Genomic DNA, 144,179 nt, shown 5'->3' on the forward strand with positions numbered 1-144,179 from the left:
CTGTATTATGACCTTGTGGGGTGATTGTTATGGGCTAAATTGTGTCTGTCCTTCATGTCCCGCCCCCCCACATTCATAGTTTAAGTCCTAACTCCAAGTACCTCAGAATATGACTGTACTTGGAAATAGAGCCTTTTAAAGTGGTAATTAAGGTCATATGGGTGGGCACTTATCTAATCTGACTGGTGTCCTTCTGAGAAGAGGAAATTTGAACACCTGGAGAAATACCAGAGATATGCTCATGAAGACACATCGAGATGACAGCCATTCATAAGATAGGGAGGCCTCAGAAGAAGCCAAACCTGCCGACACCTTGATCTTGGACTTCCAGCCTCCAGAATGTGAGAAAGTTAATTACTGCTGTTTAAGCCACTCAGATTGTGGGATTTTGTTATGGCAGCTCTAGCAAACTAATACAGTGGTGTAGTAGAAAAATTCAGCTTTGAACTGCTGAAATCTACGTAGACCTTGCAGCACTAGTATAACCTTAGGGAAATTGTTTAAAGTCTCTGAACACCAGCTTCCTCATTTGTCAATTGAGGATAACAATAACTGCCTATCAAGTTTATCTTGAGGATCAAATAGATGCATGTAAAGTGTTTGACATGAAGTAGGCACTCAAGAATTGTTTTAGGGAGGTTGATACTACCTGAAGGAAAGGAATGGGATTTTTCAGTAAATTAGACTTGGGTTTGAAGCCACGATCTGCCACTTAGCTAGGCGATCTTAGGCATATTACTGCAAATCTCTAATCCACAGATTCTGCATATAAGACACTTGGAATATATTACAGTACACATGTTAGTTAGTTAGTTAGTTAGTATATATTGTCAATACATGTTAATTCTCCTTAGAGATTCTCTTGGAGATTCCTGCAGTTCCAATTCTTTCTGATGATAAAGTCATGATGGACAGTGTGTTTGGCTGGGAAAGATGAAAGGTGGGGAGTCTAATTGGAAAGATGAAACTGTGATCACATTATTGATATTTTGGCCCTTTACCCTTACCACATGATGATTAAATGCCTTTCTGATGAAGGAGGAGTCAAGGAGAAAGCTTTACCACCAGGTTGATACAATGCTCATTAATATCTTATCATAAAAGTGGCCATGTGAAATCTTGTTACTAAATTCATAATCTCTACACAGGAAAATTAGTGAAAGTAGGACTGAAATAAGTAAAAACTCCTACTTCCATAGGTTACATGTACTCCCCCATAATGAATAAAAATTACCATTAATTTTACCACTGAGAGATAACCATCATTAATTTGGCACAACTTTCCAAATTTATGCCAGTTAATGGTATATGGCATATATGTATGCATTTCTATTTAAAATTATATAAATACTTTTCATACAGTCACTTTGTTTTATGAACATAAGAAATGGTAACTATTTTCCCCCACCTATTACTAGGTCATAACCTATTTCCATGTTATTAAATAGTGCACTCAACATTTTAAATGACTGAATGGTATTTCATTGTTGAACGTACTCGAATTTTAAAACAAATTTGGGCAATTTAGGTCACATAAACCTTGTTTTTAGAAATCAAGATGTCACTTCCCTGGATGACCATCTGAGTGAGCACTCAGAGGTGCATAGAGTGAGTTAAATAGCCTGAATGTGCAAATGTGAGCTTATGGGAGTTGGGGAAGACATATATCTACTATGGTTCTGGGTACTGGGGGAAAACAAGAAAAGGGAAACATTATGAGAAATTCATTTCACCCTTAAATTTGTTTGGACAAGTCATTCTTTCAGGGCCTAATGAAGCATCACTTCCCTACCCAAAGATCTACCATCTTGGACTGTGGTTCAATGAAAATGGAGTTTTAAGAGAATCCTTTTCAGCCTTAGCAATTGGAAAGAGAAAGATGGCATGTATATTTATGATCTGTCATTGTGACTGTATGAAAAATGACTACACTTCTCAATGAGCATTTGTCATTAAAATCACAGATATCCTTTTACATATAATTTATATTTTTAGATATTGTAATTATCTGTTCATTAGTGATAAGATATCCTTTCCTCTCTCTCTCTTTCTTTCTTCTCTCTCTCTCTCTCTCTTTCTCATTTCTTATGTTCATAAAACAAAGTGTCTTTCATGGAATCAAATACCCAGCTAGGAAAATGTGTCATGCTTACCGGTTTAGCTCAGAAACATGTAAAAGGTGAAGTCTGTTTAGCTGCTCAGAACTTTTTCCTTTTCCTCACTCCCAGATTTGTGAGTCACCATTTTGTGTAAAAAGTATTTAGAGTGAGAATTATTCCTTGACAAGTTATGTTGTTAGAAAAACTTACTATCACTCAAAGAGATGATCCTTATCTCTTTCTTTGCTGGCAGAATGTCTCATAATGGAATTTAATCTATTTCAGAATAATTCCTTATGCTGCTCAGGGACTGACTATCCTGCTTTCAAGTGATTGTGTTAATTCCACTATTCATTATAAAGAAAAGAGCTGCTGTTTATTTTCTTGGTTAGTCAAAGTTGGGAAATCCCGTCAGTTTGGTTTTATAAAGGTCCTTACAAACAATTTTATTAAGAGAAATGATTTAATATAATGATTCATGAAGAAAAATGCCTCGGTTAAAATATTTTTTTAAAAAGTGAAGTGATTAGCCCAGCTGGCATGGCTCAGTGGTTGAACGTCAACTATGGACCTATGAACCAGGAGGTCACAGTTTGATTCCTGGTCAGGGCATGTGCTCCAGTTGCAGGCTCAATCCCCAGTGTGAGGCATGCAGGAGGCAGCCAATCAATGATTCTCTCTCATCACTGATATTTCTATATCTCTCCCCTTCTCCCTTCCTCTCTGAAATCAATAAAAATATATTTTAAAAAAATAAAAAGAGAAGTGATTAAATAATATGCCATTTCACTAGGAAGTGTAAGGTAGAGATTATCATAACATCTTTGAATTCACTGAGAACACTACAACCATCAGTCTGGAACTCAATAGATTTCCTGACTATAATAAAGATTCTTTTAAAAAGTATATTTATTATAAATACACCCTGGGCCTATTTACCTTTTCCCTCCCACACTCCCCTCCAGTAAGCTATCATGTTTTAACCAATGTCAGCCCTCAGGAGAGGTTTGCATTGACAATCTGACCCCAAGTTAAGAACAGAGATTTTCAGTATCCGCTAAACAGAAGTCCCTCTCAGTCTTGCTCTAAGATTTCATGTCTTTTATTGTCATCATTAACTAGCATAAAGTTGAGGGTATCTTATTCTCATTTTAAGCACCATTTTTATTTCATGTTGATTATTTCAGTGTTATTTTCCTCTGCCCTGAGTTGCTCAGGTGATGTGTTTCACAGCCACTCTGCATCGGGTAGCATGACAACAGTGAATCTCTGAAGCAGCAATTTCATCTTCATGATGCTTCCAGATGATAGGCTGATAATAAAAGTATCATAGGTGCCTGCAGCATCTGTTAACAATACATTTCATTGACATGTTTGGGCAAACTAGACCTGGATTTCTGTAATTAGCTCTGGTGACTGGTTGACAAATAGCAAGCAGACAAGGGGGAGTGAATAGTTTTATGTCCACATGCTTGCATGATGAAGTGGCTGAAGGGTGGAGTGTGTATTTTGGTCAAGAGAATGTTTTAATGATATTTTTTTCCATGTTGATTTAGCTATCACAGAAATCTAAATACATTCAAGTTTGCTGGTATCATTGGCTTTGCAAAGACTGATTTTTTTGTGCAAATCTATAATAATAAAAGCATAATATGCTAATTAGACTGGACATCCTTCGGGACGTCTTTCCAGAGCTGTGAGGGCCGGGGTGTCATCTGGGGTGGCAGCCGGGGCCCCTTGCATGAATTTTGTGCATTGGGACTCTAGTATCTAATAAGTAGTGCACAGGTCTTCATTCAGAGGAATTACAAAAAGCAAGCTCTATGTCCAAAAGAACCTACTGGGGATGATTCATATGTACTCAATATCAGGAATAAAGGATTCCTTTCTTTTAGCCAGAAAATAATTTTCTTTTTGGGGGGATCATTTTTGTTTGTTTTTTGTTAATCTTCACCCAAGGATATTTTCCCATTGATTTTTAGAGAGAGTGGAAAGGAGGGGGAGAGACACAGAGAGAGAAACATTGATGTGAGAGAGACACATAGATTGGTTGCCTTCCACACTCACCCTGTCCAGGCCTGGGGATGAGCCCTGCAACCAAGGTACATGCCCTTGTCCAGAATCAAACTCAGGACCCTTCAGTCTGCAGGCAGTGCTCTATCCACTGTCCAGGGACATTTTTTTAAGTGTTTAATTTTCCAAACACATTGCAAAAAAAAAAAATCCAGGAATAGATTACTGAGATATCACTAATTGTCAGTGTGTTTTCCTAAGTGAAAACAATATGTAGAAATATATGGTGGTGCTTGAGAGTTTAAATACAATTGCTACAGTTCAAAGTGCTTTGATCTGAGGTGCAGCACTCAGAACACCTCTGCCTGGGCATTGAAAACTCCCAAGTGAAGTCCCATAGAACGTCCCTGTGGGAGCTGACCCATACCCCTGGGCCAATGGTCATTTCCTCCAGGTTCACACTGATTTTCAGACAGCAATGAGATGTGCAGATGCCTCCATATCCCATGGAATATTTGAAAATTCCTCAGGTGTACAGCTAAAGGCAAAATATGCTCATTTTAGATGACACACAGGAAAGCATTGCCAATCCTGACGTCATGTGCTTTTGTTGAGAAGGGAATGGAGACACTAACAGACTGTTTTGTTAAAAATATTAAGATAATAACCAACTTCCGCCTACACCACCAGCATGAACTTGTCCCATTATCTCCATCACTCACTGTTCTTCACCCCTGCAGCCTTTCAGTCTCCAAAAATTCAAGCTCATTTTGGATTCAGACCTTTAAGCATGCCTTGCCTAATACACTCTTTGGTTATCACCAAGATTCAGCTTAAATTCTGTTTTTCTGGTTCCCCAAACCAGAGTATATTACCCTGTTATACACCCTTATAGTACTTTATTCTTCCTCCCACCTTTATGATATTTATTGTAATTTAATGTATATGTATATAATTCTTTGTTCAATGTTAGCCTCTGACACTAGACTATAGGCCCCATGAGGGCAGAGAAAATATTTATCTTATTTTCCACTGTAGTCCCAACACACAGTTCAGTGATGGCACATTGAAGAAAATAAATAAATGTTTGCTGAATAAATGACTGAGAAAAATTTTATACTGGAATCATATAAGAGAGGGGCCAAGGGAGTACATTCCTTAGTTAAGGGCATAAAAGGGTCCTTAGTTTCTATGCTTCCTCCATCTCCTAGGAAAACCAATGCCACTTTGAGCCTGTACATCTGCCCTAAGAGTTAGGACTCAGATATTGAAAATGTACCCAATTTAGAGATAGAATTGTATCGCCCATTTTCATCTAAGGCCCAGTGGAGATTTGGGGGTATTTAACCAAGAGCATCTATTAGGGACATATAGATTTTAACATCATCATTTTTAAAAAGTCCTCTAGGTCTAATATATGATTACATTAAAATGAACATGTTTATTTAATGTGTACCACCCATAACATGGTGACTTAACTTTGTATATAGAAAAAAAATTGCTTTAGTTTTTACTTTTTAGTGTGTGGACCCAGTCTAGAAGCTTATAATAGAACCATTGCAGTTCTTGCCCAAATATGGTGACATAGCACGTTAGGTTGAGAACATTGGCTTCAATTTATAGTTTGAAATCCAGACTGAATGTAATAAGACCTCTGTGAGTCAACATGTGTGATTGTTCCAAAAGTTTGGATAAAGGTCAATCGTTCATAGCTTGCCATTTCCAATCAGATTTCAAAAGATGAGTAATTTTAGACTCATCATAAAATAACAACAATAAAAAAAATCTAAAACAAAGTAATAAACTCCAGTTAAAGATGTAAAATATAGCCTGGCTGGTGGCTCAGTTGGTTGGAGCATTATCCTGTACACCAAAATGGTTGTGGGTTCTATTCCTGGTCAGGGTACATGCCCAGGTTACGGGCTCGATCTCCAGTGGTGGGATGGAGGTGGGGGGAGGGGAGTGCAGGAGGCAGCCCATCAGTGACTCTCTCTCATCATTGATGTTTCTATCTCATTCTTTCCTTTCCTCTCTGAAAGCAATAAACATGTTTTTAAAGCATGTAAAATATACATTCAGATTGCTTAAAAGAGTCGTTGTGATATCATTTATGTTCACTGAGATTATTTGAATAGCAAAGTCCCCATATTATAAAATCTGGCAAGTCAGGAATTTAAGACAAAGTATTGACTGTTCAAAACAGGATATAGAGTCATAGAAACTTGTCAACACACTTAAAATTAGAATTTAACTGTATAAATTACCTCTTATTTTTAGACCTTTTTCTCGAATGCTGGGCCAATATTTATAGAACCTGGGCTGAGCTGAGTGGCAGCCAGTATGGTGTGGCATGTAGCTGTCTTAGATGGTGCTTCCAGGATGGTCCCCACTCCAGCCCTTCCCTCACAGCCAAAAGTCTCTTTCATACCTGCACAGGCTCTGGAATTTTACCATTAGACATCGATATTTTTAAATGTCACAGGGTTAGAGTAGCCCTACCTTCTATGAAAATCCAGACATTGCTGCTGGGAAAGGCAGTCAACACATCAGCTGGTTATCAATCACTGCCAACTTACCTGGAAATAGAAGACCAGAGATTCAATTATTAATAATTCATTCTTACCTACTCAGATTAAATTTTCTATTCCTTTAAAATAAATAGAATTTGTTTAGCCTTCTTAATATTGATCACTGTAGTTTGTCAATCACTTTCACATTCAGTCTCCTGACACACAGCACAGGAATATTCTGAATGAAAGGAAGGAAGGAAGAAAGGAAGGAAGGAAGGGAGGGAGGGAGGGAGGGAGGGAGGGAGGGAGGGCAGGAGGAAGGAAGGAAGGAGGCATGCCTGGAATAGCAGGCAGAGTTGAAGACCAGCTTGAGGACCCTGTGTGATATTGGGGTAGAGTGAAAAATGAAGAAGAGAATGGGACAGGGGCACACAGAGGCCTTGAAGTGGCCTTTGTCTATATTACAATTTTCCCCAAGAATGGTTCTGATGTTGAGTTTGCATAAGCTGATTAGTTTGACAAAAACAGAATTAAAGTGATTTTGAAGGGCCAGGGAAAGAATCTACATTTCTGTCTGTCTTTCTCTATGATGCCACTATTACCAATGGAAAGCTGAAAAGTTTAGTAAAAAATTAAAAGGCCTATTCAATATTTCTAAAATAAAACCATTTCAGTATATTCTCATCTCTGAATTGATCAAATTTGTGGCTTGTAATTGCATCCAATATATCCAGCTTTAATCAGAAAACCCTAGTACCCAACTAGTTTTCAAGAGGTTGTATCATTTAACAGAATACTGTAGACAAAAGTTTCTCTAAGGTACATATTAGAGATTGGCCTGCTTAATCAACTTTCAGTTGGCTCATGCTTCCTTTAGCAATAACTGGTGGTGTTTTCACTTTGAATTATTCTCATAGAAAATAAAAAAGTAATATATCTTTATTTTAATCAAGCAATAATTTTCCAAATTGAAGCTGACAACTTGACCTTCTCAACTTTCTGCTTGTAAACTTTTATGCAATATATCTAAAGAAGGCTTATGCAATGAGGTCATGGTATACGTCTGGTTGAATAATGTATTACTGGATGTGCTCTGTGTTTTGATATATAAACCACACCATGTCTGGACATCTTATTATAGAAGTAGATTTGAAGCAATTCACACTATGAAGCAGGCTGATAACAGGCTTCTGTAGTAAATGCTAGAAAATTATATTTGTGGCAAAATAATTATTAATGAGATGAACTAAAACTTGTGCTACAGAACTAAAAGTTATCAAAATCTAAATAGTTAAACTTTCCATTACTTGTAATCTCAATCTGGTCAAAATTTTTAAATATCATATTGTCAATGTAGTCATTTACTTTATCTATTTTAATGTCATGTATGATTTGCAGCCTTCTTATTACACTAGTAGAGTCCCAGTGCACGGAATTAATGCACGGATAGGGTCCCTAGTGGCTGCCAGCTGCCGGCCGGGCCCTCCCTTTCCTGGCTGCCAACTGCCAGCCTGGGCCTTCCTTCGTTCCACGCCACGCCCTGGTGGTCAGAGCACATCATAGCGAGCAATTGAACTCCCGGTCAGTCGAAATCCCAAGGGGACACTTTGCATATTAGGCTTTTATATATATAGATTTTATTTTAAAAAAGAGTTTCAGTGCAGTTGAGTTTATCATGATGGTTTATTGCCATCAAGGATCTGGCAAGTTTCTTCTTTTATTTTATTGATATTACTAGAGGCCCGGTGCATGAAATTTGTGCACTTGGGGGAGGGGGAGGGGTCCCTCAGCCTGGCCTGCACCCTCTTGCAGTCCGGGAGCCCTCAGGGGATGTCCAACTGATGACTTAGGCCCACTCCTCTTGGACATCCTTAGCACTGATGCAGAGGCTGGAGAGGCTTGTCACTGTGCTCACCAGCCATGAGCCTGGCTTCTGGCTGAGCAGTGCTCCCCCTGTGGGAGCACACTGACCACCAGGAGGCAGCTCCTGCATTGAGCATCTGCCGCCTGGTGGTCAGTGCGTGTCGTAGTGACTGGTCGTTCTGTCTTTTGGTCGATTTGCATATTAGCCTTTCATTATATAGGATTTTTTTTACTAGAGGACTGGTGCACGAATTCATGCATGGGTGGGGTCCCTCAGCCTGGCCAGCGATTGGGGCCATCAGGGCCATCTCTCCCAGACCCAATCAGGGTCAATGGGGGCTGGCTGGCCGGGGAGGGACCGTGGGAGGGCTCCAGGGTGTGTCTGGCTCCTCTCGCCCAATCCTGATCAGCCAGACCCCAGCAGCAAGCTAACCTATAGATTGGAACATCTGCCCCCTGGTGGTCAGTGCGCATCATAGCAACTGGTTGAGCGGTCAACAGTCGACCAATTGGTCAAACACTTAGCATATTAAGCTTTTATATATATAGAAGATTTTTTTCTCAATCTCTACTCCAGAAAGTTCTCATTTTAGTATGTTTGTTTTATGAACAAGGATTCTAATATATCTTTGAAAACATATATTGTTTTCTATTATTGAATGAGTTTTCAATTATATAAATGGTCTTACATCACAGAATGTGTTTGGTTTCTTACCTGTGGCATTAAATACTGTGTTTTTGAGAGCTATCCTTGTTGATGTATATAGCTGTAGTTCATGGCTTTTTATGTTGCCTGACACAAAAAATTAGTCCATTGTACCCATCTGCCACATTTTACCTAGTCATGGACATGAGGATTGTCTCTCGCTCCCAGGTCTTCATCTTGAATAACTGGGTAGCAGGGATTGCCATTCTTTACACAGAACATCTAAAATGAGGAGTAGGTTTAATGGGGAAGACAGTGGTTTTAGTGTTGAATTTGAGTTGTCAGTGGAACATTTCAGTGGACACATAAAGTAGGCATTTGGATCTATGAGCAAGCCCTCAGGCCATAAGAGCCTGGACTTCAAGAGTCTGGTTTGAGATAGAGATCATGATTTTAGAGTTATGAGAAAAAAAGGCAAAACAGATAAGATTATCTTGGAAGTATGCATCTGTTGACAGAACTCAAGGTCACACCAACAAGTAAGGCTGGGTAGAGGCAGCAACTTTCAAGGCAAATGAGTTGTAGTGGTCCTGCATAGTAGTCCTACACTAGACCAGCATTAGCAGACCACTCCTCCTGAGCCAATATGGCCAGCTGCCCATTTTTATAAAACATGTTTTACTGGAACATAGCCACATGCACCTGTTTTCAGATCATCTGTGACTACTTCTGCGGTACAATGGCAGAGTGTGTAACATCAACACAGACTGCATGATCTGCAAAGCAGAAAATATTATCTGCCTCTTTACAGGAAATCTTTGCTGACCCCTGAACTAGACAGTGAAATAAATGGAAAAGGTGAGTGACTGGGATTCTTAATAGTTCTCCTTTGTACCACAAATAGGTTATATAATCATGATAGTATTTGCATGCTCAATAAGCATACATTTTGTAATTCTGTAAAAATGCTTTGTGTTCCTTCATTTCTTTTGAATGTATCAGTGTCATTATGTCAATGCACTGGACCCAGATTTGCTCTTTAGGACACCATGACTTTGCCTTTGTTTGCTTGTTCTTCCTGCATTGTCTGATTAAGGTTGAAGTGTCCACGTGTTTTTCTGTTTTGTTTTGTTTCTTAATATATTTTTTATTATTGATAGTATTACAGATTTTTCACTTTCCCCCCCTCCCCCTCCTCCCAGCCCTCAGGTCTTCACTAACCTATTGCCCATGTTCATGGGTTATACATAGCCTATCTAATAAAGAGGTAATATGCAAATTGACCATCACTCCAACACACAAGATGGCCGCTCTTATGTGGACAAAAGATGGCCACTACAAGATGGCCAGCAGGGGAGGGTAGTTGTGGGCAACCAGGCCTTCAGAGGAGGGCAGTAGGGGGCAACCAGGCTGGCAGAAGAGGGCAGTTAGGGGCAATCGGGCCAGCAGGGGAGGGCAGTTAGGGGCAATCGGGCTGGCAGGAGAGCAGTTAGGCATCGATCAGGCTGGCAGGGGAGTGGTTAGGGGGTGATCAGGCTGGCAGGAAGAAGCGGTTAGGGGCAATCAGGCAGGCAGGCAGGCAGGTGAGTGGTTGGGAGCTAGCAGTCCTGGATTGTGAGAGGGATGTCCGACTGGGTGGGATTGGGCCTACACGGGCAGTCAGACATCCCTCAAGGGGTAACCAGATTGGAGAGGGTGCAGGCTGGGCTGAGGGACACATACCTCCCCTCCCCCATGCACGAATTTCATGCACCGGGCCTCTAGTAAGTATATAAGTTCTTTGGTTTATCTCTTCTTATCTCTCCAACCCCACATTGAGGTATGTCAGTCTGTTCCATGCCTCCCTGCTTTGGGTCTTATTTTGTTGGTCAATTCATTTTGTACATTAGATTCCACAAATAAGTGAGATCATATAAAGTGTCCATGTTTTATATATTGGAATTCCTCTGGGAATAATTAACCATGAATCTATGCCTTGGTAATAATGAAAGCTTATTCCTATTATCTTTATACTAGAGGCCAAGTGCACAAAATTCATGCATGGGGTGGGGGAGTCCCTCAGCCTGGCCTGCACCCTCTCGCAATCTGGGACCCCTCAGACATCCCTCTCGCAATCCGGGACTGCTGGCTCCTAACCACTTGCCTGCCTGCCTGCCTGATCATCCCTAACCACTCTGCCTGGCTGCCTGATTGACTCTAACTGCTTGCCTGCCTGCCTGATCACCCCTACTTGCCTCTGCCTCGGCCCCCACCACCGCGGCTTTATCCAGAAGGACGTCCGGAATGATGTCCGGAAGGTCATTCAGCTATCCGGCCTAATTAGCATATTACGCTTTTATTATTATAGATTTTTAAATGCATCTTAAAAGTGACTGAAGCCTCAGTAGGGGTGTTAAAAAGTAGCTCTCTATCAACTCTCAGGTAAGCACCTGCTGTGTTCTACTTCAAGTTTGGGATTCTGTTCTCATGTAGTTTATTTCTCCCTATTTTTTCTTTGGGTGGAATGAATTCACATTGTAACACTCAGCTTTCTGAGACCTTCCTTTGAGGATAATCTTCATCAGAAACAAGTTGCAAATATAATAAGAGTATCCAAAAATTTTGTTTCTATTAGTGAGTTTTTATTTATCCTCTTTCAATATGGACCTTTGATTTAAAACAAAACAATAAACAAACAAACAAACATCATATTTTTGGTAGGTGACCATTATTGAGATAAGGCATCATCAACTTTTGTCAATATCAAATTCCAAGAAAAAAATATTTTGTTAGTCATTTTGTTTCCTGAACAAGAATTTTTAATGTGTTTAATGGGTTAAAAAGAGTATTTGATACACAGTTGTTTATGTAACCAGATCCTGAATTGAATTTCCAAGATTACTAAAAATGTTAAAATAGGATACATAAATATGCTATAATATGCTGCTTCTGAACCCTGGCTGTATGTGGAATTACTTGAGTTCTAAATTTAAAATAATAATAATAATAATAATAATAATAATAATACCTGAATTCCACCCCCCAAAGTATTTTGATTTAATTATCCTGGAGTATTAGAATACTTTTCATTTTTAAAATACTGGGTCAATTTTTAAATCCTGCCCCAGGTGATATTAATATGATGCCAAAATTGAGAACTTTTGCCCAGCTGGCATGGCTCAGTGGTTGAATGTCAACCTATGAACCAGGAGGTCACAATCAGGGCATAAGCCCAGGTTGCAGACTCAATCCCCAGTGTGGGGCTTGCAGGAGGCAGCTATCAATGATTCTCTCTCACCATCGATGTTTTTATCTCTCTCTCCCTCTCCCTTCCTCTCTGAAATCAATAAAAATACATATTTTTTAAGAATTGTGCACTGTTGCTCTGTATACAAGTATTCAATAAAATGAATGGGTGGGGTAATAGGAGAAAAGTTTAGAGGCCATAATAGAAATATTGGTGTAAGAATTTGTTACTTGGAAACCACTGGAAAGAAGTAGATGAGATTTTATTGAATTGGAGGAGGGGAAATTACCAGGACTGGTTATAAAATAGAGACTGTATGGAGTCTATGAATTCACTAAAGCAGTTACATGACATCAAAATCTTGTGGAGAAATTAAGAAAATAAAGAGGGAAAAAGAGCAGAATGCTTACATTTTGCAACCCTTCAGGTCTCAGAGTGGTTGGATTGTAAGCTCTTCTCTTGATCACGTAGATAGTGAACCCCCTCCCCCTATGCTATTTATGGAATGAGAAATCCTAAATGCAAATGAAGCAAATTGTAATTAAGGTGAGAGCAACACATGGCCTGGCACCATAGTTCTTAAATTTTAGTGAACATCAGAATCACCTGGAGGTGATCTTTAAACACATACTGCTGAGCCTTACCTCAGTTTCTGCTTTAGTAGGTGGTGTGGGACTTAAAATTCTAAATTCCTAACAAGTTCTCAGGAACTATGATGCTGAGAACCCCTGGTCTAACAAGTTGCCACCAGGATGAAGGTCTGGGCAAGAAACTCAGAAAGTGCTCTTTGGAAGTAAAGGGATTAGTAAAGTCTTTGCATTGGTTCACTTTGGGTTTAAGTACAGCTGTAAAGTGCTAATTTGGGTCTGTTATCATCTCAACATTTCAAGTTGTGTCCTTATCTTTGAATATAAAGTCATGAGAATAAAGCATTAAATCATTTATATGTTTACTAGAGGCTCTATGCATGAAATTCGTGCAAGACCAGGCCTTCCTTCCCCCAGCTGCCGGCACTGGCTTCCCTCGCAGCCCCGGCTTCGTCCAGAAGGACATCTGGTCTAATTAGCATATTATGCTTTTATTATTATAGATATGGGCTTTTAAATTTTCATATTAGTACTACAAAGTCTCAGTAATTTTTCTCTTATTCCATCATTCTTTCTGAGAGGGATTAACTATCTACCTACAGATGTCTCATTGGTTTTAGACTGACTGCCATGTGGTACTTGGTAATTTAGCTGGGACAGCTGGTTTCCTTTAGCCTAGTCATACTGGACAATGCCTTCATTCTAGTAAAGTTCCTTTTGCCAGGTTTGACACCTGATTGGGAGGCAGAGATGTATTAATATAACTAAGACTCTGTCCACAGTTTCAGAAAAGTGTTGTCTATGGCTAGCAACCATACTCTGCACAATACTTCCAGAAAAAGGAGATTCCTCATTCCAAGTATTTGTGGGGATGGAAAACGAGGCAGTTCCATGAAGGCTCTGTCTCCTACAAGAAATGACCTTGTTAGAGTCTAAAGAATAGTTAACTCAAGGGAGACTTTTAGAAAATTCAAATAGCCTGACAGGTAATGGTGAGGCATAGTTCAGAGCTATACATTTTACAAAAGGTTACACTTTTTTTTAATGCCGAAATAAATGCCAACATTTAAGTCTACCATAAGTACAACAGACATATAGATGGATTTAACTTTGAGATGTATTTTTTGCCACCACTTTTGAAACATAAAATACAACATGGTACTCTAAGATAAAGAATTCATTGAAGTGTAGAGTTCTCCCATGCAATAGCAATTGATTGCTTCATTTAACATCTGAGAAGAAAGGACAAAAATTGTTTTAGTCTTTAAATAAGGGTGAAAATGATGGATCAAAACAATCTTTTCAAAAAAGCAGACATGCTCTTAAAATGTAGCAAAACAGGTAAATGAGAATGGAAGGCTGCGTGAGATTTACCTTGCAAGGCTGTCTCTGCTGGAAATTCACTGCTGGCAAGTGGGAATAGGCCGTTATTTGACTTGGTCTGGCTATTAACCAGCATTCTTGGGAGCACAAATTATGAGCAGTATGGTTATTTTTTGTAAACACCCGCACCTTTCATAATTCAAATTCAATGAAGGAAATACTTTGCCCCTCTCCAGATGTCTAACAAAATGAGTCAACACTTCACTCACTACAGTTACCTGATTGTGAAGTGTCTAGTCCACAGTCTGATGAAAGTAAACAGATGCACCAAATTAGGAAAAGAAGCTCAGAGACAACCATTTATATGAATCCTATGTGCCTGGAAAACAGGTGAGACTGGGCCTTCAGTCATCTGCAGCAATTCTGGGAAAAGTGTTCCTGCTAGAAACAAGAATATTAATTAGAGGTGTGTTTTTCACATCAAACATACACACTTGGCTCAGAACAATTTGTCTCAGGTGTTTCTTGAATGATGGGAAGGATTGCATGTCTGTCCCCAAAGACTGAGAATTCCAGAATCTCAAGCACAGCTTTTTGTTAAAACTGATGCTGTCTTAAAGTAAAATAGATGAATAGCACTAACACATGGTGAAAGCAAGTCTGCAGTGCAATCAGTGTTGAGTGAAGTCTTGTCTTTCTCAGGTGGCATTCTAAATTGCAGATTTAAAACAAAAATCTTGCCTTTGAAAAACTCCTTGGTCTCAAATGAAAGAACTAGGTGGCGATGGGTTTTCAAATTTTAGTGTGCCTAGGAGTATGCATTAAAGGGCAGATTGTCAGGCCATAATCCCTAGAGTTTCTGATTCAGAACCCAGGACCTTGCTATCTGTCAAGCATCCTCTGACTCTGATGCTATTGGTTCAGAGCTATGCTTGGAACAAAGTTAAGAACTACTACTTTCATGCTTTTTCCAGGAAAAAGATCCTGTCCACTTACAAATGTAGAGTCAGTCATTTTATCCATTCAACAATATTCACTGAGTCTGGCCGGTGTTGCTCAACCTAGGAGGTCATAGTTCAATTCCTGGTTTAGGGCACATGCCTGGGTTGCAGGTTGGATCCTGAGTGGGGGGCATGTAGGAGGTAGCCAACCAGTGATTCTCTCTCATCAGTGATATTTCTCTCTCTCTCTCTCCCTCTCCTTCTTCTCTGAAATCAATCAAAATATATTTAAAAAAAATTCACCAAGTCCATAAGCCCTGTGCTGGGTTATGGGGATACAGTAGGGAACAAAATAACCAACCAATAATAGCAGCTCAGAGTCAGACAGCTGATAGTCTTGTTGGGGAGAGGGATACTTTTATCATAGCTTCAGACAAATAATTGTGAAATGACACTTTGGTAATCTCTATTAGAAGTGGGACATGGTGTTATGAAAGCAGAAGAATCAATATGATAGGATGTGTCGCATTAATTCCTCAAGGGTAAATAAAACCAGCTCTTAAGTTTAAGTTCGTGTCTTGTTTCTAGGAAGGCTGATTGTCAACAAGCTACTCGTGCTGTGCTGTGTTACACAATACTGGAAATGGCATTTATGTTCTGCGTGTATATGCCGGACATAACATCAAGGGCTCTAAGCCACAGACTGAAACCAGATTTTTTTTGTTTGAAATGAATCATGCAATCAAAGAAAGAGCTCAGTGTTAAAATCGATGAAGCATCCAGCAAAAACTCACACATTTTGTTCTGGAAGTATAATCTTCATGGAAAAAATGGTGCACCTTGAAAGACCTGAATTGTGAAAACTTCCAGATCTTGTGTTAAATCTGTTATGCTCAGAATGCCAAAGTTATTGGAAATACTGATGGGGAACGGTGATTATAAAATTCAGACATGAATATTTGTCAGGTCTACCATAAGATGCAAATTGTGGAAACAGAAAGGTAGACTGAAGATCAAAATCTTTTCAACCTCAGTATAGTTGCAACATTATTACAAATCTGAAAAGTCACCAAGCTAAATTATTCCATTAGAAAGTTATCACCTTGAAAATAGACTACCAAAAAAAAAAAAGATTAAAAATTGAAAGATCTTGTGGGCTAGACACGGGTGATCCAAGAACTCATTCTTCACACATTTTAAAAAAATATATATGTTTATTGATTTCAGAGAGAAAGGGAGAGGAAGAGAGAGATAGAAACATCAATGATGAGAGAGAATCATTGATTGGCTACCTCCTGCATGCCCCCTTCTGGGGTTTGAGTCCACAACTGGGGCATATACCCTTGCCTGGAATTGAACCTGGGACCCTTCGGTCCTCAGGCCAACACTCTACCCACTGAGCCAAACTGGCTAGGGCTTCACACATTTTCTTGACTCTTCTTCTGTGTCAGGTCCTGGCTAAGTGCTGAGGATACAGTGGAAGCAGAACAGCAGGACCTCCCTGCACTGAGGGAGCTATCAGTAGTGCCACCATAAATTACTTGCACCTGTAATCAGTGACAAATGCTTTACTGAACATTTACCATGTGCCAGGTGCTGTTATGCTTTGGGGAGCAGGAGCTGTATGAATAAGTGCTCTGTCTAGTGGGCAGGGTCCCCAATGGGTAGGAAATAATCAGCAGAAAGAACATGGACCTTGCAGCTGGAGAGAATTTGATTCAAACCCCAACTCTGCTGAGCATTATGTGGTCTTCCTGAGCCCCAGGTTGTTCCATGATACTAGGTCAATAGTGAGCTGCAGAGGTGTAGCATAGTCCATATGTAGGAGTCCTTCTGTGCACCACCTGTCTGTGCCCAAGTACCAACTCAAAACTTCTTCCCATTCACAGTGAAGACTCCACTCCTAACCATATCACTTAAGCAGGGTGATTTTACTCAGAATTTGTCTGGGATATAACAGGAGGGGCTTATACTGAACTCTCTACTGTACTTTATTCTCATATTTTCCAAAATCATCTTTCTCCTCTCTTGTTCCCTGCAAGGTATGGTTTGTAAATCTTCTTAGCTCTTTAGCATAGCTTTCAATCTTCCCCTTTTTAATGCCGATTTATTTAACTTGGTCTGAGCTTACCCAAGTTTGCCTACCCACATCCTCCTGGTACCATATTCCAGCATTCTTAGAAGAAAAAAGAGGGATGCAAATATGTAAGTATTTATTTATATGTAAGTAACAGATTTTCCTGTCCCAGAATAATTAGAAAGAACAGTACACACGAAATATCAGAATATGTTGGATAAATGGTCCAGAAACAATATTAGGACCCCGATTGTCCCTCCTTGTTCTGTTATTCTGTGATAACGATACGTATTTAGTAAATTGTTTCATTTAAGCAATTCAAAGCAATTTGTAAACTTTATTATTTATTATATAAAATAGTCACAGAAATAATTGTTCTAGGAATAAAAAAATGTAGCAGAGAGGAGGAAGAATAAAGCACTGGTTGGTCATCTGAAGAGGTTCATGCATTGGGGATGGTATACTTCTAAACAAAAAATAAAATTTGTATTAATTTTTTCAGGTGTTTATTCTGCATGATGTTAAACAGGCAGATATTTGGCTTTCTGAATTTGCAGATCAGATCTTTGATTTAAATAGTTATTAAAATATTTTAATATTTTGAAGAAGCCAATTACCTGAAAAATTACTACCTGAAAAATTAGTTTTTAAATTGATTATACACCATCTACTTAATATTCTGTTTGTAAAAAATTCAACAATTAGTCTTTTTAAAAAAATATGTTTTTATTGATTTCAGAGAGAAGAAGGGAGAGGGAAAGAGAGAAACATCAGTGTTGAGAGAGAATCATGCCCCTCACTGGGTAGCCCTCAACCCTGGCATTGCCCTGGAGAATTGAACCAGCAACCTTTCGGTGCACAGGAGGATGCCCAACCAAATGAGCCACACTGACCAGGGCAGCAATATAATCTTTATACCAAATCCATTTTGAAAAAGTAATTATGACTGTGCTTTCTGTAAAAACTATGTGATGAAGGAGAACAAATTCCTTCAATATTTTTGATGTAACCTGATGGAGTGGTTCAAAATGCATGTGCTCGGTAAGGCGGATAAAAAAAAAAGAAAGAAAGAAAAGAAAGAAGTTTTTCAAGTCCTGTGGCTGTTTTATAAAGGCCCCTGATTAGCAACAAATTCTAGAATCTTACTTAATAAAAATAAGTCCTCTCTGATTCTATTCCCCTCTGGGATAGACTTTAAAATAATAAATATGCAGAGTGTGGTTTTTCTAATTTTATGAACCAGGGTCTTTCCCAAATGTTTTTTTCCAAAAGGTTGGTATTTTATTCAATGGCCTCAGCCCCCAACAGTCATTCCATGGCAGTTCTTTTGCAGTGGCTGGTTTCATAAAATCCAGTTTTGGGAAACTAAATGTACCCAGAACCTGAGGAGGTGTAGTTTGAGGTTACTGTGTAAATAGACCCCCAGAGACTGTTGGGAGCTACTCACAAACACTGTCCTTAATTGTCTTTATTCCCCTTAGGCCTTTCTTTCTCTACTCAACTCTCCAAGTGTTAAAACTACATAGTTTGCATCTTGTTTTAAATGTTTTATGTCATTGGGAAGGCCAGATGTAGAATATTAATTCAATCCATTAAATTAATTTTAGTTTTGTGAGGATAATTTATAGTTTGTAAGTAATTTCACATTAATGCAATAAGAAAATAAGATAGTAAGATTCTCCTTCAAAGCTCAAATGTCATACTGCCCCTTAAATTACTTATATACATTAATTTTATGTATTTTTAGTGCTTAAGATGTGCCAGAAACAGTTGTAAGCCCTGTCTATATATTAACTCAGTTAACCTCACACCAACAAAAAAAAGAGGGCATTAGGATGACCTGCATTTTATAGATGTAAGAATTGAGACACACAGAGTTAAATAATTAGCAAATAAGTAGCAGGACTTGCCCCAGGTGGTCTGCCTAGAGACCCATACTCTTAGCACCACAAGATGCCACCTGATGGTTATTTGGTAATTAACTGGGGTTGTTTAGTGTTTAAAAACATTTTAAAGAAATGAAAATTAATAGATGAATCAGGCTCATTTTGCTTTATGTTTCATTATAATGAGCATTTTTCATGTATTAAATGCAGACTTTGCATTATAGACAAAGCCCTTTGACTTAACCTCCAGCCAGTAGAGTATCACCCACAAGCTTTTACAGATGGACAAAGTACAGCAAAGCAAAGACAGAGTACGTCCCAGGCAGTGAGCTGACTCCGAGCATGAGCCTGGATCTTGCCGTGTCTCATACTGGTGGAAATGTATAAAACCATTACAAGAGAGTTTGAGGTGAGATGTGTTATTAATAATCACTTGAATTTCTTATTCTTGGAATGTCTTTTTTATGCCAAAAACTCAGTTTTTGAGAAATGACCAAAACAAATGTCTGTGTGGTTTTTATTAGAAATTTAGATCTACTACCAACTACTTTGGGCCTAATTAAAGTAAACCTGCCCCAAACCTATGTGCTTAGACTTTCTGGAGCAGCGGTTCTCAACCTGTGGGTCACGACCCCTTTAGCAGTCGAATGACCCTTTCACAGGGGTCGCCTAAGACCATCCTGCATATCAGATATTTACATTACAATTCATAACAGTAGCAACATTACAGTTATGAAGTAGCAACAAAAATAATTTTATGGTTGGGTCACAACATGAGGAACTGTATTTAAAGGGCCAGAAGGTTGAAAAGCACTGTTAAATCTGGAGGTTGGTTTCATGATTCTAATATTTCAGTATTACATAGCTTGCACTAAAACCAAATTTGGCTTTCAGCATGCTTAAAAGGAAATAATGTTTATGTAAAACACAAGCTTGACCAGCTGAATTTTCAAACATATAAACCATGAATTTATGAAGGCATTTATAGTTGGCAATGATTGTGTGTTACAGTGATCTGATGGCTTTATGTTCTCATTTCTCAGCTGCCTCTCCTGTATTTGGTTAATGGATAAAACTAAAGGATAGAGGACCTAGAGGGTAATTGTTGGGTTGGGTCCCATTGGGTTGGGAGGAACTAGGATAGCATTTTAAATGAAAAGGGAAGAAATAAAATTAGCAAGTATAAAACACTTAAACTAAGGTATATTGTTACTTTTTTTTTTTTCGATTTGAAGATTGTTACTCAGGATTAAAGGAGAAGTGTCTCCATCCAGAACTTCTTGGCTCTCTCCAGAATGCCGAAGTGAGCCTATATAATAAAAGGTTAATATGCAAATCAACCGAATGGTGGAAAGGTGGGTCACTATGAAGCACACTACCACCAAGGGGCAGATGCTCAACACAGGAGCTGCCCCCTGGTGGTCAGTGCGCTCCAACAGGGGGAGTGTCGCTCAGCCAGAAGCCGGGCTCCTCCCGCCTCTGCGGCAGCGCTAAGGATGTCGGGGAGCAGGCCTAAGCTGTCAGTCGGACATCCCCCAAGGGCTCCCAGACTGCAAGAGGGCGCAGGCCAGGGTGAGGGACCCCCCAAGTGCACGAATTTTGTGCACCAGACTTCTAGTTTATTATAAAATTGTCTTAAATCAGATTTCTGTATCCCAGCAAGCTTCCAGGACAGTGCATAAGGAAGAGAGAGCCTTAGGAAAAAGTGCAGGTCAGAAGCCCAGGGAAATATAGAAACATCAGGAAATATACCTAAGTTGAAGGGAAGTTGGGGTGGGGGGTGGGAGATTCAATATAGGCAATCAGTTAGAAACCAGATTATTTGTAGAATCTGAGGAAACATAGAAAGCAAAGAGGAAAACAGATGCAAAGCATTATGGACAATAAAAGCCCTTGATGAGGAGCCAAGGATAGTTTTCTTAGGGCTATAGGGGGAGCAGCAAGACAGATTGGTGGGCATGGTGGGGGGTAAGGTGGGAAGTAAATGAGGAGCCAGAGAGGACACTGGGCTGAAAGGCAGCCCCTGAGACAAGCAGAGCCTGACAAAATAGTGGTACTATATATGTAATGCTATATATATATTATACAGTTTCATTATATATTATACAGTTGCTAATGTATGAAACATTCAAACTTATAAAGAATTTTTGTGAGTTTATTTGAGCCAAACTGTTGACAATTGCCAGAAAGCATAATCTCAAAGTATTGAGACAATGTTCCGGAGAATGGTGGTTTTTCACCTTATTTTATACATTACAATCAAAAGAGGAGATATAAATGGGTTACATGAACTCAATTGGTGATAGATTAGGGAGGTGGGAGAAAGCAAAGGGGGAAAACCTCTGGGATTGAATAAAAAGTAAAATGATAGACACATCTTTTTTCTTAGGTGGGTGAAGGATAGTTGACAGTCAACAATTAGCAGATAACAATAACAATGAGGGAATCGGTGGTCTGCACCCTGGCACCCATTTGTTGTGTGCTGAGGGGTCTGGGAAAAGGGAAGTTAGGTGTTACCCTGACATTCCACAGGTATGTTATCTTAGATGCAAAAAGACAATAGACTCAGTGACGATGGAAGTTGATCTTTATCAGGGAAGATACTGGCCTAGGACATGACTATCCACTATCAATGCTTTTTAATTAAGTAGCTTTCATTTCAGCTCTGGCTGGTTTGGCTCAGTGAATATAGCATCAGCCTGCGGACTGAAGGGTCCTGGGTTTGATTCCAGTCAAGGGCACATGCCCGAGTTGTGGGCTCAATCCCCAGTAGGAGGCAGCCAACCAATGAGTCTCTCTTACCATTGATGTTCCTATCTCTCTCTCTCCCTTTCCCTTCCTCTCTGAAACCAATAAAAATATATTTTAAGAAAAAGTTTTCATTTCAGACCATCCCTTGTGGTTACTTGAGGTCTCTGAGTTTGCAAGGCCACCATGCAGGCCTCTTCTGAGTTAGCCAGGTTAGTATGTGGCCCCTTTTTGACCAAATAGAATATACATTTAATATATAAGGGTGGGCAAAAGTAGCTTGAATTACCAGCCATCAATGCCTAAAATATAAATCATAAAATATGAAATAATAATAAGAAGAAAAATACAAACAATACAAATAAATAATCCTATCTAATAGAGGGAATATGCTAATTGACTGTCCTGCCCTCAAATATGGTGGCACCCACAGCCAATAAGGAGGGAATATGCTAATTGACTGCCATGCCCTCAAAGATGGCAGTGCCCATAGCCACAAGATATCCAGCATGGGAGGGCAGTTGTGGGTGATCAGGCCAGCAGGGGAGGGCAGTTGGGGGCGACTGGGCCAGCAGGAGAGGGCAGTGGGGGTGATCAGGCTAGCAGGGGAGCAGTTAGGCATCAATCAGGCTGGCAGGGAAGTGGTTAGGGGGTGGTCAGGTTGGCAAGCAGAAGCAGTTAGGGGCAGGCAAGCGGTTGGGAGCCAGCAGTCCTGGATTGTGAGGGGTCTCAGATTGGAGAGGGTGCAGGCTGGGCTGAGGGACACCACCCCCACCCAGTGCACAAATTTCATGCACTGGGCCTCTAGTACAATAATAAATAAATAAATAAATAAACCAATAAATAAATAGACAGTAATAAACTGTTTCATGTACTCACAACTGTAAAGCTACTTTTGTCCACTCCTGTATATAATATATGAGGAAAGTGCATATATATTATCATTTCTAACATATTACTTATATATAAAATTGTGCTATGCTGTATAAAAATATATCTATAATAATAAAAGCAAAATATGCTAATTAGACCTGATGTCCTTCCAGACGAAGCCGGGGCTGCGAGGGAAGCTCAGGTGCTGGGTGCCAGAGGGAAGCCGGTGCCAGCAGCCAAGGGAAGGACGGCCTACTCTTGCATGAATTTCATGCATCGGGCCTCTAGTATAAACATATATTGCAATGTGGCAGTGTGCTGGTAGTTTACAACAAAACACCTCCAGAAACAAAGTCATCAGGATCAGAGCAAGAGGCAATGCAATGTGGTGAAAAGGGTACTGGGGTGAATCCAAACTGCAGCCTGACTGTGTTCCAGGCATATGACCTTGGGCAAGTATTTCCTTTTGGGGGTCTTGGCTTCCTCAACTGGATGGGCTCTCATGTCCTTTCTGGTTCGAAGAACGGATGAGTCTCAGGGTACTCGGATGGGTACAACAAGTACCCATTGCCTGGTACTCAATCTTCCTACCGGGACCTCCAGTTTGTACATATATAAAAATGCCTACATTTCAATGCAGTATTTCAAAATTCTCTCCAATTGTTTACTGATCAAGAGTATACATGAGGAGGTCTCACATTTTCTTCTCTGGTCTTTATTCTGCAGAATGCAGCTGCCATTGATATACATTCCCGAAGCCAAACCTTGTTCTTCGCTTTGAGTAAGGAAGGGTTACAGGGGAATGTGGAAAGTAGTAAGAAACACATTCTGACGAGATCGGGCGCGTTCAGGGTGGTATGGCCGTAGACAAGAAACACATTCTGATTGTGGTTTTGCCTCTATCACCAAAATGACCAGAAGGTAGCCTCCACCACACAGGAGCCCCTTACGGTTAATCTGAATGATTGTTGAACAAGGATGGCCCAGGATGTCAGATCAACAATGTCATCACTGACGAAGTGAGTACCAAGATCTGCCCATATGTGTCTGTTATGGGCTGAATTGTGTCCCCCACAAATTCATATATTGAAACCATAACCCTGAGTACCTCAGAACATGACTATATTTGAAGACAGGCCCTTAAAGACGTAATGAAGGTTAAATGCGGTTATATAGATGGGCCCTAATCCAATATGACTGGTGTTCTTGCATGAAGAGAAAGTTAGAACACACGCAGACCTAGAGGCAGCCACCTGAGAACACAGAGGGAAGGCAACCATCTGCAAGCCAAGGAGAGAGGCCTCCGAAGTCATTCAACCTGATGACACTCCGATCTTGGACTTCTGGCTTCCAGAACCGTGAGAAAGTAAATGTCTATTGTCTAAGCTACCCAGTCTTCAGCTATTTGATATGGCAGCCCTAGCAAAGTTTACATAACATGTAAAATAATTCCCACCAATTCAACTACAGTAATCAATTCTTTTACGTGTCTCTATATCATCCCTAGCAGTTACTAGTTATACTTTTAATAGCTGTTTCTTATCAAAATATTTTATTTCTAGCCTAATGCCTTTAGGAAAGAAATGTAAAAATATTGACATTTGACAGGATTATATTTTAATTGCATCGTGTTTTAGGAGTCATGTTTCCTCTGAATCTTGGAACAGTTGATGGAAAAAAATACATAAATGAACTTGAAGTTCCTGTCATTTGTGTTGGTGGAGTATCACCTTGCTGATGTGTTATTGTTTAAAACATCTGGGTAGACTAATTTATTTTCTTTTCTGAAGAGCGTATGGATTAAAAACAGACATAGCATGGAGGGTCTAGCATCCAGGCTTTGTCCCACTAGTAGGGAGCACAGCATGGAGTCAGGAAAATGCAATTTAACAGGGACCCTCCTCATGGCCTGGACAGGTTCCCAAGAGCAATCAAACTAGGAGAACTAAACAGTCTTTCAGCAGCAGTCAGCTAGACCAGAGATGTGAGGGGCGAGCAGCTGTTCCAGTCCATTTACTGTTCACCTGGCACCTTTCTACACATTTTAAAATCATGTGAGATGCTGTGGCCAGGACTCGAGGGCAAGGACTGGGTCCAATTTACCTGTTTGTCTTCTCTCCACTGAGAAGCATGAGAGAAACTTGCCTATAGTCAGTGCCCATGTGTCTGTTGAATTGAATCAAATATAAAAGTGGAAAACATCTAACTTATTGATGGATAGAGGTGAGTATGTGTGTAAATGCATGAATATGAGTATTCTAGATATAATTTTAAAAACTTCCTATATATAATTTTTGAGCATACATTTCTTCTTAATGAAACAACATTATTATTACTATTTTGGTTGGGGGGAAGAAAGGAAAGAAGCAAACACATCTTCCAGAGCTCCAGAGCTTCCAGTCATGTGGTGCAGGGAAATCAGGATTCAGGCCTGGTTATTCTGAGTCCCTATGCAAGCGCTCACCAGCAAACCCTCCCTTCCAGAGAAGCTAAACAATGATACATTTCCAACTAACTGCATTGATTGGAGAATTAGGGATACATCATTGCCCTAGAATATAAATGAATGCTCTTTCACCAAAGGACAGCATAAACAGGTGCTCTTCCTCCCCTAGTTTAACTATGAAACGCTTTTGTTGCAGTGGTTGTTTTCTAAAGAGAATCTATAGTCATATTTCAAAGGGCCTTTCATTCCTTTAGGGGCAAGGGGATTAATATTTACTAGGTGGTACTATTTGTCAAGAGCCCATCAGATGTTATCTCATTTAATTCTCAAAGTACGCCTTTGAAGTAGGAACTGGTAGCCCTAATTTAAAGACGAGGAAACAGACACTCAGAAGGGTGACAAAGCTTCCCCAAGACCACTGAGGGAACAAGAACACAGAGAAATTTCAACCTGGACCAGTAATCCTGCACAGGCTTTCTTCCTGTTTCAGTCACTGCTTCCCAAATTCCCCAAGGCTGCTTGTTAGACTCTAAGCACATTCCATAAAAATTAAATTACTTTGCTGTCTGTTTATTAACATATCATGAAAAGCTGGCTAGGGAGATTCTTGTCAAATTTGGACAGAATGTATGGGATGGCCTGGCTTTAAAAAAGTAAACTGTATAGCCCATATGAACTTCACTTTGGGGAAGACTGAGGGGCATCTCGGGAAGAGTGCCTTAGGACAGTGGAGAAACAGGTTTTTTCAAGGACAAATAAAAGTGACATCCAACAAAAAGGCATTTGATGGTTGTCTAAAGAAGGGATGCTTAATCAAGGGCAAATGAAAAGGATGCTATGTTAATTGGCTAGGCTTGCCATATCAAAATACCGCAGGCTGGCTGGCTTAAACAACAGAACTTTATTGTCTCACAGTTCTGGAAGTCCAAGATTAAGGTGTTGACAGGTTGGTTTCTTCTGAGATCTCTCTCCCTGGCTTGCAGGTGGCCACCTTCTCTCTGTGTCCTAATATGGTTCTTCCTCTGTGTGTACATATCTGTGTCCTAATCACTTCTTTTTAAAATATATATATTTTTATTGATTTTAAAGAGGAAGGAAGAAGGAGAGAGAGATAGAAACAGCAATGATGAGAGAGAATCATTGATCGGCTGCCTCCTGCACTCCCCACACTGGGGACCAAGGCCACAACCCGGGCATGTGCCCTGACCGGGAATCTAACCATGACCTTTTGGTTCATAGGTTGACACTCAACTACTGAGCCACATAGGCTGGGCCTAATCACTTCTTCTTATAAGGATACCTGTCATATTGGATTAAGGCCCACCCATGTGATTGATTTATTTATTTTTTTTTTTTTTTTTTTTTTTTTTAAATATATTTTATTGATTTTCCACAGAGAGGAAGGGAGAGAGATAGAGAGTTAGAAACATCGATGAGAGAGAAACATCGATCAGCTGCCTCCTGCACATCTCCTACTGGGGATGTGCCCGCAACCTAGGTACATGCCCCTTGACCGGAATCGAACCTGGGACCTTTCAGTCCGCAGGCCGACGCTCTATCCACTGAGCCAAACCGGTTTCGGCAATTTATTATGTCTTTAAAGACTCTGTCTTCAAATACAGTAACATTCTGAGATGCTAGGAGTTAGGGCTTCAACAAATGGATTTTGGGGGCAGTGGGGACTATTCAGCCCATAACAAATACATAACAGACATCTGAGTGCCCAGAAAAGGAGGCAGACAAGACATCCTTCAGAGTGCCTGAAGTGAGGGTTTGTGATATACCCACAGAATGGCATGTCAGAGGGAGTCTGTGTTTTGCCAGAAAGGGACACCAAAGCCCAGCATGAGGAGCATTTGGTTGCCAATTGGGAAAGATATGCCATATGTATGATATGCCATGGACAAAAAATACAAACAATGGCTTTAGTCATGATCCCTAAATTATGCTGAGAAATCTAATATTAGTTCAATGTGTGAAGTTTGTCAGTTCCCCAGTCTAAAAAGGGAAGGTGGTGTTCAGGGATATGCTATTTGAGGTTCCACGGGAGCCTCAGAGTCTCCAGAATCTTTATCACCAAAACAACATACAGGGCTCAGACACTTAAAAATATGTCTTCAGGATTTACATCAGTGATTCCAACGTGGAGTGATAACAGGGAAACAACATAGATCCCCGAGTTATTGATGATTTCTATCAACTACAATTTTACTTTCAAATCCCTAAAATTCCCTACAAGTGTCTGTCTCACCAGGAGTACATCACAAAGCCAACATCCCAATTGCAGGTGTTCATTTCTGATTGACATGTTTCAGAAACTAACAGAGTGATCCGGAGTTAGAAGCAGCAATGTAATTAGGTAAATTTTATTACAAACTTGGGGAAAAATTGAGGTTATATGTCAGTGCTGTCCAGTAGAAACATAATGAGGGCCATATATATAATTTAAAATTTTCTAGTAGCCACAATTTAAAAAGAAACAGGTGAAATTAATTTCAATATTATTTTATTTAGGCCAATTTATCCAAAATATTATCTATTCAACATATAATCAATATAAAAGTTATTCATGAGGTATTTTATGTCCTTTTTTAAAAACTAAATGTTTGAAATCCTGTGTATATTATTTTACTTACAGTACATTTAAATTTTCATTGGAAGTACTTGATTTTCATTTGAGTTTCATAAAATTTACAGTTAGAAAAGTAGACTCATAGATCCACATTTTCTCAAGCCTAACTCCTAAGTTTCAATAATTTAATTAAGTGTGTTTTTAATTTTAAATTTGTTAAAATTAAATTTTAAAAATGTAGTTCCTCAGTCACACGAGACATATTTTAAGAGTAGATTAGCCAGATGTATCTATCTGGTGGCCATGGTATTTGACAACACAGTTGTGAATATAATTATGAGAATACAATTAAAGAAATGACTACAATTTTTAAAATTATTATTTTCAACAGTATTTTTTCTTGTTTTTATTATGCTTTCATGATGGTTAATAATTTTTTTTGACCCAAGCAAGTAATAAGTAAGAAGGCAGAGTGCATAGTAAAACCACACAGGGGGGCAAGATGACAGTCCTGCCTTTGTCCTCACCCATTGGGTGACCTTGAGTGAGTCACCTCCCCTCTCATACCCTCAGCTTCCTCATCGGTCAACAGAGGGAGTTGGTCTAAAATCTCTTCCAGCTGTGACATTTTATAATCTAAATTCACTGAGGAACTGATGTTGGCTTGTGTGAGAGTCAATTATATTATGAGAAAAATATTTTGTTTTTATTAGAGAAAATCTGTTTTCCTTTTATTTCATTATAGTCACAGCACACAGGATAATATTAATGTACTAAACTAAAACTTGTCAAAATATCAATAGTTAAGAAACTGAAGACCATATCACCTGTAAACTTTCACATCCCCTGAGTCAGTAAGGGACCAACCAAGGGAGAGGTGTCACCTTCTAGGGAAACAAATCGAGTCCTAACCCCTCCCATGCCCCCTTTCTGAGAGCCAATGAGAAGACCACCCTTTGGCTTGTCCTGAGTCAGGGGAGGCTTACCAAGCTTTGAGATTCATTGTTCATGAGATGATGAGCAGTACTTTCCAATGTAACTCTTTACTTAGCTGATCACTACATAAATATACTAAAGGCATTATTTAAATTTTTTTAAAGAGGTGGACAGTATCTTTTTAATATATATATATATATATATATATATATATATATATATATATATATTTAATCGATTTCAGAGAGGAAAGGAAAGGGAGAGAGATATAGAAACATCAATAATAATGAGAGAGAATCATTGATCAGCTGCCACCTGCCTGCCCCCTACTGGGGTTCGAGTCCACAACCCAGGCATGTGCCCTTGACTGGAATCAAAACTGGGATCCTTCAGTCCACAGGCTGACACTCTAGCCACTGAGCTAAACCAGTTAGGGCTTCAGTATTATTTAATTTGTTAACATTTTTAAATCCCATATTTTCTGCCTAATGTAACAATATTTTACATATTTATTTAAAATTTTTGACTACTTCTGGCACTTGAAAGGTTTTATTAATAAGTACTATCAAACCATCTAATGCTTTTCCTCAGAATTATTACTCACCAACACTTTCTGGATTTCTATTTGCTATGTTGCTTCTGAAATGTGGATAGAATTCTTATAATCAGGGAAATATTCTTTTGTTTTTTTGTTGGGTTTATTTTGAGTATATCCTCAGTTTTATGGGTCATTTTCATGTTAGTTTTAAAATTTGTGTTTATCATAAAATAATTGTCTCTCTGGTTTCAAACTGCCCTTTTGTTTTTTCATATTGCTCATTTAATTTCTTTTTATTGCAAACTTAATCATACTCTGATATCTAGGTTAATTGTTTATCATAAATTATATTTGGTTCTTCAACTATGATATTTATGTGCAGCTCTAGAAAATATGTAGACTATTTTCTAAGGGGTCTATTACATTTTCCTTACTTTGAATGTTAATTAACTTTATAGTTTTTATTAATTTTAAAATAAATGGTGCCCACATTTAGGGTATTTTCTGCCTAGACTTTTCATCCTCTTTACCATTATTTGCCTTCAGTTAAATGATCTAATCTCCATTGACATTTTGCAAGTTGAAAATTGAGTTCCCCTTCCTAACTAAATAGGTTCCTCTTTATAACTGCCCAGAGCCACCATCTTTATAGGGTCTCAGAGTTCTACTTTGGTGTGATTATGTGCTGCTTCTTTGCATTCGTCTTTCAGCTAGTTACCATCTCCTAAAGATTAAATGTTTGTATCGCCCCCAAATTCATATGTTGATGCGCCAATCCTCAATGTGATGGTATTTGGAGGTAGGGCCTTTGGGAAATAGATCATGAGGATGGAGCCCTCATAAATGGGATTAGAGCCTTTACAAGAAGAGATATCAGAGAGATAATCTCTAAGCCATGTGAGAATACTGCAAGATGGTTGTCTATATGCCAGAAAGAGGGCTCTCACCAGAACCCTACCACACTGGCACCCTGATCTTGGACTTTCAGCCTTCAGAGAAATAAATGTTGTTTAAACCAACCAATCTATGAGATCTTATTATAGCAGCCAGAACTGACTAAGGCACCAATCTTGGTGCCATGAGCTAAATTGCATTTATGCCCCAACTTTGTATTTGGAAGCCCTAACCCCACAGTAATGCAGAATTTGACTATATTTGAAGATAGGGTTCTTAAGAAGTAATTAGGTTAAATGAAGTCATTAGGTAAGCTTTAATCTAATATGATAGGTGTCTTATAAGAAGAGGAAATTAGGACACAAACACATACAGAGAGATGCCCATGTGAAGGTACAGGGAAAAGAAGGCCTTCTATGAGCCAAGGAGGAAGACCCGCAGAAGAAACCAACTCTACTTATAGAATGATCATGGGCTTCCAGCTTCCAGACTTTGGGACTCAGGGTTTTCAGCTGACTGCCTGGCAGCTCTAGAATTTCTGAGGTCTCCAAAGCATAACCAAAATGCAAGAGTTCTGGTATAATATTGAGGAAATCTTGTTTCTTGGCCTTCCCTAGAGGAGAAACTCTTTTCTGGAGAAGTTCCCATGGACAGTTCTACTCTAGAACTGTGGTTCTCCACCTGATGTACAGGCCCGGATTTGGATTCAGTAGGTGTGTGCATCAGATGCACCACCAGCACAAAAACTACTCCTCTAGGACCAGCCTAGTCCTGAAGTATAAACCTGTTTCAAAACAGAAGGCCAGAATGGGCTTCCTGGGGCCAGCCTGCTGAAGGATCGTACCTCGAAACAGCTTTGAAAACTCACTCCAGTCTATTTGGGATTACTGGAGTGTGGCCTGAGGTCTGGGAGTATTTAGTCTAGAGCTTTTGGCGCATACCTGTCTGGGAAAAGGACAAAGTAGACTTGTACTTGGACACTCTGGGTGTACACTGAGTTCATAATCTTTGTATAAGATTTTAGAGCTATCTTCTTATGTTATTTGGTATGTTTTTTCCCCTGAAAGCCAGGTTTCCTGGGCTAGAGAGTGGTGTTTCTCTAAGCATAATAGAAATTTATTGTTCACCCTCTAATAGGCCATAGACTAGTCACAAAGGTGCAATGACAGAGTTGACATAAAAGATTAAGAACCTTAGATCTCAAAGACATCAGTAAATTATGATTAAATGAATGTGTCAGCAAGGTATAAGTGACTAATTTTTGGAGCATAATAGCTTCTTAAAGAAATGGAAGGCGTATCTTATGCGATAAATTAATGTGATCTTTTTGAGCCCAGTAGAAGAATACAATTGCTCTTGCTCAAAATTAGGGTTTCTTAACCACAGCACTATTGACCTTTTGGACTGGATAATTCTTTGTCATGAGGTCTGTCTTGTTCGTTGTAGGATGTTTAGCAACTTTGTGGCCTCTACCCACTAGATGCCAGTAACATGCCCATACCTGAGTCATAAAAATAAAGTCTCCAGACATTGTCTAATATCTTTTGATGGGCAAATTCACCCCCAGTGAGAACATATTGAGGCTCTAGACTATGCCTTTTCATACTCCAGTCATCTGTTTGGGCTTCTTAACGGTGACCACACTGAGGAAAACCAGGATAGTTCATTTAGTATATGCTATGTGCTAATCTATAAATTTCATTTAATTCATGGTGAACACCCAGACTTCCAACTGTCTGTGATGTAGGAGACTAATGGGCAGGCGTTGGTCTATGCCAGTGATGGCGAACCTATGACACGTGTGTCAGAGGTGACACGCGAACTCATTTTTTGGTTGATTTTTCTTTGTTAAATGGAATTTAAATATATAAAATAAATATCAAAAATATAAATCTTTGTTTTACTATGGTTGCAAATATCAAAAAATTTCTATATGTGACACGGCACCAAAGTTAGGGTTTTTCAAAATGCTGACCGCCGAACTCAAAAGGTTCGCCATCACTGGTCTATGCAAACACTCAGAAACTGTATGCAACATTGAGTGCATATGCAAATGTACATGTTCCTCCTCACTCCACCCCACCCCACCCCAGCAGAGAATTGACAATTTCATCAGATTCACACAGGGTTTCAATGCCCAAACAAAATCTAGGACCTGTCTGCTTTGGTGAATCAAACAAGCTAGGAGAGACTCAGAAGAAAAGGATAAAGGCAGGACTTAGTAGAGGTGAAGTAGAAAATTCATAATGACATTCTGCTTGTAAAAAAAATAGGCTTCATAGGTTTTAAAAATTATTTTGATGGTGGGTTGTTGTGCAAAAGAAATTACTGATAAAATAACACCTCATGTGCAAATTCTTATTTTCATCGTTGTACACAACTATACTCTCCTTTTTTTAGAAGTGGGATATAATAATAGTTTAATAAATAGTTTGTGTAAGACATTGTGCAAGGTATTAAAGGGTGTCTCTATTGTCACACAGCTTTTTCCCCCCCAGAAAAGATAGTGATCAGTTTATTTGCCTGTTTGTTCTCATATTCATTCCCCACCTTTCCCCTGCTTTTCTTTGTAAGTCAGGGAACTACATTTCTTAGGCTCCCTTGAACTGTTTTCATGGTAGATTTGACTAATTGAAGGCATTGAAGACCTGGTCAAGAGGAGAAGAACTGGTGTAACTAGGAGACAATTCTGGCTGCAGCTACACCACCTCTACGGCTACCTCCCCACACCTCACCCCGGGATTCCAGATCTTGTCAGTTAGCCCCACCATGCTTCTGTCCAGATGGCTCTGGATTCTGGATTTTGGGTTCTTGCATTACCACCATTACCTCCTTCTCTAGTTGTCTCGCCAGCCCCAAGGGTGGAAAGGGTTTTCTGCTATTGCTAATGCCTGGCTTGCCTCATTGAACCTATTTGTTTTGTCTGCTCTCTCATGGCCTACTTAATAAATCCCCTCTATTAAATTCTCTTTATTGGAAATAACCTATAGTGGTTCAGTTTTCTTAATAGATCCTGAATTATACAATAGGATAGAATAAGTACATAAGCAATTTTAACAAAAGTGCTTATGAAAGACAAAGTGTTTAGGGTTTTTAATAGGGGGAGTGGGTATATTTAGATATGGTGAGGAGCTGCTTGGAAAGGCTTCATGACAGAGCCGGTTTTTGAACTGGTCCTGAAAACATAGAGAACATACTGACAGTAGAACTAGGAAATGGGGGGGGGGACACAATTCAATGCTGAGGGACAAAATAAGGACATATATGCAAACAGAAAATCAAAATTATTTTGTGGAGAGAGAGTTAGGAGTAATATAGGCTGGCGAGAGTAAAAGAAGTATGTAATGGGACTGTGTTGAGGAGAATCTAAATGCCAGAGTAAAGAGAATGTACTTTCTAAGTTCAGTAAGCTCTGAGTTTTGAATGAAAGATGGAATATTTGGGCTTATGTCAACATTTTGTAGTCAACTTCTTTTTTTCTTATTATTTCAATGACTATTTACTGGTGTCTAGGTTCTGGAGTACATGGGGGACAGGACAGATAAAATCCCTTACAGAGCTTGTGTTTTAGTGAATTTGTTTAATATCTGTGAATAATTTTGATCATCTATAGCTTTGATTTAAGTATAGGCTAGGAATGGCGTGAGGTAATTTAGGAGAAGGGATGCTAGCTGGATGAGAGCTGAGCAGGGGAGGACAGCACAATGGCACAGCATTTACCCTGGATGTACTCCTCTTTTGGAAACCCACTCAGAAATAATTACTAGTCCAAACTAGACCACTTTGTTTTAAATTACAGATGTTGCTTCCTGTAATATTTGAGACTCTTGTGGAAGAAAGGTTCTGGCAGGGGTCAGATCAAAGATAAGACAGAAATAAAACAAAAAGTTCTATCAAAGTAAATGCAGCTTGCTTTCTTTAATCAAAAGTGTCAGTTGCAATTTTTGTCTAGATAGCAAGTTCTGCTTCTTTCACTAGGGTGGTAATAACAATGCCAACTTCAGCCAAAACTAAAAAACAGGCAAGGTTTCTCCTAACACCCCAACTTCTGATTTTTGTGAATTTGCTTGCAGGTTGGTATCTCTGCTTCGTTACTGTCTCTCTTCTGCTCAGTGTCCCCAAGATTTAATTTATCTCAGAAAAAAAAGTCAAACCTTCCTAAATGTCTTGAAATGGAATGTTTTGCATCTGGACTAAACCATGAGCATTTTTCATTAAGACTCCTGCAACAGCCTTCTCACAGATTTTCCCACATCTAATAACTTCAGTCCCCTCCTGTTTTTTCCCTACTGTGTGATCTTTAAAAAATATATATCTATCATCTAATCTATATATAATCATATCATATCCTACTGCCCCTTAATTCTCTTCTATTTCTTCCTACAGTCCCTTCCTATGCTTCCAGCAGCATTCTGCACCCTCTCTATCTCTTTCTCTCAACTCTGTCCTCTGATTAACTGGAATTTCAGCCTCACTGCAGATCTCCTCGCAAAGGAGTCCTTAGGGGTTCCTGCTTTCCCCCACCCTTTGGTAGTTTAGGTCTCCTATCCCATTGCACTTTGCTATCACCCCCATATGTCTCCATCATTACATATATCACACTAATAGTTCATCAGTGACTGTATGCCATTTCCCGTTGAACTCTAAGCTCCATGACAGCTATGATTGCATTTGTTTGATTCAACTCTCTATTTTGAATAAATGGGTTTGATGGCACATATTAAGTTCTCAATAAAGAGATATTTAATTAATAACTGCTATTTATGATTGAAAACATTGGATTTTGTTTTTGGAATGGGGTTTGTGGGCTTCCTCCCCATATCTTGTCCATTTCATATGGTAGGAGGGCTCCTACCAAGTGATAAGACAAGTTCAGGGAATAAAGATGAGAATCTTGAACTATCATCTGAGAATTCTATCTCTCTGAGCATCTGTCCAAGCTGATTTTGGATTCCAAATTTCCAGGGAAGATCTACAAATAATGTACAGTATTCTGAAGAATGAATATGTTTCACATTCCAAATTGAAAAATTTCTTTTAAACCAGACATTAATGGATTTTTCAAATGGCTGCCTATAGGCCAAATGAAAGATCTGGTTTGATTAGCAAGCCAGTAATCTCAGCAGGTGGTGGGCAGCAAGACATTTCTGCTGTGTTATTGTGATCTAAACTAGTACAGGTGCTCTGTAAAGACTTCCTGTGTCTGAGAATTCCTCCCACTTCCCCAAAGCACCTGGAAGTTACCACCACAGGCCACATAACAACAGTGAGCAGTGTCCTTATAACTCAACATCCTCATGTCCTGCTTTCTCTAGGGAGGCTTAAAGTTTACTTCACCTCACAAAAAAGCAACTCAGATGGTGTAATAAATCAAGAGTAAAATAAGGTAATAAGTCTCCTTCTTTGAATCACATAGCATCCAGGTACTGGAATCAGAACAAAATATTCCAGGATAGGAATCACTCCTTTTTCATATAAATTGGATCTAAAACATAGTATTTATAATACCTCTTCTCAGGGATAGGCCTGGCCAATTAGTTATGGTGCTCAAAATTTTATTTAAGAATCTCCTTCCTTCACATATCCTAAGGTGCTATCCTCACAGAGGGACTTTATACTCCGAAAGGCACACATAAATAAAGACATTATGCTGAGTTGTGAAATCTTACACAGAGGAAATTTACAGGTTGAATGTGGTCAGAGGTAGAGTTTGGTATTACAACCCCAGGAATCTCTTTGGTTTTGATGCCAGACGGCACTCCCCATTGCCTCCAAGGAAATCAGCTTTGGGAAAATCTAACAAGGAGGCCAGTGTGGCATCTCACTGTGGCTTTTAGAAGGATCCTCTTAAGTGGCATTTACAAAAGTATCATTCATTTAAAGGTTACATCCTCAAGTGAATACATGTGCAAAAGAGGCATACAGTGATTAACAGTGAATGGAAACCTTGGACGTTGGTCAACGGTATTGGAGTTTGAGCTGATTAGAACAGTCCCAGCTGATCAAAATCAAACTGTGTTATTTGTGATTTTCTATGGTTTGTCACAGTGGGAAGTTCACACTAAAAATACTTTAGAGATTGAATTTCATAGCCATTATTGTTTTAATTATGGGTCCGCTGTCTGCTGTCTCTCCATTAAGTCTTTTTGGAATTCACATCAAAGGAATATAAAAATGGCCCATTGAAAATATTTTGACTACGAAGTGGATAGTTTCAAACGGTAAGACTTTGTAAGTTTATTCTATTCTTTTATTTTGTATTCCCTTTTATTTCATAAATTGACTCAAATGTTCAACCAAAAATATTGAGATGTACTTAAATTAGATGTTTTACTGTTCCCGTTTCCAACATATTTTAAATACCAGGGCTTTTTTACTTCCAGTAGCTTGACATCTTTAAGTTACTTTATTACAATTTTAATGCTAATAAAACTTACTCTAAAGACATAATGAAATCAACTCTAAAGATAAGATTTGATCTCATCACAGAAATATTGACATTAGAATAAATAAATAAATAAATCCAATTGCATTACTGTTTTCACTCTTTACATGATTTAAGATGCATGTTTTAAAGAATGAGCTAATGCATAACACAGTGTCTGGCAAGCTTAAAAATATAACTACCGTGGTAAAAATATGACTACTGTGATTATTATTCATCTTTATGATTTATTTTACACTATTAGTTTATAATATTGGTTTAAATGCTGGTTTTAGTGTTACATGTGTAATATCCTAAATTTAACTGAGGATTTCTTCAGCATGTGCATATACTAACTTGTATAATTTGCTCAGCTTGAGACCTGGCTTCAAAATAAAAGGGAACAAAATGATATTCTGATTTTAATATTGCCAGACATAAAATTTTTTTAAAAAAATTCTTTATGCAATTTCATGAAATTCTCCTCAAACCTAGAGAAGCACTTTATGAATTTATTGAGCATCAGCACAAACTAAACAGTAATGAGCTCATTTTCATAGAATGAAGCTTAATACACTTCCAGCTGTTGAAAACTTGCACAGCAGGATACTGGCTGCAACACAGAGCTCTCATCTGCTAGTGAAAAAAAAAATCAATTTAAACTTGTAACAAAAGACTCTATGTCTTGAGGAAACCATTTTCTACTGAAATCTATGTGTGTGACTTAATGTAAAGCTAAAGCATGACTAGCCTTGTTTTCAATACATTTGTACCCATTTATCTTAAGAAAATTAAGGTTCAGAACAGTTTGCCAACAGTTTATTCTGGTTAGGATATAGGACTCTCCAGAAGGAAGCCAAATCCCAGACATGGCAAATTGGAGTAAATTATTCCAGATTCTGCACAAGGCAGTGAGGAGAGGGATGGGGCTGCTACCCGCAAAAGATAAATAATACTCAGGAAACCTGAGGCAGGGAAAAGAAGGTGCTATGGCCATCTGTTAAAGAAAATTCATTCATTCATTCAATAGTATGAGGCATCTCCTTACAATTAAGGTAGACTTGACAACCAGCATACAGCTCTCATTCATTCATTCACTCACCCAGTTATTGGGCAACCACTAGTACAATTAACATCTCACGTCTTGCTTTCATACTACTTTCATTGTTTTCATCCTAGCCTTATCCAGTGTTGGTGATAATTGCTCGCTCTTGAGGTCATCTTTGATTCTTCTTTCTCCTCCACACTCCATATCTAAGACATCATTAAATCTTTTCCATTAGACCTTCCTATAGCACTCACCACTACACCTTTGCCCAACCCACCAACTATCATGATTTATCTAGAATACCATAGCCCTCTCTCCCTATACACCTTTCTGTTCTGTTCTGAACATAGTAACAACAGCTATGCTTCTAAAGACTTAAATATGAGCACCTCAATCAATTGCCCAAAACCCTCCAATGGCTTCCTCAAATACATGGGAGTACAATTCAAAATCTTTATAGAGGCTTATATGGCCCTTCACACTTTGGTCCTGGCTATTCTATCTCCCTCACCTCATCTCTTGCCACTCTCCTCTTTATTTTCAATGGTCCAGTCACACTGGGTTCCCTGGCATTTCTCCAATATGTCAAGCATGCTTCTGCCCCAAGGCATTTGTACATGCTGTTCTTTCTACCTGGAATGTTCTTTCTCCATATCCCCTCATGCACATAGACTCTTTCTCTCTGCTCTCTCGGCTAAACTATTGATGTAGCTGATATCCTTTTGTAATATTTTTGCCCTTCTTTTGTTGCCCATTCACCATCCAGTCCATCCTCTATCTATTGCCACCAGTGACCCACCCGTCTAAAGCACAGATCTAATGTGGCTTCTTCTCTGCTATAAATTCTTTCTTTTTTAAGTTTATTTTTTTTCCATTTTCTTTTTTTATCTCTAATTTCTTTATTGGTTAAGGTATTACCAGTGTGTCCTCATCTCCCCCTCCCATTAACCCCCAACCTCCCCCCCCCACTCATGCTCTCATCCCCCTGTTGTTTCAGTGGCTACCACTGTCTATAAAAAGAATTACATTCATACAGCCTTAACAATCTGATCTTAACACTTTTTTTGCCCTCTCCTTCTCTACCTCTCAACCTTCACTTTACAATCCAGCTACACCAACACATTCGTTCTTCTTACCTGCCACACACTCCTATCTCTTTTCTTTGATTCATGCTGTGCATCCTACCTGCCACCTCTAAGTTGTGTTTTAGGGAAGTTCCACACCAGGAATCCATAGTAAGTGAGTGTGAATAGTATTCATGGGAGAACAAAGACTTTAATTCTTTGGTTTTAATGTTAATGTGTAAGATACTAAATTTAGCTTAGGATTTCTTCAGCAAATATACAGGTTGAAGGAGGAGACATTAGATGAGTAAGAGGGAGGAAGAAGGGTCTTCTAGACAGGATGACACTTGACAAGGCAGAGAAGTTGGAGTGCTGTTCCTGAAGGTACCATTCCTTGAGATTTGCTGGGGCTTTGGAGAATGCACAATACAGAGATGTAAAAATCACACTAGGGAAGTGGTATGGATGAAGTGCAATTACAGAAGCCAGGCAAAGTCATGAGACAGGAGCTTGAACTGATCAGGGTTCCACAGAATATTATAAGAATGAAATAAAATGCGATCTATAAAATCACTAGTACAGTATTGGGCACATAAAAATTCCTCAATTTGTAAGAGTTATAATTAGCAATAAAGATTTGTGATCAAGGTAACCATGAAAGAAAAGTTCTCCAACAGGAGTGGGTGGAAAATCTCTGTCCCAAGACAAATACCTCCAAATCCAAACCCAAGGCATTTTTATGGATTTAATAGAATCACTTCTAACGTCTTTTTTCAAATAGGATAACTTAGTTTAATTAAACTAATACACTTTTAAGGATAGTCTTATGGGTTTACTTCTTTCTGAGATAGTTTTAAGTTTGCAAACATATCACATAAAAGATTAAATTGAACACCATTTATAATTTGCTTGAAATAAATTCATGACCCAAAGGGCGAGTTTAACTATACCATGTGCTCTTTCACTACAAACCAAAATAGATCAGTCCAACCTTACATCTTGTGACAGCAGAGTAACTACGTATATTTAACTCTCGACTACTGCATTGTAAATGTCTTCAAGATTTAAATACAAGAGTGGCAATATTCCTTGATCAGTAAAACTTTAACTATAAAGAGCTCAAGTCCTGACAAATGGTATGTCTTAATGGATTGAAGGACATTTTCTGTGAACCATGTGGTCGTGTGCAGGAAGTATAATACAAGTGCTGGGGATGTGTCTGGAATGTCTCCATTACATTAGAGTTTCACTACAGCCTTCAGACTTGAGAGACTTGTAAATCCCCAATATGTGACTTTCATTTTGCTAAAGAAGCTGACTTTACAGTTCTCGTGAGCACTATGATTTTTGCATTACAAAGAGTGACCTAAGGAAGAGTGAAATTAGAATGTTTTGAAATGTATTGGAACTTTGAAATTTAGTTATGATGTTGTCAGCTAAAACATCTAAGATTATAAATGCAGTGATAGATTAAGTCATTAAAAGTTATTTGTGTGTTTGTTTTTTGTTTTGTTTTGTTTTTGGAGAGGGGGGCAGCAGCAAAGGAAATCTAAAGAAATAAGACAGGTTGATATTTGGAGCTTTCTTTTGTGGAACTTTTTGAAGTATGTAGGCTCTCAATCCCTCCTAACCAGGCTTCTACGTGTTGGAGTGTTAGTCGTCCATACAGCGTCCTTCCCTTTCTGACTCAACCTTTATAGAAACTACCTGCAGCAGGACTGGCTACATAGTTTTCAGGGACCAGTATAATACAAAAATCCAGTCCTCTGGGTCCCAAGTAAGCAATTTTAAAAGAGGAGACAGTAGACCATTAAACTATATGGAGTCCTAAGCACAGTGCCCTGAGAAACTGCCCAGGTTGCATGCCCAGGAAGCCAGCTGTAATCTATAGTAGAATAGCAGCGAGAGAGCACCCAGCCTCACCATTTCACACACTAGCTGCCAAAGTATATTCAGTAGTTTGATTAAACTATACATTAGAACTTAACCAACATCACTTCCTGCATTCTTGAAACTTCCAATTTCTTCTAGCCAATAAGCACTGATGTGTTTTTCTAATGATAAGGATTAATTAAGTCATATTTTGGGGGGGGGGAGTGCTATTTTGCTCTTTATTACTTCTGTGAATGGGAAGACTGCCATAAATATTGTGTATTTATTTTAAAATATATTTTTATTGATTTTAGAGAGAGAGGAAGGAAGAAGAAAAGAGAGAGAAACATTGATCTGATGCCTCCTGCACCCCCCCACTGGGGACCAAGCCCACAACCCAGGCATGTGCCCTGACTGAGAATCAAACTGGTAACCTTTTGATGCATGGGATGATGCTCAATCAACTGAGCCACACCAGCCAGGATATTGTGTATTTATTAAGTGTTCTTCTAGATGCTGGTGATACAGCTCAATTTTGGTTGTGCAAAAATAAAAATAATTTATTGGAGAACAAAATGTGATGGTTTAAGTCAATTTGACTTAGTAAAAACCTTTAAATTAATATTTATAATTCACTGAATTTAATTGTAAGAAAAGCAGGAAATTGTTGATGAGAAAATGGATGAAAACCCGGGAAATTTATCATTTTCAGTTAAATGAATCAATACTTTCTTTTTTATTATCATTTTTTGGTTATTTTATTCCTATGATGTATGTCCAAGTGTTGTGTAAGCATTCCTATGTTCCATTATGTCCTTCTTCTATAGAGACCATATACAAAGAAACAAAAATCAGATAGCAAAGAGGATAAACATATGATACTTCTTATGACAATATCAAATTTTCTCTTTTCTCTACATTAATCGTTCCTTGCATAGAATGTTGCCTCACTGTTTTCCTTTGCTACTTGAGGTGGGAATATGTTCACCCATAATTTTACATTCAGGATGCTCATTATGTACATAGCATAATTCTCATGAATCACAGTGGCTTTGTAAGTATTTCAGTATAGAGAGAGGCTCTCTGGAGGTCAAGGGGGATTTTCTTTCCCCATCATATATCCTCTGCTAGTGGCAGTCCTATTGATTTCAGTCTACAGAAAAGTACTGACTCTGTCAAATGACTAATTTTTATTTCAGATGCTCATTCTGCATTTAAACTTTACTCTCTTAGGAGTATTGTATCTTTTTTCTCATTATCAAATTCTATACTTCATGTTGCTGAAAAGATGAATGAGCATTTCTTGAATAGCAAGAATTGACAGAAACATTATAGTTTTATGTTGATTCCTAAAAGTAGTTTGGAGTCTTGAGGGCTATAAAGCAAAGAAATAACTGTCTGGCTATTCATATGCTCATTTCAGTAAATAATCTGTTTTTATAATTTGCAGCATTTCCTATCAGGAGATGTAAGAAACAACCCCAGTTTTTATAGCATTTTACTTCGAAATTGCCATACTTGCACATATGGCCATCTTGTTCCCTGCAAGAATAGCCCAGGAATTCATTTTTAATAAAGGATCTATTTAACTTTCAGTTAAGGAACTACAAATAGTCCCCAAAAAGCCTGCTGACCACAGTCTGAAAATATGAAATGTTCTTTGGAGGCTTTTGGGTGTGGAGTAAGACACATTTTCATAATATTCAGTATGTCATCATCAAGTAATGTTTACAAACCCCAACACCCTGGGGATGCATGCAAGCTTTAGCAAGCAGATGTTAGCAGTCAAGGAAAAATTATGACTGCTGCCTGAAAATATTCCCTCTTGCCTATCAGTTACATACAAGATATTCAAGATCTCTTCTTTTTGGGGTGTGTAATTTGCCTGGTTTATAGGACAGTTAATCTAAAAACAAATTTGGAAATTGCTGAAAAAATTCCTCCATAAATGGCCATCCAAGAACCTCTTGTCCATATTTATGTGAGTTTTTCCTATTGAAAAACTCCTATTGAAAAAAACCTAGCTGTGGGTACTCTAATAATATTATTTGAAATGATTACTTTATACTTAATTTGACATAATGTTTTTTTAATTCCAAACTTTCCATCTTGCATCTTCACTCCTCTGAATATTAGGTTATTAAAAATGCTAATTGTATCACATAGCAACTTTAAATACCTATTAACTTCAAATTTTGAGAACTGACATATTTTTTTAGTGGAAAGAAATAAAATAAGGTGTATCTTTGCCTCGATGTAGTGCTATTTAGAGATCAGATGTTCCCTCCTCCAGGTAAGGGTTTTTGAGGAAGGTTGAGGTGGTCTTTCCATAAGGACAAGTTAGAAGTATTGGATTAATTTTAAATCAACAAACAAATTTAAATATAACTATAGTGATATTGCTTGCGAATAGTCTTAATAGGTGATTAGATTCAATAAAAATAAATGGACAACCAAAGGGTACTTTTACTTCTGAAAGAGTTTTTCTTCAAAATTGTTGTAAAGAGTTAATTTTGACATGTAAATATAAATATTTAGTTTACCCACAGCGATATTGAGAATAACCTCTGGCATTATCAACTAGAAATCAATCTTCTCATCCACTATCCACTTTTTAAAAATTACCTGAGTTGCTTCAATCAGAAAGTTCATTAAGGCCAGCCTTAAAAGTAGACACAATTGGTAATTAACAATGCCATGTAATTCTAGGATTGTCCAGAAGAATTCCAGTTTGCCATTGCTTCTTCCTGCCACTTGTTATTTTCTTATTAAAAAATATATATGATTGATTTCATTAAGGAAGGGAGAGGGAGAGAGAGAGATAGAAACTAGAAACATCAATGATGAGAATCATTGATCGGCTGCCTCCTTGCACTCCCCCTACTAGGTTTCGAGCCCTAAACTTGGGCATGTGCCTTGACTGGGAATTGAACCATGACCTCCTGGTTCTAGGTCAACACTCAACCACTGAGCTACACCAGCCGGGCTTCCTGCCCGTTCTGATGCCCCAAATCCCATCACCTAAGCTTTATCCTGTTTGCTTAAAACTTTGATCTTTGTCAGAATTCTAATACCTGTTGAAAAACTAACATTGAAAGCTGTAATCAAGTTGTGTACTGGTGTTTCTCAGAGGTCCACAGACCTAGGGGAATCCTCATGTATATTCTTCCATCACTGTGCTTTTAATTCTGCAATCAGACAATATTTTTTTTTGGTTAGAAAGTCAAAACTCTTTTGGCCTGGTAATGGGCATTCATTTCTTGGGAAGTGAGAATTGTTTTCTTTTAAGTTCCTTGTATTTTTCAAGTTGAGAAACACAGAGCAGCATGCCAGTGTCAGTGGATGGTCTGATGGCAGGAGGGAAAGGAAGTCTCCGTGAGGAAAACTGGAGAAGTGGAGCTAGGTTCTCGGACTGCTGTAGACAGGTGGGCAGACGGCAAATGGAAAGCCCGGCTAAGAATGAAACCAAGACTGAATGTAGGACACAGGGTGGGGGCTGAAGCTAGGAATGGAGCCATCCACGAAGGCCTGGAAGCAGATCCTTGGCATTGTCTTTTCTTTAAAAAAAAAATCATCCACACTGACTCTCTTTCAGCAAACTGTTTATCTTGGGCCTTCTGCACAGCCAGCTGAATGGAAAGTGGGGCCAAGAAAATGGAAAAGCTGAATCACCAGAGGTTGTGTCACTTGTCCAGGATCAAACAGGAAAGTACAGTACTGTCAGGGTTGACAGGCCCCAGAGCTGTCAGGCTTTCTGCTCACAGCTTTGGCCTTTGGATGATTCATTGTCCTCGGTTCTAGCTCAGACACGTACTTCATGACCCGGGATTAGCTGAGCAGATCTAAAAGGAAAGGTTCCTCACTTGTAAATGGCCTTACTCTTCTCCCTTTCCCCTATTTCTTTGGGGATTTGGATTCTGGTTGTTTTTATTTTATTTTACTTTTTTTCTTTCTAAGCAGGAATTATCATATAAATCACCTTTGTCTTCAAACTTTAAGTGATGTTATAACGGAACCTGGGTGCATAAGAGCCCCTTTATTTTTCTCTATTTACAGACGTGAAGGATGGCCTTCAGGAAAGACCTATTGCCCCAAGACTCTTCAGTTCTGCCTACAGTGGTTCTCAACTTCTTCTGAGCCATTGACACCTTAGGCCATCTAATGAAGACTGTCAACTCCTTCTCTGGATTATGTTTTTAAAATGCTTAAAATAAAACATATAGGATTATATAGAATTACAAAGGAAGCCGATTTTATTGAAATACAGTTTTCAAAATATTAAAACACCAAATTTTAGAGATAGTAATATAGGTGTTTCTTTATTCATACTTATATAACAAGACACAGTGGCAAATTTAAGAACTATTGTAATTTCAAAGTGGTGATGACAATAAGTGGTATGTGAATATATCTACAGCTACTGCAATGTAATATAAAAATATCTGTGATTTCCATTACTGATGAATCATAATAAAAGTCCCTGTGGTTTGTTGCTTACATTCATAATTGAAGGAAATGGTAAGTTTCAGCTTGAGGTTAGTGCAAATAAAAGTGTCTTCTTTTTTTTTTTCTAATCCAGGTCGCAGACTAAATTCTATCCAAAGACCCCACCCAGACTGGGAAACCCTGGCCTAGAAGTTTGATGCAATATTGGACCTAATTAACTTTCTTATTGACTAGTTATGAGGACAGGTTTTTCTATGGAAGATTCAACTATTCAACTGAACTGTCAAATTCCTTCCTCCAATTTCCCCCAAATTTTAATTTTTTATATGCAAAGTATTCCTAAGCAACCATTAATATCATGCCAGAAACTGGTGAGATTAATTTCTGTCATACCTTATTTCCCTCCGTCCTCTTGATGTGTTAAACATCACAGAGTCTGGAATTGGCACTGCTGTCTCAGCCAAGGTAACTGAATGGCCTCTGTCTTGGGGCCTTGATTTCCTCCTTCCTCTGGCAACTCCTTAAGCAAGGAGTGCACACACCACGCCATTCCCACATGTTTATGTACTTTTCCTTCAAAGGACTTCTTGAAACAGATGCGGCCTTTCCATGAGAAGCCTCTGGATGCTGGTCCACAGAGAGTAGACCATGCTGTTCCTGACTTTGCATTTTGGGGAACAAAATCCAGTTCCACTGATGGTTTTTCCATTGGAATTCTTGGCCACAGTGTACATAGGCACAAGGATATGCCCACCTAATTTCATTTTCAGTCTTCCCAAGAATCTAGTGTGAGTATATTTACTTTACATTTCTATTCTACACATTCTTATTAACCCAAATGTTGTTTCACTTATTTACTCATGGTTTGTAGGAAAGTTCTCTTATTAGCTAGATAATCACTAGATGCCTGTCACCATCTGAGCCAGAGGGGGAAAAAAGAAAGAAAACGCCTAAAGAAAACAGGCAAATGAATTCTTGAGTGTTATAACTATGCAAAATTTGCTCCTAAGGAATCAAGGAATTTAGAACATTTTACTAGTAAAAAATGCAATGGATACTGTAATTATATATATAAAATAAGCCATTTAACCAAAATATATAGCTTGCTTATAAAGTGGGTGTTGTTATTTAATTAAGCACTGCTATTTTTTTTTAACCTTGACTCTAAGTGGGTGTTGTTCTTCACCATGGATGTGGGTGTTGCTTCATGTAGTGTGCATTACTACAGCTCTCAACCTGGTGTCTGTGTGCCATGACTTGCAGGCTGTTGACATTCAGAGAGGGTATGTCCTCTTGCCCTGCACTGCTTTAGTTGGACAACACTGAGAGATTTGCCAGGGTGTGCTGGTAAATGTTTAACAACTGGCTCTCCAGGGGAAATAAAGGCCATATTTGTAGCATTTACCAATTTTTGTGGTGTAAATCCTCCCACCACGGATGATTTCAGGCTACCAAAATGACTTCACTAACCCCAGAGTTGGGAAAAGATGAGTACAAGTGGTTCTTGTAACCCAGAGCAAACCAGCTTTACCACCACACTCTAGACTCACTTATTCCTTAAGGCTGAGTAATATACTCACACTAGATTCTTGGGAAGACTGAAAATGAAATTAGGTGATTGTCTATATCTGGGGTTGTTTTTCTCTTTTTATTCAAGCTCATTCATACAGCAATATCACAGATGAGAGAGAGAGAGAGAGAGAGAGGAGAGAGAAAGGTATCCAGAATAAAACCCTCTCCCTCTGACACTCTCTTTCTGGAAGCTGATTTCTGGGACTGCAATTGTGCTAACAGTCAGCATTATATGGCCTTGTTATAGGCAAATTTATGTTTTGTTTTAATGTTGTTCATTACTACTGATGTCACCTACTAAATGACTCCAGAAGCTAAATGTGACATCTGTTAAACATTCAAGTCTTGCACCTTCATAGATCCAAGTCTCACACCAGCTTTTTGCAAGCCACACATGTTCCAGTTAATTAGGGAAGCCATAAAAATTTTTGCCTGACAAAGCAGGATCCGTAGCTCTTTATCAGTTCTCATGAAAGTATTACCTAGAATGAGATGTTCTTTAAGCGGAAACATTTCACCTTTAAAATGCTTTTAGTATACTATAATCCTGTTGTTTGAAATGAGGGTACATTATGTCTACAGAACTCTCCCGGTTTACTCGATCTATAAAAAGGGAAATGGTGTTGATATAACACAGACCTACCTTGGCTCTTCATGCTCACCACATCCTTTCCTACATGTCTGTAAACTCTCTGGAATTATTTTCAAAATGCTAACCAATGGCTTCTAAAATCCAACTCTTTTGATTCCTTCTTTGAAAATTGGGACTATCAGGGGCTAAGTGGCTAAGTCGTCCAATCATCTTTTTTTCTTCATTGACAAAACACCACCCCAGACTCTAAGATCTAACTGTATTTGTATATTGAGATAAAATTCACATACCATACAATTCACCTACTGAAAGTGTGCAATTCAATGGTTTTTAATATATTCGCAGAGTTGTGTGACTATCAACACCTTTAATTTTAGAACATTTTTATCACTCCTAAAAGAAACCCTGTATTCATTAGTAGTCATTTCCCATTCTCCCCTTCCCATGGGCACAGGAAACCACTAATCCTTCTGCCTCTATAGATTTGGCTATTCTGGACATTTCCTATAAATGGACTCATACACAGTGTGTGGTCTTTTGGGACTGGTTTCTTTCATTTAGCATAATATTTTCAAAGTTCATTCAAGTAGTACCATGTATCAGTATTGTGCTCCTTTTTGCAATATGATTTGCAAAAAAATTTCTCCTATTCCATAGACTGTTTTTCCTTGTTGGTGTCCTGTGTGCAGAACAAAAGTTTTAATTTTGATGAAGTCAATTTTTAAAAGATATTTTCTTTTGTTGCTTTTGCTTTTTGTGTCATTTTTAACAATCCAAGGCCACAAAAAGATTTAAGCCTATGTTTTTTTCTGAGTTTTATAGACTTGGCTCTTACATTTATGTCTCTGGTCTATCCTGTACAAATTTTTTTCTATGGTGTTAGTTTATTCTTTTATATGTGGATATACAGTTCTAGCACTCTTTGCTGAAAAGACTATTCTTTCCCCATTGAATTGCCTTGGCACTCTGGTTGAAACTCAATTGACCATTCAGTCAAATCTTGATTTAAGTACATGGAAGACTTAAGAAACTCTAGGTCAACACTCAGGTGCCTAGTAGCAAGTCAACTTTATTGCCAGTTCTTCAGGTATAATTGAGGTTAATTTGAGTCTGCATTCCACAAAGTGAGGAGCTATGGATTCATGTCAGACAGAAAGAGAACTCTAGTGAAGTGCCTCAGAACACTGTTCTTGCCTTTGTTCTGTTTAGCATTTTATTGATTTAAGTGGGGATGCATGTTTATTAAACTTCCAGGGAACTCAAAGCTTAGAAGAGAGTTATTCAATACTCCATGTAATAAAACTCAAATTCAAAATACTCTTCATTGGCCAGAAAATTAGATTGAATAAAGAAAATGAAGGCAACCTGAGATAAACTGGAACTCTTAGTTTAAAAAATTAATTACAGCCCACCCGGCATGGCTCACTGGTCGAGCATTAAGCTATGAACCAGAAGGTCATGGTTTGATTCCTGGTCAGGGCACATGCCCAGGTTGCGGGCTTGATCTCCAGTAGGGGTCATGCAGGAGGAAGCCAATCAATGATTCTCTCTCATCATATATATCCTATATAATAAAGAGCTAATATGCTAATTAGACCAAACAGCAGAACAACCATCCGGACGACCTTCTGGAAGCCAGAGCTGTAAGGGCTGGCCGTGGCTAGAGGGCTGGCCGGGGATGCAAGGGTCGAGCCCCTTGCATGAATTTCAAGCATTGGGCTTCTAATATATATATATATCCCTCCCTCTACCTTCCTCTCTGAAATCAATAAAAATATATTTAAAAAAATAAAAAATTAATTATATAAGTATTGGGTATTAGAAACTTGCCTGGAGGTTTTGGTTAATAGAATTATAGTTCTTAGATTTGGGGGGTTAATAGTCCCATTGTACTCCACATTACTTTCTCCATATGTTTGGGGAGACCCTTACACAGGTTCTGAAATCCCCTGGATACCACCATGTAATAACTTGGCAAGAAGCTTATGTAGCTAATAATGTAGATAATAGATTTTGACTATTTTTTCTGGGCAAGGAATACAAAGTCTAAGTGTTCTTAATTAAAAACAGGATACATACACACACATATCTGTATACACACATATAAATGCACACATACATATACTATATATATATACTACACACACATACACATATGCAGATAAGATAGATCAATGAATTATACAGTTTATGAAGACACTTTGTTCAATGTTTTCTTTTTGTTCAATATTTTTATGTCTAAAAGTTTTGGGTAAATAGCCCCTCTGTACATTTCACTTGCTTACTTTTTTGATATGTGTGTGTGTTTTTATATATATAGATTAGAGACAAGTCTTTTAACCCACAGAAAGTTGAAAGAGGTAAAATAAATGGCCGTGATTAGAAGTTACTATGTGCCCTAAATTTCTACTCTAAATAAGACTATAAAAGTAACCAGAGCATTCTTTTCATCTCTAGTTGGTACCATCATCATCTCAGGATAATTGCCTAGCATTTCTCTAAGGGTCCTGGGATGAGGTCTTGGGCATCCCTTCCATCATGTGCCCCTATCAATAGTCTCAGAGACCTGAAACTTGAGTAGTTAAAGTCTTATACTTTTAAGCAAAGGATCCAGATTCAGTGTGGTTAACTTTATCCCTAACAGGAAATGAGGAAAAATACAGCTCTAAGCAATCCTGCCTCTTGTATCCTTCAGCTTTACAAGAATATACTGTTTAATTCTGAGTGCAAAGACATCAGAATAATACTAACAAACTAGGAAACATTCTGGGTAAGGTAAAAGGCACTGCGTGTGATATGGAAGCATGTCAGATGAGGGATGTTTGAGAAATAAAAGCAATGATCTAGCCTGGAGAAGAAAATATTAGAGAAGCTATGATGGATATATTCAAATATTAAAGCAGCAATCATGTTTTATGGAGGAATATATAAATATTTATTTTCTGTTTCCAGACATGAATACTAAGAACAATGGATATTTTAATTCAGACTAATGAAGAGCATTCTAACACCTGCAATTGTATGGTCAAGAAAGGCCTGCCCTATGAGTGATGAATAAAATTTCTGAGCTCTCTAAAGCAAAAATTGGAAGTTTGCCTATTGGGGATACTATAAGACAGATGGGGAAATGTTAGGGTAAGATCCCTTTCAAATATAAATGCCTATAATTCTCTCCCTTTTCTCATCCAGCCACAGCCCATATCATATATGGCTTTTCTCCACAATGATATCAAAGCTTATTCATCCTTCTCCAATCCATTTTTCAAACTTAGTAAAACATCTGGTCTTTGGTGTTGCATTATATTCACAAAAGATGCTCATTCCATTGTATAAACAATTGACCACCCTGGATGTAAGTTCACATTAATGAAACTTGTCCTCCTTTTCTCCTTCCATTTATAAGGTGCCTTCTGGTAACTATTTATTGAAGGGCTAGCTGTCAGTCTAGAAGCACTGGTTTCACTCCTCATTCATGCTGTTAGGTTCTCTACCCCATTCCCCTTTCAAAGGTGCAGCCAAGCCTATACATGGAAATATGGTAGCAGTAGGGTGAGCCAAATACATGCTTCTTCCTGAAATGTGTTTCTAAATGAGAGCAAACTGTCACAGTAGAATATCTGTTTTTGAACTATGTCCCAATTGGTCTAGACCAGCAATGCCATATCTAGTAGTAGTGCTTACATTTACATTTTGATATGACTAGTCTCTTATATATTCTGTTTGTGAGTACAGTATAAAAAAGAGCACATCCATTTTTTTTCTGGTTCCTAGGTTGTCTTAATTTTAAATAAAAAAAATAATCTCTGATCTTAGTACAAGTGGTGGCCTACACACACACACACACACACACTCCTGGCAATTCAGTAACCGTATGGCTTTTATTGTTTTATAAAACTTGAGATGTCACCCTAACTGGTTCGGCTCAGGGGATAGAGTGTCGGCCTGTGGACTGAAAGGTCCCACGTTCAATTCCGGTCAAGGGTATGTACCTTGGTTGCGGGCACATCCCCAGTAGGAGGTGTGCAGGAGGCAGCTGATCAATGTTTCTCTATCATTGATGTTTCTACCTCTCTATCCCTCTCCCTTCCCCTCTGTAAAAAATCAATAAAATATATTTTTTAAAAAAGTTGAGATGTCAGGCTTCATATATTAATAAACTGTAAAATAATTCTTCTAACCTTTTTTTTTTTCCCTATGCAATCTAACCTGTTCTCTCTGAAACTTGGTACACAAAATATTAATTACAGATTAACATCAGGAAAGAAGAAACTATTTTCTGTGCTGTCATCATGAAAATATAATAAAATGTGTTTGTTTCTGATGGAGGAATCAATACTGGTGCATGGCCTTCAAGTGATCTGATGGAAAAGGGAGTGTCTGTTTGTCATCGTGCTCCCTCCCTCCACTAACATTAAAAAAGCATTGAGTGAGAGACATTTTTACATGTTTTGGTTCATGAAAGGAGGAAAGTTGGCATGCCCTAGGCAATTACTCTCAAAGGATGGGCGAAAGGTTAAATAGAAGGCCTAAATGATTTCCTCTTTCAATCTGAAAACAGCCTCTATAGAACTATTTATAATCTACAAGGCAGGAACCAGAGAAGAGTTAATGCTTTGAAATATGGGAGTGTAAATATGCACCCTCCGTTTAATGATTCCTCTTAAAAAAGAAAATATTTTTTGAAAACTCTTGGGAAAGTTGCTGGGTGAGGTGCAAAGAGACTTGAATTCTCATCCCAGCACCGAGAATTCCTAGCTCTGTGATATGGAACAGGTTACTCAACCACACTGAGTCTTAGCTTTTTTTTGCCTGTGAAACAGACATTTTTATGTCACAACATAAGATTATTGAGAAGATTTAGTAAGTTAATATATATGAAGTGTTTAGCATGATATTAGACTCTGTAGGTACTTGCCTCTCTTAAGATAACAGAAATAAGTCTTTGATCATAAAGAAAATTAGGTAATTTGGAATCAAATCTCTTAATTTTTTAAATTTTAAAATGAATGAATATATCACTTTTAAAGATAGCACACACATTTGTGCTATCAAAACAGAAATAATTTTGTGTGGTTTTGTGAGTGTATATTTATGGACATACACATATATCCATACTCACACATATAATTCATATAATGAGCAGAAAAATAGAGGCACTCAATAACAATTGTTGCGTTTATTGAAGGCCTTCTGTGAATATCTTTTAACACTTGGGTTGCGGGAAACGAGTTAAGTCGGCTCGCGTGAATTGCGCGTACTCCGCGGGAGCCGTCTTAAACTCGGTTCATATAGATTTGCGGTGGAGTGCGGGAAACGTGTAAACTCGGGCCGATTGTAACTGCGTATTACCAAAAAAAAAAAAGACCGTACCCTTTTATGTAATGATGTTTACTTTGAATTTATATTAGTTCACACGGGAAATTCACCCGCAACCCAAGTTGTCACATCACAAACTCTGTGAGTTTAAGAACCCATTGTGGCCCTCGAGTCAAAAAGTTTGCCCACCCCTGTAGATGCACAGAAAGCTCACATTCTGTTCCAGAAGATGAACAGCCTTTCCAGGCAACTCACTTGAAAAGAATGCAGTGGCACTTCGGTAAAGTGACCAATAGGAACCTTTTGCTTTGCTGACAGAGAGCACATCTGGGTGAGTTTCAGTTTTAAGTGATCCCAAACTAATCCATACAATCTAAACATCTGTTTTTAACAGGATAACTAAGTATGGCCTTTTAAAAAGAATGTTGGAATCAGAGCTGGTTTAGGAGACTGGGAGTTTTACTACTTATTCAACCTTGAAGGTATTGCTTAATAGTATCTGAATTTCCATTCTGTTATCTATCAACAAACACCACCTCATTTGCTTAAAATAAAAATAAGGCTTACCTTTGAATACTTCCCTCCTTGCTGTCTTTGCTACAACTGCACAGGTCTTCTTTAAGTTTCTTAACTATACTGAGCTCTTTTTCCACCTCAGGACCTTTGCCCAAGCTTCACTTTAATCCAGGAAGTCTCTTCCCATCATATCTTTCTGACTTCTTGTTTTGAATCAGCTTAAATATTACCTGTTCAGAGAGGCCCTCCCTGAACCCCTCTACTATTTTCTGTCTCATACCACTTGTCATACTTACAATTGTTTAATTTGTTTGGTTTCTTTATAATTTGCTCAGCTATTTTACTGAAATATAGGTTCATCAAGAGACTCTAGCTCTCTTGCTCACCACCACATTCTGTATGCCCAGTAAAGTGCCTGATAGGGTTTAATAAAAGGTGCTGCATGGATATATTAGCATTTGCAGGGTTTTTGTTCCACTTAAATAAGATAACATGTGACATATTCTACAGTCTCAATTAAGTAGATTGTTTTAAAAATTCTTTTTTAGGAGCAGAATTGGTACAGATTCATCTAGCTCATCAGTTAAAGTGGCTGTGCTTAGGTTGGAAAAGCAAAGTATCATAGAGTCATTATGGAGTCAAAGTCATTACCAACCCACTGACAGGCCAACTTATAAAGGAAAATACCCCGAGACAAGGTGTCATCCATTTGAAGATATTCCCAACTTTAGAAGCACCAGCAGCCAATGTCAAAGCACTCATTTCCTTGAGACCAGCCAGATGGCAAGCTGACCTGAGCATGTATTCAAGATAACATTTTCTCCACCCACTTAGAGTAGGACAAATTTGTCATTACAGATATGGTTGTGCCTCCCTTACACAAGTTTGAGATAGGTGGCCTTTTCTTCTTACCTTTTCTTGGAGCAAGAGAAAGTTGCTTCAATGAGCCTTGTCTCTATCCTAACTTATCCTATATAATAAAAGGCTAATATGCAAATAGACTGAACAGTGGAACCACCTGTTGCTATGACATGCACTGACCACCAGGGAGCAGACACTCAATGCAGGAGCTGCCCCCTGGTGGTCAGGGTGCTACCACAGGGGAAGGGCCGCTCAGCCAGAAGTCAGGCTCACAGCTGGCGAGTGCAGTGGTGGTGGCAGGAGCCTCTCCTGCCTCCGCAGCAGCACTAAGGATGTCCAACTGCTAGCTTAGGCCAGCAGGGAATGGGCCTAAGTCATCAGTCGGACATCCCCCAAGGGCTTCTGGACTGCGAGGGGGAGCAAGCTGGGCTGAGGGACCCCTCCTCCCCCAAGTGCATGAATTTCATGCACAGGGCCTCTAGTTTTCAATAAAAGCTAACATCATTTAAAACCCAATGGAAAAGGGTAAACTGTCGAGGGATGTTTCTAAACCCAATGGAAAAAGGTAGTTAAATTATTGAAGGATGTTGAAAAAAACTGCATTTTTTTTCAATTGATGACTTTAACCAGGTCTCTTTAAACGAATCCAAACAGACAAGGGGAGAAAGGAGGGTTCTGTAGATGCCTTCTTAAAATCAAAAGAAAGCCAATAAAAACTAATGATCTAATAACAAACAACTGCCAATTCTATGTCACTGAGTCATCTTCTGTTGGGAAATGTTTGAATTTCATTAGGCTTTTAAGTACCGATGACTGATTTATTATTTTCATTTTTTATTTTCTTGGTGGATTGTCATGAAACTTTAGATCATTAATACAAAGAATAAAATGCCAAATAAAGTATAATTTCTTACATGAGTATAGTAATGATGATAATAATTACTGAAGGCTCTCACATTATTAAATCAACTGAATTCCAAGATGGTACAAAAATCATCCTTCAGAATATATATCACCATTTTCCTACTTCATCTTTTGATCTCTGCTCTCATTCTGATCTCTTGCAGCTTTCTCATCTTGTGCTACTCAGCCCACATCCAACATCTAGGCTGAGCCTTTTTCTAACATTCAAATCTTTACATTCCTTTCCATTTTTTTATAGGAGTTTGCTGTGTAATATATATTGTGCAAACTCTAAGGATACCATCATGAAAATCTTCCAGAAGTAAGTTCTGGAAGATTAAATAAAGTTACATGGGAAATAAGATTGCTTATTTCAGGACACTGGACAAAATAGAAAGTAAGCACTTCTTGAGTTCTTGTGTGTTTTTCTAATTAGAAAAGTTATACTCTCCTTTATGTGTTCAATTAATATGTGCTACTGATTCTCCAAATGACCATGCATCAATGTTAGTACATGCCTACTTTCTCAGTGATGGAATGTGCTAAATTGCTATATTGTTTTGGGGAAATTCTCTATAATGTCCTTTTACCCAATAAATAAAGACCCCAAAGGGAAAACTGCTGCACCCATTAATCTAAACAACCTAATTAATTACAACTTCATGAATCAGAAGTTTAAGCACTTAGATTATTTTTTCCTTTGTTTGTTTGGGGAATGCAATAATATTACAAATAGTAAATAGGGAATATTTCTGCAGGGAATCCTATCTAATAAAAGATAAACATGGTAATTAGCCGTACCTCCGCTACCCTTCCCATTGGCTAATCAGGGCGATATGCAAATTAACTGCCAGCCAAGATGGCGGCCGGCAGCCAGGCAGCTTGAAGCGAACAGGGAGGCTTGCTTGCTTCAGTGACAGAGGAAGCCAAGCTTTCCCGCCTGCCGCTGCCAGCCTCTGAGCTGCAACTCTAAGAAACATTGTAACAAATATAGAAGCTAAACCAAACCCCAGAAACCTGCTTTAGTCAGCCAGGCTTCAGCCAGGAGGACCGCAACATTGTTTCAAATACAGAAGGTAAACAAAGGCCAGAAACCTGCTTTCAGCAGCAGAGGCCTCAGAGCTAAAGCTGGCCCAGAATAAAAAAAAAGAAAAAGAAAAAAAGGAGCGGTTGGGAGCTTCAGTCACCCAGCAGCCTGAAAACGGCCCTCAGCCCCTCACCCAGACTGGCCAGGCACCCCAGTGGGGACTCCCACCCTGAAGGGTGTGTGACCAGCTTCAAACAGCCATCATCCCCTCACCCAGGCTGGCCAGGCACCCCAGTGGGGACCCCCACCCTGATCCAGGACACCCTTCAGGGCAAACCAGCCGGCCCCTACCCGTGCACCAGGCCTCTATCCTATATAGTAAAAGGGTAATATGCCTCTCAGCACCGGGATCAGCGGAGCCACGAGGCTCCCGGCACCAGGATCAGCGTGACAGGGGGCAGCGCCCAAACCCCCTGATCGCCCTGCAGCTCTGTGTGTGACAGGGGGCAGTGCCCCAACTCCCCTATCGGCCCTACTCTGTGAGTGACAGGGGGGAGCTCCTCAACCCCCTGATGGGCCCTGCTCTGTGCGTGACAGGGGGGAGCTCCTCAACCCCCTGATCGGCCCTGCTCTGTGTGTGACAGGGTAGGGAGCCCCAACCCCCCCTGATGGGCCCTGCTCTGTGCATGACAGGGGGCAGTGCCCCAACCCCCTGATCGGCCCTGCTCTGTGCGTGACAGGGGGTGGCGCCGCAACTTCCCTATCGACCCTGCCTTGAGTGTGACAGGGGGCAGTGCCCCAACCCCCCAATCGGCGTTACCCTGAGCGTGACTAGGGGTGGCATCGCAACCTCCTGGTCCGCCCTGCTCTGTGCATGACAGGGGGCAGCGCCCCAACTCCCCAGTCGGCCCTGCTCTGAGCCTGACCAGGGGCTGCACCTAGGGATTGGGCGTGCCCTCTGCCACCCGGGAGCAGGCCTAATCCAGCAGGTCGTTATCTCCCGAGGGGTCCCAGACTGCGAGAGGGCACAGGCCGGGCTGAGGGACCCCCTCTCCCCCCGAGTGCACAAATTTTTGTGCACCGGGTCTCTAGTATTAAAATATAAATTCATGGAGCTTTCAATTCATCATCAGAAAGGGCACAATCTGACTCAGGTGAATGTCTACGTATTTTTCAACATTTTTTGAAACTATGACCCAAAGTAAGAAATAAATATTATATAGACTCCGATACACATAAGCATACACATCACTGCTAAAACTAAGATTTCATTAAATGGTACTCTCACTGGATATGAAAAAGTAAATGTTCTTATCATGTTCAAGGTAATAGAGAGTCAATGTGGCTGAAGCAGAGTGAGAAAAGGTGATAGGAGAGGTACGAATGAATCCAGGTCTCAGAGGATCTTATGGGAAGGTTTCAGCTTCTACTCTAAGTGTGCAATGGAAGCTTTTGAGGAAATTTTAGCTGAGGAGTGACATAGTATGACTGGTTTCAACAGGATTATCCTGACTGTTGTGTCATCAATAGACTATAAAGGTTCAAGTACTGAAGCCAGTTAGGAGCTGTTCTAATAATGCAGGTAAAGAATGATGGTGGTGGGACCAGGGCAGTAGTAGTGAAATGAGTAAAAACAAGTGCATTTCTGGATACATTGTGAAGGTTGAGCCACCTTGAGAGACTGGATGTGTGATGTGAGAGAAAGGCATTAGGTGTCAAGGGCAACTGCCAGGACTGACCTGAGCAACTTGAAAGATGGGGATGCTATTTACTGAGATTAGAAAGATAAAAGAGGAACATACTTAGAGGAAGAAAACAGTTTTAAGTTTGAACCACCCATTGGACATCTCAGTATATATATCTGGTTAGCCCAGCTGGTGTGGCTCAGTGGTTGAGCATCAGCCTATGAACCAGGAGGTCACAGTTCTATTCCTGGTCAGGGCACATACCTGGGTTGCAGGTTTGATCCACTGTGCGGGGGGCGGGGGGGGGTGGGGGTGTGCAGGAGGCAGGCGATCAATGATTCTTATCACTGATGTTTCTATCTGTCTCTCCCTCTTCCTTCCTCTCTGAAATCAATAAAAACATATTTTAAAAATATATGTCTGTTAGAGGCCAGAAATGAACTAGTCTCAGATTCATAAGAGAAGACCTGGCTGAGTGTATACATTTGGGAGTTGTCAAAATATGTTGGTATTTAAAGAATTGGACAAGGAATCCCCACTCACCAAAGGAATAAACATTGACTGAGAAAGGAAAGATCAGAGCGGAGATGGGGAGGAAATGGGTGAATGCTCTGATCACATGCCTGTCTGCTCTCCAGGTACAAACAAACAACTGGTATCAGCATCAGCACATTCCCAAGTGCATGTCTTAATACCAGGAGAAAATTTTTGCAAGATCTCATATCCAGGTATCTCATTGTCTTAGCTGGCTCAAGCTTCAGATCTGCTGGGGTATAGGATTGCAACTTCATTTTGGCCAACATTCGTAAGTCTCTGTGGGGCACACACAAATGAGCACGCCATAATCCTTGCTGCATTCATTTTCTAGGGATTCAATAACAAGGTATCACAAACTGGATAGCTTAGAGCAATAGAAATTTATTATCTCAGGTTAGAGACCATCTGAAAGCAAGGTGTCGGCAGGGCCATGGTCCATCTAAAGGTGCTGGGAAGACCTGTCCCTGGCCTCTTACCCAGTTTCTAGAAATTCCTTGACTTGGGGAAGCATAGCTTCACACAGTGTCTTCTCTGAATACACGTCTATGTTCAAATTTCTTCCTTTTTTAGGCACACCTGTTATATTGGACTAGGGGCTCTCCCTAACCTAGTATGACCTCATCTTAACTGCATCTGCTTAAACTGGACCAGAGGGCCAGAACAAAAGCATGGATGGAGTGTGTGAGTTAGGACTTAAATTCAAAGTAAACATCATTACATAGGGGGGGACACAATTCAGCCCATACTTGCCCTCTGAGAGTTTATGATCCAGTTAGGGAGAGAGGCATATACATCACTGATGTCTGTGAAAAATTACTAGGATGAAATCACAATGGGATTTGTTCCCATAGCAAGGATTTTTCTAATGCTATCTACCTACCAACTGCTTCAAAATTTGTCAGCATCATAATAAATAAATGTGTTTTATAGACACATCAGTATCATACAAATATTTCAATCATGACAAAAAATTGAATAACAATATTTCTATAGAGACATGTTATGCAGGTTTTAGTATGAGGCAAAAAGTAAAAATGCTCAATAATGGATTCCATTTAAGTAAGGAAGAGAAAAATAAAGGTGATACAGTGAAAGCACTGCATTTCAATTTATCATAACCAAGAGAACAAAGCACTTAACTCTTTAAATTGTGTCTACATGACAGGTCAGTGTGGGATTTTGGTGATTATCTAGTTAATCTACTCAGCACCGAGTGAATAGGGCAGGTGTTTGAGAGAATTATCCAGAACCTTAATCTAAATATCAGATTCAAATAAAGGGACTTAGAAATTAGAGGTCAGGGAAGATGAATCTGAGACTATTCTCCTGAAAATTTCAGGCTGACCATGATCATCACAGAAATATAGACATCAAATAAAGTTGAACAGCCCTAACTGGTTTGGCTCAGTGGATAGAGCATCGGCCTGCGGACTGAAGGGTCCCAGGTTCGATTCCGGTCAAGGGCATGTACCTTGGTTGTGGCACATCCCCAGTAGGGGTTGTGCAGGAGGCAGCTGATCAATGTTTCTCTCTCATCGATATTTCTAACTCTCTATCCATCTCCCTTCCTCTCTGTAAAAAATCAATAAAATATACATATTTTTAAAAAGTTGAACATATAAGATGGAGAATTCCAGGTGTGGTGGAAAAGTCTTGCATAGGGACACTGACATGAACCCTGCATTTGCAGCTGTGAACACTGGGCACATTGTGTAATTTGTTCCTATTACCAGTGGTTTTCTACTGAGATAGAACCAAGTAGCACATCATCCATATGTTACCTTATGTTGTACAGTCACAGCGTGTTTCCTTGGGTATATTTTGTTGCACACTTTCTTGCCTATTGTGCTCAAATAAAAAAGTGTCATAAAAATTGTGTCTGGTGGGAGGAAAACCTGCTATTTCATGTTTTTCACCCTTCACAAAAGCGTCAAAACAAAGTTGTTTTTCACACCCTTTCTCTTTCCATACTGTTATTTCCTTGTATACGTAGTACTTCAAAACAAATACCAATCTGATGATGGCAGCCCTTTGCTGAAAAAGCTTCAATGACTTTCATTACCCTTGAAGCCAAGTACAAACTCTGAAACATTATCTGCAAAAGTCCCATAGAATCTGACCGCAGTTCACTTGTCTAGTTTTAAGAAATGTTTGGGTTTTGTTTGTTTTTCAGTTCCCCAAATAGTCAAAGCTATCTCTTGCCTCTGAGCATTTGTTCCTGCTGTTCCCTTTGCTTCTGTATTTCCTCATCTCTGTCCGGTTTGCCCTTACTCACCCTTCCAGTCTCAGTGTAGATGTCACTTGTTCCCACCCGGAGTCCCTCTGATCCTCAAGTTCACATTCAGCACTCTTTCTTCCAGCACTTCCTCATTTTGTGGCATGTATTACACTGGAGCATAATTGCCTGCTTACTTCTGTGCGGTCTCAGGGGAACCAAAAATTTTCCCTGCCTTGATCGGGGTTAGTTTCATGGGCTCCTACATATATAAAAATTCACTGAGGTGTGTACTTAGGACCTTCATACTTTATTGCATAAGTTAATACAAAATAAATAAATAAATACATTTAAAATATTTTTTTCTCACTCTAATACCAAGGATATATTTTACCTTTCATTAGCTCAAAAGAAAAGGGTTCTAGTTTTAAAGGTAGTTTGTAATTCTGTTTACAAACTACCTTTACATCTATTTGATTATATTGGCCCAAACCTCCTAGCACAGGTAGTATGTAGCTCTAAAGCCTGTAACACCAAACCAGCTGAGGGGCTGGGGTTGGTCTTGCCTGAGCATCCCATGGGAATCAGCTCTTTTCCAGGTCTCCCAATCACATGAAACTCACTCTGCTCTGGTTCTAGCCCTGTAAGCACCAACCAGATTGCACTTCCAAAGCCTGTTTTCAAATGGGTCTTAGAAAACCCAGGAATCCTTCTGATCATTAGCCACCCTAAACTGAACCCACTTCCAAAAATAATTATAGATTTCCTCTAACCAATGATGGAATTACCCTGTTCTCAAACTTACTTCTTTAAGGGGACTTCCAATGAACTAAGCAGAATTCTTGTGCAAGTAAGCCATTATTTCAGCAGATTGTCATTTTAATTTGTTTTAAGAAATTAGTCCACACTTTTAGGGGGATGGAATTAATTTTCCTCTTGTAAAATGAATTAAATTTATATGCTTGTTTATAGAACCTTTGAGTTACTTTCATTTATAGTTACATTTGCTCATCATATAACTATTAACATTTTTTGAAATTTCACTCTATATTCATTCTGGTGCCATATTTGAAACCCATTGTTAACATTTTTAAATTAACTTTATTCTCCCTGGTCTTCCCCATCAACCCTATCTCTATTTGCTATAGTTCAGCCTCACAATACTAAAATCCTGTCTTGGTCTTCAGCCATTTGGAGGGTTAAATATGCTATGCAAGTTGAGTACAAAGTATCTTTGCCTATTTGTCTATATCAGTGGCCGGCAAACTCATTAGTCCACAGAGCCAAATATCAACAGTACAACGATTGAAATTTCTTTTGAGAGCCAAATTTTTTAAACTTAAACTATATAGGTAAGTACATTGTTATTAACTTAATTAGGGTACTCCTAAGCTGGCCTTTGCTAAAAACGTCCTCAATCTGACTGAGGTACATTTGCTGAGGTCGACCCCTTCCAACTCTCCCATCCACACTCGTCTTGTAGCCAGTCTCACTCAACTCATGCATGCGCGCCCTACTTTTGCGTACCTGCATGTGGTATTTTGTGGAAGAGCCACACTCAAGGGGCCAAAGAGCCGCATGTGGCTCTCGAGCCGCGGTTTGCCGACCACTGGTCTATATCATCACTCTGGCTTTGAAGTGTGAGAAAGACTGGGATTATTTAACTTTTGGGAGAGGCTTTCTCCCAGGACAGTTTCCTGGAAATTTAAAATTTGCATCTGCCTTTGGGCATTATGCCTTGAAATCCATCGTAAATTCCACGTTATTAGTCCAGGAGATATCCACAGATAGCAGGATGCCTGGGATTCCAGAAGGAAGAAGAAGGAACTTGCAAAGACGCATTCCAGTCAGCGTCTATAAATAGACCAACACCAGAGAGCTTACATCAGATGAATGCTAACCAGTGATTGTCATTAAATCAGACATCAATATTGTCAATTCCATGAAAGATTTCTTATTCTGGGCTGGAGCATATGTTCGCCGGCTACTCCCTACCCACTCTGAAGTTAGGCTTGGCCAGGCACACTGGCCTCTGAAATGTGACTGAAACTGCTTTGGGTCACTTCTGGTTGTAAGGAGATTACCAGCCAATGCACAACTCCCTCCTTCTCTCCTCCTGGCCCCTGACTGGAATTAGCATGGGTTTAAGACAGGCTATCATGAACAAAGCAGCCCTGTTGACCCTTGATGGACATGTAGCATGAGCAAAAAATAATCTCTGTTGTTCTAATTCACTAAGATGTGGGGGTTGTTTGTTATGGCAGCATAACTTAGCTCATCCAATGTTACAAAGTCCATCCACGAGAGCATTTTAAAGAATCTATGTTTGTGTTTTTCATTGAGTGAGAAAGGTTTGCTGCAGGTTATCAATTCAGTGATTCAGAGCAGGAGGTTAGAAATTTTGTTGACTTCCCTATTTATAATGTAATATTCTATAATGCTTCCTTTTAGTATAGACACTTTAGTACCTTTTGAAAAAAATACTTTTAATTTTGTGTTCTTCTATGTTCCTGTACACCTATAGTTACTTCTTAAAATCTTTTTGATGAATGTTTAATGTATATTCCCATGAAAATAACTAATAGATTTCTGCTTTTACCACCATTACATTTTAAAATGTAAGTTCTATGCCTATGTTATAAACCCAAACAAATTTTTCATTTTGATGTTTAGGCACTTTATCTGACAACCACACAACAACCAGAAGATTATAGTCTTCTTCCCTTTAATAAATCCCATGAGAAACAGAACTAGTAACAGGAAATTAGTGTTCGAAAAAGCAGCCTTTGCGTGGCTGTGAAAAGAAAAATCTGTAAAGATAAGGCTTTTATGACTATGAATTCATGAAAAAAAAATCCAACTATTTTCTTGAAGTCAAGCTTTTTTCAAAATGTTGTAAGACATTCCTCCAGGCTGCTAATGATCTCCTTTAATCAGATATTATATTGTGCCTTTTTAAAAAATCATTTCATTTTTTCAGGTGCTCCCCTGAGTAGGGTGAATTTAAGGATTCTTGTTGCTGGGTGTGGATCTTTTTAGGAGAACTGGCAAACCCAGCCTTTGAAACTGCTGTTTTCTCATCAGCTGGGAGCAGTAACCTAATTCCTGCTCTCTGACCAGATTTGACCTGAGTGGACACAGTTCGCCTTCCATCCAGGATAAACCAGAGGGAAGAGCTGGGCCACAGGTCCCCAGCTGAGAAAAGAGGAAGGCGGGGAAAGATAAGAACTGTGGTTTCAAATATCCTTAATGGGAATTCTGCACAGTCATTTTTCTCCGGGGCTGGGTGCTGTCAGAGGTTTGATTACTGCCTCCTCTTGCCTGGGAAACCTTTTGTCTGGTCCCTCTAGTGTCTGGATTTTGGCCAGGCTGCTTTTTGTGTTTTCTAGGTAACTCCTGTCTGTCTCCACCCAGCCGTGGAGTGACTCCCACGTCTGTGACCGATAGACCACTGTGTCGTTCCCAGAGATCCAAGTTTTCCTCACATATCCATGCCCTGGGAGGTGAGGATGAAGTTGCTGTTTTTAAAAATTTTTTCCTGGCTATTGTCTTACTGGCTCAGAAAACCCAAAATGCCTTCAAGCCACGGCACTGGGCACTTTCATCTGTATTTTCATTGGTTTTCGTTGTTATGTGCACTGAAAGTAAACCAACATGCTAGGAAAGAGGAGAACAGAGAAGGAATGGCATTTGTTGGAGGTGTCTGATTTCTGAGTCTGAGGGACCTGTCACATGGAGCCGGGGAATGATTTAAATTAGCTGCAGGACTGAAACGCCCTGGCCATGAGGCATGTGAAGGCCCAGCCATCCAACCAGGGAGCAGCCAGGAAGGGGAGAAGCGGATAGATGTTGGGAGGCCAGCTGCAGACACAACCCCTGCTGCTTGCCTCTGCCTGCATCTCCACAGGCTGACAAAAGGTGATTCGCTGAGGCGCATGTTCCGATTCTTGTTTTGTAAAAGCTGCTGGGACTATTAATGAAGCCCCACCCAATTTTTGCCTTTTGCTAGCGCAGCTCCAGAAAGTGAGACGTGTAACAGGGCCAGTTTTCCATCAGCAACAAAGGCACTTCCTGTGGGAAGGAATGTGAAGTCATCTGTGAGCGAACTCGTCCTGGAAGGGCCTCAGACCAGCTCCCAGCCTGCGCCCCGTTTACAGTCATGGAGCAGAGTGGGTTGAGCAATGGGGCCCAGAGCACGTGGACAAAACAGGTCCAGAGCCTTCCTGGGATGCTTGTGAGCCATAGTCTGTACAGGGCCATTGTTTGTACCTCATTTCTTCAGTGACATGGGGATCTTCTCCATTCTGAGTCTCGGGTGTGACCTTGTGTTTAGCCAAAAAATCTAAACAAACAGTGGATGTTGTCAGGAAGGCTACTGACAGCTTAACAGAAAAGCTGGTCTGTTCTTGTTCCACACCAAGAGGCCCCTTCCCAAAGTGCCATCCTGGGTGCCATCTGGGCAAGGGCCACTTCAGGAATGGGGCTAGGCATGAGGAATAGCTTGTGAGAAAGTCAGGGAAAGAACACAGCGTTCCAATATAAGGAGACAAAAGCCAAGAAAAGACAGGTGTTCCATCTAGCACTAGTAAGAAGAGACTGTGGCTTTATCTTAGAGATTGCCAGGGAATTTTACTGGCCGTATCGCCCACATCTTTCCAACTCAAAAACTCCCCTCAAACCAAGAGGGTTTGCTTATCATTTCACAAACATAGGCCTGCCCTTTCCTTTGCCCTGCTCATACCGTTCTTCCTCTCATTCCCCTCCCTTATACGTCCCTATTCTCACTGCTAACTTTAAATCCTATTATAAAAAAGGCCCACTCTATGCCACCTCAGCCAAAGGCAGAATTTCCGTACCCTTTCGGTCTGCCCATTTATATTTGACAATCAATCCTCTACTGCCAGGTGAAGTCTTTTGCATTGATGTCTTGAATTAGTCTCTAAATGCTAGTCTTATTATTTAATTTTCTACCTACATCACCATGTTAATAATGGATCGTGTGAATGAGGTCGCCACATATAGTAAAAACCTTGGGAAACAGTTTAACAAGATGACTTTCTCTCTTATGTAGTAGAAGTTTGAAGGGAGGAAGAGAATCTGGGTCATTAGAGATAGATGCCTGTCTTTCTGTTCCACCTCCTGCTCCGCGGCCTCTGTGCTGAAGGTGCCTCAATGAGGCACGATGGCTGCCCGAGTTTCTGCCTTCTTGTCCACAAAGCCCAGGAGGAGGAAGAGAAGGAAAAAGAAGTCCCTCCAGCTGAGTCAGCAACCTTATGAGATGCCTTCTCAGAAGTCCCTCTGGACACTTTTCTTATATTTCATTGGCCAATGAATTGCCACCTGCCTACCCTTCAAAGTAAGATAATTCAGCCCTGGCAGTGTAAAGGTCTAAGTCAGGGGTGGGGAACCTTTTCTCTACCAAGGGCCATTTGGATATTTATAACATTATCCGAGGGCCATACAACATTATCAACTTAAAAACTAGCCTGCTATCTTTGGTCAAATGTTTAATTAGCTCACCCCTAATGCCTTGGCAGGGCCACACCAAATGAGTTTGTGGGCCAGACGTTCCCCACCCCTGGTAGTAGATACTTTTTGAAAAGTATTAGTCATTTCTCACCTCCATTTTGCATGCTGGGTGTGTTTCCTTTACACCCTCCCTTGTCCATAGATGGTATATACTTCCTTGCACATAGATTCCTCTTTACTCTCTTCCTCACCTTCTTTTTAATCCCTATTCTTTCCTTTCCAGTGGGAAGTATAGATCCTCAAGGCCTGTTGGTTTGCAGCAGCCACAGTATAGAAAGCCTGTGAGGAGTTCAAGTTTGCTGGAGAGAGAGAGAGAGTGGGAAGTGCTGCCCAAACAGTAATTGCCAGGGTAGCCCTTATACCTATCCATCGCTGGCTCTATCTGAATCTCTCTGGTCCTACCTGGGCCTTGTCTTCAGAGCTGTTGCCATGGCTTTATAGGTGTTTGCAAATTCAGCTTTCAGGAGTTTGTTTCCTCCTTAATGTTTACCTGTGATTATGGCCTGCAGCCAACACATGATTCCCCGCTTACCTGACAGCAGTTCATCCTAAAGGCAGACAACAGGACTCAGCATGATGTAGGTGAGGAACAACCTACTGGGCTCTGTACACTCAGACAGCACTGAGCTCACATACTGGCCATAACTCTATGACTTTGAACAAGTTACTTACTCTCTTAGCCCTTTGGTTTCTCCAGTCTGTAAAATGGGAATCGTGATGTCCACTTTGCTAAATTGTCATGGAAGTAAATAAGACAATACACGTAAACTGCCGGGGGGGGGGGGCAGGGGTTTTACAGACAGAGCAAATGAATTCTACTTTTAATTTCTTTCTTCTCTCCCCTAATAACAGGAGTGAAAGATGGAGAGGGAGCTGGGAGCAGTGCCTTTGCCGGGATGCCCTGTTCACTCTTTCTGTCCCACCTTTTCTACATTCTCTTGATTATGGGAGCTCTGAAAGTCTCAGACTGGATACATGAGGACAAAAGACAATTAAAAGATGCTCTTAAGTGACAACATTTGAGACTTACAACAATATCTGGCCTAGAATATTACCTTTCATCCAAATTAAAAATTATAAATAACCTTGTTATAGTCTTATTACTTATATTTGAATGATGCCCCCCAAAAGTCCTAGATAAAAGTAATAATTCTAAGCTTTGGAAGCATGTTTCTGTGGTTACACATACTTGAGAAAAAAAGTGGGTAAGGAAGGAGGAAGGGAAGAGAGAACTCTGAATCCAAGGGTTAGATCAATTTTAACCCTCAAGTTGTTAACACTTGCTCTTGGGGTCATAGTACTTACTCTATCTTACCAGCAATTTATTTAAGTTCCTAGCATCACGTGTGGAGTAGCAGGATTTACACAGCAGTTTAGACATGAGCCTCTACCTGGAAAAGTCTATAATCTAGTGAGAGACTCAAGAAAAACACAAGTGAAGTCCATCAAAATGCACCTCACTTAGCAAATATCCTTAATCTCGTGGGGCTACAGGGAGCTGTTAGGACCTCCAGTTCAGCATGACTTAAGAGGGCAAAATGTGCAGAGGAAAGCTCTTTGGCCCCAGAATCTGGTCTGTCACATACATTTGCTAACTTCAGCTGTATTTCCTACACGCTGAACATATTGTCCTGGCTGATTATATTCTTGGCATCGGTGCTGCCGAGCATTCTCAAGTGCCAAGAGCACGCAGCACAGAAGTAGCATTCCCTAAAAGGTCTGTAAAACCAGGACTAGTTTCTTCTCCCAAAGACCCAAGGTCCTTGTTAAACACAAGATCTGTTTCAACGGACATGGCTCTGAGTTCATTGTGTCGCAACACATTCTCAGGAAGACAGCTTCTTTGACTAATGGCCTCCCTATTTGTCACAACTACTGTAGGCCAAGGGTTAGCAGCAGCGTCTGGCAGCATGAAAGCAAACCGAAAAAGCTAAAATAAGTCCTAGGCCAATGAGCCCGGTTCCTGCTCCAGCTTCCTCTACCCGCTACTCCAAGTCTGAGTCCAGGCTGCCTCCAAGTAGAAGTTTGTAGATCACATTGGTTGTCTAAAAGCAAAGCAGGAACCTCTGGGATCCTTTCCCTTCTGGAGAGGGATGCCCAAACTTGCTTTGTAGTAACTCTCAGGGAATATTATGAGATTGTCAATATTATGTTTCTATCTACTACATTTTTAAAATAAAAACTAAGATTTCGGGGCAGTTGAGTTTAAGGCATTTAAAATCCCAGAAAGGCAGAAACATTAAAAGGTGTCCACACAAAACCTACATGCAAATATTTATAGCAGCATTATTCCTAACTGCCCAAAACTGAAAGTAATCAATATATCTTTCAATAGTTGAATAGATAAATAAATTGGTACATCATACAATGGAATACCATTTAGTGATAACAAATGAGCTATTAAGTCATGCAAACATATGGATACCTCTTAAATACATGTTGATCAGTAAATAAGCCAGTCTGAAAAGTCTACATACTGTATGACTGGGAACTCCCTGCACTGTCTTCACATTTCTATAAACCTAGAACAATTATAAATTATAAAAGTAAAAGTTGATTAAGCAGAGTATATGGTAGAAGTTTCCTAAATTTGTATATAGATAGACATGTACATAACATTAAAATTCACTATTGCTGGTGATGAGATTAGAGAGTATTATTTTCTTATTTTGCATATATATATATATATATATATATGCATATATATATATATATATAACTTTATAACACAAAAAGAAATTATAAACCTTTATTTGTACAAGAATATATCCCTGACTTAAGCACAAAAGAAGAATTCTATCTAATATTTTAAATTCCTAAAAATATTTAAAAGGCATACAGTATCTTGTCAGGGGGAAAATGCAAAATACATTTTGATTCAAAACTTTTTCCCCAGTACATTCTTTGATAGTACCTAAGGATAAAGGTGAAAGATGAATACTTATTCCTACACTAAGCATTTGATAAAACATAGAATTAATTCATCTTCAAGATAAATTCCAATTCCCCATTTTTATCCATTCATTTTCCTCATTCCAATTTCTTATATAATTTAAGATGTTTAAAACCACTAGAGAGGCTTGTCTGAGGCTCCATGAAGCTGCTGTTAGATGTCCCCTGAGTTCAATTCCAAGCACACCTGCTAGAACACCAAGTCTCACATTGTAGAGCAGATGATGGTGGTGAGCAATCTCAGTGCTGGTGACATCATCACCACCAGTGAGAAGCAGTTAGCTGCTTTAAACACACACGTATTCTTTCATTCCCATGACAGCTTGGCTTACTCTGTTTTAAATTATTAGATCCCTCTTTGCCTGAACATATTTGGGATAGGCTAGATAGGCTATGTACTTTTTTATGCATCATTTCATTTGCTCATTTGCTCATTCTATAAATATTCATTGAGGGCTTACCATTTACCAGTTACTGTGTTAATAGTTGAGAAATATGAAAACATGAAAATAAATAGCTCTTATTTAAGGAGATTCCAAGAAAAAGGAATAGTCACAGTAAAATAGATAAATTATTACACTTACAAGACAGAATAAATGCTAAAAAGAAAAGTTCAAATTAATAAAATGAGCCTTCACAACAAGGAGAGATTACATCCATGTACAGCAGGTCCTCAAATAATGTCATTTTGTTCATATGTCATTTCATTATGATGTTGATGAGATGCCATAGGAACTTAACTCTTACTTATATCAATGGGCTCTGGTAAAATTGGTTTGATTATGTCATTGCACTTAAAGTCGTAGAACCTATGGACAACATTAAGTGGGACATATTGCAGAAAGGCACAGGAGAGGTTTTCAAAAAGATGAGAATTGGGTCCTGATTAATATTTGGGGAGTGGGGAGATGGGAAGGATGATTATTCTTCTTTCTCCATGTTTCCATTTGGAGGAACTTTCCCTGTGGTATCACTCCCGGCCTTTCTCCCCAGTCATTACTCCTTCCACAGACAGAGTGAATTTGAGAACAGAATCTGAACATTCTTGGCTTAGCTCCCTTTGGTTTCTTTTCCTTTTTTCCCCCTATTAACCTGCCTCATGTCAATTTCTTTTAAAATTAAAGTATAGTTGACATACAATATAATAGTAGTTTCAGGTATACAATACAGTGATTCAACAACTTAATGAAGTGATCTCCACCATGTCTAGCAACAATCTGTCCCTGTACCATTACCATGATTTTATTGACTATACTAGAGGCTCAGTGCACAAAATTCATGCATGGGGGTGTCCCTCAGCCTGGCCTGCACCCTCTCCAATCTGGGACCCCTTGGGGGATGTCCAATTCCTGTGGGATTGGGCCTCAACCAGCAGTTGGATATCCTTCTCACAATCTGGGACTGCTGGCTCCTAAGCTCTCACCTACCTGCCAGCCTGATCGCCTCCAACTGCCCTCCCCTGCTGGCCTGATCACCCACAACTGCCCTCCTCTGTCGGCCTGATTACCCACAACTGCCCTCTCCTGCCGCAACCTGCCTCCTCCGCCGGGACCCGCCTCCTCCGTGCAAGGCAGAGACACTGGGACCGGCCTTCTCCAAGCTGCGCAGAACCATGGGACCCCCAGGCCTTGTGTTGCGGAGCGGCCGCCAGGCCCCACCTCTGCTGTGCGGGCAGCCATCTTGTGATGGCCATCTAGTGGTGGCCATCTTGTGATGATGTGAGGGTGTGACACCACATAGGCTATTATTAATATAGATTCCCTATGCTTGATTTCATAACTGGAAGTTTGTAACTCTTAATCCCCTTCACCTTTTCACCCATACCCCGCCTTCCTCCCTCTTGACCATCATCAATTTGTTCTCTGTGTCTATGAGTCTGTTTTTGTTTTACTTTGTTCATTTGTTTTGTGTGTTGTTGTTTTTTATGCCATATATAAATGAAATCATACAGTATTTGTATTTTTCTGCCTGACTTATTTCACTTAACACAATACAGTCTGGATTCACTCTCGTCACAAATGGCCAGATTTTATTCTTTGTTATGGCTGAGTAATATTTCATTGTATGTATACATTGTATACGTACCACATTTTCTTTATCTACTCATATATCGATGGACACCTAGGTTACTTTCATGGTTTGACTATTGGAAATACAGGTGCAATTTTTTACCACATTTTGGCACCTATCCTATCACCAAAGGTGACCAGTGCCATCTCACTGCCCTCCAACTGCCCAAAGTCTGGTGCTCTCCACATTCTCCATTCTTTCCTCCTCCTCCTATATCCATTCACTTCTGAAAACTCCACATTTCTTAGTGTTACTAACTTCCATAAGGAATTAGAAGAAAAACAGGCTGGTTAACTAATGCAAATAATAGTATAATTGCTTGAGTCTAAGCCTCATCCAGAGCATTTGCATTAAAAAAAAAAAAAAGACCTCTCAGTAAATCTGTTCAATGAATCTCCAGGTTACATGACAAAGGGGTGAGAAAAAGCTCACACCTTTATTCTGTAATATATATTACTTAAAAAATCAGTGCTAACCTGTGCTATTCATTTGAGTATATTCTGTTTCATGAAATAGTGCTTAACATTCCAGGATAAAAATCCAAATGTAAAACCATGATATAGCAGTATCCATATTTTACAGATGGAAAAAATTACTAGACAGGTCTACTTACTTTCATCATTCTCCTGTGTCCTTGTTTCCCTCTCCTGGGGGGAGCATTATCGATAAGCATGTAGAGGTCCACATTTTCTCCATCTCCTTCAAATGTTTATGCTGTTTTAATGCCTTAGCTGTCTTATTCCCTCTTCTCTCTCTTCAGACCTATTTTCACCTGATTTACATTCTCTTGATCACTAATAAATAAATAATGCAAGAAAACAGGCCTATACTTTCTTCCTTGTTCTGGTCCAGTTTAAGATCGAAATCTACGTAATTTTGTAAGAGTTAAACAAAAGTTAAGAATGGAGTGTGTGAGTCATTTCCTTTACCTGGGAGTAACTCTTAATTATACAGATTGTTTCTAGCCATCAGAATGTTTCTGCCCTACTCCCGTTCACCCAAATCCCTTCCATCCCACGAAGCTCCACTTCACCCTCATTCACTCTTTCAGAAAGCCCACACCAACATCCTCTCCTTCATCCTTCATAGAACACACTGCCAATTTCACACCTTTATACCCTACATTCTCAGCTTGCTCCACGTGTGTACATACTGCTTCCCAATGAGACCATGAGTGCTCAGAGATGAGAGCATTGTCCTATAAATCTTAACACACCATGTGGTTCAAGGCGTGAGTGAAAACTTGGTGACCTGAGGGCTGAATATTTTGCATTAACAAGGAGAGCCACAGGAGCGTTCTGAATGCCTCCTGGAGTAGGTTAGTCACTTGTCTCTTTACTTGCAATTTTTCAATTAGTTTTTTAAAACGGAAACCCCAAAGTAGCCATTGAGTAAAAAGCATGACAGAATCAATGAACACAACATTTAAAGTATCAAACCCCAAATCTAACCAGCAAAGGAATTCCACATTCCTTCATTCAGCTGATGTTTCCTGAATATTTCCTGTGTCAGCTGCACGGTGCTGAGGGGAAAGTTTAAAGAGCACACAGTTCCTGGGCTCAAAAAATCATTATTACCATCACTTGATATTTAATTTCAGGGCTAAAGCATGCGAACACATTGAGTTTACCACAGTGAGTTAAAATATACATAATGGAACGTGAAAAACATGTACTTTTGTGTGTTTAAGTTTAAAAAGTCAGAATTTAGATTATTATCTACTAATTGGGTGGCACTAATGAATAGGGAAGTAAAGAGTGCCTACTCATGATTGCATTTAAACATCAGTATGACACACTGAAAGAAAAAGTTATTGCATAAAGCCAAGACAATTTTCACAGCTGAAAAACACATTAAATTGTGTGTGTTTTTTAAAATCTCTGAGCAGATATACTTTATATGTTTCTTTACAACAGGATCATAAATGGCCAATGGAAACAAAATAAAATAGGACATATTATTTCTGCCTTTTGTTCCTCTGGGAATAAGCTCAGCTCTGACCATACTGATGAAGGCCACCAGGTCCTACTGCTGCTGAGAATTAAGATGAATATGTAGATGGAACCTGCGGTTTCTGATCACGGACTAAAATCAGATGGAAAGAAGGTGATAGCGATCACAAAATTCTAGGTGGGGAACAAAATGCCAGCAATTCTAATTGTTGACTGTCCTACTTTATATTTTATTATTTTTAAATTCATTTTTAAATTATAGTTGACATACAATATTATATTAGTTTCAGGTATACAACATAGAAATTAGACATTTATATATACCTTATGAATTGACCACTGTAAGTGTAGTAACTATCTGTCACTGTACATGGTTACTGCAGTATTATGGACTGTACTCCCTGTAACTTCTTTATTTTATAAGTTTAAGTTGTACTTCTTGTTCCCCTTCACCTTTTTCACCCATCCCTTACCCCCTTCCATCTGGCAACCAGCAGTTTGTTTTCTGTATTGTATCTATGAATTTATTTGTTTTCTTTTGTTCATTTGTTTTCCTTTTTAGATTCCACATATAAGTGAAACCATATTGTGTTTGTCTTTCTCTGTCTGACTTATTTCACTTACTTTAGTATGTTCATTTTAGTAAGGCCTTGCAGGAGAGCATAAACCCCAAAATCACTGAGTTGTTGCGTCTACATTGCAGGAACGCTCACAGCTCTACACTCTACCTGGAATGGTCCTCATTTACATATTCCAACAGCATGGGAACTCCCCTTGATCAAATGCCACCTCTGTGGAGAGGACTTTCCAGAACACCCTGCCTACAATTTCAGCACCCACTCCTTGACTCCTCACTGTGCTTCCAGTCAGGATAATCATGGTGCCATAACAACCAATCCCCAAGTGTCAGTGGCTTTAAAAAAATTTATCACTAAATGAAAAAATCCACTGCCAGTCTGGAAATTCTCCCAGCTAGTCCTGCTCCATAAGTGCTCATCTCATCAAATGACCAACACACTTGCCATCACAAACTGAAAGTGAGGTGGAGAGTCCAACCCAGAAAATAAGTGCTTTTACTCAGAAATGACACAGATCACTTTCACGCACATTTTACTGGTCCAAGCCAACTAAGTGGGCAGAGAAGTATCCTCCTATGCATCGTGGATATAGTGATGTCTGCTGCATCACGCTTTAATCTTTACAACACTTTTCACCTAACATCATGTAACATATTTTATATGTGATTATCTGTCTCTCCTTACTAGACTATAAGCATTGGGAGGGCAGGGACCATGCCTGTTTGTTCACTGCTGTGCCTTCATATCTTAGAACAGAGATTCTCAATAAATATTTGTTGGATGAACAAATAAGGATGCAGGGGATGATCTGCTTTGCATCAGAAATTCCAAGTTCAATGCCTAAAGAACCTGGCTGTTACTATGTGAGGGAAACAGACAAGTATGTAACTGTGGCTAAGTAAATTTTTGCTACTACCTAGAACTTCTAGTTGCTGCCTTATTATGGGAGTAGGATAGTCAAGATCTTTAATTTTAATGAGAATTGGTAAATATGCATTTTTAGATGAAAACTCTGATATTTTCATCATGTGGTTCAAAATTTTTCAAAACTATATGCAGGTTGTGCCCAGCAAAAATGCCAGTCTATGTCTTTTGCTTTAGGTGGAAAGACTGTTATGCATCTTTGAGAATTGCAAAGATTGAGTTCAATGGAGAAAAAAAAGAGAAAAGAAAAAAAAGAGAAAAGCAGAATCTCCACATTCATTCCTCCATCACCTAAATTGCAATATGGAGGGACCTCTGCTCTATGGCTTTGCCTCTCACCCTTGCCCCTCTTTACCCAGGAATTTTGAAAATGATCTCTTTATAGCACTAGTTTCATTTATTTATTGTTGAATCCTGTGAAAAGTAAGAAGGAATCAACTCTGCCTTCAGTGATGCTATTGTGTGTCTTACATAACAATGTCTAAACCAGGGGTCCTCAAACTTTTTAAACAGGGGGCCAGTTCACTGTCCCTCAGACCGTTGGAGGGCCGGACTATAGTTTAAAAAAAAACTACGAACAAATTCCTATGCACACTGCACATATCTTATTTTGAAGTAAAAAAACAAAACGGGAACAAATACAATATTTGTATTTGCATGTGGCCCGCGGGCCATAGTTTGAGGACCCCTGGACAAATAAGAAGCCCTGGTGAAAGGTCTCCAAGATTAAACTATTTGTGATTAAAATGGAGCAGGCAGAATAAAAGTCTTATCAACTTTATATATTAGTTGAGGTCTAAACCAGGAACTCTTCTCACTAACCAATAACTTGATCTGATTATATAATGAGTGTTTTCTTTGTCCTAAAGTTGAACTTTGTTTATAAAGGGGATGCCAAACACATTTTCATTGTAAAATGCTATTTTCCAATTGGATCACCCAAGAGGATTCAATTCATTTGAAAATGCTCAAAAATCAAATCTCTGTATTTCTTTGGATCTAACATGGGGAGATTAAGCAAGCAGTATTAATGCTACTTTTTCTTCTCCAGGGGGAATTATTGCTGAACAAGGTCAATCAAACGTTATAACTGTTCATTTTTGTGGCCCTTGGCCACACTTGGGAGATCTCCAGCCATGGAATCAATAAAACACACCCTGGACTCTCCAATCAGGGACACAGTACTGGATTCCAGGCAATCTGCTTTTCTAAGGAAGTGATTGATTTAAAACAGCTCTGCCCCTCCTCCTTTCCAGAGAATTCTATCATGCTCCCGATTCCCAAATACCCCTATGTGCTATTCTCCCTGCATAGAGCTGCCATTTTAGTTCTTTGTAGGTATGACTGCCAGAGACTGGCTTTAATTCAATTCAACGATAATTAGAAAAATAAAATATATTCAATACCCCTTTCCCTGCCCAGTCCCATTCTCCAGGTTAAAATCCTCCACAATAAATATGTTGCTGGTGGACATGCTTGTATCTAGCCTTTTCACTGGGCTACCCTGCACATCACTGATTACCATGAGTTTAAAATGCCTTGAAATAAATAAGGTCTTGCTCTAGTCGGTATGGCTCAGTTGGTTGGGCATTGTTCTGTGCACTAAAAGGTTGCCAGTTTGATTCCTGATGAGGGCACATGCCCAGGTTGTGGCCTCGATCCCTGGTAGGGGGTGTGCAGGAGGTAGTAGATCAATGTCTCCTTCTCATTGATGTTTCTCTTTATGTGTCCCTTTCTCACTAAAAATAAATTTTAAAAAATCTTTAAAAAAAGAAAAGAAATGAGGTCTCTAGACCATGGTGTTTAAAACAAAATTACCAAGACTAAAATGGAAAATCTTATTCTTATAAAGGTAAACAAAAATATAAAAATTCTTGGAGATAGTTCATGAACAAAATTAATTACTTTCATAGAATTCTATAACTTACTATTTTATGATTCAAATATTGCCTTGATTCTGAAAATACACCATGGTCTCTCCAAAAGGATATCTTCAAAGTGGCCACTTATTTCACATCCTCCCCTCAACACACAATTTCAGTCAATATAACATTTAAACATTAAGCTCTGATATTCCTTTTTGCATACACACAAATACAGTCTAACAAATAAGCAAGCCACCCTGTGAGTGGGTAAATGAATCTTCAATATTCCTAAACTGGTCCAGATTAAAAAGTCCTGGAAGACCACGTGAAAGCAGGCACGAAATTCCTGAATAGTAAGAGAATAGTGGGGGTGGGAAGAGGAGAGAGAACCTGCAATGTAAGAAAAGCTTATAAACCAAAGTGCTCAAATACATACTATTGGGAGAATAATTCAATCCACGTAAGATTAAAATAGCAAAGAAAGAAGAAAAATGTCTGAAAATGAGTGTGCTTAGATTCTTCAAAGCAATAAATTATGGGGGAGGAGAGGTAACAAGAAATACTGGAATAACACAAGCAGAAATAAGACAATCATAGATAGATGGGGGTAAAAAAGGACCAATGAGAAACCTTGAAAACAAAAGCATAGTTATCACAATTTAAAACAATTCAGTAGATAAGACAAGTCAGTTTATGCACAGGTGCCAAGTTTGTGAATGGAAGGTTCACCAGGAATGAAGGATAAAGGCACAGACAGATTAAAACTATGAAAGAGAAGTTAAAGACAGAGTATAGATTGAGTGGCTCCACCATACTTCTAACAGGTTCTACCACAAGAAAGGCTAGAAAATAGTAGAGAGCTCTGTTAGAAGAGATGAGATGAGAATGCACCAAAATTTAATTATGAGTCTTCAGGTTCAAAATGCATGTTATGTACCAAACAGGACGAGAAATACTGAATCTATACCTACACAGAAATGTTACATGGGTATTTATGGACCTTCTCTTTATATGTAAGTAGGAAACATGAAAGATCTAATTCGTAACCTGAAATGACCTTCCCAAGTGACTGACATCTCATATATTTATAACATAGGAAGGTAATAAGCAAGTATTAGCACATAAGCATGAGACAAAGAAAGTATCCCTGCCTATCAAGCTGTTATGCGTGACCTGAGCATGGTTCTTGTCAGTTCTCCTTAAATGCCCCTATAGGCCTTTCCCACTGTGCAAGACAACACTGCATCTGAAGAGTCATGCAAGCTGGCCTAGGCAGTGGGTGGGGAATGCCAAATTCATGCCTCATGTGACCAATCTGTTATGTTATCTGGTAAGTTACTTGGAAACAGCAAGCATTTCCTTATTTTAACAAGGGAATCGAGCTGACCTGTCCTGAGCCACTTCAGTGGAGCCTCCATCTGACAATCCATGAAGCTGATGTAACCAGAAGCAGCCCATTAATCTCATCCTAAGTCTTAAATTCACAGTGAATCAGATCTAAATGAGTTTCCACTGAACAAAGCTAGAGAATGATTTTTTTTTATGGTAGAACATTTTATCACTTCAAATTTTATTGCTGAGGTACAGAAAACTCACTTTTTCAGAAAACTAATAATTATTGGAGCTCTTAATTACTCTTAAACAGACCACAGCTGAGTTTCAAACTTAGTAAAAAGAAGTTGAGTTTCTTTTAATGTATAGGTATAGGCTTCTAGTAAGAAAAGGTGTATTTGTATGTAATGCTCTATTCAAGCAAATTGGCAGTCCGTTCCTTAAAACTTTAGACCTGTGTTGTTAACAGAACTTTCTGCACGGATGGAAATATTCTAATATCTATGCTGTCCAATTTGGTAGTTACAGGCATACCTCAGAGACATTGTGGGTTCAGTTCCAGACCACTGCAATAAAGCTAATATTGCAATAAAGCAAATCACTTGGTTTCCCAGTGCATATAAAAGCTATGTTTACACTATTATAGTCTATTAAGTGTGTAATAGCATTATGTCTAAAAAAACAATGTACATACCTTAATTAAGAAATACTTTATTGCTAAAAAAAATGCTAACCATCATCTGAACCTTCAGTGAGTCGTAATCTTTTTGCTGGTGGAGGGTCTTACCTTCAATTTGTAAAAAAGCGCAATATCTGCAAAGCCCAATAAGTGAAGGGCAATAAAATGAGGTATTTATTAACACTAGTGTGACTCAGGAAGTGAGATTTATATTATTTAGTTTGAATGTATTCTAATTTTAATAGCTACATTAGCTGGTGGCTACCATATTAGATAGAGCAACTAGGGACCACACATTGCATGCTAAGTGAAATAAAGTAGGTCTGAGTCCTTATTTTATTATTAATAACTAGAGGCCTGATGCACAAAATTTGTGCAACGGGCTCAGGCCTCGCAGCCACAGCTTCATCCGGAAGGTTGTCCAAACGGACATCTGGAAGGTCATTTGGCTGTCTGGTCTAATTAGCATATTATGCTTTTATTATTATAGATTATTATAGATAGTAATATAACTGAGAATACAAATATCACAGCACATTTACAGATGATTTCACCATTCCCATTACTTCTTTAGGCAACACTCTGAGTCAATGGATTAAGTATTATTCTCTCTCTCTCTCTCTCTCTCTCTCTCTCTCTCTCTCTCTCGACGTTCCATTGTTTGTGCCACATTTTTCTCTCTGTGTCTTATGATCAATCTAATAAAGCTCTGGTAACAATAACAGGTTTTCTTTGTCTTTGGAAAATGTAATGCAACTTGTAAGAAGAAAATCCATCTTCTGTTTAAAATTAGCATCATGACTCTATTAAATGAATATGTATGATGGGTAATAGCTTAGAGGAAAATGAATTGCACATTCTAATGTCTAGTTGGCATGCAGACATATTAATGAAGGTCCTAGAAACCTGTTCTTGTGATAAGCCTGTGCAGCAAGGACTGTGCTAGAGAGATGGTGTCCATGTCACTGAGAGAGAGACCCCGGTACTGCTAGGCAGCTTATATTTTATACATTTATGTTGGAAAGGCAAACGTTTAAATTGGCCCATCTAAAACCTAAGCCTGTGGTTTCGATGATTCTAGATAATTGAAAGCAGGAGTCCAGTGCACTAAATCCACCTCTTCTGGGCTCTTTGCCATAATACACTCCAATCTGAAAAGAAGCCTCTTATACAAAAGGCAGGAGAAAAAGAGAGACAGAGAGGAAGAAAAATTATTATTAATATATTATAGCAATGTACTTGCCACTTGCTAAAATACACTTTGCCCAAGTTGCTCCTCTGTTAATATCATTACAGCTGCGCAAACAAAAGGCCCCTACCCCGCCTGGCCTGCTTTTGCAGAGGAAGAGAGAGTAGAGGAAGAAAGCCGCCTGAGCCTGTGGGACTGGAGTTGATAACGGCCTGTTCCCACCAGTGAAAAGTTCATAAACCCAGGGAGCCTCTAACATTACAGAAGTTTTTAAATTTTGAGAAATGTAGTACATATTTCCTAGGCAGAAAGATTTTTTAAATGAATACTTAATGGGGAATTTACAGTTTTGATAGGAAATACTGGCAAAACAGAAGTACACCCTATATAATGTAATAAAGAGCGCTGGTCCGAATGTAGTGAGTTATCACAAATGGTTGTACACAGTCCGTTATAATGTAATAAAGAGGTAATATGCAAATTGACCATCACACCCTCGCACAAGATGGCCTTCCCCCATGTGAGCACAAGATGGCCACCACAAGATGGCCAGCAGGGGAGGGTGATCAGGCCAGCAAGGGAGGGCAGTTAGGGGTGACCAGGCCAGCAGGGAGGGCAATTGGGGGCGACCAGGCTGGCAGGGGAGGGCAGTTGGGGGCGATCAGGCCAGCAGGGGCGCAGTTAGGTGTTGATCAGGCTGGCAGGGGAGTGGTTAGGGGGTGATCAGGCTGGCAGGCAGAAGCAGTTAGGGGCAATCAGGCAGGCAGGCAGGCGAGCAGTTGGGAACCAGCAGTCCTGGATTGTGAGAGGGATGTCCCAGATTGGAAAGGGTGAAGGCTGGGCTGAGGAACAACCCTCCCCCAGTGCACGAATTTTGTGCACCGGGTCTATAGTGGAATATATAAATAGTAAGTATACTGTTTTGGAGGTGGAGACAGAAATCAATTGCCAAATGAATGAATTCTTTCTTCTCTGTTATTTATTTTAATGAGATATTGCTGTTTGCTATTTATTTTATTGATTCACTTAAATCAAAATAAACTTTAATAGTTTAATAGTTTGCAAAGTTTGAGTCATTTTAATGATGAGAGAGCAAAAGAGAGAGAGAAAAACAGACAGAGAGAACACAGGGAAAGAGACAGTGAGAAACACACAATTACAGGTATATTTGAAATTATTTCTATACTATTTCCAAACCCCTTACCCTTCCTTCTACCCCATATGTAATTATTTTCATGAAATGGGTATTCTTCATTTGATATTTTTTTTTTTACTAAGTATGTGCACACCCATAAAATAAATAGTATTGTGGTGTCTTAACCTTGACATAATATTGTAACTAAATTTCTGCTACTAGATTTTTATTATCCTTTTATGTTTGAGGAATGTATCCACTATGATAACATAATTCTAATTTATTCCCTGCAATTGCTGGATTGCAATCCATTATGTACGAGTGCACATAATTTATTGATTCAATCTCCCACTGGTGGGCTTTGAGGTGCTTTTTAGTTTTGTTACTACTGACAATACAGCAGTGAACATTTGTGCACATACCTCCTTGTGTACATTGAGAGGGTTTCTCTCCCAGAGGCTAGAAATACTGGGTCCTAGGACATGCACATCTTCAGTTTTGCTAGATTTAGATAACGCCAAATGTGCTTCCAGATGGCCATCTAATGTTTTCCGTATGTGTCAATACAGCAGAGTGACCCTGCTGTGTTAACCTAAACTGTCACTTTATGACAACCTTTTCATACAACCCTGCAACATTTCCCCCTTTACTCCAAATGGCCTACAAGACCCTAACTGATCTCATATCACCCCAGTCCTTATCATCTCTATGGGCCTTTATTATCTCTCATTTGCTGGTCCTCAAACACACCAGGGCCCTCCCTGCTTGGGGTCTTTGTTCTAGCTGTTTGCTCTCACTATCAGGCCCTTTTCCCAGACTCTACTTGGCAACATCCTTCACCTTCTTCAAGTCTTTGTTAAAGCTTTACCCTAACAGTGAGGCTAACTGTGAGTACCTCCTTGCACACCCAACCAGTTTTCTTGCTTGTTTTTTTTTTCTTTCATAGTACCAATAACCTTATCATGTATTATATAATTTATTAGATTTATTATCAAGTGTCTCATTCTCCCCTTATAATGTCAGCCCCATGAATGCTGGGCTCTTTGCCTATTGTGTTCCCTGATGTATCCTGAGCACAATCTGATGCATGATAGGCATTCAATCACTATCTAGGAGAGGTGAATTGTATACATGTGTGATTCCACATTATGCTTTACCGGGTGTTATCTGAAAAGGACATTTGATATTTTGATTGGTCATATATGGGAACTGCGGTTTGAGAAAGGACTAAAATTCAGCCTTTACTCAGAATATGAGCTCGCTATGGACAGGGGCCCACTCTGTCTTTTGACCATTGTATTCTTAGGTCCACGATCAGTGCCTGGCACATAGCAGATGCTCAGTAAGTACTTGTCAAATGAATAAATAAGCAGAAATTTATTGGGAAGCTGACTCCACCACTTGGAAGTTGATTATATGGGAAGTTAGGTTTGTTAACAGATCTGTGATGCAGACATGCCCATCAGACAAAACAAGCAGCTGGTTCTTCCCATTTCTAAATATATCCCTTAGGCCATAACTTACCCTTATTAGAAATTATTTTCCTCTCACACATTTTTCTTTCAAATCTTGTTTTTGTTCATTGATTTCAGAGTGAGAAAGGGAGGGGGAGAGAGAGAGAGAGGTAGAAACATTGAAGAGAGAGAAACATTGATCGGCTGCCTCCTGCACACCCCCTATTAGGGATCAAGGCCACAACCTGGGCAAGTGCCCCGACCTGAAATGGAACTGCAACCTCCTGGTGCATGGGACGATGCTCAACCAGCTGAGCCACGCTGGCTGGGCTTCTGTCAAATCTTATTGGGAAAGAATAAGAGTGTGTCTCATATTTACCTTATGATAAGAATCTCTCAGGAGCGTCTGGTTGAAACCACAGACCCCTGGACCTAGTCTCTAACTCAGAATTTCAGGAGAGAATCTGAGAACAGCCCCCAGGAATTTCATGGTCAGGTGAGTGAGAGAAACTCCCACAGGAGGAGACAGCACTGGTTTGTAAATGGTATGTCAAGTAATAACAGAACAGCTGGTGGGCGGCAGAACCGCCTCCTCTGTGCGAATTGAGTCTCAGAGGCTCTCCTCTGGGCCTACCTAACATGGTCATCAGGGGCTCAGGGAATTTGGAGGTGACTCATCACCCTGTGTTTATGAATTAGTCACAGAGAGACTAAGTGGAACAAGGCAGCCTTCCTGCTGACTCTCAGCAGACCCAACTATTCTTTACAACAGTCTTCATTCTGCTTACTCCACGTCACAGATCCATGAAGACGGAGTGGGAAATAAAGTCTGGGCCACTCAGCAACTGGGAAAAGCAACATTGTGAAACATGAGGAGAAAAGATAGGGCCATGAGGTTTGGTGAAGAAAGATGGCCCAGGACATTTCATTATTCTCCCAACAGAGAATCCTTTCTCTACATAGAGGTCACCTGGCATATAGTTAATATAGTCTATAGACAGTGACATAACTATCAAGGTCCCAAACAGCCTTTAAACAGCCAGCCCTCTTCAAGAGGAAGAGAAATGTACTACCCCTCCAGTGTGTCTGCATTCTGTTGAGGTCACTGGGTAAAGTGGGCTAGTGGATGTCATTTCTGTACTCCAGCTTTAAAACGTGTGTAGTCCAAGTCCCTTTTCTAGAATCTTTCCAATAGAAGACATTTCATTAAAACTTACACAGAGAGAATTTAGTGGGAAGAAACCTGTAATTTAATCAAACGAAAACCCTCTGCATTTTTAAAATTGGCATACATTTTAGGTACTCATGTGTTTGGGGTCATTTTTAGCTATTTTGACTTCTTCTTTCCATTTTGGCAACCAAGTTGAATTTGGCTGATGGGATGAGAGGGGAAGGGGTGCATTAGAAACCCTGTGGGATTTCACAACTCTGCCAAAATCAGCACATATTTATTAAGGGGTGGCATGAAGCTTCCCATCTGTTAAATTTTTTCAGGGTGCTGACAAGAACATTCTGGTTTCCAGCACGGTATATATATATCTTCACTACATTAACTCTGATCAGAGGGCTGTCTTGGTGTTCAGAGACAGACAAAAGAATGATGTTCTAGTTTTCTAGTTTGGAATTGTAAGTAATGGAACCATCCAAAACTTCAGGCTTACAGATATTTTTGTCAGCTTGCAAAATATGTATAAGACCCATCCAGTGTCACCTACTCCTAGAATTGACCTTGATCTTTTGTTGCTCCTCACATCCCTATTGCAGGGGAAGCCCAGTCGCTGGTACAAACAGATACCCCTGAGTTTTCTAGTAAAGGCAGGGGTAAGGGGAGACTTTTAGATCTGTGTCTGCTTCCTTTCACATGGAAATGCTCACCTTCACTTTCTGGGAATAACAGGGTGGGCCAGAGGGTAATTTCATTTTGCTTAATTTTAGGGCTATGTTAGTTAATCCCCTTTATGTCCTCACTCGAGTTCTGCTCCCTTCCTTTCTCTGCCCATTTCTGCCTTAGCCTTGCTGATGCCAGCCTGTCTGGCAGGTCTCAGGAGGTCTCCCCAACCTCTCAGAGGAAGCTGAGCTTCCCTTTTATACAACCTGTCATTCTCCTTCACACAATTTTGCATGAAATTGCTTAATAATTGTTTTCTGTAATTATTTATTTAATGTCAGTAGTAGATAGAATTCTGAGATGGCCACCAAGATTCCCAACCCCTGGTGCCCAAGCCCTGGATAATCCCCACCCCTTGAATGTGGGCAGGACGGTATGCCACTCCTAAATCACACATCATTACATGGCAAAGGTGAGGGGATTTTGCAGATGTAATTAGGTCCTAATCAGTTGACTCTAAGTTGATCAAAGGAATATTATCCTGAGTGAACTTAATCAGGTGAGCGCTTAGGTGGTCCCTGAAGTCAGACACTCTCCTGCTAGCCTAGAAAAAGCAAGCTGATGTGAGTTTCACAGCTGCAAGAAACTGATTTCTGCCAACAACCAGGGAGCTTGGGGAAGTATTCGAAACCGCCAAGGAGATCACTGACCTGGCCAATGCCTTGATTGTGGCTTCCTGAAACCCTGAACAGAGGACCTAGTTAAGCCCTACCTGGACTTCTCATCTACAGAACTGCGAGGTAAGAAACGGGTGCTGGTTTAGTCACTAAGTCTGTGGTAGTTTGTTATGCAGCAACAGCAAACCAATGCAGTATATCGGGGTTATTGTCTCTTATTCCCCATGTGACCAGTGCCTACCATAGCATCTGACAATGGAAAGCTTGCTGATCATCTTTTTTAAATTTTTATTTTTTTAAATATATTTTTATTGATTTCAGAGAGGAAGAGAGAGAGATAGAAACATCAATAATGAGAGAGAATCATTCATCGGCTGCCTCCCCATACTGGGGATCAAGCCCACAACCCTGGCGTGTGCCCTGACCAGGAATCAAACCATGGTCGTCTGATTCATAGGTTGATGCTTGACCATTGAGCTACACCACCTGGGCTACTAAGTCACTCCTCTACCTGAGGAAAGAGGTTGGGTGGGAAAAGAGACCAAAGGCCTTTAATAAATCTTTCTCATGTTTGTATCCGTTCTTAGGTCAGTCTGAAGAATTTTAAATTTTTCTCCAAGCCTCCCTGCATTGACTAAACCTTTGGAAAAGTAATTTACCACCACCACTCCCATGCCCTCCCTCCATCCCCTCCCACCACCTCCAGGAGACCACCTGCTCTGCCACATTGAACGCAGCTGCAGGTCTGGACCATGAATCCTGGGCAAGTTACCCAAGCCAAGCCCAACAAAGTGCAAGGACGGGCTCGTGACTCAATGAGAAGCAGTGTTTCTCCCTGAATCAGCCCCAGCCCGGCCACATCTGAAGACAAGCATGGCCGCGAGCTTAGCCATGACCTGGCTGTGTGCGGGCACATGGCTCTTGCACTGTCTCAGATGAGACGAAACGTCTGCTGATTCACTTGCACCTGGGGTTTCCTGGCTGGACATCTGGAAAGGGACTTTTTCTTTTCTTTTCTTTTCTTTTCTTTTCTTTTCTTTTCTTTTCTTTTCTTTCATTTTCTTTTCTTTCCTTTTCTTTTCTTTTCTTTTCTTTTCTTTCCTTTTCTTTTCTTTTCTAACTCAAGTTTTATTTATCTAAAGTGATCTTTTAAATATCATTTTAGATTTCTTCAAAGTGTGTAGACATGGTATGAAATGTGGCGTATTTTGTCCACATTGCAGCAGACTCTATGTCCTAACTTGCTGAAATTTTGGGTCTGCCATCAGTATACCAGCTGACACCAACTTGTACGGAGTAGCAGTGTCCAGGGTGCAGGAAAACAGGAGAAACAAAAGAGCTGGTGCACACTACTGTGCCAGCTAAGGCTCATGCTCAGGTAACCTGCATATATATCTCTGGAAATATACAAGTGGAAATGTCTGAAGGGGCTGCTTACCAAAGATAAGAGCACACGGTCAAATGGAGGCCTTGAAAGTGGATTTGTTTGAAATGATAAGAAACCAAATGTATCTTCTGTGCTTAACAGTTTATAGTTCCGTGTGCATTAGGTCGTAGATCCTCACAACATACAATGAGGCAAGAAGTACTTGCCATCTTGGCCCAGTTTTATACATGAAGGATGAGAGAAGTACCAGGTACTGGAAAGAGAACTGGATTTGAGTTTGGGATGTGTTGGGACAAATAGCCATTACAAGTTTCAAATTATTCACCTTTAAAATGCAGTTAACAGTTCCTTCCTGTGATATTATTGTTAGGATAACAGGAATGCTTATGAGAAAGCACCTTGACTCTGATTCAATAAAATGCTCAGGTAATTTTCTTGAAGCTGAGGCTCAGAGATGTTTAGGAATATGTCAAGGGTACTTAGCTTGGAAGAGAAAGAGCTGGGAATCAGATCTTTGCTTTCCATTTCTTTTACTGGTCTCTAGAATCTGACCTAATTAATGCTTTTATTTATTTATTTCTGTTGTTAATCCTTACCCACGGATATTTTTCCATTGATTTTTAGAAAGAGTGGGAGGGAGGAGGAGAGACACACAGAGAGAAACATCGATGTGAGAGAGACACATTGCTTGGTTGCCTCCTGCACGTGCCCCAACCAGGGACGGGGATCAAGCCTACAACCAAGGTATGTGCCCTTGAAAGGAATCGAACCCAGGACCCTTCAGTCTGTGGGCCGATGCTCTAGCCACTGAGCAAAACTGGTTAGGGCACCAATAAATGCTTTTAGAAAATAAGATCCACCCCTGCCATTCATAGTCCCATTGGACACTGAGAAGTCTTTGGTTTGCTATTTCTTTGTCACTGGTTTCTTTCTCTCCATTCCTTCCCTTCCTTATTAAAAGGGGATCTTAAATCCCCTTTTCCCAGAAATCTCTTTCCAGATGTTCAGGATATATTGTTAATTGGGGGGGGAAAAGCAAGGTCAAAAAGCAGATCTAATAAGAATGATACCATCATTATAAAGAAAAATGAGGCAATTTCATATAAAATATAGAATAGAAATCAAATTAATAGTGGTTGTCTTTGAGTGGATTAGAAGCAACTTTTATTCCAATTTTTGTCTTTCTAGAGTTTCTAAACTTCTTACCAAAAATATGCTTGACTTTAGTTGTAGGAGAAACAAAAATCCCTATTTACTTTCAACAAACTCAGATCTTTGTCTCTGGGTTATAAAGACCAAATGCTATATCATCGACATTTACATTCTCTGCATCTCCTCCCTCCCACCTCCATCAAATCTGCTCCAGTTTCATTCTTCTACATTAATCCACAAGCTCTAAGCACCTAAAGCTTTCTGACAAGCTCAAATCATGGAAACAGCTGTCAACTCTTCCACTAAATGTGTCAACTCCTTCCCATAATTAAAGTAATAATTCAAAGGCTCACTTCTGAATCCAAAAAAACCCAACTTATATGGCAGATTTCTTAAATAAGCTCCTCAGTATTTGCCAGCTCTCTTACACTAGTGTCCACTTACAAATTATACACCATGATCTTTTCTCCTCCTAGATTGCAAACTCCCCAAATAAGGAAATTATTTCCATCTTCTGTAAATTTCAAGAAGACCACATGTTTCTCTCTGAGCATCTGTGTTTATGATCTGTGAGTAAATTACGCCTTGGCAAATTAGCAGATTGAAGTGTTAAATTTACACATGCTCAGACTTGTAAATTTAACCACTATTAACTTTTAATAAAAGTTTTAACTTTTTTTTCTTTTCAAAACTTGGGGTAATATTTCTCACTGCGGACTTCTTTATGCCAAATTTAACATTTACAGCTCTAACTGTTTTGAAGTCAGGCAGCCAAATGCCTTAGAAAGATTTTTCCTTTTCAGTGTCATATTTATTCCCCTCAAAAGCAACTGAAAGATGTTCCTCACCAAGATTTTAAGAGATCATCTACCCTGTGTATGGCAACTTCACACTCAGAAAGGGAGGAAAAGGAGAGGTTTAACATGAAGTTGGTTGGTTAACGCAATGTCACTTGAGCTGCTTCTGATGCCTTCTCTATGAAACAATGCAAAAGGACAGGTCAAGAGTTGAGACATGGAAGAAAACAGCAGATGCCTTAAGTGTTCATAAATACTGCAGAGTCTGCAAAGGCTTCTTACTAGAGTTAACACTGGGCCATGCTTCCTGAGAAGCGCCTGGAGAGAGCTCCTGCCAGAGAGACCAGTAGGCAGTCTACCCACCTGCACTAAAGATGAATTCCATCTCATAGTAGGGTCCTGTGTAAGTTCCAGGTTGTGGCAGGAAGGGTGGCCTTCCTGAGACAAAGTGGAGTAGGTAGTCACCTAAGAGGCATGTCTCAAGGAGATAAAGACCTAACAGCCCACAGCTCTCCAACTTTCACCGTTAGAGTTAATCCTTTGTATTGAAAAATTATTTTTTTTGCCCAAATTGGCCTTGTAAAATAGGAGCTTGGATACACACAATTGCATAATTATTCTTTGCAATATTAATACCACTCATCCATCATATATATATATATATTATCTATTACATCTATCTATCTATATCTATACTTTTAAATAATCTCTGATGGAAGTTAGAATGGAATGTTACCTGAGATGAATGAGTCAGGCTTAAGAGAAGGCATAAAAAAAGGGAGATTTTGTCAGTGGGATAACAAGAGAGCTGCAAAACATGATGCCAAATTGGAAAATAAAAATACAGACCTTGCCTAACTATCAGTTTCACCTGGGTCAGTCTAGGAGCAGGGACAAATCAATGGAAATTATGGAAGAAGGAAGGAGGAGGAGGAGATATTAGAAGGGATTTTAACATGTTGGAAAATTAAATTCTCCTACTCCAGTCCTGTTTAATCCTGTGTGTGTGTGTGTGTGTGTGTGTTGTTGTTGTTGTTGATGATGATGATGATGATAAAGCTTAGAAGGTACCCTTCTCTTTCCTCATCATGAGTTCCATATTATCACCATTTTCCACTGAACGAAAGGATCCTCTGCCAACATATTTTCATTCTTCAAATTCTTTTAAGTATCTAATTTCTATAGTAGAAGTTTCCATAAAACATTCATAGATAGATAGATGGTCTGGCTGGCTAGCCATAGTTTCATCAGGACCTACTTAAATTAAACTTACTATGATATTCTAGATGTTTCAGACTATATCAAAAAGTTAAGTGTTCCTTAGAAAGTCAAAAAGCATTTTGTTTTTATACAGAACCTTAATGATGTCTTTTAAAAAAATTAGTTATTTTAACAAACACATTGGAAAGCCATATAAACACAGTGAATGTGAAAATTCCATTTTGCTCACTTTCACTCAAGTGTCTGCCTGCTTCAGGCACTAAGATTGGCCATCATCAATTAGCCGTATACACCATGCTGACAAAATCCTCTTAGAAAAGTTTTTCCACCAGCACCTTGCTTCAGAACCCCACAAAATGACTCATTTAAATAAAGCTGGGTCTTCTAGCCCATAGGGAACAGCTAAGTGGGTGACTAATGTTTAACATTCAGGGGAGAACAGGAAATTATCTTTATGTTTATTATTGGAAGGAGAGACTGAAGACTAAAGACAAACTACTAAGAAATACTTGAGTCCCAGAAAGCATCACTCACCCATTTGCTTAAATGTTGCTATTAAATTTGGAAGTGCCTCAGTTTTAAAGTGGGAATTGAAAGGTACTCATCTAATGCACACAAAATTAGCTGATGAGAGTCATTATAATTTTGATATTTTAAAAAATAGAAATGACACGTTTCTGGATGAAAAAAAATGAGGCCTCCTTTTCATTTTGACTTCTAATTTTACATTTGTCTGTCTGGTCAAATAGAGTATAATGAACAAAATTCTCTTTCAATTTACACTTAAGTTCACCATCTGAAACCAAGCTGGCAAGGAAGCCTTTTAATTCGGTACATCTTAGGAGTTTTGAATGGATGTTACACACCAAATTTTTTGTAAAGAAAGATTGCAGGCTTTCATCAAGGTCTATAATTCATGGAACTAATAGTGTTCTATCTAGCCTTTCTTGCTTTCTACAAAACTCTCATGGTTAATACCATCTCAATCGCAATATCTCCACCTGTACTGACAAAAAAACACACACAAAAGTTTCTTTTCTAAATGTAGTGTTTCCATAACTCCAAACTTAACCAGATGACCTAGACAAAGCATTGATTTCGGTGAGAAGATTGTTCTTAACTTGCCAATGTTGACTGCTGATTGTGTTATGTTAGTCTTTTCATTAAAAGACAGTTCATTTCCTTTCCCTACTAGTTCAGCATTTTCCCTACAAAATACTTCACTGCTCAGTAATAATGACTGTTGTCTAGTGACTAAATATGACATTTCTAGCACTTCAGCCAGTCTTTGATTATCCTAGCAATTGGGGAAAGAGAGCATGAGGATAAATCTAATCTACTGATCATCCTATATTATACTTTTGCTGAGATTTTTAACCAAACCTGAGGATAATATGTAAAAGTGGACATTTTATTTTTTGCTCTTTCTTTCTTTCTTTCTTCCTTCCTTTCTTTTTTTTTTGACAAAGAGTGAAATAGCAAAAGTATGTATTCTTTTAGATAAGACAAGTACCTCACCATAGACATCACCTTATTTGGCTTACCTCATTAGTATAATTCTATTTAATAAACTGAAGGTTACTATTGCTTCAGATGGATGCTTATGAGCTAAATAATTTTCTCCAGTCACAACGAGAACTCTTTCCAATTCTCCTTCACTTGTAAACAGGAAAGCAGATTTTGATCTTTCAGTTTATATGTAAATGTAGTAGGAGACACTACACTGTGCCTAGTGTCTCTATGGATTGGTTTACACACTGTTCACTGAGTTAAGAGTCAAGGATGGTCCCTTCTGCCTATTTGGAATTTACAAGAAAAGCACAAACAGTTTAGCAAAAAAAAAAAAATCGATATTTTTAGTTATTTATTTTCTAATTCCATTTACGCTGAATTCTTTAAGACTTCCACTCATGTGTTCATCTATACACGAAAAACTAAGACAAGAGTAGGCCCTTAGTAAATTCGAAGTAAATAATTATCTCCTATATATTCTCCTTTTCCTCTCCCCCTCTCAAGCATTACCCTTAATCTCTTTCATCTTTCCAAAATAACAACCCAAAAAAGGGACCTTGTTGTAAATTAGACCCTAAACATCCTTCAGAGTTGACCTTTCCTTCCTCCCATTCCTGGAATATTGTTAACTACGTAAGGCCATCTGATAAACTATTGTTTTCTATGGTAACACAGGTTTAATAAGTTACTCTTCATGAATGACATATTTGCAGTCCAACAAAAGTTCTCCTTACCTTAAACATCTTCCACATTGTGTTTTTGAAGATAAAGGAGGGCATCCTGAAGTATAAGTATTCTTGAGAGCTTCTGATGTCTTGAAAGACTGATAATGGAGATAATTGGGGATTAGAATGGTAACATAGTTGAAAGAATGGACCTGACATTTTCCTTTTACTTAACTAAGGTACAAAGGTCATTCAGTAAACTGGGCACATAATTAGAATTGGAGACATTTGCTATTTTCACTCTCATAGAGCTCTTCCTCACCTTAATCTTTTCTTTTTTCTCTATCAGTGGTTCTCAACCTTCTGGCCCTTTAAATACAGTTCCTCATGTTGTGACCCAACCATAAAATTATTTTCGTTGCTACTTCATAACTGTAATGTTGCTACTGTTATGAATCGTAATGTAAATATCTGATATGCAGGATGGTCTTAGGCGACCCCTGTGAAAGGGTTGTTCGACTGCCAAAGGAGTTGCAACCTACAGGTTGAGAACCGCTGCTCTACATAAAGTCCTTCTGCCATCTATTAGTCCTAAATTCTTTCCTAATTCAATCATTTAAGTTCCCAGAAGGAAAGAATAATGCGGGGAGCCACGATCTCTCTGATTTTTGAGAAGTCAGGGAGCAGAGAAAAACCAATTGATTTAGAAGACATGGTAATTTCCACAAAAATAACTGTGTGTTTTAAGTTAAGTAGTTAGGACTGAGGGAAACAAAACAAGTTAATTGAGGAAGGTGAAAAGGAAGGGGAGTATTTCAAGGTTAGTAAAGGCTAATTTTCTAGGACTCTCATTTAACATGCTAGCTCATAAGGGCATGTGACCTACTAGTGTTGGGAAGAAATGCTCATCCTCAAAGACTTAAATGATATCAGACAAAAGCTTCTGTGAATGTGTGAACTCGTGATAGCGACGTTCCTCAGCCCGCACATTGTCCATGTGCCAGAGATTCAAGATTTGCTGGCACCTAAGCGAGCTGTCCTTCTAATAAATCTCAACAATCCAGAGATATTGGGCCGGCGTTCATGGGTGATTGCATAGTGTGGTTCCTGAAAAGAAACAGAAGGGCATTTAGCCCTATATCAGAGGCTCACATTCACCCACAAGTGACATTATTTTAGAAATTGAAGGTGAAACTGAGAAATCCTACATTGCACAGGAAATCCCTGCCAATTTCAGTGAATAGTTGCAGAGAAACACCTCAAAGAAAGTGTTTCTAATGTCCTCTTCTCTGACAGCCTTCCCCCCAGGGATACAATGCTGGTTATCATTACATTATACTTTAAAATCATATCCCATAACTTAATCTCTGGTCTATGGGAGCCCCTCTCTGGTAAGTGCCTTTCCAAGTTGCAGCTTTTCAAAATTAGGAAAAGCCATGCAAATCAAGGAAATTCTCTAGTTTTCACACCCCAAAGTGTTTTTCCCCCTGGTGTTTTCCCGTCACACAATTGCTCTAAAGTACCAGACACACAAAGGTGTAAATGAAGGCCTTCCGATGGTGATGCAGAATTCGAGGAGAAATGTGGTACAAGTCAAGAAAACTGTCTCTATTATTGTCACACTCCAGTGAATGAAATTGCTTCCAATGCTTCTTTGGAGGCCTATGTGGTAAGCTGATTAGATGCCTGATCAATATCCAACGCACAACCACAATGAGGCAGCTCAGTAAATCCATGCCTCTGGGCTCTCCCTCTGCTTGGCACACACAGTGTTCTCATAAAGGAAATCCAACTGTTTTCACACATGATAACAATCCCAGAGAGCCCTGGCTTTGGAAGAGAAGGCTTGGAGCGAAGAGTCAATAACTCCCCAGCGAGGACACCAAGATCTCTGATTTCCCAGATTGCTCCTTTTATTTAATGATAATGAAATCTGGCCTCCATACAATTTCCTCCTGCAGACAAGTTATGCTATAAACTGTTTTGGCATTGGCAATACAAAAAGCAGAAGGGGATGGGGGTGGGGGGGGCACTGAACATAATGTCTTTTCTTGTGGATTTTTCTCTAAGCAGTGACAGGTTACACCAACAGTTGCTAACATAAGCAGGAGACACTTCTGATTAATGCTTTAACAGGAGCAGCAAGATCTGACACAGAATTTGTCAGAAAATATAAGAGGGCCTGAAACAAATTATTTATTACTCCAAAACTCTGTACGAGTCAGCCACAACAGAATAATAGAGTGTGGCTGTGAAGACAAAAGGAATGAAAAATTTGGAAGAATTTCCCCCCCACCAGGTGGTAAATATAAAGCATAAAGGATACTCTTCCCTTTTCTAGGGTAGTAATGTATACTGTACAAGGTAAATGCAAGGGCATAAATAGATACAAAATTGAGAATTCTTAGTCCTGGCTGAGACTTTCCCTATTCATCTGTCTTCTCTCCCTTCCTTCTGGGGGTCAGCAAGAGGTGGCAAGGGCAGGGTGCATTCACACAGGAGAGAGAATAATTGTCCAAGCTATGAATAGACACGGAGCACTGTATGCAGCTTCAGTGCCTGACAAGAGAGGCAAATAAGCAGGCAGGGATGGGAACATGGCAAGACCTTACAAACCATGATTCTGAAGGAACGAAACTTAGCTTCATTCTATTCTCTTAGCCAGTAGTGAATCTGGTATTTAAAAAAAAATTTTTTTTAATGAGCCTCCAAGAAAGAAGTTGGAATAGATTGTTTGACACAAAAGAGAGGCTATGAATTCAGGTTCCCCACCTGAGAGTCAGAATCTGATGGCCCCAGCTTGGCCTACCTGGGATGGCCCTTCACTGCCAAGCCCTGGTTGTTGTCACCAAAACACAAAAGTTCCACTGCCCTGTCATTAGCCTTGAGCTTTTCCCCAAGGTTTCCCTCCCCAGTTTTGACCATCTACCCTACCTGGGAATTCTGGAGACCAGAAGCCTATGTGGCCCTGTAGTGGGGCCGGCTCTTTCTCCAGGCTTGGGTGTTGCCCTCCTGTATTAATCATCAGTGCATTAGCTAGAGTCGGTATGAATCAGTGCATTAGCTATAGTCTGGAATACATGGAGAGTACCTTTCAGAATAACCACCTCACATGCCTGGCTCCCCACAACTATGCTTCATGGGGATGATGGGATACCTTATGACTTTGTTATTCTAGACTTAGAAAAAAGACTCTCTGATCCACCACACTTCAGACATGGGGCCCATCAAAGGAACTGGTTATGTCTCCCAATTTTCCTCTCCAGGCCCTTTTTCAAAAGGTGTCTTTACCCTCTTCTACTGCAAAGGGGTCTTCTCATCCCTGAAACTTTTGATGGCAACCTTGCTACCATGTAGATAAATAGCTTTAGGGAGTACCTGCTTCAGTATTCCAAAGACCCTTCTTTTGTTCTTTCTCCTTTTAGAACATGGAAGTTTGCATATCACAGCAAACCATGATGAGAAAACCAAATGGAAATGCTTTCCAGAGCAAAATGAATGGAACCATTAAAATAAGATAAATGAGTCTACAGCCAACAGCAAAATTTAGCTTTAGAGACTCCATTCTCTCCACCTTGACACTGTTTATCAACACTGAAGCCCAAATCCTAACCTTAATTGTTATAAAACATAGCTACACCTGAGTATAGTTATTGGTTCAAAGTCTATTCTACCTGTTGGCATTGCAATGGTATATCAAACCTCTCTAAATTCCTTCTAATATTTCTATAGGGATTTGGAATTGATTAACAACTGCATTTTCAATTTTACTGCAAACCAGTTTTTGAAAACAGTGAAACTTTTGTTTCCAGAAAACAGGCACTTTTAAAAGTGCTGAATGCATAAGGAGAGTGTTTGAAGACACCTCCCTCAGGACTAAGGTCATCTGAACAAGTAATTAGTCTCTGCAGCTACTATTTACTTGGTCATCATTTCTGAGAGTTTGATGACAAGGGAGGTAGTATCAGATGAATAGAGTAATGTTCTATTATCCAATGTCTTAGAGTTATTAGTGTTGGTGATGAACTAGTCACAGTAGGAGTTGTCTGGGCTTGCCTATCAATTATCGAAATCACAGGATAGGGTAACGGGCTCTGAACTCAACTAAAGGTTCAACTTCTACTGTTAATATGACACATTGGTCAAGTCACTTAAGAGATTTTGCCTATTTACCAATAAGGACATAGAAAACAATTTCCCCCTCTCTTACTCTATAAACACAATGTGGAGTTGATAATGCATATATTCATATAACTGCCTGAGATAAACTGCACAAACATGTTCCTTTGCCCTTATGTCTGCACCATCTGACACCATTCAAAGATCTGACAGCCACCGTTAGGTTCATCATCATTGACTTTTTAGCTCCTGCCACACCCATTCTTGGCTCATAGTTGCCTTGTCTGACAACTCTCTTCTCTGTCGGTTGACACCTACTCAGCTCTCTCTTCCACTTGCTAATGTTTACCTCTTCCCCATTATTACCCCAACCATTCAATGGGCTTAAGAAATTAGTTTGAGGGGAAAAAAGAAATTAGTTTGATGGACTCGTGTTTCTCAAGGATTAGCACACAAAAGAATGATAGGGAGATCTTATTCATACAGATTCCTGGGCTCTACCCTTGGAGTTTCTGGCTCCATAAGTTTGAAGCCAGAAATTACATTTCTAACAAGCTCTAAGTGATGCTGAAAGTTGGTAGTAACTTTGAGGAGCACCAATGTAAACACTCATGAAATCACTGAGTAACTGGAGAGTAATATGGAGGTTGAGAGGAGCTGAGAGAAGGGGATATAATCACAAGTGAGTTGTACAAATTTGGAGACAAGAACTGAACAACAATAAGAAAGAATAAGAAATAAATGGTTCTATGGGGGTTCATGCAGAGAATAGAATAAACAGCTGTTGTTCTGCTATCAGTTTCCCAGTGTGGAAATACAGATTAGCTTGGAACTTCAGGAATAAAATAAAAGCATATTAAATGGTAAATATCTTGGGAAATAGACTATTTTCCTGCTCTTAAAGATTTAAATGTATTATTATTAAAAGCAAAGATTATTATAACATTATTTGGTGGCTTTTCAATGTATGTAGATATCATATATGTAAACTGTAACATAAAGGAACGAGATTAAATAAATCTATATGGTTGCAGGGCTTCTACATTTTATTTGAAATGGTAAAATATTAATTCTAAGTAGACTCTGGAAAGTTAGATGTGTATATGGTAATTTCTGAACAACAACTAAAAATTAATACAAAGTGTTATAGTCAAAAGGCCAATAATTTGAGATGGAATACTACAAAATATTCATGTAAGCCAAAAGAAATCAGGAAAAGGTAACAGAGGAAGAAAAAAACATAAGGGACAAACAGAAAACAGTCATAGGGTAGACTTAAATTCAAGCACATTAATACATTAAATGTAAATGATTCAAATGATAATTAAAAGATATAGATTGTCAGATTGGATTTAAAAATAGAAAAACTTTATTCTGTAAATTTAAAAGAATTTAAATCATTTAAAGCATGTTCTTTTACCATAACCAAAGTAAATAGAAACAAAACATAAAACTATCTGCAAAATGTTCTAACACTTGAAAATTTTGGAAATTAAATCCATGGATCAAAGTAACCTATAGATCAAAACACAAGGCTTAAGGGAAATTAGTAAATATTTTGACTAAGTGAAATAGAAAAAGCTAAAACTAAATAGTTCAGAGGTGGAGGGAGTAGAAGAGGGTATGGGGGGGATAAATGGTGATGGAAGGATACTTATAGAATTGCACCCTCTGAAACCTATATAATTTTATTAATCAATGTAACCCCAATAAATTCAATATAAAAATGTTCAGAAAAAATATGATACACTGGGTTAGGCAAATAGTTCTTAAATACAACCCAAAAGCATGTCATAGAAATAAAACTGATACATTGTCTTTACCTTTATTATGATAATTCATGTTGAGTGTAGCTCTGATTCAGCGTTTCTCAATCTTAACATTATTGACACTTTGAGAAAGAGAATTCTTTGTTGTAAGGAATTGTGCTGTGTATTGCAGGATTTTGAACAGCAGCCCTAGCTGCCAGTTATATGTACTTCAAATCCTGCCCAGCTGTGACAACAGAAATGTCTCTAGACATTGTTAATTGTCTTTTGTGGAGACAAAAACCAACCCCCACCTCCCGAGTTGAAAACTACTGCTGCAACTTATTCATTTTAACTGATACTTATCTGTTTTTTCCTCTTTTCATTCTATCTCCCACATATTGCATTGTTAAACTTATTTTTTTTGCCAATCTGATGGGTGTGAAGTAGAATCTCATTTGTATTTCCCTTATTTCTATTAAGTTGAGAATATTTTTGTACATTTTGCCCATCTGGTTTTCCTCTCCTGTGAATCACCTGTTCATTTCCTTTTTCTAATCTTTTTTGTTCTTATTGAGTATAAAGTTCTTTAGATATCCTGGATACTAATTTTTGCTAATTATATACATGCAAATGTACTTTTAAAGTCTGTGGTTTATCTCTACCTTTTGTTTATCAGTCTTCCCGTGCACATAAATTTTAAAAACATTTTATGTAATCAATTTATCAACTTTTCCTTTAGTGTTTGAGCTTTTCATTTCTTGTTTAAAAAGCATTCTTTTCTCTATGGTAATAATATTGTCTCATGTTTTTAAAAGTTTTCCTCTATCTGCAGTTAATTTCTATAGATGGTAAAGACTGAATTTTATTTTGTTCCATATAGACAACCAGTTGTCCTAGTATCATGCATTTATCACTAATTAGCAAAGCCACCTCTGTCATATATTTCTTTTGGGTCCATTAGTATATTTGTCCCTCCTTGACAGTACCACACCATTTTAATTACTAAAGTTTTACTTAAGAAAAGTCCTTCTAATATGCTCCTCTTCAAATTGGTTTAACTTTTCATTTTTTATTTTTATATATACACTAGTGATGCAGTGCACGGATTTGTGCACATTGAAAGGAAATTAATTAGAAGGTGGCTGGCAGGTAGGGACTGGGCAAGATGGGCAGGACATACCCTGGAGCCAACCTCCCGCGGTCCCTCCCCGGTGTCTGCGGAGTGAGTGGGGTCCCTCTGGCAAGTGGGGTCCCTCGGCCTGGCCTGTGGGGATCGGGCTGAAACTGGCTCTCTGACATCCCCCGAGGGGTCCCAGAGTGCGAGAGGGCACTCTGCAAAGTTGCTGTCGTACAGGGTGTGGAACGCAAACACAAGTGTGCAGTAAACCAGAATCTGGGCCGACAGTGCCCCAGCAACAACATAACCCATGGCCTCATGGGGAATCAGGCTGCCTCCTTTCTGGTTTCCGGGTGCATCACCTGAGAACTGCCACTGCCAAGTCACTGCAGCTCGGCAGTTCCTACATTGAGCATCTGCCCCCTGGTGGTCAGTGCATGTCATAACGACTGGTCAGACACAGCATATTAGCCTTTTATATATATAGATCAGAATTGAGTTATCACATACTTTTTACAGAATTTTAATTGCGAGTATGTTGAATTTATAGATTAGTTTGGGAAGAAACTATTTTTATAATATGGTATGTTCCTATAAATGTTGTTTCTCCCCATTTACCATTTTTTAATTGCCTTTAAATAAAGTTTTATGTTTTAAAATAAATTTCTAACCCAAATTTTGTTAGATTTGTTTATTTTTTTGTCTTTTGTAGCTATGTAATTCTCAATTTTTAAAAATTAAATGTTTCCACTAACATAGAAGGCAGTGTGATTTTTGGATCTTGATATTATATTAATTATAATAGTTTGTCAGTAAATCCTTATGGCAGTGGTTCTCAACCTTCCTAATGCTGCAACCCTTTTTAATACAGTTCCTCATGTTGTGGTGACCTCCAATTTCATTGTTGCAAATTGAACATAATTAAAGCATAGTGATTAATCACAAAAACTATACGTAATTATATATGTGTTTTCCGATGGTCTTAGGCAACTCCTGTGAAAGGGTCGTTTGACCCCCAAAGGGGTCGCGACCCACAGGTTGAGAACCACTGCCTTATGGGTTTTCTGTATATATTATCTGTAAATATTGGCATTTTTGTTTCTTTATTTTTATTACTTGCCTTACTCTGATGACTGTGATCTCTAAGTAATTTTAAATAGAAGAATGGACAGCAGCATCCTTGTCTTGTTGCTGAATTAAAGGCAATCTCTCTCTCTCTCTCTCTCTCTCTCTCTCTCTCTCTCTCACACACACACACACACACACACACACACACACACGTTGCATAATAATTTCTGTTTATACAATGCCTTGACAGTACCACTTCTTTCTTTATCCATTCCTAAAACTGCTATAAAACTCAAGTATAAAGATCATTTCACTAATAATTAACAGAGGACATTTGCAACAGGTACTCTTTTTACCTAGTAGGACCAAGTCAAGAGAATGTGTGTTATTTAGGACAAATCCACCACAAGAGAAAAACATGCAGCTTCATTTATTGACATCAGAAAACCTAGAGTAGTGGAACGTAATTGTCGGTGAGTGGATCATCAGCACGTCCATCACCCATCAATATGCTGTACCTTTGGGGATACCTGTATTTATTATTAGCACCCTTACTGCTACCTCTCCTCCCTCTACCCTGTCCTAACCTGCTTTACTTCCCAGTGACTCATGTTTTAAGGGAAATTGGAAAAAGCCTCTCTTCCAGAAAGGCAAAAGTTCTACATGAAAGACAGCATGTCAACAGTGTTGCCAAAAAAATTAATAAATCAAAATAACAGATGGGTTAACCAAAATAATAAAATATATAATTCTTGGTGTCATGCAAAACTTCTGGAATGTCTGAGGTTTTCTTATCCCCTCCTTTTTATACATTGGTTTCCTGTAGGATATCTCTGGCTTTTCAGCATTCTCATAATTTCCTTTGGCAGCTTCCAGATTTCTTTTTAAAATATATCTGATGACTTGCAGTGACTACTGCCTCTCCTCACATAAACAAGTCAACATGCAAATTCAAATATTTTAAAAGTGTCCAAAAGTTGTAAAAATTTGAGACATCATAAGAAAGAAACTTGAAGGACTGTGAACCACAAATAACATAAAGGAAAAGTACAGATGAAGGACTCACTTATAAGCTAAGATTAAACCCAACATGAAGATAGATATGAAACTAATTTGAATTCTTAGAGAAAAATTGATCAGCTAAAGAATATGTGGTTTGTCTGAATAGACCAAAGGACAACATTTTTTACTTTGGCATACAACTTGTTTTGTTCTGGCACTTTCCTGGAATATAAGATAAGTGCTAGGAAATAAAGGAGTTTGATTATGCAAGAGTAGGGTGTTTACCTTTTCCAGTTAAAGCTAGGGAGAATTACTGCTTCATTTCATACACCCCACAGATCCACGGCAGTGGATTTTAAAAAGAGGAAAACCAAAGACATAAGGAACTAGTGAGCATTCAAGTTCATGGCTCTATTTTTCCCAAAGTTGATTTGAAACAAAGTTATTAAGTAAACCTTTTTGTTTTGTTTTGTTTTAATGCAGGTATGGCAAAAAGTGAAAGGATATGAATAACCCTAATTTTAAGTCTAACCTCTCTGACCTTACCAAAGTCCAGAAGGTCTAGTGACTTTCCTGGGACCACACGCAAGACTCCAGTGGTTCTCTGTCTGTTGCATTATGTGCTCAACAATAGTTCTTAAAATATTGTGCAGAGTAGATATTATTTCTTCCCTCAGTTATCACAGTATGGGCAATTGGATTCTTTTTTCACTAATAGAAGTTAGGTAAGAATAATAATCTATAAATTTCTGAATTCACTTTTATAAAGTATACCAGAACATTAACTATCTGGAATTATATCACTAGGAAAGAGAACACAAATAGTTATTACAAAACATAAGTGGAAATTAAGACCCTTTGCATTTTGTGGGTCATAAGTAGAAAAATTTTAGAAATGGATATTTCTGAAAGAAATGACTGGTAATATCTTTTTAAATACATTTTAAACATGATTAAGGACCTTTTTAAAAAGAACACAGTCAAGTAATTCTGAAGTAAAATAGTCATTCTTAAACAATGCGAAGATCATATCTAAAGTCTAAGTAAGTGTTCAGTCATTCCAACAGGAACACATCATAAAGAAAACATATAAAGAAAATATGAGATTGGTTAAATGTGTTCTTTATTCATGGTTTACTTGCTGGAACATTGTTCATGGTTTCCCTACTGATTTTTACAGTCTACATATTTCTTTTTAATTTTTGCTTTTTATGTTTCCCACGTTCACAATTCACACAAAATACCCGTTGAAGCAGTCAGAATTATGTTACAAATATTTCAGGGTTCCTTGGGGATTTACATAGGTTTTCACAATAAAACTTTGATTACCCAAAGTGCACAGACATGCTTGAAACCTGATAACAGGGGGAGGGCGCAGGCAAGTCCGGAAAGTGTCAGGGGAGATCGGAAGCCCTGTAGGGTTCATGCGGTGAATCTTCAATCCTGGAACCCAGGCCAAGCACCACGCCAGAAAAAAAATCAGACAGCACTGGGCATGGCTATCATGGAGGGAGAAAACAGACCCTTGGAAAAGGCGTGCCAGGTTGTGGTTTTCTGATAATTGAAGATGACATAGCATCACAGGGCTTGCTTCATTAGATTGTTGTGAAACTTGGACTCAGAGTGAGGCAAACCCACAAGTTAAAGTGTTCCTAAAGTAGCTTAATAATCACTTTGAAAACAGATCACCCTCGCAGCAGCATGACTGGAACTTTGATCAACAAACACGCGAGGGACACCACTAGTCTCTTATGAACAAGGACACAAGTATCACTGTGGGGGTGGGCTTGGAGTGCACGACCCCGAGAAAGATGCTTCTCTTCTTTAAGTATGAAACCGGTGGTAGTGTTACCTGAAACAACGTTTGACATAGAACATCCGTCATGCGCATGAAGGACTTATAAAAATTATAGTAGATAACACAAAGCTATTTGATCTCTTTTTAAAAATCAAAGATATTAAATTTTTTAATATTTTTCCCCATTATGTTTTCTCATTTAAGAATCAGCTGCCAAAATCATCAAATCCCACCTGGGCATACAAGCAACTGAAATAGATTTTTCTTCTTAATTTTCATCTCTGGAATCCTTGATGACCTGAGTTCCTATCATGGTATACTGCAGAGATAAGGACGATTGGCTATAAGGCTCTCTGTGGAATAGGGATGGGAGTCAGAAGAGAAGTAAGAAGAGAGGGAGGGAGACCACAACCCATCTTGTGGTTGGCTAAGTTCCCCAACTTATGCTGTCTGTAAATTTTATCCAGATATAAGCTCATCCTGCATTTGTCATTTGGACCAGATCATGGACTCTCTCATGGAGGGCCCGACCACAGCCTGTAACCGTGCATCTATCACAGTGTCACATGACTTCAAACGACTCCACCAGGGGCCACCTGCTGTGCTGGGGTACCAGCTCTTTCTCTGAATTCCTAATCCATTTCTTTAGCAACTGCTATTTCTAGAACATTTCCAGTAATTAGTCATACATTCATCTGTATATTCAAAGTATGGATTTTTTCTTAGCACTTGCAATGTCTAAGGCCCTCTAATGTTACTAGGAATGCAGCATTGAACAAAACAATCACTGATTTCATGGTGTTTACATTTCAAGGGGGAACTTTACCATTAGAATAGCAGTTGGAACATAGCAAGTGAAAGTATCCTGGCCAAGGCTGGGACCAATGTACCATGAGCTTCTTGCACTGTGAGGAATTAAGGCTTATTAATCACTTAACATATGCCAGACCTTGTGGAAAAGTACAGTATCCTGACTGGGTGTGAAGTTGAGCTGGATGCTTGCTAAAGTACCTGTTAAAATCTCATCTGGTTGGCCACTTTAGCTTATGGTAGACTCTGTAAATTTTTGCCAAGAGCTTAGGTTGTGGCAAAGAAAGATGCCCACATTCACGAGGTGTCTTGAAATGACTGGAGTCTCTGAAGGGGCTGGAGGGATGGGGCACTAATAAGTCATGTAATATATTTGCAAATCTTAACCATGCGTTTTTATTTTAAAAGCCCTATTTAAAAATCAGGATACTCTTTACCTCCACTTCATTCTTCTCTTTCTCAGCATAATGACAATACTATTCTAACCACTAAATATTATGCAATATCTTATGTCATCTCTAAGAAGATCTTAAGAACAAGAAAAAAGTTTATTCTTGGGGTGAGTTAAATGTTTGCATGATTTTCTTTTTAAGATGAGCTAGGGCATGCATAAATCTTGAAAAAAACATTAATAAATAAAACATAAATATAGTTTGACCTTCTTTTTATATGATTAGAGAAACCCACCCACACAGTAGCCTGTGAAACATAAGGAGGGATGACAATCAGAATGATGCAGCTCATAGTGCTCAATGGCTCCTTAAATTAATAAACACCAGATATGGTGGAATCTTTTCCCCCAGCCTTCCAAGTTCTTTATCACTTCACACCTTCATGGTAGTGGAGTTTAGTACTCTGGAAAAATGACTTGCTGAGTTCTCTGCAATTTTTCAATATGCCTGGAAACATGAACATGTTAAAAATGAAGTTAAAAAGGAGACAGAGAGAGAGAGAGAGAGAGAGAGAGAGAGAGAGAGAGAGAGAGAGACTGAGCTGAATGAAATCTGTTGTAATCCTTCCTGAGGTTCACCTAATAATAATCAGCTCTCAGAAAGGTCATTATAATCCCCCTCCCTCCTGGCATTGGGGATATACCTTTACTGCTATCTCTTGGAGAAGCTAGAAGTGCAGTGGACAAGGCAAGATCTGACCTCGCTGTGAAATGATTAATCTGAATAGAATGAAGTGAAACACAGCTGCACAGTTTCCTGGTGTTGACTTTTATTTGTTTTTATATCCAGGCTGATGGTGAGTTTGATTTTGAAAAATCTGATGGACTTTCAACTGTATTTTTTACCTTTTAGTTTAAGGATCGACTATGACAGCTTTGGGTGGGAGAACCCATGAGTGATTTTAAGCTTGGAGTTGGGTTTTGCTTTCTTTTATTTTATTTTTAAAATGACTGAAGGGAAGTGAATCGGCTGCATTTTCTACTTGTTCAAGTTTCAAAGCTGTTTCAGGGAAAAGTGGCTTTGTTTTACATCACATTCTGGGTCTTTTTCAGCAGAAATGAATATAGGGAACCAAAGCAATGCGAGTTGACTTTTATTTTTTTAAGGAAACAAATGAGAATCTAGTGTCAAATGTGTGATCCAGAGTTCTGTATTGATGATAACTGACGCTGCTTTCTAGAATGCATAGGAAGTAATTATGACCAGATTTGTTTTTGTGGTATTCACAGCCCATCCCATTTCCCCAACACTCACCCACCGTTCCAACCCTCCATCTCCAGGGACCTCATTTCTTTTTTTCCAAGGATAACCACACAAGAAAATAGTGGACTCAGCTCAGGGACATCAAAACAGTCTTTCTGAAAGCAGCGTCTTGTATCATCCCGCTTCACTACTGAATGAAGAGTATTTTTCTTATGTTGAACTCTTGAGGATACATATTCTTAGACACTGAGCCAAAAATAATGGACTTGCCTTTCCTTATGTGGGAACTTGCCCTGTGACCTCAACGGCCCAAACAAACACTGAGCACTGGTCCTGTTGGTGGAAACAAGGAATTGTCCCACCAACCTGAGGATTTTCTTTTCTTTTTCCCGAGGGTCTTAAAGTTAGTAAGAGCAGTTATGAAAACACATTGTGGGTTTAGTGCAATTATCAAAACTACTATAGGCAATAATAGAAAAGAATTCATAATCAGTTCTATTTTTCATGCAGAAATTTTCAGAGTTGGGGGGAAATATTTACATTAATTTTTTTCCTGTAGTCTAAAATGTTATTTGGACAACTATAACATATATCATTAAACTAATGGTAATCAGAAGAATATGTTCAATATAAACATCAGATTACATAACTGAATATTTCCACAAATATCTCACTGCCAGATGGGTCAGAACTTAGTAACCAGCCACATCTAGCTGAAAGGAAGGATGTCAATATAGTCTTCATTCAGGATGCCCATGTATTCAACTAAGACACAGGGGTTCCATCACTGATATAGAAAAGGGGAACAGACAGAATACCACGTTAGAAGTATCTTCCTATTACTCTTTCAAACAAATGAATAGAAGAAGAAGAAACTTCTTTCAGAGATTCATCTGGCCTTGAAATATTTCCCGCTGGCTGGAAGGGAAGGGGATTAAGGGTTCCAGCATTCAGGGGTAGAATAAAGAATCAGAATCAACATCCCTAGCTAACACACAGAGATGGGTATTTGTCTGGCTGGACATTCAGTCAAACCACACAGGCACAGTCTACAGACACATTCTCATCCTCAGGCAACTAAAGTTTTCAAACATATACTAATTATAGGGTGATGCAGAGAGAGGGGCAGAGTAACCTGATCAATCAACTAAAATAACTAGACCTCTGTTTTTTCAGACACATAAATGATATTTTTGGAGATTTGTAATAACTAAGATAAAATATCAACTCAGTTTTCTAATAAAGAAGTAGAACATGGATTTAACCATCTATAGCAATATCTCAAATATTTTTTTAAATGAGGTGATCCATATGGAAATCCTAAAAATCTACACAGCACTCACCAAAAATAAGGTATTGCTATTGTTTAAGGAAATAATGTTAGAGCAATATTAAAATCCAGAAAAGGCACATCCATACAGACAGAAAAACATTAGAGGCTTCCAGAGGCTGGGGGCAAGGGGAGAGGGAGGAAGAGGAGAATGGGGAATGACTGGTTAAAGGTTATGGGAGTTCCGTGATGAAAGTGCTTTGGAGCTAAATAGAGGTGATGGTTGCACAACATTGTGAATGCACAAAATGCCATTGAATTGAACACTTTAAAATGGTTAATTCGATGTTATGTGAATTTACCTCAATCTAAAAAAAACAAGTTAGGGCAGCATGAACCTCTTATATTTTAAAATGCCTTTGATACAAGATTTGTGATATAAATACACAAATAAAAGGATTGGTGCTAGAAGGGCCAGTTATCTAAAACTACTCATTCCCAAACATTGAGGTTGCCAATTTAAATTTAGCATAGCACAATCACACTCAAAATGAGAGTTCATGCATAGACATATAATGTGATTGAGGAGTTTTCAGACTTAAGAGCTCAAGTATCCAGCTAGAATTAAGTTGGTACAATGTGACCCAGAAAACTGAGATGAAGCTGACAAAGTGAATCAATTAGTTTAAATATCAGATGTGGCCTAATGGTGAAGTTGACTATATTCTGAAAAGAGCTACCAGAGGAAGTTCTTCAAATCCCATAATTTGGGTCACTAAAAATGAATCTGAAAAAATAAAAATGATCTGGCGTGAGGGCTGGAAAAACTCTGAGCACTAATTTTATGTTGGCAAGGGTGGGGAGCAATGACACAAGGAGTGTTTTAATTTCTAGGTCCACTCTCCAATGACTGTCCTTCTATGGCTGTACATAAAAACTGAGATTTGTTTAAGTTTTTTTCTAGTAAAGAATTTATTTCGGGGAGGATGAAACATGGAAGATGAAAGACACTTCAGAGAAAAAACACAAACAAGCCTTGGATTCAACTGCTGAAACAAATCAAATTTATATAGCTGTTATGTAGTTGTTGTTTTTTAAGTCTTTGGTCTCAACTGAAAAGAATTTTATGCTTCAACTGTTCCTCTGGTCATTTTTAATAAAAAGTTCCAATAATGATGCTATATAGGATGAATGATATTTCAGGTCATATTAATATATGAACTTACCAGCTCTCCCCCATGGAGAGGAGCAGGAGATACCCTCCTGAATAAATACACTGAAGGTAGAAAAACAACAAGAAAACAAAACAAAAATGAATTCCTACACCCACCTCCCTCCAACCCTCAGAAAACTTAGCTAAGAAGGTGGTTTCAAGAATGAGAAAAGGGTTATTCACATCGCTTCCTCATTCAGACACTTCTTTGTAGGCTTTCAAAGATAGTAACCAATCCAGAACACAGAGAAATTCTTCCCAGAGATTCCAGGATACAGGAGGTGGGCTGTGCATTTACACTGGAGAGGAGGGCTCCTAGTGATAATAACAGTAGAAACTAACATTTATTGAGTAATTTCTGAGGGAGAGAGAGATTAGTTAAGTCCCTTGCTCAATGCTGTAGAGCTGTGATTCTGGGCTAAGCACCTAGGCAGCCTGGGCATCACCCACTAGGCATTTCTGCCTCCTGGGACACATAGTACCTCTCCAAACCAAGAGGATTAGAGAAGGCTTCCTAGTGAAGGTCACACTTGATATGACTTTTGTGGAAGTAGCAGTTCAATGGGTGAAGAAGAGATAGAAGTGTGGACCAGACCAGGGAATAACATGAACAAATATTTCAAGCTTTGAGGTTACACAGTAAATTCAGTTAATCTCAAGGTATGCTGTGTCATTGGATTTAGAGACAGAAAATAGATGAGACTTGATGTATGGAGAAGAGTCACTTCATAGATGACTTTTATGTTGTATGACGAAGCTTGCATTTTATCCTAGAGAGAGAGGAAGTCACTGGAATATTTTAAACAAAGGAAATTAATGTCCCTCGATGACAGTGTAGAGGATCTGAGGTTGGGAGGAGGTAAAATTAAAATTAAGGAGATCAGTGGGGGCTACTGTTATAATTTAGATGAAAGACAATAAAAAATGTGAATTATAGCACTGGAGAGATGGGAACAAATTTAAGGAACATTTGGGAGAGGATTCTGTAAGATTCAGTTATGTAGGGAATGAGCACATGTAAAGAATGAGAGAATAATGGTAGAGTGTGAACTGAATTCTTAGTGGTCTTAAAGAGACACAGATTCTCTGACAGGGTTTTGTTTGGATTTGTTTTATTTTTTTGTTTTGCTTGCTTGACAATATTATTTAGATTGTTATGTTAATGGGAGACTTGGTCACAGGCTGCCAGGGGATTGTTTGGGTTTTACCAGGTAAAATTAAAAGAGGTAAATTTGTCTCTTTCTTCCTTTAAAAATATATTCAATGGGTAGATAAGCTGCAAGATATGATAGGGTCTCAACAATGGCCATCAAAGAATTTGCTAAAGTAAGAACAAAGAGGCTAAACCTCTGAGATTTACCCAGAGGAATCTTGGGTTCTCTTCCAGGGATGGAGATTAATAAGCCAAATTAAATGCACTAAGGTGTCCTGGAAAATATGGGTCAGTGAAGCATACCGTCAACTTGGGACACAACATCTGAATTTGCAGGGTTGTTCCATGAAGTACATCTATGTGGATTGGTGCTAAACCCAGCCAGTGACTGGAGAATAAATAAGTTATAGTTCCAGGGGTCTGGCAAGAGTGGAGAAAGGAAAAGTCTGCAGAAAAATATAGCTCAGGGAAGAGTTGTATCCCAGCAGGAGCTAGGGATGCATTCTAGAAGGAAGGGGTACAGTCAAGGCCTTTCATAGGGATTGGGCAAACATGCTGGTGATTACAGAATCCTGCCATTTCAGCCATTTTATCACCTTATACAGATGAGGCTACTTATCTGTTTACAAACCCAGTTCAGCTTGGCTAAGCAATTAGATGGGGACATGTAGACACTGAAATGCACTGTCTCTCTCCTCCTTATTTTTTTAAAAATATATTTTATTGATTTTTTATAGAGAGAAGGGAGAGGGATAGAGAGTTAGAAACACTGATCAGCTGTCTCCTGCACACCTCCTACTGGGGATGTGCCCGCAACCAAAGTACATGCCCTTGACCAGAATCGAACCTGGGACCTTTCAGTCCGCAGGCCGACGCTCTATCCACTGAGCAAACTGGTTAGGGCTCTCTCCTTTTTACATCCTCCTTTCCAAGTGCCTCGTGTCCTCCTTGATACACAGTGCTTTATTTCACAGAACTGAGCCCTCATTGGGTGACACTCCATGCTCTGGATCTATGCCAAATTGTCTCCTCTTTGCCCCATTTAAAATATTCTCTTTTCATTTCCTATTACATTCCCTGAAGGTTTTGCCAGGTAGCTCGCTAGGCAAAACAAGTCTGAAGAGTTTAGAGGCTGTGGGTTAGCCCTCCCAGATAACACTGGTATTTTAACAAATGCTTTTAGTGCTGAAGAGGAAATATGGTAGGAAACTTCTGGCTGTTTTCAAAATAGTTGTTTATTATATGTTTGTACTTCTTAAATAAAGCCATGTAAATTAAATTATTGTGTAATTTGCTTACATATAGATCTGGTCTATGCATTCATTCTCTCAATCTCTCTCTGTTTCTCCAAACTCTCTCTCTCGCTCCCTCCCTCTCTTCTGTTCCTCTCTGTCTCTGTTTCTCTGCATCTCTATCTCTCATCAGAGATCTATACTCCCCAGCTATATGGAAATATTGAATTGCATATTCTTCAATATTTCATTATAAGTTTTATGACAGTAAGTCTTTGAAATGTGTAGACTTGCATTATTAGAGGTAAGTAAGAAAGCATAAGACACTTAAGAATTCACAAAACTTCTGCAGAAGGGCTTGGATATTTTTAGAGTTTTATTATAAAACTAGAGGCCCAGTGCATGGATTCGTGCACATTGAAAGGAAATTAATTGGAAGAAATATTTTAGAGGCTGGGAGGGACTGCAAGAGATTGGCCAGCCGGGGAGGGACTGTAGGAGGGCTCCAGAGCATGTCTGGCCCTTCTTGCCCAGTCCCGATTGGCCAGACCCCAGCAGCAAGCTGACCTACCAGTTGGAGCATCTGCCCCCTGGTGGTCAGTGCATGTCATAGCGATTGGTCAAACAATTGAACGAACAGTTGGACACTTAACAGCATACAGTGGGGCCTTGACTTACGAGTGTCCCGACTAACGAGTTTTTCGAGATACGAGCCGTCTCTCGGCCAATTTTTTGCTTTGAGTTGTGAGCTAAAATTCGGGTTATGAGCCAGCTTCAGACACCCCACCACTAGTTGGCGCAGTGAATGTCACAGTGAATGCCACAACATCAGCCCAGCATCACGTGTCTCACTCATTCACTTTTGATTTGACATACGAGTAATTTGAGTTACGAGCTCCGTCATGGAACGAATTAAACTCGTAAGTCAAGGCCCCACTGTATTAGGCTTTTATTATATAGGACATTTAAGTAATACAAAGAACATGTAAAGATGAATACAATGAATATCCATATAAACACCAGCTAGTCTAAGAAACACATTATCAATATATTTGAAGCTTCCTGTGTATCTTCCCAATAACATCTTCATCTCACTCCACTCAAATATAACCTCCACCTTCAGTTTGGTGTCTATCATCCTCAAAGGCATTGCAAGTAGACATTCTGACATGTAGGTTATAACTATATAATCCTCTATGCATCCCCAGTGCCAAGCAGACTAGTATATAATAGGCGCAAATCAGGTAGTCAGTAAATACACACCAACATGCACTCACACACATACACGTAAAACATTTACCCAGAAAACACACTTTACATATATACTGTATATATATATATATATATATATATATATATATATATATATATATATATAATGTACATGTATATCTTGAATATTTGTTCCCCAGTGATTTCAGGTTTATTCAACTCTATTTCATTTTTAAAAATAAATACAAATTATAAATCAATATGTACATAAAAACAGTCTTCTTGGGGCTTAAAAAAAACCTTAAATATGTAATATACTCCATGATTTCCCTGAAAGCCACTAAACCCATTTTCTTTTTGGCACTAGGCACCCAATTACAGCATTGAAAATTAAAAGTTCAAATTGCTTTGGGTTTCCTGCTCAATTGCAGTTAATTTTGAAACTCATGTTTACAAGAACATGTTTTTCTCAAATCTCTCAGATATCAACTAAATGTTAAGCACCATTATCTAATGTTTGAGGTCATCAAGACATTATTTTTCAGTGTGATCACTGAATACTTTATTAGTATCTTATTTAGAATATTGGACTAAAGGAGGGAAACACAAATTCGTTTATTTCAAGACTGTCCAGTGTGCTTGGGGAAGAATACTTAATTCTCTTTTTTCAAAAGATGATACCAGCAACCAATGAAATATATCTTTAAATACTGAAGCAGGAAAAAAGCAATGCCCTTATCTAAGGAGGTCGTATTGTATGATTGCTCATAAATACAGTGCTGTTTCTGAAGGTGATTTTCAAAGTCAGCTACATGCATCCATAATCATTGCATCCAAAGGAATCTGAGTAAACAAGCCCAAAGGAAAAAGGAATTTCACCTTGGCTGTCTCTACTACAGCATGGTGGCTTTCAAGAATCTTTTGTTTTTCAATATATTTTTATTGATTTCAGAGAGGAAGGGATAGAAACATCACTGATGAGAGAGGATCATTGATTAGCTCCCTCCTGCATGTCCCACTCTGGGGATTGAGCCCACAAGCTGAGCAGGTACCCTGACTGGGCATGGAACCATGACCTCCTGGTTCATGGGTCGATGCTCAACCACTGAGCCACACCAGCTGGCACTTTCAAAAATCTTATAAACTTACTCCAGTTAGTAAGCCAGTGCACCTTTAAGGAAATGTGAAACTTGCAGGTAATATGCTTGGGATCCTTAGAGGAAAGATGTATGAAGCAAGCATCATATTTCCACAAGACACTCACAGAACCACAAGGAGAAATAAGGTACCTATAAGGAGAGAGCCATTCCTGGGGGATTGAAATGATCAGAGGAGGCTTTGATTATTACTGAGACTCTAATCTGGGACTTCAGAGTGAATAACTTTTAGATGGAGAGAGGAGTCACATACACAAAGCCTATAGTTTGTGTCCGGAGAAGTATAAACTGGCCGGGTTAGAATGAAGGTTGCTTTTATTGCTGTAGAGAGAAATAGGTAGGATAGGAAATTCAGGTTGGAAACTTGAAAGCAAGCAATAGGGAAGCCCACAAGGAAATGAAGGGTAGTATTTGGAAGGGATTGGTGGCATTGGTTGTTGTGCTGCACAGACCCCCAGGAAATGTCCATGCACCAGGAGACCACACCACACCAATGTCATGAATCAGCCTTTGCTTATGAAAGCACAGCTTCAGGCCCTGCAGTGTGACCACTTCAGGTTTCCATTTCATCTTCTCATTCCAGGAGGAAGAGAAACCGTCTGCATGGGTTTCCTGAGGGATGTATTACAGTGTACATTCCTTTGGAATTGCCTCACTTTCTTGACATGGGGAGAATAAGAACTTCACCTAGTGAAGCAGAAACATCTCCTGAAGCTGTCATGAAGGAGTCCTAAATCCCCTTAGAATTCATTTCCAGAGTTTCTCTGTGTTGTGGCCAAGGGTGTGCTTAAAAATGAAGCCAGCACAGGAAATCACCAAGGTCCCTGTTATTTTCTGACAGATTTTGCATTCCTTAAAGACAGGATCCATGTTCCTGCGAAAGCCCACTGAGTCTGCATGCTGAATTAATGCCTGATCATCTGGTTGGTGCTGCTAAGATTTTCTGTTCTTTGTCAATGTAGGCAGACACTTGTGCATGTGATATGATTTCAAAGACCACAGGTGGAAAAGAACACATTAATTCTCAGTTGAATGAGTGAAAAACTCCTCAGCCCCAAATTACCTTCCCCTTGATTCTATCCAAAGGACTTAAAATACAAAAAAAAATGTTTACTCCTTTCTTCCTTGTTAAATGTAAAATGTTTGCCCTGGAAAATTGAGACTTCTCTAAATTACATTAGCAAATAATTCCACTCAGTTTAGTTAATAAACATTTATTTGCCTTTTCTATTTACAAGGCACATATACGGTTTTGGAGATAAGAGCATCACTTAGGAGTCTAAAAAACCTGAGAGTTGATGGTGTGTATCCACTCAGCGGCTTACTAGCTGTGCTACTTCAGTCAAGTTAATGAACCTCTCTGATCCTATGTAACATGAGACTAACAATAAACCCCCACTCACAGGACTGCTGTAAGGATTAACTACACAATGTCTGGACTTCGCACAGACCTTCACCCATGGTGGGGACTTGATGAATAATACTATTATTACTATTTTTATTGTTCTGGGTTTTGCACTTAATCTTCTTACCATACTGACTGTTGAAAAAGCTTTCCTGTGATATTAGCAGTGATTAACCACCTGGATCAAATTACTTTTGCAGAAGAATTGTTTAGTCATCTATCTGGGCTACGAGGGAAGACAGAGAATATTTGACGCTGTGTCATGAACTTGAGAGGGAAAAGCAACTGGTGAAAAAATCACACCTCTAGACTTTAGGAAGGCTCTGAGTGTTGGGACAAAGTAGACTCACCCAGAAGAGCTAGTGGTCACTGATAAGATCTGTAGACTGCATCCGTCACTTAGGTCCAGCAAGTATCACTCCTGAACAGCACCGATATCCACAGGCACTTTATCCTCCTCCATGGAGACCTGCAGGCTTGGGGAGAAGTGGAAAGAATTGCTATATATCATGTCTGCCACTGTCTCCTTCATTTTTCTCCCTGAAAGAGAATTCTGCAGAAGTAAAATTTGAGGTCAAAACACATAAGCATTTAAGACTTTGCTTTTCTTCAAATCCTTGAACCAATATTAACTCATTCATCATCTCATTACCCTTGAGAATTGGGAAAGCAGAGCTCAAATAGAGGTTGGAATGTTCTAATCCCATCTGTAAATTACAGTGCTTGTGAGATTTATTAACTGAAGGGTTTACAATTTTAGGAAGCTTTTCTAAATGTGATCTCTCAATTGCTATCATAGGATTTGCTCCAAATGCATTTGAAAAGAGAAAAGAAATGTTAAGGCCTCACTACTGTGATAATCAAAACAGCCATCTCACAGAGCAAAGGAGAAAGGCAAGTGAGGAGGATGGAAGACGGGAAGAAAGAGAAGCTCTTTCATATTTCAGAATTATTATAAACAATTCATTTATTACATTTTAAGTGGGAAAAATGTTAGTTGAAATTATACTTGTCAACCACAAATATCTGAAAGTAAAACATTCCAAAGATTTTCACTATATCTGTTCCAATTGCAGCAGTGTGCAACAAGTTGTGCAACTAACTCAAAGTCATTTCAAAAAGCAACAATGACAGAGATTGGTCAGTTAGGACAGGAATAGAAAGTGGAAACTTTGAAGGTTGGCTAGTCCCTGTGTATGGTTACCTCTCTTCTGCCTTGCATACTTTACTTCATTTCTCCAATGTCCTAGACAGCTTTGACATGAGACAGGCCTCCAGATTTCCCCCTTCCTTCTGTTCCTTCGATATCTCTTACTCATCCTCAAATCTTTTTCCTTTTTAGGATTTTTTTGATGATTACAGATAATCAGGCTGGGAAAAACAGACATGGGAAGTCATATGTCATTGTCCTGAGTATATAGAGAACTTTTTTATTATAGACTAGAAGCCTGGTACATGAAATTTGTGCAGGTCGGGGGGGGGGGTCCCTCAGCCAGACCTGCACCCTCTCCAATCCAGGAGCTGTCAGGGGATGTCCTACTGATGGCTTAGGCCCACTTCCCGGGGTTCTCTGCTCTCTGTGGGGCCTGGCTGCTTTGCCACCACCGTGGCGACAAAGCCCCCATGCCCCGCTGTCCGCTCTCTGTCTACAGGGCCTGGGAGCTTTGCCGCTGCTGTGCGGATGAAGCCCCCACACCCTGCTGTTCACTCTCTGTCTGTGGGGCCTGGGGGCTTCACCACCAGCACCTCGATGAAGCCCCCACGCCCAGCTGTCCACTCTCTGTCTGTGACAAAGCCCCCACGCCCCGCTGTTCGCTCTCAGTGGTGGGGCTGAAAAGACCGGGGGGCTCCAGCGGGGCTGAGGAGACTGGGCGCCGCCATCTTGTGATGTGAGGGTCAATTTGCATATTCCCTCTTTATTATATAGGATTATTATAGTCTCCCTCCTCTGCATAAAAACCAATAGAACACTTGCCCTCATTCTGGACCTAAGGGAGAATCTAAGGCTGGGAGTAATAATAGAAAGGATAATGGGAAATTCAAATGTCTCCAAGACTAATGATCATAATTTACATATTATAGAACTTCAGGGAGATGATCTCCAACTCATTGCATCCCTTTAGGCACCAGAGAGGTCATCTTAGCCTGGAGATAATGATGATGAGGAGGATAATGGTGATGATACAACCTAAACAAGTCCTTTCTCTCTATCCCACCTGTTCTGTTCTACCTGATCTCAGAGGGGACCAGCCATACTATTTTGTATTGTTTCTCCAGCTGGTAAATGAACACAAACTGGGTTCCATGTTGTCTAATACCTTGCAATGATGGTGTTTTCCAATGGCCATTGGATGGCCAATAGGCAGCTTTCTCCATCACCATTTCTGACTAGCACCTCTCCACCTTCTCTGAAAGACAATGCATTCTCTAATGAAGTTTCAAACATTCAAGAAATTGTCCCCAAACCATCAAGAAATATAGATATATCACAGGAGCACTCCATGTCACAAGAAGGGAGCCCTCAGACCTGGGCCTCCTACAGAATCCAAACTCTCCCCTTTCTCTTTCCACATCTTCTTCACCTAAGAATAAGAACAAGCATGCGTTATATTGCTTAAGCCTCACAAAAACTTCATGAGAAAAATATATCTCTATTTCTAGAGGACACTGAACTCAGAGAGGTTAAGTCATTTGCTCAAAGTTACATAACTTTCCCAAAGTCACTCTGATTTAAAGCCAGATCCATCTGATTTGTTATCTCTGTTAAGTGCTACCAGGGCAATGACACAGCATGGCACAAAGCCACCATTTTCCTTCTCATACCTGTGACAGGAAGTAGAGCTAGTCTGTGTTCTCTACAGAATCCTTCTCAGTAACTCTTTAGTAGCCACTGCAGATTGACCAGAGCTGTTATGTTAGGTTGTTGTGTGATTTGTCAATCCCATCTCAGACCCTTCTTTTACCAGGTCACTTCAGCATGAGTACCACTCCTCACTCCACATATCATCGCAGGGTAGTGATCACATGCAGCTGAGGCATGGCTTTCCTGGTTGAAAACCCTTCCATGGGAGCTGGAAACCACTTGCCTTGTCTTAGTAAAGTCTTGGCTATCTCTCTCCCAGGTTTAGCAACAGGAGGTTTCTACCGAGGAGAAAGAAGTAAAACTCACAACAGTGCTCTTGTCTCTGACCACCGATAGAGACAAAAGTTGCTTATATGCATGCGCATGCAAACACACACACACACAAACACACACTCCACTGCCCTCCTTCTGCTCACACTTCACACGTGACATTCAGAGAGTGTACTCTTGTTAAAAATCCCACTCCATGCCTACAGTGTCATCATTTTTATAAAACCTAGTGAGGGCAGTAAATGCCAAGTTCCACTAGTCCCTCCTTACAGAAGGAAAGACTGAGGCCCAGACAGGCAGGGAGTTCAAGATTCCACTCTAATCTCTGCCAGAGGTCACAGCCAAAGGTAAGGCTGCCACACTGGCTTTGCTTCTTCTCACATGAGATGCACTACCCTGGGCAGTCCAAAGCAATCATTCACCCTCTAGTTTTCTTAGACAACAGTAAAATTCGACATCTCTCTGCCAATCCAGGGAAACTTAAAAATCTGTCCTCTTCTAAATTGGAAGATATTATAGTAAAACAAATGCCAAAACATCCAAGATTTTGCTCCTTGATATTTAAAGTTCATGGATCAGTCTAGCATAATTAATTCCATTGAATTCTACTTCATATATTTTAAAAGTTTATCAATATATTGTTTATTGACTTGACATCCAAAGAAACTTTTGAGTCTTTCTTAAATAAGTTGCTGAAGCATTTTCCTCATACAAACAGGAAGGCAAGTTTGACCTGAGCTGAGTACCGCTGGATGCCAAACACTGGAATAATCGCACTCATAGATGGCCAACGAGGCTTCGGCAAGGCCAAGCTGACTATTCCCACTCTGTGTTCCACTGCCATACCACACCACCTCACCTCTGTCCACCCACCCCAGCTCTGCAGCGGTGGCGAGGACCGGGAAGAAGGCTGATCTCATGTGTCTACCAGGCACGTTACTCATCAACACCCTCATCATTCCCAGACGCTCTCATACTCTCTGTGGAATAACAAGGAGCTATGTCTCCTTGGAGCCAACACCCTAAAACTGCAAATGATACTGACTGATGCCTCGCACAGGGGCAAAGGGTCCTTACAGGATGCCCTCCAAGACCACAATGCTCGGCCCAAGGGGAGTACCCATGCCCTTCCAACCAGATGAACCATCTCACACCCAAGTCCTGTCTCAGCAGAGCCTGACCCTTCCCTTGTGAAAAACACAAACAAGTAACCTTCAAACCCCTTGTTCATATGATGTTAATCAAGATGCACATCAGGGGAATGGGAACAGAACCAGCCTGGGGTTGCCAAGTCCATTCTAAAACTGGGACTCATTTCAGTTCTGGGGCAGATAGGGTTGCTTTGGAAGGGAATTTGGCCCATTGCAAATAACAGTTTTATGATGCCTTCCTATAAGTCTAGACAAGCAGATGGACCAGTTCTAAAAAGGTCTTTGTATTTATGCCTTCAGAGATACTTATCTACATCGTAAGGTCTTTGGAACAAAGAGAGCGGTTTCCTCTTTCTACAAAGTTTGGCGTCATTATTATTTTGAAAGATAATCATGCTCACCCGTTGCCAGATGGCTGCTGAGTTATGCTTTCTATAGATTTTTTAAAGCCTTTGCTTTGGAAAACAAGGGTGTGGGGGTTGGGGTGGGGGGTGAAGGGTGATCCAGATCCTCTCCTCCCCTCCCTTCCTGGCTGTGAGAAAATATGAGCCTGGGAATCTACACAGTTTATTTTCTATGATTCCATCCAGTTTGAAACCAAAAAGGCTATATTTCTAGAGAGCAGACCACAACGTGAGAGGGAGAGTGGCTGAGGGGGTAGGGCATACAAATCTGATAGGTCAGCATTTGGCTCCAGAGGAGCTGAAGGAGGAGGATTCCACAGCGGGTGTGTTTTCTCTTTCAAGCCTGGCTTTTGTTCCCTGCCATCAGGAAATGCAGTAGACATTTGTCACTGGCAGCTCTTCGGAGACTTCCATGTTTCTTTCTCCCAGGGTCCAAAACAGGACTTCAGACACGAAAGAGTCAGATTTTGCAAACCAGCAGAATTTTTCTGCAGTGTTTATCAGTCAGGCTAGAGGCTGGGAAGGCAGACTTTGGAAAATAGTTCAAGCACTTCATAAATCAGATGTAATTGAAAAGGCTAGGGTCTCCTTTCTGGCAACTTTTCCTTTATAATCTCTTTACTGGGGCAAAACTGTAACGCGAATAAGGGCCAGGGGTCTGATGCAGTCAGGTTGCCTCGAGTCACCCAATGTAATTTGGGTTTTTTTTCTGATGAAATCATGAAACAGAACTGCATTCTGCTCCCTGTTTCCTTTGCACAAGATCATCTCTTCTGATTGTCAAGAAAGCTATGCCAGGTTGCATAACATTACTGATAACAAAATTATTTGGGGGAAAAAAATTTTTTTTTTTTGCACTCACCTAAAAACAGCAGCTGAAATCAGCTGGAGTTCTTGGCCAGACAGCAAGTAAAAAGTGCTTTTCACACAAAATTTTTTAGAAGCCCTGGAAAAATGCTGCACAACATTTAAACTCTGTTGGCTTTTAAACTGGTGGAGCTTTTATGGCTTTTAAAGCTTTTCATTGGTATCCTGATCAAAATGCAGTTTCATATGAGGACCCTAAAGTGTTGCCTGAGATTGTCCTCTGGACGTAACATATTATCAGTTGTTGGAGTACAAGGAGCAGGTTTGGGGGATTGCTCGTGTTCAGTTCCCTGAGACTAAAGATCAGGCAAATACCAAAGAGAAGAACAGAGTCAAGCTATAAAGGGCAGCCGTTTCCCAAAGGCCAACTCAGAGGTAGACCAAGAGAATTGTTTTTTTCCTGGCGGAACAATCACAGGAAAAGCCTGATCAAAGCTGGAGGGCAAGTGAAAGAGGCCTTAGGCACCCAAGTTCCAGGGCCTGAGTGCAAGCCCAATCAACTGAGCACAGTCAGTTGCTTTTAACTACTTTTGCATCGATGTCTCTTCCTTTAAGTAGCAATCTAAGCAGATTATCCTCTTACTTGATGTGCCCTATTATTCAGGGACCATGACGATTACCCCCTCTCTGACATTACTAAGGAAGATTGCAATTGACTTATGCACATCACAGTCACATGGACAGTAGGGATTTTTGGACCATGGAAATATCACATGTTCTGGTGTATGCAGGATTGGCACATGACCACCTTTGGCATAACCTGGTTTCCTCATAGAGCTGGTTGTTTTGGGTTGGTCTAGTCAGTGGTTGGCAAACTGTGGTTCACGAGCCACATGTGGCTCTTTGGCCCCTTGAGTGTGGCTCTTCCACAAAATACCACGAGGGGGGCGCCCCAGGTACAGTGCAATTGAAACTTCGTGGCCCATGCGCAGAAGTCAGTATTTTGTGGAAGAGCCACACTCAAGGGGCCAAAGAGCCACATGTGGCTCGCGAGCCACAGTTTGCCAACCAGGGGTCTAGGTTATTGAGAAAAGAGAGTTCATGCTTAGGTGTGTCTCACACCAACCATGGATCCCTTGCTTCAGGGCCAGGACTGGCTGGGACACAGGCTCTTTGTCTTAATGACTTTCAATGTAGTTCTTTCAGACCTTACCCCTCCAGAAGCCTACCCTCATCTTGACTATGGCTGCCTCAGAATGAACTTGGCCTCTGGTGCAGTAAAACAGAATCATCTGCTCAGATTATATTTCAAGCCAAATTCAGTGTCTTGTAGCCTTGCTGTATGATTTATTTGGCCCTTGGGAGCTCCTACTGAAAGTGCTGAAATGCCATACTGACATTTCACTTCAGACTTACAGCCATCTACACTCAAGCAGGATTTATCTCCGACAGGAGGCTTTCTCCCCATTCAAAGTCAAACAATGTGCAATAACTTCCCTGCTGAATAATCTAGGTCCTAATGGGAGGAGTAGGGACAGCAGAGGAGTAAGAATAGAAAGAAGAATCAAAGCTGTGTTCATACATGTTGGGAAAAGAGAAATCATAGCAGACAAGTTCAGCAAGAAACTTCTAATGAATCCACCAACTTCAGTTTATCTACCCACAGTCACAGTTAGGAGAGAGATTGAAATAGGAGAACCATATAGGGAGGCTCAGGGGCAATTTATCTGAAACAGCAGCTGGAAGGATTTTGTAACAATTCTAGTACCACACCCAAGGAATCTACCATATCCTCTCTTTCTCTCTCTCTCTCTCAACTTTTTAAAAATACATTTGTATTGATTTCAGAGAGGAAGGAGAAGGAGAGAGAGATAGAAACATCAATGATGAGAGAGAATCATTGATTGGCTGCCTCCTGCACGCCCCACACTAGGGATCGAGCCTGCAACCTGAGCATGTGCCATTGCCCAGAATCGAACCCAGAACCCCTCAGTCCACAGGCCAACACTCTATCAACTGAGCCCCACCAGCTAGGGCCACATCTACTCTTTTGCTTCCATTTATCATTATCAAATGTCACAGGATCCCTATTTCTGAAAGCTTTCATGCCCCTCAGATGGAAGACCAAAGAAGCCAATGAAGTTTAGGGCTACCTTTTATTCCACCTACAAATTTGGTGAAAGAAGAAATGTCTACATGGATATGAGTTTTCTGCCACATGTATACCAGTGTTAACATGGTGTGGACATCTGTCCACTTGGAAGACCATGTACTGATGGTGCATGTCCCAACACAATACCAGACTCAAAAAGATCCATGATAATTGCTTCTGATGATAACATTGAGTAGGTAAAGGTCTTCTCTCTCTTCTTCCATCACCCCAAATTCTAAAAGTAAGGTCTCTAGAGATTGAAGCTGTACCCTTATATGCCCTTGAGTTCCAACAAAGTAGAATGGATAATCATCACTGTCGATCCATCAGTTGGCACAGCACCCAGCCCACATTGGAGAGGAAAATTCAGGAGGGGAGAGAAGCTATCCTCTTCCTGTTCAGGACACATTATTCTCAAGGATTGAAAGAAACAAAGGAGCCTAGGAAAATTCATAGAGTGAATACTTTTCCATGAAAACAGTGTTTAAACCAAGGTCTCCAATATCCCCAGAGTTCCAGAGTGTGTTCAACTCCCAAGAGAATAAACTACAAAAACCAAGTTTGCACTGAAGATATATTTCTGTTGCTTTATTTCCGGCCCTAGTTATAAGGGATGAAAGTATTATAGGACTGTAATAGTTATTTTCCCTTATAATTCTTACCTATATATATACATAAAAATAAGAATACTAGAAGAATAATTCCAATATTAAGATGTGGTGGCAGATATCCTCCAGTTACAACATTCTTACTGAAGAAAATGACATACCATTTTCAAAACAGAGATCTGTTCAGTAACTCAGATAATAGGGTAGACTATAGCTAGTAAGATAAATGGTTGTTGTGCCAGGGAACTGCTAGCATTGTAAATGACACCTCCTACAGGGATACTAAACACTCAATCAGGAAATGCCATGGTTGTTGGTTTAGAATTGGCTTTCTCAAATCCATAATTTTGAATGAGTTTGTTTTTGTTTTTTAACTGAAACTTTTTTTAGTTGGTAATAATCCAGTCCGTATCATGCTTTAAAAGGCAACCCATTACAAACCCCTCCTAGAGTCCTCCTTATGCCTTAGATGGCATGGTGAGTCAGCAATGTTTTTTAAATCCAAAGCATTAGAGAAGAAGCTGAGGGAAATTGTCTGTAACTGCTCAAAGCAGCATCTTCAACCTTCTGCCAAATACGGGGTTGCCAGCTGGCAAGCCCTAGTGCTCTTTAGTCCCACAAAGAATCACGTATGTGTCACTGGAGGTGAATCATATATGTGTGGCTGAAGATAGACACAAGTTGCTCTGTTTTAACCTGAATCATCTACAGGAATAAACTGCAAAGTGCATAAAATTTGTTAAGGTGGCTGGCAGTGTGAATGATTTGGAAGAAGTTTCCCCCTTTATCCCTCCACCTAGAGCATGGTGTCCAATGTTCCAGAAGCTCCTGAGCCACCTCCACTCTGGTTCTCAACAATCACCACCTCAATTCTGGATTTATATCTGCTTTTTCTGGACAGAAGCTCATGTTCCAAAGAAGTGATTCATAGATTTGATTCATCTGACTTCAACCATACTATTTTTGCCCATTATAATTTTATCATTTCCCAATAGCATAATTAAAATTCCAACATAATTTTTCATACTTTGCAGATAATCACACACAAAAAAACACTAACAAAATCAAAATAATGTCCTTAAAATTTAACTAGAAACTATTACCTACTAAAAGCTCTGAGCCAGAGGCCTGCCTCATCATTTTTTAAAGGGAGGTTAAAGGCATGTTAGCACCAAGCTGGGACTTCCCGCTAATACATTCATAAGAAAGGAAAGAGAATACCAAAGGAAAATTTCTCATTTTGTGTGATTCCATTTTATTTAATGCCATGTCAATTTATTTAATCTCATGCAAGATCATCTTGGGTACCATGTGGAATCATCTTATAAATCCTACATTTTGGGGCAGGATATAGCAGTCCCTCCAACACACACATACAAACACCTAAGTGTATATTTATGAGATAATCTAACTACAGATTAAGATGCCAATTCCCTGGTTCCACCCACCAACTCTTCTGGGATAGGTCTTAGGAATTTGAATTTTTAACAAGCTTCATAAATGATACCAAATATATGCAACAAAACATGTGTAACCAAACATTTTTTTCATACATCATAATTTCTTGGGTCAGGAAATTGAGCAGTATCTGTCTGGATGATTCTTTTGTTTCAAGTGGTATTGACAGAGGTCACTCAGTAATAATATTCAGCAGGCAGATGAAATAGTCTAGAAAATATATACAGACTCACTCATATGATTGCTTTTTTGGTTTGGAAAATAGGAAGCTTGGGCTCAACAGGGACTGCCAACCAAAGTGCTCAAACATGACCCCTCTAGCATGGTGGTCTCAGGGTAGTCAGGCTTCTGATATGGTGGCCCTGATCTCACAGAGAGGGCAGAAGACTGGAGGAAACCACAAGGGTCTTCTGACCTAGCCTCAGAAGCCCCAGAATGTTACTTTTACTTCATGCTGTTAGTCAAGCAAGTCTCTAAAGCTAGCCCAAATTCAAGTGCAGAGGAATTAAAGTCCACTCTTAAACAGGAGGAATAGCAAAGAGATTAAAGCCATCTTTAATCACCTATGCCAGTGGTTCTCAACCTTCCTAATGCCACGACCCTTTAATACAGTTCCTCATGTTGTGGTGACCCCCAATTTCATTGATACAAATTGAACACAATTAAAACATAGTGATTAATCACAAAAACAATATGTAATTATATGTGTTTTCCGATGGTCTTAGGCGACCCCTGTGTAAGGGTCGTTCGACCCCCAAAGGGGTCGCGACCCACAGGTTGAGAACCACTGCTATGTTCTCAAGTATAAAATTTCAGCTAATGAGGAATGCATGATGAGAGCCATCTAAACTGGATATGGGGGGAACTGGGTAGTTCTAGCAGCTGTCAAATAACTAGAGAACATTCTGATGTTTTAAATTAGTCTGGGAAATGACCTTTAAATACCTCTAATTTTAAGCATTATAAATTCTTCTTAGATTTTTTTTTTTAGTTTTTCTTCTATCATTCTTTAGTGTCAAAGTCTACGGAAATAAACATTAAAGATGAAGAATCATCAAAACTCACTAGTTCATGCTTTCATGTATTTTATTTATAAGGTTCTGTCCATAAAGCAAATTTATTTAAGGCATGCCCAGACAATAAAATCATACCCTCCATCTCTTATTGGGAGACAATGATGACTAGGTTTGCTTATCTCCATGTCTGAAATATTGCCTTCTATTTTTTCTTTGTCTTTTTCTTTGTCTTAGAATACATAACATGCCTAGATTTATTTTTCTTTTCCAACATAGTGCTGGCCTTAATACTGATATATGTGGTATGTTTGGAAATTTGGATATATATCTTTCTTTTTTTCCCTAATTCATTCAAACCTTTTGATTTGTGATAAGAATCAATATTGTATAGGATGCTGGTGTCTTTATAAATATTTTCATCACTGAATTTTAAATACATACAATAGTCAATACATAATTCTTTTCCCTATTTAAATTACCTTTAGTTCAGTGATTTTTAACCTTTTTCATGGCACACATAAACTAATTACTGAAACTCTGTGGCACACCAAAAACTATATAACTTTGCTGATCTCATACAAAAAACAGGTATAATTTTGTTTGATTTACAACAAAAAATTCTAATAGTAATTACCTACCTGTTTTTACTTCAAAATGACTTTAAAAAATAATCAGGTGTCTACACTTGTATACAGTAGGTCCTCAGGTTACATCAGAGACCGTTCCTACAGGGTGACATAACGCGATTTTCGCCGTAAGTCGGAACCCACCTACATAAGCACCCATATCACTCACATGGAGCACATACACAGCAGTAATGAAGTGAAACAGTAAAAAATATTTAAAAGAAAGATAACAATTCCTGCCATTTACTTGTGGTAAATAAATAACAAAAAACATAAAGCACATATGTACATACGTCAAAATGATTGGAACATTTTTTTAAAATAAGTAAATGGGAGATGGCAACGTAACCACGCAACGAGGTACATCGAGTCCAATGTAACCCGAGGACTGTCTGTATAAGAATTTCTGGTACCAAGAACTGACCAATCAGATGCAGCCTTATTAGGCAGCATGACTATTAAGATGCAACTCCATTATATGACCTATTATCTATGGTCCAAGACAGGACATTCACATTGGATGGCTATTCTTGTGTTGACTATTGTCATTTATTTTTTTTTTAGAATCTAAGGGAAAAGAGGTCACTGCCCCTGACTAAATAGTCAAGTATTGCATATTTTAAATTTTTTTGCGGCAACCAGTTGAAAATCATGGCTTTAGTTGATAATAACACTAAAGATAATGGATTTCAGTTATGTAAACACATGTACTTGGGTGAATTTATTGACTCAATAAATATTTATTACCTATCTCAAATAGTAAATAGGCTTGTGGGAGAAACAAACATAGTGGTATACTGGAGCCAGCTCAAACTGGCTTACGTTGGATCTCAACAGCCTAGTCTGTGCATCTCTTCCCAATCTCATGTCAGTGACTTTAAGTTAGTAGCTTGAAATCAGCCATGGTGAGAGCATTTACACTATGGAAACTGGCAAACACTACAAGTTTTTGCTAAACATTTACAAGTGTACCACTGCAATTCATAAATATGGCTAACAGTGTGGTAAATGCTAAAGATATACATTAGATGTAATGAAAACATGAAGAAGGGGAGTTGAACCTAGTTAGAAGTCACTGAAGGCTGCCCTTTTGGGGCCAAGCTCAAATGTCCCCTCCTCTGAAGGCCTTACTATACAACCTACCTATAGAAGCCCTGCTCCGAGACACCTCTACCTACATACACTATTCATTTCTCTCAGAGAAATTGTCACACTTGATGATTATCTTACTTATTTGTACTTTTATGTGTTTCCCTTACTAGAATTTTACATTCTTATTTGTCTTGTATCCCTGGCATACAATAGGTTCTCAGAAAATATTTTTTGAAAATCAATAGTAGAGTTGTAGTAGAGTCTTGAAGGATGAGTAGGATTTAGCCAGGCAGGGAACTAGGGGTAGAATATTCTGCTCACAGGAAGCAGGAACAGAAGGAGCACTGGGGTCAGGGAAAGATAGTGTGTGCATGAAACATGAAGTCCAAGTCAGGGAGGGACCAACATATATTTAGGTCACGTGGAGTCCCTAGACTACCCCATGTGAGCCATAGAGACCTATGAAGGCCACTGTTCAAACTTCCATTCACCAAAAGGTGAGCATGGGTATGGTTAATTCTAAACTAGGACATATTTGTTTTTAAGTTAGAAAAGGAAAATCAAAATGAACTAACTAAAACACATCTCTCTTCAAGCCCTTAATATGACTGAGAAATTGACAGTTTTCACCCCCTAAAGGGGAATCATCCTTGAAAAGAACTGTTGGGTCTCTTCAAAACTAGAGTATTCAAAGTGTGAAACATTGGGTAACACTTACATTGAAACAAATAAAGAATAGGGTGAAAGGGATATGTTGGTTTTCACAATGTGCATTATTAAAATCTTTCTGCAGATAATTGTGGCCCCTTGGCAATAGTGCATACATTAGATGTTCTGAGAAATGTATTAAAGGGATTTTCTGTATAAATGAAAAAGCTGAGGATGCAGTTCCTAAGGAGATAAACTAATTTGATTACAGATATTGAGCAGTTCCTCTGTGGAGAGCTTTGGGCCAGTGCCTCCCCACTTCCCATGTTGCTCACAGTCTATTAGTTGAGGAGATAGACTCTCCCGTGGGATGAAGAAAAGATTAGAGTCCAAAAGACAGGGTGACTAATTCTGCTGGGTGGAATTGAGGAAGGTTCTTGTGGAAGGTAATGTTTGGGTTAGCCTTGGGAGATGAGTAGGACTTCATTAGGCAAAGAAACAGTGAAAGGGACACTCCAGACAGGAAGAACACCCTGATCCAAGACACGAGGCCTGAAATCAGGGTACATATATATTTAAAGGCTCATGAAACAGCCACACATAGAGCAACTTACACAACTCTGAACGGAACAACTGCCAATGTGCTTTTGCAAAACACCATTCTAATTTTACTTTGGTTTTCATAGCGACAAAGTGATTCATTAGTTCCTATTACACAGAGCAATTTCAAAATGATAAAACACTGGGAACCCTTTCTTCATTATAACAGTTCAAAAAAAAAGAGGGAACTTAAAGCAAATCCACTCTCTCTACTCAGCAAATAAGTGACCGCAAGAGGTTCTGACCACCCTGCACAGAGCACCCATCCACCCTTACTTGAACAAGCTTAATGATAAGATAAGAACATCTCTGCTTAATATATACAGTGCACTCTCATAGGGGTAACATAATATATTTTATAGACTTAGATAGACCCATGTCTACTTATACCTGCCAACGTGCAATCAACTACACTTGTTAAAAGGACAATTCAGGTGAATCTCACTTGAAGAAAACTAAAATGTAAAAATAACTGATTTCCAAAATTTATATATTAAGAGTCAATTGTTCCACATTTATTTTATCATTGGTTTCACTTAAATTGTGAGTTTTAAAATAGAGTTTAATTTACCAAAAGCTATTTTCATACTGGAATATATTTTGTGTGCAGAGCAAAGCACCCCAGGGCTTTGGTGGCCAGCATCAGAGAGTGATTCTCACTAGCTTACCCTGAAAAGAAGATTCTTATAAACTCATTATGCTAAACAACCATAACACCCAAACAAATTTACAAATTAGAAATAAAACGACCAAACTACTACAGTTCAAATTAACAAGATGAATTTAATGTGACAATCTGTGTTGTGCTAAAATTGCATTGCAGTTAGGAACAACTGGCTTCCTATTAGGCTCAGCCAATGAAGTGTATTAGTGGCATATCGGGAGGCAGGAGGAAGTTGGGCTGTTGGTTCCTGATTCTAGCCTAGCTCTAAAGCTGCTCGTGCCAAGGTCCCAGCTTCTGCTAGGAGCTTCCACCCTGGCTACTGTTTATATCCCTGGTTTTCTGCCTCTGCTAATACTACCTCCTCTTCCTCTCAGAGGGAAAGAGGGCAAAAATATTTAATATTTCCCACAGAAATTGCCAGACCACAGGGCATCTTCAGACCAGCAGGATATGGGAGGTTGAGTTTTTAAAGGTCTAGACCAGTGGTCCTCAACCCCACATGCATATCATCAGAATCATTGAAGGGATGTTGAGAAGTGCTACCATTTCTCATTTCAGATTCCTCTTGGTAATAGCTTGCTGCTGCCACTAACCCTCTGTTGCCTTCCCACCCCTGTTTGGCTTTTGAATTCTTTCAACACCATTCTTTTTTTCTTTCTTTCTTTCTTTCTTTCTTTTTTAACTGCTTCTGCTTCTCCAAATTCAATTAAACTACCTGGCACAAGCTCTCTTTCCCTGGCTGTCCCCTATGGCTACATAGGTCATACAAGGGGTAGAAAGAATGGAAGAGTAATCAGCTTTATAATCTCTCTTTGCTCACTTGTTTTTTATATCAATTATCCTACTTTTAACTTCCTTTTTTTTATTACAAAGTGCCTATAAATAAACCAAGAAGAGAACTCTCCCCAAAAATGTTTATGCTATGGTTTTATGTAGAAATCATTTCTGGTCTCTAAATTTCCTGTGGTTCCATAAATCATCAGAGGGGATTCCACAAGAATATGTCTATTCCACAAAGAGAAAGCACCAAATGATGGATGAGTTCTGTCTGCAGATGCCAACTTCAGGAGAATGGCTGAGCTACCCCAGATATCTCATTCCCATCCTCCTCCAAAGCAACCAATAATTTAAAAGAAAAATCCAGGCATGCATTTGCTTTGAAAAATGACAGATGAATTGCCAAACCGGTTTGGCTCAGTGGATAGAGCGTTGGCCTGCGGACTGAAGGGTCCCAGGTTCGATTCCGGTCAAGGGCATGTATCTTGGTTGCAGGCACATCCCCAGTGGGGGGCGTGCAGAAGGCAGCTGATCGATCTCTCTCATCGATGTTACTAACTCTCTATCCCTCTCCCTTCTTCTCTGTAAAAAATCAATAAAATATATTTTTAAAAAATGAAAGAAAAATGACAGATGAATTGAGGTAACCAATTTTTTTTCCTTCTATAGTTCCTCTAACACTACAGGACTCATCGGGATTTTCCTTTGCTAAGTTGCACTATCAGAATCACCAGGAAGAAGTTAATGCCCACACTCAAGTATGAGAGAGAGAGAAGGGATTTTAAATCAGAAAGGCTCTCTCCAGGGGATCAGGATGAGAGAAAATTTCTGATAGGATGACCAATATTCCTTCTTTTGAATGCCAAGTCCCTTGTTTTCTCAAATGTAGTTTTTAAATGACATAAGTACCAGCTCCTACTTTTATCACTTCTCAAGGGTATGGTTGGGAAAATACGGTTTGCCCTAAGAGAAAGAAAAGGAGCTGGAATACTTAATGTTGCATGTTTCCCACAGAAATTACCAGACCACAGGGTATTCTTTGCTGATCTTCAGACCAGCAGGAAATGGGAGGTTGAGTTTAAAAAGGCTTAGACCGCTGGTCCTCAACCCCACATGCATATCAGAATCATCAAAAGTACTTCTGAGAAATGTTTCTGCCAGGCTTCACCCCAGACAATTAAAATGGAATCTCTGGGGATAGCTCCCAAGCATTAGTATTTAAAAACAAAACAAAAATTCCCACATGATTCTAATGAAGAGCAAAGACAGTGTGTCACTAGCCTAGACCAAGAATTGAGAATTAGTTCTAAATTATTATATATAATGTTGTTATATATAATTGTATGTAATCCTTTCATTGAATTCAGTTGTTTTCTACATAGGGAGTGTCCATTTTCCTTCCTCATTCTTTTATTTATTTTTTTATTGTCTAAAGTTTTACATATGTCTCCTTTTTTCCCACTTGACACCCCCCCACACCCCCCAGCCATTTCCACCCTGGCCTCCTCATTCTTTTGAATGACACTGATATAAATGATACTGGAGCGATAATGACTTTGAGATTTTGTTTTGCCTGTCACTTGATAAAAGAACAGAAAAGGAAGAACGCAAGTTCTTTTGGGGAGGGTTCTGATTATGGTGAACCTGCCAGAATCTCAGGATGTCTAGATTGTGTGACTCTCACCTTATTCCAAAAGTGGCTTTCAAAAGACCATGCATCAAGTCCATTGTCTATCAGTCATTCATTTTGTGTAACTACTTGATACCCTCAGTCTGTTACTGCATGATATCACACACAACCATGTCATTCTTTGTCAGGTTAGAAATGTTCTAGTGCATATTGGCCAGAGCTCAAAGCTCTTGTGGATTTGAAATCTTATCACTCATCGTAGTGCAGCACATTCTGGATATGTATCTCTTACGACAAATATTTGGCATAAATTGGGTAGTGGCTTAGCCCAGGTGTCCCCTAAATGTTTTACATAGCACACCCTCTCAGTAAAATCTCTTTCAACACACCTAATAGAAGCTTAAGTAGACATTTAATATTTTCCCCATGACCCGGTAGATCATATTACATCTCCCTGAGATGCTCAAACTTCCCTCCAGAGACCACAGATCTGGTTTACTATATAATGCCTACCACCTGAAAAAAAATTATTATTACTTTTGTGACTTGAATATAAATATCATATCTGAACTTCTTACTACATCCTACACAGCAATACATTCACAGTAATTCTTCACCATCACCATCACCATGAGTTAGTCCATGAAAGTGTCTAAGGAAATAGGTTAGTACCAAACGTTTCCCATCACCAGCAGGGCGAGGCCTCCGGGGCTTCCCAGACTCTGGTCTGATCCTCCAAACACAAAAAATGCCCAAGTCACATTTTGATCTGCTTATAGCCAATTCCATAGTTGGTTCAGTGGTCACTCTGAACCAGAAAAGCAGCCTCTAGTCCAGCTGTGGGCAAACTACGGCCCTCGGGCCAGATCCGGCCCGTTTGAAATGAATAAAACTAAAAAAAAAAAAAAGACCGTACCCTTTTATGTAATGATGTTTACTTTGAATTTATATTAGTTCACACAAACACTCCATCCATGCTTTTGTTCCGGCCCTCCGGTCCAGTTTAAGAACCCATTGTGGCCCTTGAGTCAAAAAGTTTGCCCACCCCTGCTAGGTTGTATTGCTCAAGTGAGACGTTCTTTAAAAGAAAGCACTAGGCATAATTTCAAAGCACATTTCCTCTCTACCTTAAATAGGTGTGAAATAGTGAATGTTCCCAATGAGACATAATGTATGGAAAACAGTACAGTATAACAAGGCCTTTGGCAAGTGCATTGACTCTTAGGAAACAGACACAGAGAGATTTCCTCAGGGTCATTGAAAGAAGGGAACAGAGCTGGTGTGAGCAAGCACGGGGAGGAAAGTCATGGCAGTTCAACATCACGCAGTTCCGTTCTGGTTTCCAGCTGTAGAAACCTATCTGCCCACGGTCACGCAGCAGTAAAATGATAAAGCTTAAAACAGACCGCAGACTACTAGCTCGCTGTCCCTGCTTTCAGTCGATAATGTAATTACTTCCTTAATCCCTTATCTCCCATCCTGTTTTCTATCAGTCTTAGACGAGAAGGTCTGAACATTGCTCTTGCTGTCCTGTGAATCATCCTTACTTCACAAGGACCTCTGCCTTCCTTTGGGGTATTTCTCTTTCCCTTCCTGTGCTTCCCCAACAGCAGGAGGCCCTGCGTTCCCAACTGCAGGGGTCCCACCCGTCCTGCTGGAGAGCCCTTTCATCACTGCAATGTGTGGGCTGCCTGTCTCTAAAAATAAAGTTTCATTTATTTGTTTTGAACAAGGGAAATCAATTATGACACTGTTCTCATTGTGGAAATACTCTCAGACAATATTTTAACTGACTCCCAAGTCCTATTTTAAAAGCATCGTAACCACAGAAGTACAGAATTCTGGAGATGAATAGGACTGCAGAGTTCAGCCAATGTAGTCCTTCGCTATTTGGGGATCATGAAACCCCTTTGAAATTATGATGACTGCTATTGAAACTCTCCCCAGAAAAACGTACATACAAAGATATGTATGCAAACATATAGCAAAACTCATACAAAAATCTGTATATTTCACTGTGCATGGGCCAAGAGGTCAGTCCCTGGGTCCCTTGTTTAGATCCCCCTTTACTTGACTGAGAAGGCAACTGAGTCCCTAAGAGAAAAATAATTTGCTATGAGCACACAGGCAGTTAGTGGAAACAATTGTAGTAGAGCACAGGTCTCCTTTTCCCAGACCCAAGGCACCCTGTATCATGATAAGGATGACCACATGATTTATCACCTAACCCAGGGCACTTTTGAAAGCGGAAAGGCGGCTGTTGATAATTAGTCTAGGACAACAGATATACACTGGAACTGCTTGGGGAAAAACAGGACATCTGGTCACTCTGATCACACCAAAAGCAAAAAGTCTCTTGAACCTGATGCTTTGTTGTTATTGTTGTTCTAGAAGGTCAAAAACTCCCAGGTGGGGGAAATGTGAACTTGCAATACAGCCTCTGAATCTTTGTTCTTCAGCACTTTGAAAACCCCAAGCTTCTACCCCTCCTTATCTGAGCTCTCATTAAATTCATATCACACAGCTCATGAATATGACATACAAAGGAAATTATTACAACACTTCATAACAACAAGACTTAGGTTTTCTTGAGCCTTCCCAAGGGGCATCTCAATCAATTTTAGTTTTATCAGCAACACGGTAGCTAACATCAGAACTTTCTCGTTGCTGCTGTCTGTAAAGTTAGTTTTACTCCAGAGATTTGACCATTTCACTCTGACTATGCAGAGAAAGAGTAAGGAAAATTGATTTTATTGCAAAGAGCCTCCCCAAAGGTCTAAATAATTCATCTCAGTCTCAACCTTCAGACATTATCTCAAACAGAAAGCATATTCTAAAAGACTCCAAGCTGCTAGCATTTCCCTGGGTCAAACAAAGCTGCCTTCACGGCCTTCACTTATTGGCCGCCTTCCTTCTGAAGGGTCAAGCACATGAGTCCACTCATGACCTTGTTCTTAAAATGTTAACTACAAGACTTGTTTTTAAAAAGTCTGTTTTTCAACTTAGTGACACTTTAAGTATCTTAGCCGAGTCTCCAGTTCCGAATTACATTACTATAGTTGATCTTGGGTCCCAGACCAGGGACTCTTACTGGCTAGGCATTAAAATTGTGTAGAGAACTTTTCAAAGCTCTCAGGCTTGGGTTCTACCCCTAGAGACTCTGATTCTTTGGGTAAGGGTGGGGCCCAGGCACCATCATTTTTTTCACAAATCTTCCCATGTGATTCTAATGTGCAGCCAGAGTTGAGCACTAGTGCCTTTGAGAAAAACCAATGGGTGCTCCATGGCCCATATCAAGTGGGTTGCTCTTTACCCCCTAAAGGTAGGAGTGTGCATAGGGACTTGATTCTGGCTCATTTGGGAGATGAGCTGGTAGAGGATTATGGGTTAAAGAACTAAAATTCAGTCCCTCGGGAGCTCCTGTACATAGGCTCACCTGTCCACAAACCCAAGTACTAGTATGTCTTGAACATTAACAATGAGCATCCTTAGAAGAGTTTTTTACTTGATCTAGGATTCAAAAACATATCACATTTCTTCATTTGCTAAGTCAATTTGCAAATGGCTCACCGCATCTGCTAGGACTGGTAGAGAACCTGACTTTTTTTTTTTTCATGTGATCCTTCTTTATCTCTTTCTACCCATACTCCCTCAACCATGCCTATATGTCATAAGCCTCAAGGGTATGTACTGCAAGAAAATTGTGAAAGGGCCCCTTTTCGTCACTGTCATCCCTGATATGCTGATTCATGAGGCCCTATTGCCCCTAGTAGGGTATCAGACATGCTCTTCACCACTGCCCTTGCTGCATCATCAGGACCAGCTCAGAGCCATCCTTCTCCCTGTTGAGATCTTTCAAATAAAGGGACACTACCTTAGAAAAGCGTTCTAGTTTCTAAAGATTTTTACTCCTAAAGATGAAAGTGAATTCACCAGTAGCAATAGTGCTACACAGAAGAGCAACTGTATACCTGGAAGATGAAAGAACATTTTTTTTTAGCTACTACTAATGTACCAAGAACTTTACATTTGCTCACATGTTATCTCATTTAGTCCTTTTAATATCTTATCTCATGTTTACCTGAACTCAGAGTAATGTCACCCCAATTTATAGTTGACGAAACTGAGGCATCAGGACATTAAGATACTTGGATAGCTACTGATTAAGAGACCCAACATTCAAACAAGGTGTCTATGACTCCAAGTTCATGCTCTGGTCCTTTATGTAATCATAGAAAAGTATCATTATAGTTGTATGGTCAATATTCCCAGGGGGGTACAAAGTTATTTCTCTTTTTACCTGGTCTATAAGGACAGAAAAAGTCAATTACCACCTCATGCTCAACAAAGACTCACAGATTGGGTCTTTAGATTGGTGGGTGTGATATTGACTGATTTTGCAATATGAGATGGGGCAGGATAGGGCACACATTAAGGGGATCAGGGTCCTGGGGAGTTGGTTGGTGGGGACAATGATGAAAAGAAAAGGAATTGCAAGATGTTTTAATACAAAATATTCAGAAAAGGAATGTTTCTGTTCCTTATGAACTTGCCTCATTCATTTTATAAGGATCCATTCCTAAACTATATCTCTAAAAGCCACAGGTAGAACTTATTTAGTTATGTGGGCATCATTTCTAGTTAAAGGTTGGAGATAGACATTTTGAAAGCCCATCTGGGTCCTCTCCTAAGAAGAGACAATGGGTGGAAGGACCAGAAAAGTCAGTTATCCTCAAGCTCCATTTATGGGAGACTGATGCATGGATGAGATGTTTCTTAATTATCTGCAACTGAGGCGCAGAGACTCCAAAATAAAAAACCTTAAAATAACATTTATTATCACATAGTTTTTGTAGATCAGGAATCCAGGCATGGCTGAGCTGGATTCCCTGCTTCAGGATCTATCATAGGCTGACAGGGCATGATCTACCTTCAAACTCACTCACATGGTTATTATCAGGGTGAACTTCCTTGCAGGCTATTGGGCTGATGGCCTCAGTTCCTTGCTGGTTGTTGGCTGAAGGCCACCTCAGTTTTTTGCCATGGGGGCTTCTCTATAGGGCAGCTCACAACGTGGATGCTGGCTTCACCAGAGCAAGCAAACAAGAAGATCCAATGAGAGGGAGAGAGAGTGTGAGCAAGGCTGAAGTCACAGAAGACTTTCATAACCTGGGACGGTTAATTTTTACATCCAACCTGACTGGGCAAGGGGTGCCCAGATATTTGGTCAAACATTATGCTGGTGCTTCTGTGATGGTGTTTTGGATGAGATTAACATTTAAATTGGTAGGCTGTGTAAAGCAGATTACCCTCCAAATATGGGTGGGCCTTGTCCAATCAGTTTAAGCTGAATAGAACAAAAAGCCTGATCCTCGCCCAAATGAAAGATGGTCTGTGAACAGGGGCATTTGCTTTTCCTGTCTTTAGACTTGAACTGAATTATCAGCTCTTTCCCAGTTATGCATGAGGCAGCAGCCTGCAAACAGGGAGTACACCATCGGCTCTCCTGCGTCTCTGGCATCTGGAGCTGGCTAATGGCCAGAATTGGTTAAGACAGTTCCCCAGGTGTATCTGATAAGTCTCAGAGATGGTGACCCAAAGAGGCCTGGACTTGGACTGAGAGAAGAGGGTTCAAAGCTCTGCAGAGCCACTTGCTTCCTGGGTAAACTTGGATCATGCTATGCAGGCTCTCTGAGTTGGGCCTCTGTCTTCCCATCTGTAAAATGAAAATAATAATACCTTCTTCACAGGAATGCTGGGAGCATTTCCTTAAGAGTATTCCACAGTAAGCTAATTCTGTTGGATATGAACAGATAGAGAAAGGATGCCACTACTCATGTTTTGGAAATGCTATGTTACATGGAGTTAAACAAGTCTCCTTTATGCATTTCTAGAATCTATAATGAAGTGCTAAGCATTCTGGGTCTGCAAAAGAAAGACACATTAGGCAGTGTTAAGCAAATGTATTCGACCATAGCACTTTTTTTCCCAAGAGAATCTCATGGGATTTGTGTTAAGTAATGAATTATATAAGGCAAATACAAATGCCTGCCCATGGAGGCTGACAGACCACCCATGTATAACCATGATATGTGACTTTGAATCAAATCATTACAGCAGTAGTCATGGCAGCAAACCACATAGGGACAGGCCAGGACCAAAATCACAGATGTTGTAGCATTTGGGTAACAGAATAACCTCCTGTCACTAGATATGCCTATTCTGTGGATAAGTGGTGGGCTTACTATGTAATGCTCTGATAGGCTACATTATAAGGATATCTGGCCAGGTCATGCTCTTATAGAGAAGAATGAGGGTCAATCCTGAAAAGAGAAGTGAGACCCAGTACCCATTCATCTGGGAAGAATAAGATGGAAATGGCATTCTGAAGGCATTCCTTGGCCAAATAGGAAAGAGAATTTCTAGGCTTTCTTTGGATCTCCCTCTGAATCTGACTTGGCTCCGTTGTCTCAGGGGCATTCCTTGTCTAAGGGTAAACTTCAAACACATGGACTCAGCCCTGAGGAAGGTAAGGAGGCATTCCTGCATGATAGCTCACGCTCAAGTTGAGTTAGTCTTATTTTACAAAGTGATTTCTAGTCGTATGCTCCTCTTTTACTGGATGTTTTAGTTAAAAATCTCGCCTTCAGTGACAGCCTTGAAGAATGCTCCAGCTGTGCAGGAGGGAGCTGGGAATCATGCTGGGCCCATGTGGTAGGCGAGGCAGTGTCACATGAGGCCAGCATGATCATGTCTGGTATGAAACTTGGGGCAAATTCCCAGTTCACACCCTTGACCCTTTCATGGAGACTAGCCCTGATTCATAGTAACAAGCCCCAGCAGCTTGGTGAGAAGAACCAGAGCTGATTTACTCAGAGGTGAATGCCTAAATGAAGCTAGGCCAATCAGGTTGTCTCTTCTGGGAATATGGAGATGTGTATGAAGAGAAACAGCCATTGAGGATCGTGGAGCTGAGCCACTGAGTATCCTAAACTGGAGGCCCAGGAACTCTTGCAGCTGAGATCCTTGGAGTTTTCCTATTTCTCACCTCCTGATACTTTATTTTTACACTCAGCTCTTCCCAGTATTTTTTTAAAATTTAAGCTAGAAAAAATCTATTCCTTTCCCTTTCACCCAAAGAATCTTAATACATGGTGGTAGCAGTCATTCTTTGTCAGAGATCCCCAAGGTCAAAGCAAATGGTGGGGTATAAGAATTAGAGCTAGTAGGCTTGATGATTCTCCCCATCTGTAGCTTCATCATATAGTGATAACTCTGAGAACCATCTAAGTGAAACAGGGGTATGCTTACCAAGACCAAGGTATAACCCACAGGTCAGAGTCTGGGAGGAGCTCGCCTTAGGTCAGTGGTGTAGAAACCACAATTGACAAGCAGACAAACACCCAGGAGAAAGCAAAATATAAATTAATAATCAGGTAGCCTAATGGTCAATATTGGAGAACTCTGGCAGCTTCAAGCAGAGTTTTATTTAGCCAAGGATTTAAAGTTCAGAGGACTGACCTGAGCCTTAAACAAACTGAAACTCAGAGCAGGATGACAAGACAATGACCCAGTTGGTCCACAGGTCAAAGCAGAAGCCTAATTACTGGAACTGGAGCGTGAGGTCAGAGCAGGGGAATTCATCGGTGCATGACCTGTGTTGGTGGACTCCTTACTTTCCAGATGAGGGACAGGTTTGTCCCAGAGTCTGGAGTGTAGGCCTAAGGCTGCAGGCAAGGGTCCAGAGTAAGCAAGCAAGCATCTGGGAACAAGGCGGCCAGGGCTCACACTGTGACCTCTCCGCCTTCCTCTCCACAGTGTCACAGCCCGGGGGCCTCTGCTCAGCCCCTGAGCTGTCAAGGGAAGGATGAAGTGAGTCTGGGGAAGGGGCGTAGTCATCAGTCTGCAGCACTCTTGCATGTAGCAGCATGTGAGTGTGGAGAAAAGAAAGAACTGCATTTGTTTGTTTATTTCTTCATGGCAACTCACAAACCCAGCCAAATGCAGATAAAAATGAAGTGCATGAAAACTTTCCTAACTTTCTCACTCAGAAATGTTATTGAACACATAGATCATATGGAGATAGAATCCCCATGTCACACTTACCAGTCCTCGAACACTGCTTCACCCGTGTTCTTCCACGGAGAAAGATTTCCCACAGGCCACAGGATGGGCTTGCCTTATTGCTCAGTATTTTCTAAAATAAGCCAAATGAAAACCCAGTATTCACCTTTTCATGTCTCCCCAACTCAAAGGAACCAAGGATATGTGGAGAGACTTGATCAAAATGTATGCTAGATAGATAGATTGATTGATTAATTATCCTAGTTCTAGTCTCTTTAGTAGCCTCTCCTCCATTACCCCTCTCCTCCATTACCCCTGTGACAGACATAACTGAGGTTCCTCAGGATCAAGGATAAAGCTACAAGTCCTATGGAGTAAATGCTTCTGATGGGCTAAGACCAAGGTTCAGAAAGAAGAGAACAGGGAGTTGGCCAATTTATGGGAGGAAGGAGAAGATTGGTCGTGCACTCTGAAATAGATCTATAAGAGTCTTTGGAGGTTATCGGGTTCAGGTATTCATCATCTAATGAGACTGGCTTATTTAGCAGTTGACAAAGTGGAACGTAATTCTTAATGAATATTTCTATGAGGGCCCCAGGATTAGGTTTATCAATATATTGATACCAAATGTTAACTGCATTTAATAAACTGGTAGGGGTGTCCTGGCTGATGTTGCTCAGTTGGTTGAGCATCATCCCATGCACCAAGAGGTTGCTGGCTCCATTCCCAGGTTGGGGGCTCAATCCTCATTAGGGGGCATGTAGGAGGCAGCTGGTCAATGTTTCTCTCTCTCTCTCTCAAATCAATAAAAATATTTTTAAAAAACTAGTAGGGGAACAGATATAAAGAATAGAGACAATTGTAGAAGAGAGGACTCATATCAGATGGTTTTAGGGATCTCAATAGTGTCTGGCACACAGCAAGTGCTATATAGGCATTTGCAGTTTGTAGCAGTATTTACAGTAGTGTTTATATCCATTAACCAGTCAACTCCTTCAGTGTAAGGGTCAAAAGAATTTGTCACCAAACTTCGCAAAAGAGATAAAAACTGCTTTCTTCCCCTTTTACTAAGTGTTGGCTTCCTACACTTATTTGGTTAAGTTATTATTTTCTATAAGAATAAAGAAAGAAAAGAAAAATAAATCAGGTCTCCCCATCTCTTTAACACCAGCATTTTCATGCCGAGGGAAGGGTGAGGATAAAGCTACTAAATTATTAGAACATCAACGCTTCTCTGACAGGAAATGTCTTAGTCAATTTAGACTGCTATAACAAAAATACCATTGATTGGGTGGCTTAAACAATAAACATTTATTTCTCAAAGTTCTAGAGGCTGTAAAATCTAAGATCAGAATGCCAGCAGGATTGGGTTCTGATGAGGACTCTCTTTTTGGTTTGCAGATGGCTGTCTTCTTGCAGACAGCAGAGAAAGAAGTAGCTTTCTGATGTTTCTGCTTACAAAGGCACTAATACAATTCATGAGGGCTCCACTCTTATGACCTATTTCTCTTCCAAAGGCCCCACCTCTTAATACCATCACATTGGGTCTTAGGATTTCAGCACATGCATTTTGGAAAGACACAGTCAGTCCATAAGGGGGGGTAGGGGTGGGGGTAGGTGGGGTGGGGTCTGTGGTTTGGTCCCAGCCCTCCTCATGTAAAGACCTTAGAATAGTGTCTGGCACACAAAAAGTGCTATATAGGTATTTGCAATTTGTAGCAGTATTTACAGTAGTGTTTATATCCTGTAACCAGTCAACTCCCACTTTCTCTCATACCCCTGCCTTCATCACCATCCAGGGGCTAATTGCCTATGGAAATTTATTCAGAATGCTTTTATTAAAATCATTGTTCCCACAGTTGAGAAAATTAAAACAGATTCTCCTGTTTGTGTAACTTTTGGAATAGGAATTTAAGATTCAACTACTCTCAACTATTAATCCAAAGAAAAAGAAAAATGGGCAGGCAGTCCTCCCTCCTTACATTTCATCCATCTGCTGGCCTGATGGAGCTGACAAAACACTAATTTCACTTTTCACTTCATTGATTCACTCATTCAACACTTTCCCGGATGATTCATTGGTCTTCAAGCTAACTTGTCAACATTTTGCCTTACCGATGCAGGAACACTGGGTGGAAAAAGAAGGTAAGTGCTGGCTACACTGTAATAGGAGAAGAAAACACAGTTCATCTCCTGCCATTTTCCTGCTTTCAATGGCATTTCCAGGAATGCCCTGTAGCAAAAAGCTAGGGCAGCCTGCATGCAGGCAGAAGTATGTTTTTGTGCATTGTCACTGCATTGGCCTCTACCAGAGCTGCCCTATCCCATTTAGATTTTTCTGTTCTCAATAATCAGGGAGTAACTACAAGCAACGATGAAAGGCAGCTGTTAACAACAGAGCAAATACAAAGCAAAGCTCAAGGGTGTTCTGCAATGGGTTTTGAGTCTGAACTATCAGACTTTATTCGTTTTTTGTAAGTCTAGGTTTCCCTAGGCTGTAAACATAAATAAGGTATTTTCCTATTATTTAGGACTTCAAGACTCCCTTTAGGGGAGTCCTCAAAGGTGCTGGTATTTTATGTGCTTTGCTGAATCAGTTGGTCTCTGCCTCTATGGGTTCAGGCCATCAATCTCCTCTCTGTCCACAGGCCACTTAGGACAAGTGACGGTTGCCCTTTATTCTTCTAGAACTGCTGACCTGCCTTTGGTAAATGCCAGTATTTCCAGGTGGCCCAGGGCTGGGGGTGGCGGTGGGAGGGAAGAGAGGACTGTGCTCCCTTCCCTTCTCCCTGCTTGTTAAGTGGTCAAGGCAATCTTCCTTCACACAGGGGAGACCAAACAATGACTTTTGACAAGACTTAGTTTAGGAAATGAAATTGTAACCTTGCTACTCCCAACGTGGTCCATGCGCCAGCTGCCACAGCATCAACTGGGAGTTGGATAGCAACTCAGAATTTCAGGTCCCACCTCAGTTCTCCTAAAACATAATCTGCACTTTAACAAGGTGGTCAGGCGATCCATATGCAGATGAAACGTCAAGAAGCATGAATTTCAACACAGCAGAACTTTCAGTCTGCATGCCAGGTATCTCCGATTTGCTTCTCCAGATCCACTCTCCATGCTTCTCCACCCTGATCTATGCAGACGCTGACCTCTATGGACCTCACCAACAAGGCTTCCATCCTCTGCTGCTAGTTAGGTTTGACTAATGAAAAGCCCTAGCAGGAGATCAGAGGATGGAGAAAAGTGGGATGAGGTTGGCCTCAGGCTGGCAGTGACTCTCGCCATTGCTGTCTGCCTTGAGACCCAGACAAGAGAAGTCTCTCTTGTTCGGTCCAAGACCTGCCATTGAGGATTCAATTTCCTTCCCCAGAAACTGCCTGCTCTCATGTGTAATTAGTAGTATAAATATCCTCTCTTTTTAACCACTTTAATGGTTTCTCCTTTAGTCCCAACAGGGCAATAACATTACAACATAATGGTTCGACATTAGCACATTTCCCAACATCTACTTATTTAGTCTTAGAGAGCCGTCTATGCCTGACAGCAACAGTTCTGTCCCAACTGGCCAGTGAAAGCCCATAGGTCCTTCCCCTTGAGCAGTGTTTCCTCTAGGGTGAGAGCCGGGTCTACATCTCCTTCCAGCCAGCATATCTCTCTTAGCCTGAATGTCCTACAAAACAGTTCCAACAGGAGTAGATACTTGTCCTCATGAAGACACCACTATTTTTGAAAGTTACAGGAGGGCTTCTATTCTCCCCCACTAATAATTCATTCTCCAATCAGGAGCCAAATTGCTCCTCCTAAACCACAAATCAGGTCTTATCACTTTCTGCATAAAAGCTTTCTGTGGATTTGATTTGTATTTACTAGTAAAACACAAACTGTGGTGTGGCAGGTCAATTTTTCCAGGAAGCAAACCCTGAGGTGGAGTTTACTATACAGAAGTTGACTGAGTGCTGCTATCCTAATGGAGATATTAATAAGAAGAAAACCTAGGGTTCAAATGAAGAAAAGACTTCACAGGGAATGAGTACCTGCAACAAATGATGTGATGGATCAATGAGAGGCTTTACAAAGAGTGATAAAGAAAAGAATTCAGCTGTAATACTAAAACATGGTTTTCATACCAATATATTATTGGATAATATTCTTAAATTCTAGACAATGTGTAGACTTTTATGTTACAGGATAGCTGCAGTTGGAAATATCTCTGTGTAGGAAAAATAAAAGAAGCCAACACTTAATAGTCTTTATTTTCTCTTATTTGTTTTTTTTTCTCTCTCTCTTTTGCCTCTTCCTCCCTCCTTTTTTCCCTCTTTCTCTTTCAATTCTTTGTGTCTCTTGCCAATTTCATGAGCTTACCAATGGCCACTCCAGACATTCTCACTACTAATCAATTAAGTAGTACTGAGCTCTGGTAATGTGACCTAATTAAAAACAAAATATATGTGTTCTAGACATTTTTTTCTCCTCTCAAATCAAATATCCTGCTTCCAGGGTTTTATACAAATAATTAGAGGAAAATCTTTAGTGCCACTTTACATTTCTCTGGGGGAAGACCAGGAAGCAGAAGAGAACATTCCACAATATACAATTAATGTATAAAACTATTTTGGATCTTGGAAAGACCAGAAGCCAATGTTTCCATTATGAAATAAGAAAATGAATATATCTGAAAGGGCAACAGCATTGTTCTTTCATATATTCACTAAGAATGTAAAAAATGCATTATAGCTTCTCTAAAATTATTTGGCAATAAAAAATCATTTCTATATATTCTTTAATTGGTAATGGATATACAACAAAGTTTAAAATTATTTGGGCTTTCATTAAAAAAAAATTATCTCATTGCTTGCCAGTACCAATATTTGCTTTTAATCTCTTCCATTTGGAGCATTTCCTAGTTTAATTGGAAAGCAGTGATATCAATAAATTGTGAAATGATTTATTACTGTACTTGAATTTTTTCTTTTGTCCAACTTTTTAATTAAATTAACTGTGGTGACATGGGTTAATAAAAATTATATAGGTTTCAAGTTTACAATTCTACATCAGCTGTATGTTGCATTGTATGTTTACCACCCAAAGTTAAATCATCTTTCATAAACATATATTTGACCCCCTTTACCCTTTACTATCTTCCCCCCAATTCCCTTTTCCTCTGGTAACCACCATACTGTTGTCTGTGTCTATGAGTTTTTGTTTGTTTGTTCATCTGTTACTTTCAGTTTTATATCCCACATTTGAGTGAAATCATATGGTTCTTGACTTTTTCTGTCTGACTTTTTTTGCTTAGCATGGCAGTATTTTATCTTTTCTTATGGTGAAGTAGTATTAAAAATAAAGTATTGGGTCACACTGTAATTGGCAGGATATTTTTTCTTTCTTAGTGGTACATAAGATAATAGTGTGTTGTACAACTGATGCTATCTTAAATTTGATGAGTTATAATACTATAAGTGTGTGTGTGGGGGGGTTATGTATAAAAAGGTATAGATATAATGCCATTTATATTGGTACCACAAATGGGTTAAGAATTTAATATCAAGAAATTCAGATATACTTGTAAATGAAGTATATTTACTTATTTATTCCTTTGACAAGTATTTTCCAAGAACATACTTGTTGAAGGCACACATCAGTGGTGTTGAGTGTGAAGAATACCATAGTGAGCAAAACACACTTAATGCCCGCTCTCAGAAATATCAGTTGACCTAAGAATGTTGGCAATAAAAGAAGTAATTAAAATAAAGTGCCATGAATATTGATATAGAAAAAAATTAAGGTTACAATAGGAATATAGAACAGAGAGACTTGAAACAAGGAATCCCTATTAGAGGAAGTGATTTGTTTTATGTACTCTAAGAAATAACTGCAATTAGCCGGTTAATGTGTGATATGTGTGTCAGGATGTGGTAGATGCTGAGACATTCATAATACCATATTCACTTGTAATTTACCAAGCCTAACTTGGGAGAGATACATTGCAATCTTTTGTTGTTGGAAGGAGAAACAGACCAACACCCAGTTCTGTCATCTGAGGTAGCACATTTTCCTACAAATAAAAGGCATAGTCTCTTCTGAGAAATCAACCAACATCATTAAAAGATTAACCAAAGCAGCAAAAACTAACATATACAAAGTAGGATAAGTCAAATATTAGGCACAGCCCGATCCTTATTCTAGACAATATTCTGATACACGAATTTAATTTTATCCTGCAATTTTAT

The sequence above is a fragment of the Myotis lucifugus genome, unplaced genomic scaffold, assembly GCF_000147115.1.
Source record: "Myotis lucifugus unplaced genomic scaffold, Myoluc2.0 scaffold_3, whole genome shotgun sequence".
In the NCBI taxonomy this organism is placed as follows: domain Eukaryota; kingdom Metazoa; phylum Chordata; class Mammalia; order Chiroptera; family Vespertilionidae; genus Myotis; species Myotis lucifugus.